The sequence below is a fragment of the Numida meleagris genome, chromosome 5, assembly GCF_002078875.1.
Source record: "Numida meleagris isolate 19003 breed g44 Domestic line chromosome 5, NumMel1.0, whole genome shotgun sequence".
In the NCBI taxonomy this organism is placed as follows: Eukaryota; Metazoa; Chordata; class Aves; order Galliformes; family Numididae; genus Numida; species Numida meleagris.
Genome location: NC_034413.1, coordinates 63,309,578 through 63,453,756, shown reverse-complemented (window position 1 = coordinate 63,453,756; position 144,179 = coordinate 63,309,578). Strand labels below are relative to the sequence as shown.

Sequence of the window (144,179 nt, the reverse complement as noted above, 5' to 3'; positions counted from 1 at the left end):
ATTCGTTTCCCAGTCATATCCCCCTTCTTTTCCCTTCCTCTTCAGGGATGATTTTTATTGTCAGGGCAGTTTTAAGCAATCAAAGTGATTCTTAGTGCAGCTTTGGTATGTAAAGGTATACTCACCTTTCCTTATATCAGCACTCTGGCATATCAGTGTTGCGCTGTGCAATTACCTACACAGTCGTGCTTCCAGGAGGCACAATCAGATGCCAGTTTAAAACCTCTGTGAACAAACAATCCCAAAATCACACTGTAATGCATGCGATTTATATCCCTCTCCCCAGACTACTAAAATTTACTTTTTAAGCATCCAGTTTGGCAGGTGTTTTGATGTATAAATCATGCCCATAAATTATGTCTGAAGCTGCTTTGGTGTCTGACAACAAGCAGAGAGTGAGGATACCACTTATCTGGAAAAGTGATGAAAAATGACACAAAAGAAGACCTTGTTTGTCCTTGAATGAAACATGGCGTGCTCAGAGAAATGACTGCCCTGCGTGATGCAGAGTGAAAATATCTGCCCTGGCTTGACTGTGTCCAGCTGAGCCCATCACCAGTCGCATACTGTCACGGGCTTGCTGCTTACAAGCCACTTCATGTTGCTTTTTATAAAAGATGCATCCGAACATTCTACTATTTTGTTTCCAATAAACAGAGTTCACTGCTCGTATCTATTCACATAACGTTGCTGCTATGCTCATTAAATGTCAAGTCTACATCAGAGAAAAAAAATTGCAAGTCCTTTGTATTACAACAGCCAGAATACATCTGCTCCATACTTTTATCTCATAGTTTAGTCAATTCTTAGAGCAAAGCACTGGCATTATTCCAAGTCCAAAACTAATTAGTCTTTTCATTTTATGGATGCATTGTAGAGTATAAAAAATTATTGGTTTGGGTATACATAAAATTGTTTATTTGATCAGTTTTCTAGGAATGAACATTGTGTCTCAGTTTTAGGAATCGCAAAATTTGATTTTATTTTCAACTGTTATTAGAGATTCAACAGTGGAACAAAAGAGTACATTTACTCCTTTGAGCTGGAACTAAATAAATGAGCTTCTCACCCGAGCCAACACACTGTGCCCAACAAGTAGTGAGCTCAGCATGCTTATGGTGCCAAGGCTGCCACGTGGTAATAAGGATCGCACTTCAATAGATCAGATAGAAAGATATTTCAACGTTGAGCGCAGAGGCACAATCAAGTAAATATCATAGTGTCTGAAAGAAAAGAGACGCCAAATTCCTGAATTCTCAAGTGAAATTTATCACAGAACAATGGCAGAGCACAGCACTTTTTGTAGCAGTGTACAACTGGCCTGAATTCTTCAGTTAGGCTTAAACAGACATGAAGTGATTGGCACTACCTGAGAAAACTATTTGTATGCGTTTGGCATTTTTTGCTGGTGAGCATTTCTAAGAAGTCAAGAAGTTTCACCTTATTCTCTCTAGAAACATGTTTTGTTACGCAGGAGATCTGCTTTCACCAGTAAGAGCAACCATCTCCCCAGCTCTACAGGACAATGGGAATACCTGATCCATGGATTTGAACAAGACTGTTGTGTGGTGAAAGTTCATTCCGCTCAGACCCACAGTAGCATTAGACAGCATTTTTGCAGCTCAGGCCTGAAAAACGAACCCTCCCTTTTAGGAAAGTTGACAATGACGTGTTGGAAATTTTCAAAATGAAGAGCTAAGTGCTGGTATAGAAAAATCCTGTAGAAGCTGGGTACAATTTTACTATCTTATTTCACATACTTTAAGAAAAAACTTGCTCAGCATTCAGGAAAAAGAAAAAACACCACTTTCCTGAGTGTAGCTGCCGCACTGTGAGCTGTATTCCATAACATCCTTTCAGAGAGATCAGGAACCACAGTCTGCCCATGGGCAGCAAAACTCTCACTTCAGCATCACCTGTGTGGTTGGAAAATGTTTGTCACATACGCTCTTTAAGTGTGAAGTCACTCAGATGAAATGAAAGACAGTCTGGTATAGCTCATTCATTAATTTTCACAGCAGCTGGTGCCCTGCTGGCATTTCAAATTAATGTAAGGAAAAGTTCAAGAGACTTAGTTTCATTTCAAATCATGTCTACTATGATTTTCAAGAAATGTTATGAATAGATTATGTTGCATTAGTAAAAGCTAATTGCAGAGCAAAAGAGAATAATATTAAATGCTAAATACTGAACTAATTTCAAAGTAATGTCATTTTGCCAGATGAATCACTTCCTATGTGAAAGACTGTGCTCACAGAGCTACCATGGTGATGGTGCATCATGTTGCAATCCCAAAAGACAGAGGTTACAAGTCTTCAATTGTAAATGGAAATGGAAGAGTTTTTGAGTTTATGCACAGCTCCAGGCCATTCAACTTTGCCAGCATTTGGATCCTGGGTCTAAATAAACCCTCACAGGCCTACACTTCCTACTCTTTTAAGGAAATATTTAAGGCTATTGAAAAGCTCTACAGATCTTTAAGACCATACAAGAGCTCTTATGATGGGGATAGAGCACCCTGACAAAATTCCCAGTAATATTTCATATGGAACTATCTTTATGTGGTCATTAAATAAGAAATTTACACTGAAAACCTGTGATCTGAAGTGTAATTATGGCTCAGTGTTCACTTCTGCAGAGGTTTCACTGCCTGTCCACACTGTGTTATGTAACAGCTCAAACACAGATGATTCAGCAAATACATTAATGCAAGTAAATTAACCATTAACAACTGAGATAATTAAAACATACCAGTTATTCCCAAGTGATAGAATATCCAGTCCACTTTATGCCTGCCTTCCTTCTTTCCCTGCTGTTTAAGGAATATCTGCATGAAAATGCTTCAGCTTCTAACTGGAAATGCTTAAATAAAGGAAGAAAAGGTGATAAAACTGGGGAAACTTAGAAATCATAGCTGGGCATCCTGTACTTACAAATCTAGGAGCTATTTAACAACACTGGATCAGAGCTGCAGCCAGGACTGATGCAATGCCCACCTGTTCCATGAGGAGGTGAGTGAGAGGTACCTCATCCAGTTCATGTAGCAGCAGTGCAGAAGGCTGCATTTTTAAGCACTTCCTTCATTCTTGATGAAGAGAAATGGACTATGTTGTGATTTATCTCCCCCCTGTGAAGATAGCAGCACTGCCAATTTTTCTTCATTTCCTTTTTTTTTCCCCCTTTGTCCATAGCCTAGATAATCTTCAAGTTAGGTGGGTTAAATCCTCTTCCCTGGTGTACGCACGCTGCTGAGAACCTGAAATGAGGCGCTGGCAGCCTCAAGAGGTTATGCTGAAGGGATATTTATAAGGTGGGAAGAAAAGATGAAATTCATCAAGTTTCCAAAGAGAAGTTACCTAAGGGCAGGACCAGCACTACAATGGCTACTCAGCAGTCGGGTCTATGTGTGTGTTGACAAATAGACAAATTCCCACAGGAATAAAACAGTTCATTTAAATTTTTTCTGTCCTTATTTTTTTCTAAACAAGCCTGACTTCATGCTGAAACAGCAGTGAGAGCTGCAGAGTTTCTGTGATCAGGTGAATTCAGAACCGACTGACATGGAGAAACAATAAATACCCCATGGCACTTCACAAATATTTTATGCCGCAGGAGTGGGTGAAAACATCCATAAGGAAGCCATTTTATACTTGTTATATTCAAAGCAGGGAAAGAACACTGTGAGTACATTTCTAAGCACAGCACACACAAATGGGCTTGCTCTAGTTTGTTTTCAGGATAGAAGCTACATAAACAGGATCATTATAACAAGCTTAGTATTTGCAAAGACTGCAGACCCAAAAAATGAAGTAGTATGTTAAAAAAAACTAAGAGAAAGTAAGAAAAAAGAAAAAGAAAGAATGGAAAGTATTTGGTAGGGTATTGAATAAATGAGCTAAAGAGAAAGGCTAGGAAACAGCAGGAAAAATGCATTTAGACTTCGGTGGCATTGAAACAATGTCCATTCATACTTAAGGCAATCTCATGGTCAGCTGTTATCTAGTCTGAACCACACCAGCTCTTCTTTTCTTTCTGTAATATAACACATAGCCTGCTCTCCAGCCACCTGCACGTGCCCACTTCCTCAGCATGCAATGGATGTGGTTACTGTGAAAAGGCACATTTCTTTGTGACATGAAAACCCTGAAGAACACAGTCTGTAGATCGCTGTCTTTTCCTACTTGTGGGCTTCAGAGTAAAAGAGAAGCAGAAGAGGCAGGAAACTGGAAGAAGAGAACATTACAGCTGTTTATGATTCCCTATGTTAAAAGTCAACCAGGCAAGTCTAAGTTCCTGGAGCAGCTCAGAAGGAAAGCTTAAAGGATGAGTTATAGAGTCAACTACCGAGGGTATAGTCCCATTCTGCTGGGTCTGAACTGGCCCTAAGGTTCAGCACTCACATGGTATAAGTCTTACATGCTGAAGTTATTTGCTGTTCAAACCTGGGTAAAAAACTCTTCCCTTCCAGACGTGCGGTATCAGACCAAAGGAGCAAGCTCTACTTGGAACTTTCCGCAAATACATAGGGATCAGTTAAAGGTAGTTCTGTTCACCTGCCTTCCTCCTGGGTCCTTCAAGATGCTTTTACATGAATTCCATCTGCTTCCTCCCCCACACACATTATGTGGGTACACTACCTCATTCACCCCTTCACCACAGCTCTCCTCAAGTTATCAAAGCACAAAAATACTTCTCTGTAGAAACTATTCAAATTTTCTACAAATCAATATGGATGAACTTGGGCAATAACTTGTGCTTGAGCTCAGATACTTTAGCACCATCCAAGCCCAAAATATATAGCACAATATATAAAATTAAAAAACATATGAAATGGAACATAAGTGTCCTTGAAATGCAAATACAAAGAATTAATTTCTTTACATATGGGACAACATGCTGTGTGAGGCTTTGGCCACCTTTCAAACAAACAGGAAAAATAAAGCAACAAGGGACTGTAATGAAACTATCATCCCAAGCTGTTATCTCATCAATCTGAACACAGCAAGCAGAGTCATGCTAAATGAAAGGTTGGGACTGAGGATCTCCTGTTGCTGTCCGACATTTCAGCATCGCAGTTAAAGGTCTGCTCCTTTGGAGCAGCGTCAGTACTTTTTCAAATTAAGTCCTGGGAATATTTTCCGGTTACTTTTCAGAAGGTTACAAGGAGATAAATAAGAATGAGTATAAATATCAGACTAAACATTGCTTGAAAATGTAATATCTGATTCAATACACGCATAATGTATTATATATATTACACACATAATATTCAGAGACACACACACAGCGTTCCTATCAGTGACTTAGTCCCAGATCAGAAAAAGGACTTAAGAATTATCATATCAGAAGAGGAAGAGACAGTGTCATACATCCTGGAAGATTTACAGGAGCAATGGAAAAATCTTGAAGAATGAAGAATTACCAGAGAGATCAAAGGTTTCTCTAATGGCAATTGTCTACAAACGAATCAGGCATTCTAGTAATGCTTTCATCTCAGTAGTAATAGCATAGTCTCAGAAAATGTGTTTTTTAGTATCTCAAATGGTCTCTTTAAAGAGCTTTTCATCAGAAAATGTAAACTTCCTAATACCTAAATGTGTTCCCATGGATTGCTTATTTTAATATTCCCAAGAGTAAATTGGGGTGAGGATGGAATTTTTGGAAAGGTCACAACATCCTGAGATTCTACTACCCTACTAATATTCAAACTGCCTCTGTGCTGCAATACTTAGCGGAGTAACACAAAAATACCTTTAAAACCCAGACCTAGGACCTCAAATCTCATTAATCAGAGACTTTATGATGCAGACGCCCTGTTCTGCGCAACACAATGCTTCAAAAGCAAACTACTATGTTTTATTGCAAACAGATTCTCTAAGGAAACCCAGTCTTTATAATATTCCCCGCAGGCCTGAAATTCCTCTTTTCCCCAGGGAATGTCCATCAGCCAACACAAGGAGAAAATAAAATGGACAATGCTTTATTCTTTGAGATTGAGTGGATCTTCATCTATATCACAAAGATAAAAATAAGACCTAATGGTTGTAAACCCTTACACAGTAGGTAAGCTTTAGGATCTCTAAGTCAGCTCCACAACTCCAAAGAATAAAAACTACAAGAAAATCCATTACAAAATTTTTACAGTCCAGAACACAGTTAATTCAGTTACTATTAGACTTATTGGAAATCCAGCAATTATCAGAAGAGCAGCAGAGGTACTCTGGAAGCTTCAATAATACAATCTGATAGTTTGAAAGATCACTGATCTTTATACTGTAAGAAGTGAACTTTAAAACAAAATGTAGGCTTGGAAATTAAGGAGTTGTCCACTACGCAGACATAAGGAAGGAAGATATCATTTGAAATGTTTTTTTCTCAGTTATAACTGAATCCTACTCACAAGCAAAACATAAGCAGAAAACTTCTAGCTAGAACTCTGAGTAGGAAAAGTATAAAAATCATAGAATAGTTTGGGTTGGAAGGGACCTTTAAGATCATCTAGTTCCAACCCCCCTGCTATAGGCAGGGACACCTCCCTCTAGACCAGGTTGCTCAGAGACCCATCCAGCCTGGCCTTGAATGGTTCCAGGGAGGGGACATCCACAACCTCGCTAGGCAACCCATTCCAGTGTCTCACCACCCTCACAGTAAAGAATTTCTTCCTAATATCTAGTCCAAGTCTAAATCTTTTAAGAGAAACCTCTTTACAAACACAGTGAAACATGGTTTTGTTGTTTGTTTTTTTTTTGTGTTTCCCCCATGTTCTTACATGACCTGAGCACAGATGAATACAAACTTAAGGAGCCTTATAGACCACATAACAAGAATAACATCTTTACAAAAGGGAGAAATCATGACACTGGTTTAAAAAAGAAAAAAAAAGAAAAATAAGTAACAGAATAAAAAATAAGCTTAGAAATTTGATTGTCATTACATAGAAATCGATGGAAAGATTTGTCACTCAGTCCTAACGACAGTGAGCAGAAAGTCTAATGAGGGGAGCAATGCAGGAGAAGTAAAGGCTTTCTACAGCTTTGACAACAATTTGCGTCCTTAATAATGAACAGAAGTTTATCCTCTGCTATGGCTTTGCATAAAACATACTTAATGTGATAAATGATGATGCCACCTAATTGTCATCAGTTATCTTCCAATGTGCTTTTATATATATATATACACATATACATGCTTATCCTGCCTGTCCTTCAGATGGTAAAACAGAAGCTTTGAGAAGTGACATGATTTGCCAAAGTTCATCTACAAAATTAAAGTCTCCTGCAATTCCAGACCACAGCTTTACACTTTTAGAGTATGCAGTGCAGTAGGTTGCAAGGCAATGTTGTTCTAACCAAGCCAGATCCACCATTCCTCATTAGTTCTCTGCATAACAGTAGTCACTGCGCCTGTTTACAAAATTACGGCTCCTGATGACTCACACAATCTACTTTAAATAGCAAGGGGAGATATTCTGTGGTTCGGATTACTATTTTTGTAACCTCCTTTTATTTCTATTTTGCCATGGAAGAAACAGTAAAAGACATGACAGTTCCTTGCTCCTGTTCTCCCCATCCCTTCCACCTTCTTCCACCTCTTCAGCCCTCTTTCTAAATGTCTCACCCTTCATATGCACACACAAACATGCTCCCCTTATCTTGGCTCCTACCTATAGTGTTTACAGCTCTCTCTCACATCTCCAGAGAGGTCACAGTCTCAATGTCTTCCAATGACTTGAGTACCCAGTATTCACACAGAAGGACATAGTAGTTTAAAGTTGCTGTTGACCCCACAGGCTGCATCCTTGTGAAAGGAATTGTAATTAGTACCTTCTCAGTTTGCTCTCAAGGTTTGATTTGGCCTCACATGAGGTTCAGAAAAATCTGATGTTTTTGTAGAACTTTGACAGACGGGTGAAATTTTCATTGTTGATAGAAGCAGCACTTTAAAGCTGCTTATTGTCAGTATTGTTGGTCATAGGAACACCTTCAAGTCAATATGATATTTACTGGAAAAACATGCAGCCTATATAAGCTCTTAAATAGACCACCCAGCACTGTGACACTAATTTCTACTCAAGTACATGGAAAAGGTCTGAACAAGTTCAAGGTAAACTGGCACAACAATGAAATTTGCCTGTGAAAATTTAATCTTCTCTTTTTCCAAGAGTAGCTAGAATCTTTTTCTACCTTTTTTCTCATTCTTTGTGGTATGCAAGAAAGCTCGCCATAATCATACAGATCAGCAGGGCTTATATTTATTGCTTAATTATGGAAAAGTAATAATGAAAATGAAAAATAGCAATATAGATTTTTCAGTCATATAATTCCAATGTTCCATTTTGCTAAAGTGATGTAAAACACCCCTCCTTATTAGCCAGGAAAATGCTGAAACAGCATTAAAGACGACAAAACCCACAGCCAGGGAGTGGGCAAAAATGTCGCAGATACATTTTACAGAGCTCCTTATTCATTGTTTCATGGCAAATAAGATATCAAAACCACAGATTTTTATCTCTATAACATTATACAACAAAGAAGTATCTCAGATCAGTACTTCCTATATAGTTTCCACCTTATAGTTGTACTTTGGGATGTCCAAATAAGTGTACAACTTATGACCAGACAAAAAGTGTATTTGGCTTGCTCTTAGGTTTTCAACACAATTTCTTCTGTTGTTAAGGGATACAATTCCCCGCCCTCCCTCACATAATATGATTTACCTGAATCAAGGACAGCCATGCTGGCTGCTGCCATTGCTGATTGTCATGATAGTGGGGAGAAACAGAGGCCTGCCTGGGCAGGCATTGAAAAGTCAGGGGCAGCCTCAGGCAGCCCTGGAAATCACAGCACAAGTGGTACACAGAGATGAGATTGTAGGGAGCAGGGAGTAAAATGGCTTCACAAACCTTGTTATTACTGTGGCTGTTATGGCAGGCGTTCTCAGCAGTCATCTCTCCAGCACTTCATCCCTTTATTTATTTTGAGTATATCTACTTTAGTGTCCCCTTCTATACACAGGAAAGTAACTGCAAAAAAAGAAAATTCTGTTTCAGAGATAAATTATCATGGATCTCACCCCTACCAAGAGGTGTTTCTGGAGGCTGCAGATCCTTCCCATTGCCAGATTTTAGTGAGAAATCTCTATGAGAGGGGAGAGGGTGAATTTAGACAAGGGACAAGGCAGATGAGATAGTAAAAATTCCCAGATCACTCTATTGAGCCACAGAGACGCTGGAAAAGGGTGTTAATTATAACATAAGTACAGGTTCTCATAAACGTTTGGAGTCCCTCCTGCTTCCTGTCAAGATTTAGATCAACACTCTGGCTCTGTCCAAGCCTCATTCTTCTCACATCCCTCTCTATATTTCAGCTTCAGAATATCATTATGGTGTCTCAGGCACCGATAAGCTCTCAGGAGAGCAGTCATCAGCTTTGCTCACAGACAGCAGCAGATTATGGAGCTCAGCAAGCAAGGTAATAGCTTAATCTCTACACAAACCAGCAGCTGTAAGGATTTCAGAGGCAGACAACACCCTTTGGGCTATTTGTTGACACCAGGATCCTTACCCCTCAACATATGGCAGCAAACAGTCACTGGAACTGCTCATGTCTGGAGCCAAACCCAGTGCATACACCCATGAGGACTGCAAGTGGAATTTCACCAACTGCTGCTAACTAGCTAGACAATTTTTTCCAGCTTCAGGAACTGCTGCTTCTTCTGTTTCTACTATATGTTTTCTTGTGAGATAGATGACACTGGAGCTGCTGCCTCTACATACATCTACTCTGGATCCAAAGATAGAACTGCAACTCATACAAGTAGCTTTAAAACCACCCAACGTCGGTACTGATGGCAACGTGTTCGCAGAGTTCATTGTGGATAGATGCTTACACATTACAGTATACTTCTCAAACCCTGCAGGCTTTCCTCAGCTCTTCACTGTAGTGCCCACTGCTTGCTGTACCTAATCCTGCTGCTTTGAACTCTGTTCTGATATTGTACTCCTACTGCAATGCAGATGGACTCCTCATGCCCCGCATCTGGCAGCCACCCTCTGCTTGTAAAGGCTAGAAGTGCTTTTCCTGTTTTTGTAGAGACAACTATCTGGTCCTGACACTAGTTCAGAAACTGATGGTCAGGAAAGTACCTCTTTTGTAAGTCATTACAGTTCCCAAAGGTCTACAGAAATATTAATAAGGAGCAGAAGAAAAACAATGACTTGCTTCTTAATCTTTCTCCACTATTGCCAAAGAGGGCAACTTCTTAATGTGGACACATTGGATGGGAGCTATTTAGAAACAGTTGTTCTCTGACCACAAAGATCAGAAGAACAGCTTCCACTTTACTCATGGGAATATAATTATCAACAGCACACTTAGAGGTGGCTAACACAATGCAGGATGATTAATTTACTGCTACACAAGAGACTAAGCTGTCTGTGGTTACAGATGAGTTCTTTGGGATTATCTTTTCATTATCTATATGCTAGTCTACCTACAATTTTTATCGTATCACCTGAAAACAATGATCGCATTGGATATTGAAGGTTCCTTATCACTGTGATATTAACAGGAGCACATATTGCATAAACGTCTGGGAAATTTATTGTTTACATTCATTCCCCTATTTACTCTTTTAGGCTTAATTTAGCAGCAGAGATTTTTTTTTTTTAACAATGTTTTAGTCTCATAGACTACACTGAAAATGAACGGAGATTTGAGCATACGGCTATCGCAAGCTGCATACTGTAAGTGGGTCACGCACAGATACGGCTCTTAATGTACCACTGCACAAACACTACTGTAAAATTATGTACTAACAAAAGCCAAGATCAAGTTGTGCGACGGAACCACTCAGATTCTAATTTAATTTTTCATTCTACGCTCTCCAGATTTATACAAAAATGAAGCAAAGTTACAAGCCGCACTGCATCGTGTTATGCAAAAGGCTCAATTCGATTCAAAGCATTAATTTACTGGGAAATTAATTTGACCTAATGCCTACATATGTGAAATCAGAAAAGTCTCAATGGCATTAAAAAAATAGGAAAAAAGCCACAGGTGGGCACATAAGAAACTAGCACTTCTAGAAATAATTTTGTTTTACAGTGCCATAAATTCTTATTAGCAGCTCCAGTGAAAACAATGATGAGGAAAGTAGAGAAGAATCACAAGCTCTTCTTTCAGTCTCGCTCCCTGTGAAGGCAAATGGCTTTGTCACAGGGTTGGATCAACTAGGGCCATATTTTCTGGTGAGGTACAGCCACCCTGAAAGCCAGCTGTGCTTTAGTCTGTTCCTTAAAAGAGCCTAACAAGCCAAGCAAGGAATCACTGTATTTAAAATAGTGCCCCTTCAAAAGTGAAGGGAGAGGTCAGGTGGTATAAGAGCGCTCCATTTTGTCATCAATGGAAGAAGGTAAAAGCAGACATGGAACAATTTTAGCACAACCTGGATTCCTTGAGGCCATCAATGTTCCAAGCCAAAATCTCAGCTCTCCATGGGCATTTCCCCCATTTTGAGGCAGAATGGCTCCAGGCTGCTCTTGTCCAATTTGAGGACATCAGCTCCACCCAGCCACTACCATCTCCCACTTCGACAGCTGTTTGCAGCTGAGAAACTATTGTTTTTTTATTTTTTTATTTTTTTATTTTTATTTTTTTTTTTTTACCTTCAATGCATCTTCAAGCCTCTTACTGACTTTTTATTTAAGAAAAAGAATGAGGAATCAGACTGTTCTTCCAGCAGAGCCATGCAGAGTCAAAAGTCCCACTAACAGAACTCCCTGAAGTCAAGAATGTAGTAATTCCAGGATGATTCCCCACTTATACTTTAAGAGTCTGAATAATTTTATTCACAGGAGCTGCCAGTCTAGCATCTCCTGTGAACACTAAATTTTCTACAATCATTTAAATAAAAAAGATGTGATTTCAAAGTCATCTCTGAGAGGAATATTACAAGAAAATGGAATGATAAGCACAAGGCATCAAGGACGTCCATGTGCCATGCCTAACTGAATTACAGCTTTTAAACTTCTGTTGCCCATAGACCAAGGTCAGGCTTCTGTATTAACATGTAGTAGAAATATGGATGGGAGGGCAAGGGCAGGCACAGTTAGGTGAAAGAAATTCCAAGCCTCCTGAAAAGTCCATCACTGAACCAGGAATAGGGCCAAGCTGTTGTGCATGCTGTGCCTACCTCCTGGAGCTTTATGTCTCTTGTTAGTTTTTATTATCCTTGCCTTCAGTTTGAATTTTCTACATAACTTAATGATCGGCTCTTTAATCCAATACCATCATAACCTCTTAAGTATTTTAGTATTATTATGTCCAGATTTGAGTTTTCTTTTGCCTTTTTTTCAACAAGCACTAACAGTCTAAAGTCAGATGCAAACTACATGCTCCTTCCAAATCACTCAAAGTATTTCTAAAGTTAAGAGAAGAAATCATATTTTCTTGTGAAAAGTTTAACACACAAAAATATGAGGTGTCATCTATTTTTATGCAACTTCACAACTCCAATAAATGTGCACTTTAAATTTTTTCTCAAAAGTTCATTTCAAGTATGACTTTACTTAAAATCATGAGTGGTCAGCTACAACCTGCTGTTTTAAAACTAGGTCAAATCTTCATAGTTAACTACTGCTCACTCACAAAAAATACTGCAATTTCCTCCTCAGCCAGACACCTTCACCCTACATATCTTAATTCCAGCTAATTTTTTTTTTTTTAAATCTTTCTACATTAAAAAGGTCCTGTTAAGTACCACAAAGGAATAACCAGGTTCTGAGCAACCTGATCTTACTGTGGATGGCCCTCTTCATGGCAGGGGAGTTGGACTAGATGACCTTTAAAGGTTCCTTCGTACTCTAGGGATTCTATGAACATATATGTTTAATTGTTTTTGTCCCTGGAATTGGAGTGAATAGTCTACAAAAGAGATACAGTGATGTTAAGTGAGAGCGATGCAAATATTCTGTATTCTTTTTTGTACGTGCATATATACAGAGATCATTACAGCCTTATTGAAGATCCATTTTTACTTGACACAAAAGAAACACACAAGCTGCAATCCAAGGACAATTTTAGACTGAAGAGTAGCGAAATTAAGAATTTTTTTTAAACCTCATTGTTGTACTAATCTCTGAAATATGACCACTTTAAAAAAAGCAACTTGTCATTAATACATGTAAGAAGATGAGTTTATCTCCCCTTTATATTCCACTTGCATTTTCCTTATATAACACTATCCTTGGATACATCTGGGATTTCAGGAAGAACTTTCTCTTGTACTTCAACTTCTATTTTTTCTTGCCCACGTTCTCCTTTAATACTTACCGTGCAAAAATGAGGTATCATAAGCTTTTGCTCTCTCCAAAGCCATCAGAAACTCTTGGGACTTAAGACCAAAATGCAAGTATTTACCAATCCTCACTTTTTTTTTTTTTAATTGCGACTGTTTCCCAAGAGACTAATCAAAGCTGAAAGGGACCAAACTGAAGATGTTTTGAAAACGTGCAGAGAGGGGAAGTATTTAATGTGAGAACGATCTAAGTATCTAGAACTATTATGAGTTGTCAGAGTGCGGTAACTAGGAAAAGTGAAAGGTTTGTTTTTCCTTCCATAGATAGAATTTAGAGAAATTGTTTTCCAGTGACTTTTTATTCAGTGTAACAGTAAAAGCTTAGAACCATTTGACTATTCAATACGTATCTAATCAAAACGAAAAGTACCCTAAAGTATCTGTTTCTATGCAAAATAAATATCTTCAAAGGAATGATTCATACTTAAACCATATTCTTTTCCCACACCTGTCTATTTCTGAAACATACAAGATTTGAAAATTCTCCCTTGCATTCTTTTCACTGTTTAGCAGCTTAATAATATACTATTAGTCATATTTCACAGATGGAAAACTAAAGCAAATTACATCTTTAAGGCCTCAAAAAATCAATCTACTTTAATGAATAGGAAAAACAATTTGGGTGATAAAGGGTGGTGGAATAAAATAAGAGCCAAGGATCTACAGTTCTTCTGGGCCTAACCACTCTGTTTCTTATAGCAAAGGACAGCCTAGCACTTTCTGGAACAAGGTCTGAAGTTACTTTGAGGTACTGAAAAGAGTTGTTCCAAGTTATCTTCTTTCATCGTCTAGATCTTTTCCTCTGCCTGCTCTGATGTTCACCTCCAAACTTTCTGCTCTTCTAATGAATTTTACGTTGTTTGTTTTGATTTGCTTTCAATTTGTGTTTTACTGCCAAATCACCAAATCCACCATTATTGTTATTCATACAGCTAACACCACAATATGCTCAGCCTGCAAGAAGTGGCTTTGCAACTAAATCTAAACCTGACAGTGTGCCATGTCTTTCCTACCTTTCAACACAAAGCCTGCATATTCTACTTGCATTTGAGTAGCATACTGCACGTACATATATATATGTAACCACTGACCTTAAACAGCAATTAGTCCTGAATGTAGCAGCCTGTTTAGAGAAGCAGCTCACTAAAAGCTCTCCCTGACTTACTGCAGGTCAGCGATGTTTTTGTTGAATTTTCAGTCCTTATTTTTAAAGCCAACATTACACTAACTACAAGAGGGACACACGTATGTTGGCCATCAGCTCTCAGAAAACTGAATCACTGAAAAAACACCCTCAGAGCAAAACATAAAAGCTGGTATCCCTCAGCAAGAGCCCTCCAAAACAAAAGCAGAATATAAATGGAGAAAAAAATCAGAGCATCCCAATCCACTAAGTAGCTAGTAGAAAATCTTGCAGCCCACTTGTCTTTCATTCGAGAAAACCTCAAATTAATTTACATATGTGCATCAGTTCTGCCACTTCTTTTCCCCAAGAAGGACACTTTCTGAAACATTCTGGCTGTTAACATACCGACTGCTATTTCTGCAAACAAACTTCCAGGCTTCTATTCTGGGCATCAGTGCATGGTTTCCATCTCTTCACTCCTCTGGGTGGAGACACAGGCCCACTTCACTCATGGTCAATCTTTTGTGTAGGAGGAAGACAGCTAAGTATTGAATAAACACAGCTTTAAAAACAATGTGCTCTGCATATAAGAGGAGTGGTACTTCCATCCTAATTGCCTTCACAAACATAATACTCAAAGTAAGCTTAAGACGACGGCTGGTGCTCTCTATGACAGCATATATCTTAACAACCATTTGGGACTTGCAGGTCTTGTCTGTAAATCCATCGCCTTTTGATCCATATCATGAAATAGAACATCAGCAACCACTTCACATGATCTAGTTGTGTTTACCAAACTTTGAATCTTGCAAAGATTCCACACACAAATATAACAGGCATTTGCTTTAACAATGCTTGCGAAAAGGTTCATGCAACAGGATCTTTGCATTGGATCCCTTCATCTGAGCACTGGGATCTGTTCAAGTTCTGTTCAAGGTTTAAAGCTTACACTTCAGTAGGAAATAGTGCATAACAACCTGGCTAAAGGGAGGAAAGCCACAGTCATATAACTACTTATTTTCCTTAGAGACACCTTAGCAGGACAAGGTTAATTATGGTTCAGCTCCCCACTGCACAATGCCCTCATAGCCACAGGAATGTTTAGCAATGCACCTTGTCTTATACTGTGCTTTATGTTTTCCTGAGCTCTTCCTTGCCTAGCAAGCAAGCTAACCCACAAGTCTAATGTCATAGTGTTAATGAGCTCTACAGTTCTCTACCAATGACTACTCCACCTCTCTAATAGGCAAGAGTGATGAACTTCTAAGTATGTATTAGAGTAAAAGTCATATTAATCACCATTCCAACACTTGATAATTAGATTATGTATTAATATATATTACAATAATCATCACATCATAAGTGGGTAGCACCAGAATATATTTACATTTTTCAGCAATGAGATCTGTGATCTGAAGTACAGCAAATCCTCTTCAATAATTTATCTGATTTTTGTACTTTTCTTTAAATACCTCTGCTACCTATTCTACAGGATTTTTCCAAATCACACATTGAAGCTGTGATTTTAAGCTACGTTTATTTTACAGATAATATTTGTAGCATGCAGAAATGAGATAGAGAAGGTCACCAAGTACAAACTATGCAAGTTAAGGAGAGGGAAAAGCACGCTCAAAACATCCTTGCCTTTTGTTATTGGTCAATTGTATTTCTTGGATGGATCTTTCATGTAGTAAATGTTATTGATGTCTAGATTCCTTATCTCTTATTTCTAGCTTAATGCTACAATGTCTAGACTCCTTCGGTCTAGCAGAGCTACCAATCTCATCCTACGAAAGGCACATTTAAATGCTTGGCTGAACCAACAACAATATATTTTGTCTTTGCTTCTCCTCTCACAATATCTTCCTCTGATAGCGTTATTATTTAGAGACGCACTGTGTACCAGATCCTAATCCATCGTGCTCCATCTCCGAATGTAAAACACCACAGGCAGCACCCCATCAGGCACAAGAGCATTTGAGCTTAGTTTTCAGAAACATGAAGTATGACACCAGTACCAAACACAGCACATACTTTCATTAACTGTAGAAAAAAGTAACAGAAGTTACCCAATGTCTAAGAGTTTCCTGAGAAAGTCCTTGAAAGTAATGTTAACACAGTCCACATGAGGGTCATTATATAGGGAATATTTGTGTGCACGCATTTGGTAACTTTTCCAGTCAGCGCTGTTCTTTGCATAAGGGTCACAAGTCAAAATAGAAGTGGTGATAACTTTTATTATTGTTCCTTCCTGCTCTAACTGGGAGACAAATTGAATTGTTTTTTTTTTCCTTGTAGTTATTTAAATCCTGTCTGCCTTGAGTATTACTTGTATAAAGTTGTATCAGGGAATTCTTTAAACAATGACATATGCTGTAATAGATTCTTTTAATTGCTGCAGAGAACTGCAGAAACCCACACATTCTCACACAGGGAGGATGTGATCCCATAGTCCAGAGGGATTCAGTGCTGGCAGTCATGTGCAAGGACCATTGGGGAGAGACCGAGCCAACATCAGGACAGATCCACCTCAGAGATAAAAGCATTGTTGATGGTCTAAAAAAAAAAAAAATCACACAGAGGGTTTATCATATTATTAGTAAGAAGCTAAAAACTCCACCAGTGTTAATTACTCAAGAACAGTCAGTCAGGAGCTCAGGATGTAACCCTTACCTACACACCACAACTTCTGTTAAGGGAGAAAAGTGCACCTCATCTCCCAGGTTCCTGCAGGCATTATACCGTTTGGGATACCAGGTTCTCAAACATCTATCTGCTCGTCAGATTCATCACATTCTTTACCTAAATTAACATTTCAACCTGACTTTAGGAAAATGTGAAAGACATTCACGTTAATGACTATTCTTTAAAAATTTACATTTTGTGACATGCAAAAAATATAAGATTAGGTTAAATACTTCTTGATGCTTTTCTTTTTTAAATACAAAAATAAGTCTGCCACGGGTTTTTGAAATGAAATATTACTTGGGTGCCATAGAAACCCATTTCTTTGGAAACATTTAAAATGCCTCTGTTAGCTTTAGAAATTCACTTCTATTCTGTAATTCACTTGGGCACATTTGAAATCATTACCCTAGATCTAATGCTTAATATAAAAAAAAAATCAGTGTTTTCAACAAAGAGCCCTGTTGAAATCAAACTTCTGCCAATCTCTCAATTTTGATGAAAAAGCTGTTTTTCTCTGGGGAAAAAATATCAAAATATCACCTGCTTGATTAAATGCAAGTTGTGGACTAATATCCAGTCAAAAGCAGGTTTAGTTAAGCATCAGGTAGCAAAGCTTTCTATTTCAGAAGGTTATTACACACCATCTTAACCATAAATATTATTCTCATTTAGTCATAATAATTCATTCACTTCTTATGCCTAATTTAAGGAAGACTGAGAAATTAAGCAGCTTAAAACGGGCATTAACAGATGCTGAGCAGAAGAATCCCCCTCCCTATGAAGAGGTTATTAAGTAATTGGCCATCTCTGTTCAAGACATTGAAATTATCCTCCTTTACAGTTTTTGCCCTGTACTTCCAGTTTACATACTTTTTTCCATTTAATACAAGTAGAAGGCAATTTGGCAAATTAGCAAAACCATTTCAAGCTAAGGACAAACCAAATGCAATTATTCCTATAGTCTTGTTACAATGATAAATCTTTAGACAAAGTTCAGATAGGAACCAGAAACTTCTATGTATCAAACTAAATTTAATTACACCTAGACTGTTAAATGAAAAATCCTGGGCTATGCTGAGAGCCTGCAGATCTCTTAAGCATCCAAGAAAGCTAACAGGTATTAATCCTATCTACCTGTGCTTCTTGGGTAGGCTTGGAGAACAATGAAAAAAGGTAATAGAAGAACGAATGTAATCTGTCCCTGCTCTGCAATTACTGCTACAAGTGTTGTCACCTAGCATGCCTGGGATACAGGTCCAGACCCATATATATTAGATATTTCAATTTAAAAATTGAAATATTTATATTTCAATTATATTAATACACCAATAAAAATTGGTGTGAAAAAATGTTTTGAAAAGGCTTTTCTACTGTCAGTATCTGTAGTTCTCCCATTAGTGAAAGAGCCACTGTCTGCAGGCAGCTCTTGCAAAATTGCTGCCCTTCTAACTGCTGCAGAACATAGAAATTATGATACCATACTTTGTAGGAAATCAGTCACTACAGAAATTAACCACCTTCCTTATCACCTTAGGTTTTTAGGTCACGATCAACTAACTGTTTATAATGAGTAACTTGGAGATTATTGTTGCATATACAATTCACAGTAATTATGAGGTCACTGATAATGAAATGACTTATTAAAACTAATAGCACAGCACATCTCTGTTTCTCCAGTTTCTATTCAATTTCCATTTTAAAACATCAATAAAGCTGTTTCCAACTTGAAAATTCACTTTCATTTACACATGACTATACTTTTCAAAGGTCAGAATCCCATTTTCGTATTAGTCACAGGAACAAAACTATTTTTCATTCACTTCCAGGTTTATTAAAAAAAAGTTATTTTAATGTTGAAGGAAGATGGATCAAAAACATGCATTAGCTGCTGAAATTAAAATGGAAAATTTTATTTCCTTAGTCCAGTCTGAGGCTACATACCATTAGAAGAGTAACACACATTTGAACTGCAGTTACTGCATTCATCAGCAAATCTGGACTCCATGCTATTAATGCATTAAGTGATAGACATGGACTGTAAAGGCAGAGAGCATAAGCAACAGAGTATGGATGAAATCGGCATCCCTCTTGCATCCTCTGCCAAGAAAACCAGTTAATAAATTTGCTGAATTAGGAATGTAAATAAGAGTCATCATTTTAAGTAACTGTTAATGGACTTCTCCCATGAATTTCTACAGATCTTCTCTTAAAAATAACTGTAATTTTTACTTTTAGAACACTTTGTAGTGCTAAGCTTAACTGTTTAATGATGAATTCTATGTGAAAAATGCTTCCCATTATTGATTCTCAATCTGTGACCATTTCATTCCTCAAAAGTGTTTATAGATTTATGTATCTGCCACCTTTACTTTTTCTCAGTCTGCGTTCCCACTCCTTACCTGGTCAATCTGTGGTATCCTGACTGTGCCACACAAGGAATCCTCCTACAGTTCCCTCAGATTACTACATTTGCCTTGGTATAGAAGTTTGAAATTTGTTTTCAGAGAGCTCATTATGAAAGCTATACTTAGGAACAAGTTCTGAAGTCTATTCCTGAGGACACGAAGGTGTGTCCACCGGCACTGCTAAAGCAGTACTCCTGTAAAACATAACCAATGGAGAACTTGGGGTTCTTTTGTCATGAGCTGGCTGATATCAAAAGAGAAGTCTTTTTTAAATTCAGACACAAACTTAGATAATAAAATGGATGGATGAGGCTAATGCCAGCAAAGTCAGTGCAGGAAGAGCAAAGTCAAAACTTGCACTTACTATAAGCTCACAACACAAGACAGCTCAAAATGAACTTTCAGTAGAAGAAAAGCCAATTGTTCTTTTATGAAGGAATATCCATCCTCATCATAATTTTTTTCAGCAGTCAGCATGAAAACAAAACCCAAGTATCCTTCCCATTACAGTAGCACGGAAGACCCTCTACCAGGAATCTAATAGGTCAAGCACTCCTCAAACACAAAGGGAAGAGATGTCTTGCTTGGAGTTCTTACAAAAGAAGTTGTTGAGAGAGATGACATGAAGGATGGATATGGAAAACAAGACTGTGTTCATCAGTTCTTTAGTTCTTTTCACCAAGTCAGAAACTGTTTACTAATGAACAATCACTCCTGCAAAACTTTGTTAGGCCTGAGTAAGTAATTCACAATTTCATATCCAGAAGTTACTAACTGCCAACTATCTCAAGACATAACCATTGTCAAAAAAAAAGGCAGAAAAACATAAATATGGTTCAATTTATGATTTCACTCTGCTTTGCATATAATTTCTTTTGAGTAATAGTGTTATGAAAACTTAATGTCTCAACTAAGCAAGTGGTATTTTTTGACTGAGTGCCCATAGAGCTCTGGGAGACTCTGAATCAGACAAGTGGGATCCAGCAAGGTCATGCTTCTGACCTTGTTCCCAGAGGATGTCCCTGTCCAGGAATACTTGTGTCCTGAATTCAAGGATACAGATTATGAGACAGCATTCTTAACGCAATTCCTAAATAATTAAAAAAAAACAAAACTTTTAGCATCTAGTAGTAATGTACAGTGTATATAAAAGTAAAATAATTAAAACACAAAGCAACCAGTGATGAAGTAAAACAGGCAAAGTACATTACAATGTATATCTTACCCATTTTATTTGGGTGCTGTAAAGCAGGGTAAAAGTGAGATCCAACAGGGTGTTATGGAGCTTTGTATTAAACTGTCATTTCAGAAAGACAACTTGTACTATTTCAGATGAAAAACAGTCAAGTGCTAAGTAAAGCCCCTCACAAAACTGCAAAAGTACTTTGATTTTATTACTCATTCTGACTCTAAGTGCTGTCAAGTGACCTGGAAAAGGCAGACAGAAAATACCACTGTAACTCTTTTATTCTCAGTTTGCCCATGCTGACTTGCTCAAGGTTGTGGGTCCCCCATGAATCCACTGTGCTACTAATAAGTTACAGCAGTATTAGTGACAAAATAGAATAGGAACTCCAATTTCAGCAGCACGCGAATTAGCAAAGTATCCTTTGAAGAAAATAGCTGTCACAACCCACTTTCAAAGCCTCTTTCAGCCTTTTTTTATTGACTTTGTAAAACATGTGGTGCTGTTTAGTACACTGCGACGTGCTTGTTTATGATTGTTCACATTCATTCCACACTATTTAGCACTTCTTCAGAGAACACAGACAAAAATATTTACATAAATACAATAGGCAATATCATGAAAAACAGATATAGATGGTTTCAATTTGCATCAGTTACATAGCTTAAAATTACAGTCTTATGTGTTCTTGGCAGTTCTCTGCTGGAAACTGCTGTAAGAGTATTTTCCAAATACTGCAGCTAAAATGTTAGTCCCATATTTGTCCTATGTGAAATTGCAATGCTTTCTAGGAGCCTTTACAGCAGTAATAGAAAATTACAAACCAAGTGTTTGTAGACAGGAAAGTTTACACTGGGGGCTTTCACATGAATTTCTGAAGTTCTCCTGGGATAAGTAAAAAGGAAAACACATTCATAAACTAATGAATAAGTTACAGTAGTACACTGGTTCCAGTGCAGGACAGGCTGCCTCCTGGGTAGGACAGCAGACAAGCAGTGGCAGCAAGCAAGCCATAGCCTCAAGTATGCCATGCTTACACCTAAGAACAAACCTCCACATTTTCTGTAAGAACAACCTATAAATCAGTATATACAAATACATAATATTTTTTATTTTTATTCTACTCATTTTCCTCATAACTTTATCACCTGCTTAGAAACACATTGTCTACCTTGACTTCAGCAAGGCTTTTGACACTGTCTCCCATAGCATCCTCGAAAGTAAACTTAGGAGGTGTGGGATCGATAAGTAGAGAGCAAGATGGACTGAGAACTGGCTGACTGGCAGAACTTGGAGGGCTGTGATCATCAGCACAGTCTAGTTGGAGGCCTTTAGAGGAGTGCGCAAGCAAGTGGCACTGGTTGATCTGGATGAAGGGTTAGAGTGTAACCTCAGCGAATTTGCTGACTGTATGAAGCTGAGAGGAGCAGCTGACACACTAGAAGGCTGTGCAGCCATCCAGCAGGACCTGGACAGGCTAGAAAGTTGGGTCAAGAGGAGGCTGTTGAGGTTCATCAAGGGCAAGTGCAGAATTTTATGCATGGGGAGTAATAACCACATGCAGCACTACAGGTTAGGGCTGACCTTCTTGAGAAGAGCTCTGCAGAGGAGGATCTAGTTGGCCATGAGATAGCAGTGTGCCCTTGTGGCCAAGAAGGCCAATGGTATCCTGGGATGCATTAAGAAGAACACAGTCTTCCTAGTGGTCAAAGGAGATTATCCTTTACCTCTACTCTAGCCTGGTGAGGCCGCATCTGGAGTACTGTGTCCAGTTCTGGGCTCCCCAGTTCAAGAAAGACATTGAACTTTTAGAGAGAGTCCAGCAGAGGGCTACAAAGATTATTAGGAGCCTGGAGCATCTCCCTGAGGAGGAAAGACTGAGAGAACTGGGACTCTTCAGTCTGGAAAAGAGAAAGCTGAGAGAGGATCTCATCACTGTTCATAAACATCCAAAGGACAGGAGTCAAGTGGAGGAAACCAGGCTCTTTTATGTGGTGTGCAGCAACATGACAAGAGGCAATGGACGCAAACTCGAACACACAAAGTTCCACACAGACACAAGGAAGAATTTTAGTGTTAGGGTGATGGAGCACTGTAACAAGCTGCCCAGGGAGGGTTGTGCAGTCTCCTTCTCTAAAGATATTCAAGACCCATCTGGACACCCACCTGTGCAATCTGCTGTAGGGAGCCTAATTTAGCAGGGAGGTTGGACTCAATTATCTCTAAAGGTCCCTTCCAACCCCTAAGATACTGTAAAGTTGCTTTATTAATTAGATAATTAATAAGGCTCGCATTTCCAAATTACAAGTTCATTCAGCCAATATTTATCAGGCAAATTTCAAAGGTGAATTGCATAATCTGTAATCAGTTGTTTGATCAGTAGAAATTTGAAAGTTTGATAGATTTTGATTTAAATAAGCAATAGGCTAATCAGAGGTCAAATTATAGTGAATATTAATTACTGTAACAAATGCCACAGTGTTCCAAATTATGTACAGGATTGAAGATTTGATTCCTTTTTTGTACAAGACTTGAAGACATTGTCTAGCTAGCTTGAGAGAACACAAATTCTCCATGAAATCATTGCTAAAACCAGCTAATGTTCTTTCTAATGAAAGTACATTATGCCTGATGCAATTTTAATTACAGGATTAATGTGTGTTTATATCACTATGCATTTCTACAATATGCTGACAAAATGCAGTATGCTATAGGTTAGGAGTTTTCCCTGCAACCAATTACACACTTGAGTAGGCTTCCTCTTAGAAGTTCCACTTTGATAGCTTTAATGAGACAGGTTGTGAAAGCAAAAATCCTCTTACATATATCAGGAGTTTTTGTTCCTTAATATTTAGCCTTTGGGTTGTTGTTTTTTCCCTCCTCAGTAGCTGTTTTATATTTGCACTTGCTTTTTTGTTCTCCCTCCCCACCCCCCCAAAAAAACATTGTTTCATTTCCTGAAACCTATTTTCAGTAAATCTGTATGGACAGCAGATCTGTTTCAGACAATTTTCTTTTCATTGTCTTTTCATTACCTTTACGTTTGAAAATAATATCCTACTTCACAATAAACCAAAATAAAATACATATTTTACTTTGAGAGAAATAGAAAACCTGAAGTCTACGAAATATGAGTAGATTATATCTTCATTTTTTTTTATAAAACCACACCTCTTTATAGAATTTCTCATAACTGAAAAAAATCAGTATTGAAATTCTCTTCTTTACAACTTATTAATAAAGTGGTTTCTAGAAAGCTGAACAACCTTGTTTTAACTATTCAGGACAAGCTGATGTCCTTCTTTCCTTGTTGGCTTGACATCCATCCAGCAAGTAGCCAAGCTATGCAATAGCAAAAGTTTTTTCCTTTTCTTTTCCATTAATCTATTTACTGCAGTATACCAAGCGTCCAGCTTGATGAAAAATCTCATTGCTAATCTCAGCATACAGCAAAATAAATCTTGGTGTTGACTGGAAATGATTGGCCATCATTCGTGAGCAAGTGAAGATTTATTAGGACATAGCCAGCGCATTTCCACACCTCTCTATCCTCCTGGTGTATGATTAAAGAGATGCTGCAGGTTCCTACCAGGTGGCCATGACCACTGGGCACCCAGTTCAGCAGAGCCAAGTTAAGTTTGCCTCAGAAGACTGCTTTTGAATGAGGACAGCTGACTCAAACCTCTAAAAATGCCTAATGACATGGCTCATTAAGATCATTTTCAATTTGAACTGGAACACACTTCTCTTTAATCAAGTCACTCAAAGCCTCCATGTAATAGGACTACAGATTGATCACCATTAGTTTTTCCAAAAGGCCTGGCATATTCCTGTACATCTAGTGATATTCAGTAGAACTTGTATGCTTATGTCTGCAGAGGGTATGATATTTATATTCTAAATTCAACCTTTATTATGTCATACTATTTATTTAGTGCTGCCCATAACTTACACTGTTTTAAAGGCACTGTATTCTTTATCTTGCATTTCCAATGCCTTCTCCATTACTCCTTATTTATGAAAATAACTTGTGCCATCAAGATTTCTGTTAATCTTTAATAAAAAGAGTAACTGAAATTACAACTATAAAGGGAAATCAGGCTTGCTGACCCATGACAGAGTGCACTCACAGGGAAAATAAATACTCATTCTAAATTATGTGTGTACACAATGCAGGCTAGTATTTGTACACAGCCCTGTATATTTATTAGCTTGAATGAACTTGAGCAGCACTCAGGGGCAGTTTATATTAGCCTGTGAGATAAAACACCTGGGTTAGCATTACCAGAGGAGCTGTAATACTACGCAAGGGGTACAATCAGGTCCACACTGGACATTGTGAAATAGAATTTTTCTCCTTTTCCTCTCTGCCCAAGACCAGAATTGATTTCGGGGGTTCATGAAATGCCAACTGCTGGGTGCACAAACCAAAAGAAGACCTGGAAAGAGGAGAAGCTTTTAATTTCTCTATGCACAGCATGTAGCTGAACTGAGGTGGGAAGATGAAGTCGTTTTGCAAACCTTAATTGGCAGCAGTGGACAGGAGAAAGCCTGCAGGACATTACCCAAGCCAGTCACTGAAGAATCAGGTAGTTAATAAAGCTCATAGCTATAAGTGAGAAGTGTTCAGCTAGCAGAAGAATTAGTAGCACAGCAAGTTCACAATTATTTTCCTCAGTATCTCTTCTTGGCTAAAGACAGCAACTAAGTGCTGGAGATAGGCCTTATTCTTGTGTAATTTTTGAGATTAAAAGCTAGAACTTCTGGCTATGGAATATCAATCCAATTTTAAGATGAAGAAAAAGCCCCAGGGAACATTACCAATCATAAGAGAGGATAATTTGTGCTGTGGACTTTCTGGAGCAACGGGAGATTTTAAGCTAACAGTACAAAGTGCAGTTGATAAGGAGACAAATGAAGTACAGTCCCAGATGTCACGAGTGAGCTCAGCTAAATAAAGTAGATAGGAAAGATGAAAACTTCAGTTACCACTGTATCAACAGCAGGAATTTGCAAAACAAGGAAAGAAAAATTGTGAAGTAACTGGTGGGAAGAAATTTCATATAATTAGCATTACGGAAGTCAGACGGGATGGTTCACAGCACCACTCAAATGTTAAAAAGCCTGTTTTATAGTCTGCTTAAGGGCAGTATGGGCAATAGAGGTGGAAGTGTACATTAAAGACATTGTTACTTGTTTCATGGTTATTGATTACCACAGAGTATAGTGTCTGGGATGAATACATAGCAGTGTTTTCAGCAGCAACCTCCTGACTAGAAGCACTGGCACAGTATGGGGCTGGAGAATGGAACAAGCTTCTCCTTCAGCATCTAGCCTACAATGTGCAGAAGATGTTTGTTCCATCAAGGGACTTCAGTTTTAGATGCCTGGCAAATGTTTCACATGCTTTGCAGTTTAGAATCTAGGCAAGTTACTAATAAATATGCTTGAGGACTGATATTAAAATGAAACATACTCATATTACTTAACTGTGTATTGCCTCCTTCTGATAAAAAGAACAGAAGTAGTATGCTTGAAGTTGGCATCAACGTTTGAATTCTCTGGGGGACAGTCAATCACAAAATACAATGCTTGGTATGAACAAACAGGGGATAAAAAGTTGGTTTTTCAAAGCTGCAGGCTTGAAAACTGTTGAATTCTTGTTTGCAGACATTATCTTCTCCAGAATGGAGGATTACCATTTCAGAAAACTAGCTGACTCTATATGACATGCTCTAAGTAACAGATATGTGGCAAAATTGAATAGGTGAGAGTTCTTCCTTTCTGACTGCAGATGACTATGAAAAATATTGAGGTTCTTATAATTACATTAAATATGAATTTTACAACACAGATACAAGATTTCATTTACCTTTGGAGTTCAGATGATCAAACCTCTTTTTTCCCCCTAAATTTAGAAGGTGCAACTCATGTCTGGAAGTAAGACTAAAACTGTAGCTTGAGAAACAAGAAGTACCTTCAGATCATCAGTAACAGATTAGAGAGTGTTTGTAACATTGAACTGTGATATGCATATCTATCCATAACAGTAGAGGTTTTGTGCTGCTTAGGTATCTAAGCAAACTAAGCTGAAGAAAACGTATTTTGAAATTCTAAAGTAAGGGTTAAATACAGGGGATAGAAGGACACACATCCTCCCCACTTCTTGATCCACAAGATAGCCGTGAATCAACCATCACATCTGAGACCCACATAGCAGATGTGCTGGGTCAAGGAAGAGGACATGGTATTTTCATATCTAAGTAGTCCCTCCAGAAAGCATGCTCTTCCCACATTCATCCCTTCCCACCTCACTAGCATCATCCATCTGGACAGCACTCCTATACCCTGTGGACACAATGCAGAAACTCCCAAGTTTTAGTCATATGGCTCATCTCAGAAACTAGTTTTAAAAGCAAAATACCCACTCCATTATTATCAAATTGCATAGTTTAGTTTCATCTGCTCATGCTAGAAAATTTCTGGTGTTAATCAGAACTACACAGAATGCATTTACAGATAGCTGTAATATTTGTATCCTTCAGCCTTCCTAATGTGTTTAATGATGAACACATTTTTTACTTTAACTGGAAGCCTTATTTTCCTAGCAGCTTGTTTTAATAAAGATATACTCCTGTGGTTACATAGTCTATGTAGAATTTATCAGCACAAACAGTAGCTGATGAGAAAAGCCGTAAGCTCTTACACATTGTCCTGCAGTGTTAGACATCTCAAGGAAACTCATTTAAACATTACTATGCACTATAAAATAAGCACTCAGTATGGCTCTTGCCCGTTGCATTTGAAATTACATTGTCATCATCACTGGAAATCCTGGTTTCACCAGGAAAGTGCACTCCTTCAAACTTTTATGAAATCTTCTTGCCAGGAAAAAAAACACAATTTCCAGTTTGCTTCAATATAATTCCAAGAGCAAAGATTCAAATAAAGTTTTTTATGCAATACTATTTTGTGCCTATAGAGCATACATCCTAAAGCGTATTATCGTTGATTTCTTCCATTCAATAGAATGAACAGAGTTACAGAAATGCCTCAACTAGAGACCACTGTGTTAAGGACACTCCTTGAACACGCAGGGCTTTGCTAAGCAGCTGTTACAGCAAAACCTGAGTAACTCTTGAGCGCGTACCAGAAGCATTCATCTCTAAGATTACTTTAAAATTCACTTAAAAGGAGGGGAAAACACCCTGGTTCTTTGTCAGCAGCCATGATTAGGTACTCCAAAAGCAAAAATCAGTTTCATCAGAATTTCAGTTGTGCACAAGCATTGAGTTCTAGGTAACCTGCTCTTTTATCAGTCCATTTATGTTATCTGTGTAGCGATAAGGATATTGTCATGTCAGTGAGCAATTGGCCCAGCTGAAAATTTCACGTTGGCTGGAAATCAAGCATGGGCTCTGTGGTCTCACTTCAGTTGCTGTTCACCTTGTACTAGGTTTCAGAACAAATTTCCCTCTGCTGGATCTTTGCCTCATTTCTTGCATGTATTTCAGAAGATTTTGGTGTTGACTGTATTATTTACCTGTCCCCACTAGGACTGAATGAGTCATTTGTATTGAAAACTGCACCAAAGGGATTTTGTCTCTTTCTGTCTGCTAATTATCCGTGAACAAATTACAGAAACATCTAGTGGTCGTATTAGTCCATGACTGACATTTTTTCATACGAGTAATTAGTTTGATTTGCAATGTTACTTGCAAATATTTCACTGAATTGCACATTCTTGCTCTGCTGGTCAGCTTCAGAAGTTGGATCACACTGCTTCTGCCATTAGACACAACTACATCTGACTTAAAAGCTATTTATTTTAATGGCTAGATGTACAAGTTCTAAATTATGTACTTGAATGTACAAACTAAAATCCACAGTTCAGAATTTTATTTATTTTTTACCATTTCAGATCACATTTCAGCATTTGAACTTAATACTCTATTTCAACTAATCTACATGTTGCAGAATTTCCATGGCACGTATCACGGAAATCAGCTCCCTTAAAATTAGAACTATTTGCTACTTCTATCTTGTGCTCGTTCTCATATTTGTTTTTAATGCCCAAGCAAGTAGGTAATGAGTATGTAATTTTCAATATTAAATTTCTTTTCTTCTTCTTGGAAGATTAATGAGTAGTCTAAAAAGGACACCTCATCTCTTCCTGTAGTCTTCAGAATAGATTTTAATGTTTCAGTTCTTATAGTGAAGTCAGTTTGATTTTTCTCAACATCTCAATGCTGTAAAAACATTTGTCAGGAAACTACATCTTTCACATATATTAATTCAACAAATGTCACAGTTGTAAAAATCCTGTTGTTATCTTCAGCAATTAGCTGCTCATAAAAGCTTAGCTTTCCATAGAGTGCTTTCAGACTCGAGTAACAATTGAAACTGAGAACCCAAGCAGCTATTCTATCCAAAATGAAGAGATTGTACATCTGAGTAGGACATAGCTGCTATATCCCATAATTACAGGCAAAAATGTTTATTCCCACAGATAGGAAGCATCCTACTCCTCGCACTCATGAAAAGGCACCAAATGCAGGGAAATCAAGATACATTTTTTCCTCTTTCAGTTTTATCCAGGTTTCTTCAAAGATACAGAGATTCATCATACCAAAATCAAGACCTTAGATTAAGTTTCATGCAAATGCAAGTAATGTTAGGTGGAGTATAACCTAGTTCCACTCAACTTTTGGTTTTTTAGTTAGGCCAATCAATCCATTTCTGGAGCTGATGCATTCATACATTTCCTAAATGTCTTTGAACCCCATTGAAGACACAATTTACTTCGCAACAGCCTTATTCCTCTGTCCCATGGAACCAGCTTACACCTCAGCATCCACAGCAGTACAAACTCATTTACCAACATCCATCCAATAATATCAAATGCTACTGACAGTGTATCTTGGAGGAATATCCAATGATTCTCAAAATATAATGATACAGCTTTTTCCTTCCCCTTCTTAGTTATACAGATAGTCTGAATGAGCAGGATCCTGATCTGTTAGACCAGGCTTTAACATATGCCAGGCTATTTTTGAAAATTTATCTGAAGAAGCTAGAATAGGAATGGAAAAAAGGGAAACAAATTAAGCCTGACTCAGAATAGGCCCACTGATAAATTTTGCACTTCAGAGGGCACATAGTAGATGAGAGAAATAATTTTACCATCCAAATAAATACTTTTAAAGCCACTGATATGACTGAAAGCATTTCTTGCACATGATTGCAAGCAGTCTGGGGAGCCCATAAAAATAAAAGCTGGTCATGAATAATTTTCACAAATTGTACAGGGACTATGAAGGAATAGAATTAGATTTAATAAGCAATACTATGAGGTTCCTTCATAGAACAATACCTATACATTATGAATGATAACATCTAATACCAGCAGAAATCATGAAAATCCAGTTTCTCATACGTTTGTATTCCTCACTGCAGTGCAACCCCACAACAAACTGCACATCCTCTGCCATAGTAGCAGTACTGAATTTCCCCTTCCCCAGGGAATGTGCCCCCAGCACTCCTCCTCTCATCCCACTAACAGGCCCCATTTGCCAATGGAGCAAGCACAAACCAGGTTGGGGAATGCATTAGAGCCACTACTACACGGAAGCACAACCAGACACTGACAACAGCATCGCTGCCCAATGAGCACTCATTTCATGCATAGTCACTGAGTTTTCAAAACTTGGTGGAACTTGCCTGATTTCTAGACTCTTCCTGCTGTATCAAAGATGGCCTGGAATTCAATAGCACAGTCAGGAGGAAACAGATGGTGATGTAAGCCTTGGTCCCTTTAGAAACCTGTCAAATAAAAATATCAAGTCAGACATTAACATATAATAAACAACTACCTATAATAGTACATTTAGTATATTACAGTACCAAACTCCCAAACACATAATAGAACACTGCAAGTATCAGAAGCGTGGGGAAATGACAGAAATTTCAGATCAAGATTATGAAAAAAATGGTATCTGCCAAAATCAGAATAGCTTTATAGTGGCAGAAGTTATCCAAAATCTTCATATACTGAGTACCTTACTGGGATGAGGAAATGGGTAAACACATAAGCAGGGAGTGGGTAATGGCCTTAAGTTGCACCAAGGGAGGTTCAAGTTGCCTGTTAGGAAAAAATTTCTTCTGAGAAAGTGAGGTGAGTCCCTGGAACAGGCTGTCTGGGAAGGTGGTGAAGTCATCATCCCTGAAGGTGTTCAAGAAAAGAGTGGATGTGGCACTGATGTGATTCGAGAGCAGTCACAGGCATGGGCTGATGGTTGGACTAGATCTTAGAGGTCTTCCAATTTTAATGATTCTATAATTCTATGTGAAAGCCCCTTAGGAATCTGGATAGAAATCCAACACTTTCCTCAGTAGAGGAGCTTGAGAAAAATGTTTCTCATCACCAAGAGGTTAACAAATTAGAACCCACTGACAGAGAAAGAGGAGACATTTCCAGTATCTTTCGTATTTTAGGAAGGAGTATTTTAAAAGAAATGATGACTGTAATCTCAAATTCGTATTTTAAACCACAGGAACAGTTATTATGGAAAAAATATTCCAAGAGATACAGTAGATTCTCCATTGTCTAAATTACTGAAATAATCTGTGGATTACTTTCAAACAGGTTACCTTTTACTCAGGAACAAGGTTGCACGAGCTAATGCAGTGATCATTTATTGATATCGTGTGCTACATGGATATGGCATGATCATGGTCTGGTCTTCAGTCTTTGAAATATAGGTTTTTTTTATAAATCTGTTTATACACATGTGAAAAATATTTTTCATCCCTTCTAAGGGCTAAGAACAGTATCTGATGTGAGTTGCTCTTTATTTTGAAGAATCAGAAGCCTCAAATGGCAGATGAATAACAGCATAGAAAACAGCTTATAGGACAACCCATTCTAATTGATAGTTGCCCTACAGGAATCTCACAAGTATCCACAGCATGCCTGGAAAATAACTGATATGGCTGAACAAGATGGTCAGGGCACAGGACAACACACAGAGGGGGTTCCTACACTGATAGTGTGCAGGAAGAAAATAAAACCTTCAGTTTTTGTAAGTGTCACTTGTGCAAAGAAATCAAGAAAATATTAAATGCTGAAGGCATTCTCCCTGAAAACAGCAACAGGAGCAATTTCACAGGACTGGGTCAGCTCTCCTGCGGTTTGTGAAGTTCAAACCTCTGAAACCAGCTCCCTGCAGAGCTCAAGACCACGAGAAAGAAAAGGCAGGGACATCCAAACCTATCAGACAGAACCCAATTGTGCTATTAAGAAGGGACTGCATATTCCCCATCAAACCATGGTGTTAAAATGGAGGATGACTGATTAGAGTAAATTACTTTGGGCCCTGGTATGCTCCAGGAACTCACATCTAATGAGGGCCTCAGACCCCCCTTCTGTTTCCTTCCCAAGCAGAGGTTTAGGCACATGCCAGTAGGTTTCTGTGAAAACTAGCATAAATTTGAATTTCCCCTCTGGGTTTGGATTGATATCTGAAGATGATGGACAAAACCAGCTCAATTTTGTGTTATCTACATCATTGTCACAACCACTTAGAGTAATCCATCTTGCTAAGTAAGAGATGTTCTCTCCTGATTTCATATTATTCAAATCTAGAACACCTGCATAACAAAATAATCAATGAAAACATAAGAATACAGCATAGAGAAAACAAGAAAATGCCATTTCTATTAGTTAGGATTCCAAGCACTTGACTAGTTAATTTCTTTATATGAGAGAATATACTATTTGCTTAATTTTTGTGACAACTATATAGTAAAAACCTACATCCATCTACTGTTATTTTTATTACTCCATGAGAATTCCCATTAGATTGCTAAAGAATATAGTTCCTATAGATACATGCTGATGCAATTTTTAAAAGCTTTTTTTACCCCTATGTTCGCTTTCTTACACGTTGATTTTCTTTCCTAGTAGGAAATTATTAAAGGCTTATTTCCTTTCAATTGCTATCTAGATGGTAATATGAAAATTGTAGGCTTGGCACAACTAGAAATCCTGCAGAGTAGAAGAAAGCTAAACAGTGAGACAAGAGAAGCGGGTAATATGTAATCTTTAGATAAAAAGGAGGCATCTTACTCAAATCAGATTGGTTAATAATTACATGTTTTAATGCATTCTCAAGCCAAATCTCCACTGAAAATCTGAACCAGTATTAGGTTAGTCAGCAAATTATAGACACTAGAACTAATAAGCAGCTTACAAATCCAGATAACAATTTTATAGATAATTCGTTTTCACATGTATTATTGCATTTTATCGCTGTTTCACTGGAAGCCGGAAACTAATTCTTACTTGCAAGTTAAATGAAATTATTATATAGTTAAATCACCATAAAGATCTTTTTTTTTTTTGGAAAAATGAACTGAAAGTTTATGTTAAGTAGTATGTTCAAGAACCACCATCTGAGAGCAACTTGCAAATTCTGTCATCAATTCTATAACTTTTTCGTGGTTTTTACCAAATCAAATCTTAAGAAGTCCCTAAAATGCTGTTTTTCATATGATAAATGACACAGGAAAAAAATTCTGTAGTACATGGACAGTGAAGATGCACATGAAAACCCACAGTAACTACAAGCAGGTATAGTATCCTGCCGCACGAGAGAGGTTTCAAAGCTTTGCCACGTAGTTTCCCACAAGAGTTTGGGCACTGGCTTCCAGCTAGGACATCAGGTCCTGCATCCATACAAGGGAAACAAGAATGAATTTATTTCTGTAGTATGGCAGGCAGAAATGGTAGAATAACGGGGCAGATACCCGAGAGTTACAGTCGTTGTTCTACATAGCACAGAAATACCACTTATTTATATATAAATAAGTGTGCATATGTGGTTATATATTATGCAAGTGCTAGGACAGCACTTAAAACATTTTGACTACTCGTTTCAGAAAATACATCAAGGCACGTTAACTTATGCAATCAAGCTCCAAGTAACAGAAACTGCTACTAAAATTTTATGTTTATAACATTGCTAATTCTATTTTTCTGTCAATTTATGCACATTTTATTCCTCCAGACATTGGAAGATATAGATCTCTCATTAATTTCAAATAAGAGGGAAAATCCACTGAAGTAAACAAAGACTAAATTACATCAGAATATTTGTTAATATTAACTGAATGAAATAATAGCCAAATTATATTTCATTAAAACACCTGGTTATTCCATTAGAATTATTTCCTTCATGCATCTTACCTCACATCATATGGAGGAATTAATAGTATTTTACCTTCAAGACTCCTATCTTAATAACTAGCTATTACTGCATATTAGTTTTTTTAATAAAACTATAGAAGAATTACAGTAATTAACTTTGTACCAATTACCAGGGTGCATATTAATATTCATATACTTTTACAAAAAGAATGATCCTGAAATCTCTCAGCAGGTACGGTTAAAATGATTCATTAATGCTCTGCACAGGTTTCTTTTCTAATTCATTAAGAAAATATTAGCATAATCATGCAAAATTGATTTTCTTTAAAAGGTTGATATAAGCAAGGGATTAAGAGGACTGGTACTATTATAAGAAACATGGCTTGCATCGTGCTCTTGGTCTCCTGAGGCTGACTGTGATATCTGAGGTATTACTTGCCACTGCACTTTGGTAACGAAGAAGAAATAAGAGACAGGAAGAGAGTGGAGCTGAGGATTTCATTTCCACATTTAAAAAGGGAAAAGAAAAAAGAACTGGATGCATGAGCTTTTTTTATGCCTTTATATTTCTGTTTTGTAGAGGCAAAGAATAAACACATTACTCAACATGAACAAGAGGCTGAAAGAAAATAAAATGTGATGAGCTACAAATGAGAAAAGCATCCAGAGGATGGAACATCTAATGATAATAACAGGTGAAGAGAAAGTTCAGTCAAAAGAAGAAGTCCAAATCAAAATGACCAGCGAGTGAAAGGTAAATAGCTTCCCAATAAAAGTTTCAAGTAAAAACGATCTCAGTAACAAATGGCAGTGAAAGAATAATAGATCTCATTCATAGATTCACATAAAAAAGGCATTTAAGGTATAAGGATATTAAGATGTCTTGTGCTATTAAATCAAGTACCTCTTCATAAATACAGTCCTGGTACAACCAGGCAAAAAAAAATTGAAGAAGGAAAGTTCAGAGCTCGCACTGAGTTAGAATAGTGTTACAGAAACAAACCCAGGGAAGAATATAGGACATGCGCTGTGAGCAAGGCTTTTTTTGTCAGTTGTACATTACATCTGGCACTGTGCTTCCATTTTCCTCATGGCAACAATTCTTTCAAGTCAGCACTGAGCTCCATCACAAAACCAAGATCAACAGCACTCGAGCACGACCCAGAGACATGAGAAAGGACTGGTCAGCTGCTAACAAAGGCCATGAAAGCTTTTTATTTTTCTTTTTGAGGACATCATCAGGTTGTTGGTTTGTAATCAAAGGATATTCAAGAATCTCATTAGAAAGATAATTTACTCTTCTCTTTCAGTCCTGTTCCTGACATCAGGTCTTGGGCTGGAGTGGGCTCTAGTGGACTACATGGCAAGTCCCTCCAGGGCAGGAGGTTTTGCACAAGGTGACATTTGAACTAGAGCATTACTTTGTCGTTAGTATCTTCCAGCACTCGAGCTACACCACCTTCATACCTGCACACTCCTCACGCAGACAGTTTCCTCCTGGATAGCCTTAGACCTTCAGTAATGCATGGGAGACATGATCCCAAGGATGCTGTGGGGAGCTCCAAGCAGGTACGCTTCAGGGCTCACTTTCTTCAGAAGTGAAACCTGTTTTCCTTCAGCAAATTATTTTTCACCTGGAAGCTACGTAGCACTGGATTGCTGAACTGAATAAGAAAGTGCACTTGGACTTAACTCTGACTTCACTCTCCTGAAAATTATTTATGATTTTAATGTTCTTTTTCATCATTGATGTAATAGTTAAAAGTTGATACAACATCCCAGTACATTCCATTATTTATTACCATTGGAGTTATTATTCTATGGCATATATAATTTACTTGGAAAGGTTGGACTTCATGCACATAAGGACCACTAATTTATGGCAGACATCAGTTAATTCTTGTACGTGCTTGTATTATTCAGTCTATTCATGTGAAAGGGTGGTACCCCATCAGAAGCAGCAAACTATATTAGGCAAGGATTGTAGTACAGCATGGTGGGCAGTACCATGGATGGGGGGGATCATTCCGTTGACAGAAGGAAAAGTGAGGAACGGCTAGTGCGATTCATTCCTTCTCCACTCTAATGCAATTTTTAATATACTTTGAGTTTTCTTTTTCAAAATATTCTTTGAGTCTAGACTTCCACTTTTAAAATTCTTTTATTCTTAAATTTTAAAATTCATTCTTTGTTGAAATGTCAACATAATTACTTTCCCTCTCCTCTTCATATCAACCATTAATGAGATTTTTCTTTACAAAGCATTGAAATCAAACAAAGTTGTAAGTGTCAACTCATGACTTCAGGTACTTCTCAAAAAGGCTTTTGTAAAATTCTACTGATCTGCCATTCTAGATCTCTCTCTTCTGTTTATACCTCCTAGCCAATATCATAAAAACTCAACTATTTTAGGTCTTCCTCCCTCTATAGTTTTCTTCACATATGACAGAACATTAACATAATTAAATATTTATTAAATATTTATTTTTATAAATATATATATTATATATATAATTTATTTATTATATATATATTTATATAATATATATATATAATAAATAATTAAAAATTAAACATTTTGTCCCAGCGAAAACGCAAAGAGCAAGTGACTTTTTCTTGTAGAACCCAAAAAAATGAGACAAATTAATAGCAAAAGGCAAAACTCTATCAATGGTTCATTGGTTCCAGAGGAAACACGAGGTGCAAACCACAGCCTAATTTCCACACAAGGATCCACAGCATGAACGGTACAGGATTTTGTTTTAAACAGTGGAAACATTAATTAAATAAAAATGACAATAAAACTGAGGTGATATACAGTACAACAGCATCCCTCTCCGATAGATTTTGGAAACTGGAGAATTCTCACAAGTACTGTAGTGCATATCAGATGGATTGTATCAATTTCAGATACATGATAATACATGTTTCGTAAGAGTACTGTCTTGATTATGTTTCCTAATATTATAACAAAATGAGTAGAAAGGTTTTCAATGTGCAGTAAAGCAAATTACTTGTATGTCTTCATAGAATACTAATTAAAATGTCTCTTTGATGTTCAATGAAAGACAAAAAGATGGAAATGTGAAGTTCCATTAAAAAATAATGAACAGTCTTGAAACTACAGGATTTTTATCTATACTTCAAAGCAAGGTACACCTGAAAAAAGCCAAAATCATACCTATCTTTTATTCTGAAACAGAATACTTAAGAAAAAACAGGCTAGAAGGTTAAAGTTAAAACTAAAAAAAGAAAATAAGTTAGGAAAAATAAGATACCAGAAGCCAGAAAAGAAGGGAAATATTAGGTATAAGTATATAGACCATGTATGGTTTCTCTCTGACAAAAAATGCTAAATAGAACTGCAAAGAGCAACGCATCTAAATAGAATGAAATAACTTTTTTTCTTTTTAGATCACATTAAAGCATCTTGGGCATTGACGCTGTATGAGACTGGAACTACCAAAATACCATATGATCCATCCTGCACGTTCTAGGATGTAGCAAAGATGTGCCTTTTGCGTATACATGTCAAATACGTGCATTATGATTAGAAACAGCAAAAACAGATGAAAAAGCAGAGAAAATGTACTATAAGCTACCCTAACTCAGTTTCTGGTGCACCAAAAGTAGTAATTTTCAACATCTCTGGACTTGGCTGTATGCATTCAGATTTTGGGAAAACATTCCTTTAAGAGTTTTTCTGCTTCCTAACAAGCAGTCAAAGCAACAGTGTGAATTAGAGGATACAAAAGCATCTTATTTGAGTTGCCTGAACACGCAGCTACTTGAGTTGTGACATACAAATCCAGAAGCAGGTGCATCAGATTGCACCACTCCACATGTGCTGCTTCCCACTGTACACTTGCACATTGCAAGTACTAATTTTCACACCTTTCTTCCAACTTCTACCACCTCCCAGAGAGGGCATGCACACTGCCCCATTTCTACAGCACATTACTGCTGCTGGATGCGAACTTCCACAAAGCCTGGTGTTTTCCTCACCCAGCTTTCACCTTACATACTTTCAGAAGTATTCTGTGTGAGGTCCTGCCCATACCCACACGCATCTCAGAGCAGCTAGGAAGATTCACAGTTGCCTACTGAAACATAAGAAACATCACTGGCACAGGTTGCCCTTGGAGGTCATAGTGTCACTGTCCCTGGAGGCGTCCATGAACCATAGAGATGTGGCACTGAGTGACATGGTTAGCGGGCATGGCAGGGATGCCTTGATGGTTGGACTTGATGTTCTTCATGGTCTTTTCCAACTTCAATGATTCTGTGAAAGGCAGCTCTTCATATCCCAGAATAAGATCCTCCTATATCCTCAGGATTGCTATTTATTTTGTTTTCTGTTTTCTTAGAAGTATTCTGCAGTGCAACCCCTTTACTTTTTGGAATTGCTCATTACCTTATTGACAAGTTTCCATCTGAAACCACTTTGCGCCTCAAAGGCAAAAAAAATAATAATCCAAGCTTCTTACCAAATTCAGGAAATCCTGCCTGCAAACTTATTCATTACAGTGTCTCTATTATGTGTTTTCTATTTGACATTGTAAATTCACATTGCTGTCAATTCAAACTGATGTTTGTTTCTCCCCACATCCCTCCCTGTACAGAACACAAGATAATACAACTCAACAGAGACAAAAAAAACAAGCAAGAAACTAACTCTATCTCATCCAATGAATTGGACTGGAACTGTCTCTTGTAAAAATTTTTATTCTAGAAAGCTATAGCTCCCTTGTAAATGGTTATACAAGGTACGTATTCATGAGCCTCTGGTTCTTTCATTTACAGTTATCTCCTTGAGAGCATGAATCTGACCATGCAGTTTGTTATCAAGACACTTTTTGGCTGTTTACTTTCAAGTAGTTCATTCTTACAATACACTACATTACAAATAAGTCAACTTCTCATCACATTATTTCATCAATGTGTGATAGCAAAGCAACACATGGCGTGTTGTAGGGTTATTAAATCATAGTGCTATCCTCACAGCTGCCATAGATGTGCAAACAACTCATTTTTCCTGTTTTTTCCATTTACCTTCATATCCTTCTTTCCTCCTCATTTTGCTGTGTTGTCTAACACGTTTCAACTATAAAATAACTCCTGAAGAGTATGTATTATTTGTTGCCAGCTACTTTAAGTGACATTAGCTGCAGATCTCTTGATGACTTCAAAGGCATTATGACAACTGCATCATCCTACAGATGCACTCAGTGACCATTACAACCCTAGGCTTTCCAGTGTTCACACACATCTAAGAATCACAGAATGCCCTGAGTTGGAAAGAATCCACAATGATCATCAAGTCCAACTCCTGTTGGACTCAAAAATGTGTTTGTATCCTAGTCACTGTATTCCCATTTTCAGAGCATCACTTAGTCAAAGTCTAAAGCCGTGCCAGACTCTAGTCCCAACTAAAAACAAAACAAAAAGAAGTGATTTTACTGAAAAGGAGAAACACTGTCAAATATTCTTAAAACACTGTCACAGGTCCTCTTTAGGTATGTCTGCATAACAGCTATCTGAGATTGTTTTGATAAGCAAGTTCGGGAACATGAAGCAATATGGTAGCATTACCCTTTAGACTTACTGTTTAACTTCACTGGAGGTGGGATGTACACATTTGAGCAGAGCACCTGAGCTAGATCTGTAAATGGTATTTCTGTTTGGTAGTGTTTATATATCCTTGCTGTGAAAGTCACAATTTGTTTTAATCCAACGTCTGATTCTTTGTGAAAACACTTGTCTCAGGTTCCAACCAGACAAGCATTCCCATCAGCAAAACCTGCAGTTCATTAGCCTTTTTCCCTGTAATATCATAAGGAACTGGGAAAAGGGTTACTAAATTCATGTCAGACATTTTCACAGGCTAATTTCAGGCAAACCAATGGGAAGAGATGGTGGAGGAGAGATTTCTTATTACTTTGTCACTAGCCCTTTTAAGTTTGTTGCTTACACAAAATAGTGACCTTCAAACTTCCAGGTATCAGTCTAAATCGTATCACAAAATGAAACCCTCTGAAGAAAGACTGAACAAATACAGTGAGACTGCTAGGTCACAAGAACTTGGCCAATTCTGACATACAAGAAGTGTTCTTCATGTCCTAATCCTTTCCACCAGCAGAATCTCTTGGACTAAGGGTATTATATTCAATATTTTTGTAAAGGTCAAAAAGGATCATTTTTAGAAGCCTGTTCAACTTTCTTCTTTTACTCCTTTTGAATGGTGCACAAGAGAGAGCAACCAAATGGACCAAAGCTTCTGTTTAACATATTTTTGACATTTTGCTCCTCCAGTGATAGAAGGAAGGGCAGACATTTAGCTTCACTGGTGCTCAAAAGAAAATGTCAGAGCTTAGACTGTATCTTTAGAATTGACATCAGTCTTCAGAACACCAGGGAGGCAGCCACACTTAGTACTTTGTCTTTTTTTCTTTTTTGAGTAATTCAGTATTCCCTGAAAGACCATGGGTTCATAGCACTATGTTTCAGTTTATTTGATAAAGCTAAGTTCCAGTGTTACTACAGATAACTTTAAATGCTACCTTAATATTTTAAGTAGTATAATGGGTCTGCAAAAGGAAAAATTATCACCTAATCACATTATCACTGAATTATAGAAATTAGAGACGGAAAGGAACATCCACTCTGTTCCCATGCCAGTGAAGGATCGCCATCTAGAGTATGTTTTCCACTTCTTTTCCACATATAATTTTACATTGCTTTAAGTGATGGCTCTTTCAACGCTTCTTATTCTTCTTTCTATTCTACACTCCGAATTTACGTGTCACAAAGCTTTGTCATGGCATTCAGCCCACATTTTCTTTTTCTTAATTTCAATCCATTATTGACAGTTATATTCCTCTGTTCCTCTCTACAGTAATTCTTCACTATCACTGGTCTTACTGAGCAAGTATTTCAAGATAGTTAGCACGCCCTCTGCTCTATTTGCATATACAGTCTAAATATATTACACTCCTAATATTGCCTTATGAATCAGATCCCCCTGCTCCATTAATCTCCCCAACTGTTCTTATATATCTTGTCTCAGATCCGTGCACATGCCCAAGGCAGCAGCAGGCAAAGGCAAAAGAAATTCAGTTGTACTATTGTGCTCTACCTGAAAGAATTGGACAATTGACTTTAAACTCTGCTTGTGCAAGGTTTTTTTTTTTTTTTAAACACGGTTCTGCACCACATCCTTATCTCCAAATTGGAGAGATATGGTTTTGAAGGTTGGACTACTAGGTAGTCAAAGAGTTGTTCATGTGTAAGTTTATTAATTCCACTTGAGTTGACTTAAATCATTCATTATTTAATCAGACTTTAATCTAAGAGAAATAATCAGGTTACTGAGGTGCAAAAGCAGGGCGCTGCAGTCAGCAGATTACTAGGGTAGAAGAGGAAAATATCACATCCTTAATTGAAAGGGTGTGAAGGAAAAAAAGGAGAGAACAAGAAAAGATCAATTCAATGCACCAAGGCAGAAAGCTCTCAAGAGAACTCAGGAAATTTTCTTTCTTTTAGAGTGGCAAAATTCACCATTTCCACATGCCATGAAGATTTTTTGTCAGATTAATATCATAAAATGGATTTTTTTTTAAAAAACGTATCAGTCTTGTAAGCATTTATTGGCTAATTTCACTAGACAACTTTGAAGTCTCAACCTGTACCTCATTATGCTTTACTTGTATTAATACAAGTCAGAGACTTTCCATCCTGCCTTTACAAATTGAAATACTATCATAAATTCTGCTTGCTGTGGTCATTTGGTTGTTTTTTTATTTATTTATTTTATCCCCCCCCCCCGCACCAAGGATCAACTGAGTTATCATACCTGATCCTTCTTCTTACAAGTACATACACAAGAGACTCACAGTCTTGCTAGCTTCAGCTTTTAGTTCCACAGCTCACCACACATTCCTGCTTCTTCCTCTGCCCTGATTCAGGTATTTGGGGCAAGAAACAAGGAAAATTGTTCAGTTTAAATTCAGACTAACCCCTGGTTCTTGTAAAGTTTTTAATCCTGATTCTTTCACTGACAAAGCTCAAAAATTGCTGAACTGAACTTAGGAGAGGAGCAGAGCAGAGGCTGCTTCTTCCACTAGCTGCAGATTTGAGTTCAGTTGAGCTAACCCTTCCAAACTATCACCTCTAATGCTCGTAATGAGAAGTAACAAATGGAAAGAAAGGACAAAACCACTTGCAGATTTTCTTTCTATATCTTCAAAGTATTCCTACTACCTGCCACACAATTAACAACAATTTCTATGAAAAATCTCTGGTGTTCCCACAGCAGAACCCACCCCCCTACACACACAATCTCTATCCTGAGCAACAAGGTGGGATGTTTAAGAGAGGAAAGGAGCAATGATCAAAAGTCTTAGAAACACAGCTACTACATCGTGCTCTGTTAAAGTAAGAACTTGGACTTGATCTCCATTTTAATCTATTTCAAACAAGTTTAAAAGTCAGGATTTCCTTTCTACTGTATGCACTTAAAATGGAAACAACACCTTGAGAAAGTATGCTATGTCTTCCTGCCTGGAATGAATTTCAATTACATCAGCTTGGATTTTTTCCCACTTTAAATACAAAACCAAAACAGATGAATCCCTCTAAGTATCATTCATATCATCATGTACATTTCAAAATTGCAACCACCACTTGAGGGTGTTCAGCATCCTACTCCCTTATCTGCCCCAGGCAGAGGGGTAAGAAACAACACCATTTTGTCAAAGCCCAGAAATATCTGAAAGCTTTTTTTATGCTTTTGGTCTCTAAACAATAGTGATTGATTTTGTTTAGTCTGGCAAACACAAATTATCCCCAAATCATTTTAGCCTGCCAGCCATGCTGACGTTGACTTGTGTTTTAAGAAGAAAATGCAGGGTTGTAATGAGAAATGAAAAGGGCTGGAAGCAAATAAAAGACTTCTCTGCTGTGGAAAGCACATCTACTTCAATTGTTTACACAGAATAGGCTTGGCTTTTTCTGTGGAAGTAAAACAAATTTGAAGAAAAATAAAAGAGCATCTTCCTTTTCCCTTTAAACTTTCCTTGCAACTAGCTACGGTTATACTTAATTTTTTCTGCTTTACAGCAGAAGAACACACTGACAGAGATGTTCCTCACTTTTTTTAATATAAAGTTATCTGAAGAGATGAAAAACGGAACCTGAAATTCATAGCTCCTGACCCTTTAAGCAGCTTTGGTTGAGATAGCATGACTAAGAGCAAAAGAAGTCAGGCATGGGGGCAAGCTAGGCTCATAGACATACAAGTTTGAACACTTCTTAGACAGCAGGCTCGTGTGTTTCACTAACAGTCAGGGGTCTACAGACCAGGTCAGAACAGCAAGTACCTGGCCTTTGAGCCTAATCGTGGTCTGTTGTCTTTTTCTACACCATACAGTTTTTTCATTCCTTGCTGCAGTGAATTCAGGCATTGCAGACCTTAATTCTCCCCGTACTATGCCTTCAGCATCTGAATTGCATAGCTTCAGCCTACGGTATGCATCAGGATGTTGCCTGTAAATCTGTGGTGCTACAGTAGTTGCCTGTGGCTGCCAGCAGCTGATGGCAATGAGGCAAGGTGGGCAGAGTTCTGACCTGTGGAGGAGCAAGCTCAGGCACCAGAGCATGCTGGAAAGCAGCTCAGTACAAAAGGACCTGAGATCTGGGCAAACAAATTGAACACGAGTCAGCAATGTACCCTTGCCTCTACAGCTACTGGTATTCTATTTGCCCAGAGAGGTGGCATGCAAGTAGTTTTCTGCCTAGTATGAATGGAATAAAACTGTTATAAAATATTTAAAAGAAGAGTTCTAATAGTACTGTTTTCAACCTGTATCTCTGAACTTAGCCTGATTCCCTATTAGGGAAAAGAGAATTCACAGTGCTCCTATTTAGCTGAAGTCCTACTTTGATTTCAGTTATTTTACAATCCTCCACTTTCCTGCTACATGACAACCCACACAGAACTTCTCTGAAACAACAAAAAGTGCATATATGCACTTGGTGTTAGTAATAAATCAAATTTAAGACGCTTTGTTCAAAAGAAAACTGAGCCTTTTACAGGGAATTACTGGATCTCAGAAGACCTCATGAGATAGCAGGAAGCAAAACTAACTCCAGTCAATCTTTCACATCAATATGAAACACATTGCTGTGGTCAACTGCATTCCCAAAGAAATTTAGGTGGTTTGGAAACGAAACACTCAAAGTTCCATCAAACAAGTCAGGAGTTTTGAAGTTCTCTATTTGGGGAGAGAGCAAACAGCTATAGCTTGTCAGATTCCTTATCAGATTCAGCATTTCAGCAGCCACTGCAGCTTTGGTGAGTCAAATCCAAACAGAACTCCATGAATTGTTCTCTTTTCCTTGCCAAGCACTCAAATCCCAGATGGAATACAGACATACCTTTGTTGGTGCATATTCTTATGAGCACTGCGTGCAGTCTCTTGTTCATCTCTGATGGAACTGCACAGCTAACGGTGGTGACTGTGTTGAAAAATAGCTTACTGGAGCTGAGAATTGGCTATACCAAATGGTGTTATTGTGCTCTTTTTATCTGTTGTAGTTCCCACAGAAAAAAAAAGGAGACATTACTTTCAGAGTGACCTACGCATTCTGCCTGGAAACAAGTGGTTTCACTGTAACACATCCCTAAGCGCTGGAGAATCTCAGCTAAAAATCTGCTCCTTGAAGTATACAAGAAGGCCTTTGAGGTATCGGGCAAGTTTTAAGAAACATCAAAAGAACAGAAATATATCCAGTGGTGATGCTTTAATCAGTCCTCTGCCTTCACATCTATGAAGCACTGAAGTTGCATACGAGCAGCCTCCAACTGGAGTTCATGAGGTGGGAGGAATCTGAGTGCATTTTACAATTCTGATACTGTACTGTGAATTTTCTTTAATGTTAGAATAAGTTCAATGTGCAATTAATCTTTCATTAAAACAAAAGCTTCAGAAGTAACACGTCAAGAAAAACATTGTGTTTTGTCATTTCTTAAGCCCAAACAACTTAATGGTCCTTCAAATTGAGTTCTGTCAGTCTAGTGATGCAAAGCCAAGTGAAAAATCAGTCCAAAAATTCTACTGTATTATCACATATCGATTTCCCATGCAACAATGAACATATCACAGGCCAGGCAACTTAGTGAGAAGCTTCACAGAACTTGCAGACCTCATGCTGCGTTGTGGGCTTCACTGTGACCAGAGCCTGCAGCACACATTGGCAAGTCACCAGATTCTGCACCTATTCCCAGTAACAGTCTGGGAGAATAGAAGCACCTAGCTCCAGCAAAACTCCACAAGTCCAGGTAACAGGGTTACTAATTGCAATTCAATCACTGAATCAACTGAAAGTGTTCTATTTCTTCATATGTGAATAAGCTAATAGGGAAGAACTGACAAATCCGTGCATGCAGTTCAAAAAATGCTAAGCAGCTCACTATTGCAGAATCATTCTGCTCTCCCATTTCCTGAAATTTCAAAACCCCAGGTAATAATAGAATGACATGGGTAAGCATGCCAGGACAGCAGCAACCTTCTGCCTCCCCCAGGCTCCTTTACACACACACAGTAATATATCTGACAAGACCAATCCATAGAAGATGCAAAGTCTTTTCTCTACTTCAGGTTAATGAAATTCCTCTATCCAATACATTCGCAAATCTAAAGAGGAGAAAGAAACAAGTTGCTGTAACCCACAACATTTTTAGCTGATCTCAATTCCCAAAGGTTAGGAGAATAGAAAGCAGCAGAAGTAGCAAGCAAAGCCATTCCTGATTATTGCTGATACTGCAGGGAACACACAGCCAAGCCTATTATATTTGTGATGTTATCCTGATAACTACACAATAAAATGCAGCAAGATGCAGAGGAGGGACTAAACACCTCGATTTCCATCTGAAACTATAAATGCATTTTAGTTACCTCCTGTAAGTACATTTTAGATACCTCAGCTGTTTACAGCATCCATATCTCATTCTAGCTTCTTCAAAGAAATATTAGTAGGAAGCTATATGAGAGAAAAGAGACCATCAAGGACTATGAAATACAAGAACACAGTATACTCTCCAGCTCCAAAAGTCCCTAAACTGCAGATTGCCAGAAGCTAGAAGAACACATTACAGCTGCAGGTGTGATTTATGTCTGTGATGTTCTCACAGACATCTGCTACTGACAGCTGGTGAGCATTGAGATGGACAGAGCAGTGCACTGTACTGGTGGGACTGCTCTCATGCTCCTCCTCACTGAACTGGCTGAAGGCTGAGGTTTGCAAAGGTGCCCCCAACCCCACAGAAATCAGCACACGAAGGTGAGGAAGTGGATGGAGAAGGAGGCAGCTGTTATGAGCTAAAAGAGGAAAGTATACCATAGACCAAGAATTATAGACAAGGAAATGAGATACAGGATTTTTAAGTAAAATCCTTATGTCCTTCCACAGGAAAGAGACCTGAATAAAATGTAATCCCTTCAAAGTACGGGATATTGAAATGAAAATACCTGCCTGGGAGACACCGGGTGTATTGCCAATACAGCTCAAGCCTACACTAATAACAACTGCTGTAACCCATGAGATCAACATAACATGAACCTCTTTCAGTAAAGCTCTTATAGAGAATGTAAATAGGAACAGATTTACTGTGATCCTGTGGTTGTTGTGGTCTCACAGAAGCATGCACCACAAGCGTGCTGCTATTTATCCAGCTCAGTAAGGCAGTTTTTGTAGGGATTTATGGCATTTCAGGACATCTTTCTCAGCATAAAGAATTTAGTCTGTACAGAGTGAATAGCTAGGAAAAGCAACCTGTGCATGAAAGCTTGTCATAGCAAGAGCGTGATAGACAGGAATACTCAGCGCTCAGCTTGGTTCCCATTCTCCCAACAAGTACTTTCAACAGAGCTCAATTTCAAGTCCAAGAAAATCCTCCAGACTCTCACCAGCCTCAGAAAGAATAATGTCTTAAGGAGGATAAGGGAAATGGAAACCTTATCCTTTATTCCTATATTACCTTATTTCTCATTCCTAAGCATCTCTCCATGAGTACAGAGAACACGATGCATCAGTACTGTGAGTGGGATATTCTCCAAGACCAGAGCTACTGAATGACCTCTACCAGGGACAGGAATTCAGATTTCTATTTCCATAAAGGTTTTGTTTATTGCTGCTCTTGTTGCTTTTTGTTTGCTTTTATTACTCTCAAACATAATTTCTATTTTAAGATGTAGGTGCTGCCATTACCTGGAGACAAGGAACACACCTTTATCCCCTTCCAATATCATGCAAGCCAGGATTCAGCCCCCACACACATGGAAAGAAGTTACTGAACAAGTTTTCTGCTTAGTACCATTTCCACAGAACTACAAACAAAAGAGACCTGAATTTTCATTAGGATTCCCCTATCTCAGGCCAGTGAATATTCATAATTAACTGCTGCCCTGAGTAACTGCCAACAAGAATCACTGCTAGTGTGAGCTAAGCAGAATCCAACCTAAAGAAATAATACAACATTTAACTTTAAAGTAAATTGAATTAAAAGCATGGAAACATAACCATGAGTAGATACTTAATCCCCTTACTTGATTTTTCTTCCCTTTCATAGCAGGAAGTACTAGTATACACATTTAAGCATATTCTTGAAAATGCAATGGAAATAAGGTCATCGTTCAAAGGGCAGTATAACCAGACAAAAATCAAGGTATTTCTAGGACAGGACCTGATGTTGATGTTTTTGGCCCCTAACACAGCAGCAAGCACTGAACACCGGATTTCTGCAGTAGCAGCCAATGAGTTCCAAAAAACATGCAATGCACGGGAAACTTTCTGGGTCTGCAAAGTCATTCGTAACCATGCAATACCAAAGCAACTTCATACAGTGCCCAGGCTCATCGAGACTCAGCATGGCTTGACTACAAGTCCCAGACAGCAATCCTAGTTCAAGGATCAGTACAATGACTGCTTACATTGTAATTTAATTAATTCCCTAGGGAAGATCAGAGTAGAAAAGTTACAGATACTTAAGTAATCTTGCACTCTCCAAAAGGAATAAGACAAAATTAAATATGGTTGTATCAGGCAGGATTTGCCTTAACTAACATGTAATAGCTACTGAATGTAAATGAGAAGAAAAAAATTAGCTGATAATGATGCCTGCACCCAGTTCATCCTCATCGAGTAAGTAGCAAAAGGCCAATACTATTCTGAAGGCAGATAAAGGAGCGTCACATCACTGAGTGCTCAGAGGAGAAATCCTCCCTGCACCAAACTCAGCCAATTGATGCTGAACCATTATCGATAGAAGTAGCTGTGAAATTCTTCAAGCACAGTTGTACTTCAGCCTTTTAGGAATAAATCCACAAGAGAAGAAGTACAGCAAGTTATGGTCTACACATCCACAGGCTCAACAGCCAGATCCTACAGGAGTGAGTACAACAAGCTACAGAGCCATCCTGAACACAGTAGTCATAATCTTGAAAATTTCACTATTGCTTAGCAAAGACAGAGTATTGGCTGGCTACAAGAGGATGAAGTTTGTTGGTTTTGGCATTGTTTTGCATGTTTTTAAAACCGAAGCATCCTTTAAAATCTTAAATAGGAAGGTAGAAAATGAAAAGCGCTCATGAACTGACTCAAATTTCAGTAGATTTTCATGTCCAGGTGGTTTGAATGATCTCTAGAGTCACAGTAACTCAGACATTTAAGTGATTCCTCCCTGGCTCCCAGCCTTTCAAAGTTAACTTCTGAAGTTCCTCACACAGCACTAGCAGCACAAGAGAGAGCGCTACTCTACCACAGGCAGTGGGCCAATGGGGATTCAAACAGCAAAGTAAAAAAAGAAAAGCGGGCTAAAGGAAAGTCTTTTTAATATGTACTGTAAATGCAAGAGAAATATGAAGAAATACATCTAGGAGGGAACTATGAAGACTGTTGATAAGGACACTCTAGAATGAAAAGGAAGATGCTTTCGAACAACTCATATGGGAAAAAATTGACCTTAACTGCAGTTCCTCCTTTCTGCAGTACTTTCTCATAAGGTTGCTGCATCTTACACGTTTCCTTTTCTTTTGGTGTAGAAAAGTAACAAAAATGGAAATCATTTTTATCCATGAAGTCAGGATTTTTACAACAAAGCTTCACTGGCATTTGAAATCTACCATTTCCTCAAGGGAACTACCGATGAAGTAAGAAAATATTCAACTTTGTGATGTATAAAAAAAACAGCATGTTTGCATTCAAAATAAAGTACCTTCACCAATTATATACAATAGAAGGTAGCAAAAGAATGTAACACCTCATAGGCTAAGCACCTTTCTTATTTCTACCTGTTATTTTATGGTGATTTTAAGGGTTATATCCAAAGAGCATAAAACATTGCCAGAAGACATGCAAGGATTGTTTCAGGGTTAATACTGTATAACCTATGGGGCCGAAAGAAAGACAACAAATGCTGGTGGCCGAACAGGACTAAATACAGTTATGGTATGGATATTGGATACATCTGGAAGAGGACTGAAGCCACAAAATATGAGCAGCTTCAGAGAAAGTCTAATTTGAAAATAAGAAGTTAAAGACAGAAATAGCATAAAGAAGCATTAAGGTAGAACGTCTGTCTGCATTCACTATATAATCAGGACAGGCACACAGATGGAGTCATAGATAGCACAAACAGAGGAAGGAAGCAAATCTACAGCCATTCAGAGATAAGAAACCCATACATTATCCCTCTTACATTCACCTTTCAAGCTGAACAGGAAATCTTTTTTTCAGCAGTCCACTCTATATGCAATTTTTGTTTTCCATTGATTTCCTGTTGTAACTGTACTTTATGTGAATCAGCATGAAATAGAAAGTATGTATCCACATTTTACTGCCCCAAATTGGATTTGTGTGCCATTTATTCTGATAGCACAGTCTTATTTCTTGCCATCATTATTTTACCTTATCTGCTCTCAGTTCTGATTTTTCAAGGAGAAACTCGTCCTTACATAGGAAAGAGAGCCATGATATATCCCACGTTAAAAGCTCAAAGCTTTATTTGGAGCACAGTTTGCAGCAGAAGGATGAATTTCACCCTCAATAAACACTGAGGATTTCTGGCCAAGTGAAGGAAAACACAGCCGGTCAACATGCAACATTTTCTTCAGAACAGAATCCATGCTTAATTTCCAAAATGATTTATGGTCACATCTTATTTCCAACTATCATTATCAGCTGAGCTTATACTGAAAAAGCAGAATAGCTGAGGTATGATATTGTATTTGTCAACCAACTCCTGTTGGAGAGTCAAAATATCAGCAGTGTAAATGAAGCCCTCACAACAACCAGACCCTTTATGAACAACAGGCAGCTGAATATCTTCAAACTCTTATGGCACATAAATGAGGACACAGCCAAAAAGGAATTGCAATAGATTAGTGGGCAAATATATCCCTGGACCTCATATATGTTGTCACAGGTGAAAGAAAAGGGCTCCCCACAGAAATTAACATGGCTTCTCAAAGTATTTCATTTCTGAAAGTGTTAATGAATTCAGTAATCAAAACAGTTGCATAGCAGGAAGTCTTAGAAATTTGCTTTTATCAGAGCTAACTGCTCTTCATCTGTTTTGGTTTACCTCTGTGCTCAAAACTCCCACACACACGAGGGTTTCCATTCCCAGTGGCTCTAGCTATCACAGATAACATCTTCACGAGGTGCCTCCTTACTCTACACCACTCCCCCAGTTCAGATCCCTCTGTGCTAACACCCTGACTTCTCAAGGACTTATTCAGATCACCCATTCTTTCCTCACTCCACACTTCAACTGCAATTTTTTGCCTTTAAAAAGATTTTTTTTAAATATATATCCCGTGGTAGTTTGGAAGCCTTGACAAGCTGTTTCCTTTTTCTCCTCAATGAGAGGTAGCATGTCAATGAAATGACACATGAATTATAAACAGGATCCAGTGTGACAAGCTTGTACCAAATTTCAGTCTTATGATCTGTGTCCTACCTCTTAAGGCAGTTACATTTGACCACCAATACATCTTTCTCAGGGATTTTTTTGTTTCATTTATAGCTTTTTTCTACTTTCTGACTATTTTAATTTGGCACATAGCTTGATATCTTTTGTTATTCCCTTGGACTAGTAGAGGCATCGATGGACTTGCAAACTGAAAATGAATTTATTAAGCTCAGCAGGGAAAAGGCACCGTGAGATTCATCATGGTTTTGTATCAGAGACTAATTGACAACAGACTAAAGGCATTACACAGTTCTGATTTCATGAGTCCCACCACAGCTTTGCAACTACTATTCTTTTTTTCTTAGAAAGCAGAAAATAAACATTAAAAGCAGTACCAAGTAGCCAGAGGAATGAAATGTATGCATTTATATGAACCAACCTATTGCAAATATGTGCTAAACCACAGCAATTCCACACAACGTGATAATTCAGTAGCTAGAAAGATGGAAAGTGTTCTCCAATAACTGCAAAAGAATAACTGTTACTTAAATATAAAAGTATAAATGCCCACAGGCCAGAATTTACCAGCCACATTCAACCACTACTATTAGTGGCATGAAAGACAGTGAGATTTAACCTCAGACATTTGAGGTTTCATTGTACTGTTTCACTGAGCACAGTTTTGGTGTTTTCAACAACACAAATGCACAAAATCACCTAACAAACAGCAGTAGCCACCAAACTGCTCTTTCCTCCCAATATTGTAGGACCATCTTTTCTTTTATTACTAGCTTCACCATCATAGCACTCAGTTACTCATGAATTCTGGATCATCTCCACTATCAGCTAGATAGAGCAGTCACTTGTGACTGCAGCCCTTCTCAGTCATCCAACCCACCCCAGCATGTGGGCCAGGCTTCTGAATCTCATTTTCCATGAAAGACATTGAAGTCTCAAGCCTTAGCTCTCCTCTTCTTCCATCCCCAAAATTCTCACTTGCACGTATTCCTACTGTATTCTTCATGCGTAGGAAAAACAGAACCCTCTGGTTTTGACAGTTCAAATGAACTCTCTCAACCAAGAAACATTTTAACAAAAAAAATTTCCCACATATTAACAGTCTTTCCTAAGCTCCAACCTTATTTCCAGAGCTAGAATATTCATTTCAAGACACAAGCTTTAGGCAACATATTTCAAGATCTTGCCTTGCTACACACACAAGCCCAGTGCTCAAAACTTACTATCTAGCTATTTTACAGTCAATATTTAAAAAAACTCTTATTGACCATGTTTTTTGTCATCATTTTCTTTAAAAAAACTCTCTCATAATAAAAAAAAATACGAACTTGTCAATTTCTTGCAGAGATCAGTGTGTTCAGAGAAGAGCAACAAAGCTGATGAGGGGTCTGGAGCACAGGCCTTATGAGGAATAGCTGAGGGAATGGGATTGTTCAGCCTGGAGGAGAGGAGGCTCAGAAGTGACCTTATCACTCTCTACAACTCCCTGAAAGGAGTTTGTGGTGAGGTGGGGTTGGCCTCTTCTTCCATATAACTAGCAATAGGACTAGAGGCAATGGCCTCAAGTTGTGCCAGGGGAGATTCAGGTTGGACTTAAGGAAATAATTCTCTGAGAGAGCAGTCAGGCACTGGCACAGGCTGCCCAGGGAGGCAGTGGCATCACCAACCCTGGAGGTGTTCAGGAAACATTTAGATGTTGTACTGAAGGATACAGTTTAGTGGTAAATATTGGTGATAGGCAGATGGCTGGACTAGATCATCTTAGAAGTCTTTTCCAACCTCAGTGATTCTATGATCCTGAACATCTAGAATTTTAATGCAAATTGAGTTTAACTTGAAGAGAGTGGAAGCAGTGAAGAGTGTAGCACTGGGATGTGAGATCTAGGGTATTTATTTTTTATTTTTCAAGACAAGCTGTTATGCTAACTTTGCATTCACGTCAATAAATCACATAGTGACAGGTATCAAAGTTCCTACTATGACAAAAAGCCTTTCACTGAATACAATAACTGAAAATCCTCTGCACTGATAATAAAAGGGAAACCAGAAGAAAAGAAGTAAAATTCAGTTGCATAGGACTTTGATTCTTCAGTAATTTTGAGTTGACAACGTGATCGTAATGGGAACTTAATTTGCATTGTTTGCTGTTCTGTATTAACATTATGCTTCCAGGAATGCTAATGTGACATAAATGTAAGGTGGATATAAATATTTATAATACCATAGGAAATGCACAGTACTATTTTCATTACTATCTACTGGGAGAAATGTGAGATATTACAGAGGAAGAACAGCTCTTTCATGAAAACGCAAAGAAAAGCTACTTGGTGAGATGAACCAAGCAGCAGATAGGCACTGCAGAGCCCAGTCTTCCACTGCAGACACCCCCAAATGATATGAATGAATTCCCATAGCTTACAGTAAGACCTAGTGTATCACAACTAACAATGCCATAGAGACAAATATCAGAGCAGAGGAAAGAAATCACAGTAGTTCTGTTAAAAATGTTCCTCAAGTAAAGCCACTTTGGCTGTAATCAACAAGCTGTGAAGCAACTGATTTCTCACTTATCAAATGAGAAGCTGGTGCCATCCTCATGAAGAGATTTGGTCACTGCCTGCCAGCCCAATGCTAACATGCCCACAACAAATAACAGTCTTTCAGGGACAACATATTTAAAACAAGGAACATTTGCTGTCAAGACATCAGAAAGAGGCACTAAAACCACATATTGGTCTTGTATTCTTTGATTAACTGTTGAGGGCAGAGAGCATGGAGGAAGTATGCGCATACAGGAAAAAAAAAAATTAACAGGCCATATGGTGTTGAATCCAAAGCAACAAATAGAGTATGAAGGGCAGGGGAAGCTTCAAGGTGAAAGAAGAGCACTAGAGCCATGTTGCTTTCTATTAGTCAATTAATAATAGGTTTCCGAATGCTGAGAATATATGATTATCCTGAATTCAAGTGATGCAAGTTATTGTGAGCCCCTTAATGAATTGTAGGTCAGCAAAATACAAAGAAATCCTTTTGAGGACTGAAAGGTTCCACAGCAAATGCAAAGTTTGGATTTTAGGCTATTTCTGTTTATACAGACACCAGCATCTGCTGCTTTCATGAAAGTTTTCCCATCACACAGCCACAAAGGGCAGAGCCAGCCTATTCTTCCAGGCAATGTCAAGACCTCCCAGACAAAACACAGCCATACAGAACAGCAATGATCAATTACTTGTACCAGACGATTAAAGGACCGTCTGCTTGCCCATTTGGTTTGAGGGAGCCCACAGCAGGGGGTTGAACAAGATGATCTTTATGGTCTTTCCTGACCCATTCTATGGTTGTATTAAAAAAAAGTATAACTTTACAGAGAGCTCTCCATCATCACATCAACAAAACAAACTGCTACATTCCTGATGTCACTACTGTGACAAGCTTTCTAAAAGTACAAAAATTTCACTGCTCAATTACTAGAAGAAAATTGAATTTTGCTTTCAAGTTCCTTGCTAAGTGTATTATTACCATTATTTAATGAAATAATATGAACCAGAATGCTAAGTTTCTACTGTAAATTTGATAGTGCTTGAAGGATAAACATCAGTAAATTGATTAGACATTAGCTGTAAGAATTCGTCATTTTTTCCCCACTATATAAATGATTTAATCCTTTTAAGACTTCAGTGTGAACTTGATTTGACATCACTTCATTCAGAAGAACAAAAATGCCAGCCATACATGCAAAGAGGACCTGTTCATATGTTGCAGTCCAGCAGACTGAACACTACTATTAAAACAGTACAGATTATTTCAGATGTCACATATATCACTCAACTTAATATTTCACATCAGCATCTTTTCCGAATAGCTCAGCACTTGGCATGAAGAGCAGTGGCATAAAAGGCCAAATGAAAATAATTTCCCACCTCCTGCAATTCAGGATATACTTGATATTCGGCCATCAATCAGACACTGTTGGTCTAGTGGTTCAGGTCAGATTGAGCAAAGCATTAAAGTATTTATCCTCCAAAACAATTATTTAATCCCAAGTTGAACAAAAGTCCATCCTTTCTTTTTGCTCTTCTTTTGCTTTGATTGCATATGGGATAATGCAACTGCAGGTGTTGACAATTTCTCTGTATGTGTAAGTTCATCAGATGAGGTTTTTGCATGCTCTGAACTTGAATAGTATCTCAGAGATCTCTGCTCAGGCTATCCAGCTATTAGCCATGGCTAAATGAGCAACAATTTAAAACACAGAGAAAACACATACACTTGAGCAATAGAAATTCCGTGTGCACAATGCTCAACATCAAACACAAACAGAGCTTGCTCAGAGCCAGCAAACCTTGGCTGGAGCTGTGAAAGGGCAGAGGAAGGCTCTTCTGCCCTAACCACGGTAGAGATACAGATCAGCAATCCCTCCATCCTGTGCAAGGCATTGGGGTGCTACAGACAGTCCCTTGAGAAGCAAGCAGGAAGTTTTACCTTCACTCTTTGAAAGCAAGTTTCTGCACCGCTACGGTTATAAATGTAAGATCTAACACGCAGCTTATATCTGCTGCAGGGATTTCTGGTCACAGAGCTTTATATTTACTCTTTGCTTCACTGATTTCTGAATATAATCATACTCCTGGTTTACAAATTTCAGAAATTGAGGTCCCAGAACTTCTGTGCAACCTTTCTATCTGTGTACCCCTTATCAAGCCGATCTCCCAAGCATGATACCGAAGCTCCTCACCATGTCTGAAATACCACAGAGCTTTTCTTGACAGCTACTCTTACTGTGGTCCTCGGAGTTTTCATGGTCCATAGAACAGGAAGGATGAGTGAAGAGAAATAAATGTGATACACCAGCAGCAACAAAGAAGAAAAACAAAAACACAACACGGAAAAAAAAAATAGAAGTACATCTCCTCTTTTACAGAAAAGTTATAGATGTTAGAGTGATTTATGTTCCACATAAATAAAAATGGTACCTTGCAGCACATTCCAGAAACCTAATATTAAACACCCCAGCTAAAGAGAGTGAACTTTTAATCCTTCAGCACCACAAAACATCAAAATGTACTGTCAAGCTGATTGTTTTTCAGCAAGAGATTAAATGCAGTTTAAGTAGCTAATTTACTCCAATAATTAACAGACAATGAGGTACATTATCTGGTTGACGGCAGTTCTTACCTGCACTAGCTTCACTCACTTGAAAATGCCGATTATGATTTCATAATTAATGCAAACTAATATATATACTACATATACAGGCTATAAACAGAACAGCCAGCATTAAAGACCAGAAAAAAATTGGCATTTGCCTGTATATGAACAAGCAAGGTGAATGCAGTAGAGTAGCTGAACATTAAGTCAGTATTGGTGCAACAAGAACCAAACCAGCATACTGCAGGGTGGGTTAGCGTTCAGATTTGATATTCTCAGTCACTTCCACTTCAGTGCAATTGTGGCTTGGGAAGGGTACTGGAGCAGTGGCTGTGCTTACATACTGCGAGATACCTCAAAGCTCCAACACAGATTTAAAGATGCTTGAGAGCAGAAGGTACCGAAATGAAGCCAGAGACCAAGAAGCTCATGAGGTATGGGCTTCCCAGAAGTGCAGTGATGTATGTTTTGAGAAACCTCAAGTGCCCTTTTCAGAACTCTGTTAATAGCTCATCTGTGTGCAGTAAGTCTTGACCAGAATTGGTCTTTGACATAGACTGTAAAATACACGTCTTAAAAAGGACCCAATGGAAAATGAAAGTTGGTATCATGACAAAGTGGATGATTTCTGATGTCATCTCTTTCCACTTATGCCTTCCATATAAAGAAGATATTTTCCATATCTTCTTCTATCATATTTTCCCACTGTAGAAATTAAGAATTCTGCTTCAATAAAAGCACATCTGGCTGATATGTTGAAGTAAAAGCTTATTAATATTACTGCTGTTATTGCCATAGTTTCCAAATGAAAAAAAACATCCTTTTTGAAGGATGCAGTTCTTAGAAGAGAAGATAGTGTCATCCCAGTGATATATTAAAAGATTATTATGAAGACAAGCTGAATCCAGCAATATGCTGCTGAACAACATACAGATAAACAGGTATTCTATCCTTTCCTGATATTTTGACACAAAAAATTTGGCAACAAACACCAAAAAAAGAGACATCTTCTACAGATAACTTCTGTGACAGAGGAAGCTTGAATAGGAGAGAAAATACAAGTAATTTGTTTCCTAGGCTGTCAAGCCCTTTGCCTTGACCCGACAACAAACCTATTGATCTACGTCAAAGCACAAAAGAAACAGTAACTGTCAGGATAGTCTGACACAAACTAGATTTAAAAATAAAAAAAAGGAAAAACAGCTTGTTTATATTCTGACAATTGTGTACTCTGGCATTCCATCTCTTCCATCACTGAACATATATAAAGCACATGAGGGAGGCGATCTACCTATCCCATGCAACAGTATCGCTCAGGATACTGAGTCCTGTGAGCCCTCTTGTCACTATCTCCTGAAGGAGCCTAGTGCTCATAAAAACTAATAACGTCAAAACTAGGATCACTGATCATTTTCAGCATGTGACATGCAATACTTCAGCTTGAGTAATGGTAAGGATATAAAAATCCCAATCTTCAGAAGCCCTTCAGAATGCCAAGAAGAAAGCGATGCAAGATTCAGACGGAGCAATGCAGAGAAGATTAGTGACTAAACACGAACTGGGAGTCACCCTAGGGATACTTTATGCTCCACACAGATGCATTTGCTTACTAATAGTAAGTAGGCTCCACAAACAAAATTACTAGCACAAGAGCCTTCATTTGGCCTTTCCTTGAAGTTGGCTTACTTGTTTACTAAATATTCAAGTAATAGATAAAACATCCAAAAAGCTGTTTTAAGAACAAATGCATTATTTTGCACATTCACTTAATTCTGCATGCAGTATCACTGAAACTCAGTGATTTTTGAGTTTTGTATGGCTGTTGCCATGGGTCTTGTGATTATTTTTTTTTTTTTTGCTTTGTTTTGTTTTTACTATTCAATAAGTTTTGGTACATAAGAGACAATCACCTTGATTGAAGTCACCAGAAAAAAATTTGAAGGTTGATCTAGTATTTCTTACTGATCATCTGGCATTTTAGCTTAAGCACCATATTAGAGAGGGGAAAAAAACCAAGATAGAAAACTTGAGGCTCATTCAAACTTCCTGAAAAATCTCTCTCCTTTCAGCCTGACATGGTTTTCCCTCCTTGATTATTGTTTTCTAAAAAAAAAAAAAAAAAAAAAAAAAAAAAAAAAAAAACACATTTCCCAGCTGTATTAATCAAATATTAGGATACTCTTATAGCACAGCTATAGAGGTGTTCCTCTTAGCTTCTGTTATCAGAAAAGTTAAATCAATAAATCAATACAAACCAAATTTTCTAAAAGTCAAATTCCCTAGAATAACAGAGAGGATGGATGAGAAAATATATTACACCATGCTACCCTGCAAGACTCTGGGGCATCAGAGGAAAAAGATGTGTCCTTCCATATCAGTTAGAAGACCACTTTTGAGCAGATGAGCAACTGTGCAAAACCCAAACCATTCAGCGGTAAGGAGAGCACAAAAAAGTGATTTTAAGGTGATTTCTTTTTTTTTTTCTTTTTTATTGTATACAGCAGTGGATGTGTCTGGACTGGCAGGCTGCACATTTAATGGATGCCTGGCAGCTAAACCCTGGATTGAGTTTGCTGAACTGACTATATTTTAAAGGGGGTACCAAGGGGATACCCAGACAGTCCCAGTGACACAAGCACCAACATACTGGATGAGCACAGGGGAGGGGAGGGGCAACTTCCTCAAGTCCTCACCTGCTCTCTCATAGATAACACAATCTTTCTTGAGGCTAAGGAGTGGTAACATCTGAAACCACACTTTGCCTGATCCTTAAGGAATATTGGTAGTAATCATATATTCAGGCTATGTAAAGCACATGTTTTTTTCATGCTCTTTACACCCATGCAGGTCGCAAGCAGATTATTCAGTGAACGTTTTTCAAAAGAAGGCACAAGGGAGTAGAATTCCAGATACTTTTGTTTAAGTTATAAGAAATGTTGTTCATCGATATCCTTCCTGCTTTCACAATAATACTTTTATGGACTATAAGGCTTTTATTTCATGAAATGAAGATCAACGAACTGTACTTCATCGAGAAAGGCATGCATGTACATGCTAAAATCCAGCCCGTAAAGACATGCTCCAAAGCACCAGGTAAACCCATTTTAAAGTTTTGTTCTCAAAACCCAATTTAGCTTAACATTTAACTTTTTCAGTTCCAAAAAAAAAGAAAAAGGACCTATACAGACGACTTAAGGAATACAGATGAGTGAGAATCTCAGCATATCTTAGATTGAAATATGAACTGCATATTAATACATGAGGATTAGACGGGGCACAGTTTTCACAGTACCTCAATAGATATTTGTTTTCTTTTACCTGCCATTCTGATGTTTTCAGAGGATTTCAACAAATAGCAGTTTCAAACTTGAACTAGACAGTGAAAAGAATGGTAAACAAAACAGATGACTATCCCGTAGAAGAAAAAATAACTTATTTCCAATTCATGCTAGGGCATTTGTTTTTATGTGCTTCTCACAGTTAAGAAGACAAATACAAAATGAACTACAGCTTCAGTAAAACAACAAAACAGCTTTGATATAAATCTCATTCACAGATGTACACAATTTTCAGGCATGGCCACTTGTGTGCTCTGTTTCACCAGTCTATGAGTAAAATCAATTTATTGCTTCTTTTATGAAGGAAGTCAAGTATTATCTCCCTGTAGCTTTCAGTTTGGAAAACTTGAAAGGAGAAAGCTTTTCCCACTTGGTTTAATTCCTAATCTATAGCAGACACGCAAACACAAGTCTAGTCAGGGAATCTCACATTACTGAACATCATGTAAATAGTTAAAAACCCAGTTCCCCTATTAGGAAGGGATACTATATGGTCTCTAGAATTATTTTTCATGGTGATTATGTCTTTTCATCTGTTTCTTTTCTTGCTACAGGAATGTAACTGCTAGGTAGAGTGAGGTTATTTGCTAATATCTCCAAAATTACTGACTCAATACTGAAGCTCAGAAAACACAGCTTGAAGTTCCTGTTAAGGAAGAGAGTATTTCATCTTTTCTGTTTTGTTTTCTATTCAGAAGCAATGTGTCCATATACAAGGGAAAAGACTGGATTGCAGTTGCTAGAGAACAGGAGTAAGTTATCTGAAGCCAGAGTTTTTAAGTTGATCTTTAAGTCAGATGGAACTCAATGAAATTGACTGAATGTCTTTAAGAAGTAATTTACATTGAAATGTTCACGGCCAAATTTGAATTCAAATTAAGAAATTTGCTAAGTGCTGACATTTAAAACACAGTAAGCAACACACAGTTGAGCAGAGTTGAAAAACCACCAAACACCACTACAAACCAAAGGCACATATTCCAGTGAAGCAATCCTCATTTTCAACCAGCTTTATTCATTAACTGTGTCTTGTATCACAGTTGCCAAGACCACACCAGCTTCAGAAATAACTCCCATTCCCAACTACATCAGCTGTGAAGCCAGGCATGAAACGGAAGAAGGAAGGTGATACTATATTTAATGGAAAACACACAATTTTGCAGGCCATATCTGACTAAACAGTGTGAGACCCAGGCAATCAAATAATATAGTCACATGACAAATAAAATGCATCACAAAACATAAGATTATATTGCACATATTTAATAAACACCTCTACACAGCCACTACATACAGCTACCACAGAGTATTGCTCAGGAATAGGCTGACAGGGAACACAAAGCAGCTATAGCCAACCCCTCCCTTTTATTCTTGGAGATGTTGTGCAAGGTGGGAAAAGACTGAAATAAGTTTAGAAAGATAAAAATCAGAAAATGACTGTACTTAAAATGACTGACTGATTCATCCAATGGCATTTCTACAACCCTCCATGTAATTGGAGATCTTTTCTTCCTCCTGTCTCACAAAAAAACCCTTAATTGTAACACTAAAAGGAAATAAATTTCTGGCTGCTTTTTACAAAGTATGTGTTATGTTGCAGCAATCCACTGCCATTTAACTCTGCAAAACAGCTATAAAATGGTTGGTTTGGTTTAGTGCCTTATTTCTGCAATACCTCACAAGCTGCACACAGAACAGACCACGAGAGTAGTCCAGACTGCAGGAGGAAGGCAGTCTCAATTAAGCTGCCAGTAATTAGAAGCTTTGAGGGACTTTGCTGCTGTTATTTTGGAAATAGGAGGTGATGTCACTTTGCAAGCCCACAGAGAAGTTTACTTTTCATTAGTCTTAAGTGCAATCAGTACCACTTTATCAAGCCATTAACGCACAAACTGGAAGATGCTGAAATACCGGTGATTTATTTTTTTTTTTTCCACCTCAGTCTTTCCCAAGGGATAGCATTTCTTCCCACTTTTCAACCCAGACACTATGACAAAGCAATTAGAGCAAGGATACTCTTCCCCTCACAGTTCAGCCACATGCCTACTGGGTTACATTCTTCAGAAAGGCTCATTCCTGTCTCTCTCTTACCTGCACAGCGCTCTGCAAAATGACAACTGTCACCTTCTCAGAACATCCCACTTCAGCTACCCAACAACTACAGCAGGCTGAGGGATTCACCCACACACCTCTCTCCTTATTGACTCACTCCATACAAGCTGATGACCTGGATGCTCATTTACATTGAAGCCAATTAGTCTGAAATTTCAGTTACTCTAAACCCGCACTATCATTCTGGCAGCATAAAGAGGCTTTAAAATGAGTTACAGCCTAATTAATTCTCCTTTACAATGCCAAAGGAGTTTAAAGTGGCCTAAGCAGAGGGAAGATAGTAGCCAAATGATTTCTGCCATTGATTACATCAGAGTAGAATTCAACTTGATTTTAGCATTTACTGAACCGTGCTTGAAATCCAATTCAGCTGTGCTGGCAGTGAAGTTGCATTCAGCTCAGCTGGGAACAAACACCAGTATATCCAGACATCTCCTGTTGCTCCATGTAAGGCATGCTAGAGAAGGAAGCAAACTGAGAGGGCAGGCACTGAATGTGTTGCAACTCAAGTCCTCATAAGATGAACACCAGAAGAAGATGGCTCAAAGGTGTCCAGTTTTTACTGACTTAATTCCTCTGCACATTTCCAGTTACCACTGTTACACAATATTAGGTAGCTAAATATTTGTCTTGATATCACAGTACTGTGCTACGGAATTGCACAGAAATGAAAAATACACATCAGTCAGATGCATTTCTCTAGACATAATGTCACATATAATAGCATTTGTCTCTCAGTTATTGTGGGTAGATTACAAATAGATCACACTGAATGATTTAAATGCATGCTAAAAATAAAGTTACTATCAACATTTGCAATGCAGCATCTAAGAGACTGCTAAATAAATAACTTTTCAGGCATTCATCTCACGGACAGTAATGAGGAGAGCAGTGTTATCTTCATTTTCAGCATGTATTGGTATCATTTGTATTTCCTATTCACCAATTACTGTTGACATATGACTTATCACTACTACTGTCTCTGCACAGAATTAGTAGAATATATGCAACTTCCAGCTAGACTAGAATACAAACTTCGGAAGACATTCAATTGTTATCAAGCTCAACTTCAGTAGAGAATGCAAAATATTCAAAAAATGTTTATGTAAAACACATACTACCGGCAAACTGAAATCAGTGTCTGAAATAGTCTTTTTTTCTCTAACAGTCAGGTAAAAATGCTAACTAAGGAAAATATCTGGTATTTGTATCTATTCTAATATTTTTAAAATACAGATTTTTTTTTTTCCCCAAAAAACAGTTTGGGATCTTTTTTAATCCACCTTCCAAACGTAGAAGAGCTGTTCATTCATAGGGAATGACATGTTCTACATAGTATTTAAGTGGAGTTTTTTGTTTGTTTAGAGAAAAGCTTTTCATGTTAAAAGGTTAACACTTCCCAACCAGTACAAGAGCATAAAACATTAGCAATAGAATTAAAGAAATGAGGCTTCTTACATTCGCTCATTCTCTGAAGTCACCATCAACCTAGACCCCTCTCCTTAGGAATGCCATTTTTGCCTTCAGCTTTTCTTCATTACAGTCATTTGGAAGCAACATACATATTTTAGCCTCTTCCTATACAAATGTGCCCATTAACTGACTCAGTGAAACACAAGCTACATGGGCCAGCTCATTTTGTTCCCGTTTTTACAGCCAGCATCATACAGACCCCTTTGTAACCTCTGGTTGTAGCTCTCTGCTCTTCTATCTGAAAGCATTTAAAAAGCCATTTTTCTGAGTCTCATTTTAAAACCTGCCCACATGTACTCCCAGCCATTTTAGAACTTCATTCAGTACTTTAGTTATCCATTAATAATTTCATGTCCTTTTATGCTTTAGTCTTGTTCTATAAGCAGCAGTGAAAATACATATTTGGGTACAAAAAAAATTGTCTTGGATACATGGGAAACACTGGATGCTCGAAGGCAAGCTTGTATGTCCTTGTAGCAGCCTCACTGGTCATCAGATACCAGTATGTCTCCAACCCATAAGGAAAAAAAACTGTTCCAATTAATTTCATCCAGTTACATTTATCAGCATCCATTGTTGCTGAGTGTTGCTTGTGTTGGAGCTTCTAGCCTAAAACAGCAATATTTTCCCTCTAATATTGCAGTACATACCACTTTGCATTTGGTATTGCTGAATTCAATCCCATTCTTACTGCACTATTCTCTAAGGTCAATCATTTCTTCAGTATGAGTTGATCTTCTCTACTTAATGATTCCTTTAATTTTGATCTGCACAGAAGCCAAGTTCCTTTTTTTTTTGTTGCTGCTTTCATTTCATTAGATATGCTATGCAAAAGGAGGGTTACTTCAATGTTTATCACAGTTTTGTACAAGAAACTGTTGAGCCCTGGCTTGCCAAGTTCATTTACGAAGTTTCTTTGACTGCTAGGATAGTTCCTTTGAGTCATACAGCATGCCATACAGCCCTCAAAAAGATCAAAATGTGCACCTCCTGCACATACATTTAGATAACTTAAAGAAAGGTTATATCACAAAGGGCAAACCCAGTATCTAAGAATCAAAATAATTAGTGGCCTCCCATGGGCATAGAACTCGTATATACAGTATTAATAAAGGACAAATTATAAGGCATATTTTACATGCCCCATTAAACCAGTAGGATTAATTTTGCACAAAATGTAATTGCATTTTGATGTGAATAAAGCAAGAAAAGCCCAATCAGATGCAGCACAATCTAATTTATGACACGGCCCTAGAATTTTTTGGTGATTAGTGTCACAACATCACAAGTTTAATATATTACAGTGTTAAGAGGTACACAGCCCTGTTGTAAATTATCTCCTTTTCTCTCCTGTACATCTGTGGTGACAGGATGAAGGTAAATTTCTCCCTGACTGTTTAGACAGCTCATTATTTCATCAAAAGACTCCCGTGCCATCACTAATCTCTGCATTGGGTCATCATTCATTTAAAATATCAATTCTCTGCAGCCAATGCTAAACAGGATATTTTGTTTCCTCGCTTTTCAGTATCCTCAAGGACAAGTTGTCATGTGAATTCTTTAAAGGTTGACAAGTTGGAAGCTTTCCCAAATATGAGGGTAAGACCCCTCTATGGGGGGTTTCTGAGATGATGGAAGTTGGAATTTCTCCATTGCAATACACATTACATTGGGATTGGGTTAGCTCTCACTGGAGTTGAGAGTCACAAGAAGTCACACTTCACTGAGTATAAGAAACAGTTGAGTTCTTCATAGAAAAGCAAAAAAAAATAAGAGGACTCACTACTCAAAAGTCTAAGACAAACAAACAATTGCAGGATCCGCCCCCATTATCAGTAGAACAAGATCATTTCAAGAGGAAGAGCAAACGGACAACATTGCTTCTGGATCTCTTTAGGGAGGAGAGGACAAATGACACTGATAGTATTAAGTGAGTGATGCTCAAACATGAGGGCAGGTTTGAACATCTGCATTAAGAAAAATACCAAGCTTGTTGCACAAATGAGTTGAGAACAAAAACAAGCTGAAAAATCAATACTGGTGCAGCTGCAGTGGGATCCTGGGAAAACTACAGCTCTTATCAAAGAAACTGAATTGACCCTGGTTGTTTTCATCTAGTCAAATTTTGGGGAGAATAAAGGTACCACATAAAATCACACAAGAAGGATTTTCACTGACTTGCTGCAGAACAGGTGATAATATCTCTGCAGGGATACAAACACATTTAGGATGCATTTTTATAAACAACAACTAATAATAAACTCTAGTTTTAATGAGGCCAACAAGTAGACAGGAAGAAAGTGAATAAGTAATCAGGGTCGGAGCAATTGAGACCTTCCAGGAGTCCTGAGGAGTGGAAATGATATGCAAGAGAAATACCAAATAAGATGTCTTGTAATAACCTTTATGCTAATTTGAAATATTAACATGAGAATACAGCCCTGACTGGAAACACCATCATTACACTGTGTCATATTGAATAGAAGAGGAAACAAAAAAGTTAATAATACAATTGTTTCTGATGTGTTTGTCTAACAGACGTCAGTTATTTCAGCCAGATAAAGATTCCTGAAACACTTATGAAGTAAACGTAGCAGTGCACAGAGATGAAAAACACCCCTCTAATCTGAAGAAATATTAAGCATTTGAAGAGCAGGAGTTGAACTGCAATGCTGAAAATCAAATATAACTATTTATGAATTAAGAAGATCTTGAAGAATTCAGTTTGCATTTGAACTTCAGGACAGAATAATCTAATAACAAACCACAGTGAAAACCCTGACAAAAAGGTGTGTGTGTGTATATGGCTAATGATAGAACAATGAAATCAGCCAGGTCGTGCTATAATTTATGGAGGCTGTCAGTTGTTTTGACACTAGAGGCATAATAGAGAAAGAAATTGCACAGAAATATACCTGAGGCCTGAAATGCAATACAGATGGGTCAAGGAACAATTTTGTAGGGGAAACCCAATAGACCAGCAGAGTGCTCGATAGAAGGAAGGATGTTTCTGCAACTGTTATATCACCTGGAAAAACTTCAAGTTGTGTCTAGGGTGGACAAAACCTCACCAAAAAAGAAGAGGTAAATAACGACAATCTCCAGACCCAAGTGAAACATTCATAGTATCCATTGCAGGAGAAAAATGAATGAATTGTCAGGCTGGAACTAAGTGTGACATTTGTCACTAAGTTAGTGTACGAATCAGTGCCTTACCAGGATGGTCAGGAGGACTTGAAGTGAAGGCACAGCTAGGGATATAACAAGGATGTCTCAGGACTCACAGCAAAAGAAAACAGATGTCTTACAAAGTACACAAGTATTTTATTATGTTTGGATTGTACTGGCACACAGTATAATCAGGCTGCTCACACATCAGACTGAATCTCCATTAGGCAGAGAATCACAGACTTCCAAAACACCTTCAGAAAAGAAAAGCATTTATCAAGAGCAGCAATAACGTATGTCTGCTCTAAGCCATGAAGCCCCAGAGGAGCTCAGCTGATACAAAGGCACATAGCACCACCTGCTAGACACTGCAGTAGTGCAGGATTCCTGCTCCAAGCCAAGGCATTAAAGGGTATTTTGCACAGTACCCAGCCTGGGTGTAGCACAGAAAAGGAGGACTGCATTCCAGATTTTAAATATATTCCTGGTCCTTGTGTAAATTCAGCAATTCATGCAACTCCTATTCACCTAAAGTTACACAAGAGAGAGATTAATTTCAGTGCTTATAGGTTTTAATTCCTTACTGCAAATAAGCCATGAGCAGTGTCACTGGTGCTCCTAGTCAACAGGAGGGATAAGAATCACGACCAAGCTGCTAAAGTCATGTTCTTAGACTTGCAAAGGTTTAATTTGACTGCTAGAGCACAGAATTAGGTTTTCTAATTGGTAACTACCCATAGGGCTTAAGTTCACTGGGATACAAAAATGAGCAAGTCATATTTCAACAGAAGTGCACTGTGTTTAAGCTGAAAAGAACAGCAGATCACAGCTGGAGGTGAAGGAAGCAGCCTGGGAAACCTCAGGGCAGGGCTTGTAACCATGGTGTTGACAAGCCCTCAGGAAAAGTAACAATCAATAAAAGGTTTGATACAGCATCCTGGTAAAACCATCCCTCCTCTAAAGGCACCTGTTTACCAGTAGAGCCAAGGTCTCCTGGATATTTTACTATATGACAGCCATAGAAGCATATACATAGCCTTTAACCAAGCGCACTGAGAGGAAAAAAGATGACAGAGTAAGTTAGAAATACATTTCCTCTGAAGGAAATACAGGTTCACTAGATATCAAAGCACAGTAACAACATACCCAGACTGAAATATTAGAACCTTCTGCCCAAATTAGTTTGCTCCACATGAGTAAGTGCAGAGTTCTTAAAAATTCTGTCTACGGGAGTAAAAAGATTATCCCTTAAGATAACACCTTGAATTAAATTGATCTGTGCTTTTTATCTATGCTTCTAAGAGCAGTAAATACTTGATTTCTTGCACACTACTGAAATTTTGTTCTGCAGCTTGAGTTGTAAGAACTGAGCACTCCCCACAAGTCACGGATGACAGCAATTAGCACTCCTGTGCTCAATTAATCTCCTGACACTTGAACAAAAGGGAAAGTGGGAACATTCTATGTTTACAGAGGGGAATGCAATGAAGGCTGTTCAGAACAGGCTCTAGTCATTGCCAGACTTAACCCTCTTGTAAGTTACTACAGTAAGCAATAAAACCTACTTGAAATTTTATTCCTTGTGTATGCCATAGCTCTTAAGCACATGCAATGGAATCTAAAAATATCACAAGCCATGTAATGTCCAGCTGGGTTGACTGTCCTTTGAGTTGTGGCTCTCACACAGAACCATGACATCCTTTGTGTTGGAAAGGACCTTTAAAGGTCATCTAGTCCATCTCCCCTTAAATAGGGACATCTACAGCAAGATCAGGTTGCCCAGAGCCTTGTCCAGCCTGGCCTTGAAAGTCTCCAGAGACAGAGCCTCCACCACATCTTTATGCCCTTTTCTCCAAAGCCACACAGCTGAAGAACACACACACCACATCAGTAGGGTAAAACTAACCTGTCGCACAACAGTCTAACACTTCGGTTCTGGGAGGAAATAGCATTTCTAGGGAGCACTCATTCCAAAATGAGTAAGTAACCTAAGGCCCACAGCTAGTTTTCTGAAGGACAGATGGGAGAAATGTACTTTGTCACATCTAGCAAGCATTCCTTTGAATTGCTGCATTTGGTACTTAGGTCAGTGGGGGAATGGCAATAGAGACTCACTGGCACCTTAATATTTAGCACAAATTAACTCCTGTGCTGACACCTTATGGTAATAATACAGATTTGATTTAAACACGATTGTACATAAAGAAATTCAGTCTACAGCATTTACTCACTGTCAGTTAATGATTACACCAGCAGCTGCACAGGCAGCAGCTCAGGTCTGCAGTGTTTGAAACAGGAGTCTGACTTGACAACCCTTGTGGATCCCTTCCAACTCAGGATATCCTACGATTCTATGAAGTGCCAGCCTACCTCTGACAACACCTTGCAAACTTGTTCCCATTAGTTTGCATCTCTCTGGGGAGATGAAACTCAGCACACTAGTTATAAGACAGTTTCTGGGGGCAGAGGCCCTACAAAATCCTAGAAGACCCTCAGCAGCCTGCAGTACACAGGTGCCCAGAACGAACACAGGAGCTGCAGAGAACCCAGCCCTAAATGGTTTGCCATGGCTTTGGCTAGAGCCCATTCCCTCAAACAGCATGGGGAACAAGATGGTTCCCTCCCCCCTTACCAGTGATGTTTCTGATGTTAAATCCCACATTACATCTTATTTTGTGTTGTTTATTTGAAGTCAAATGATGGTTCAAGTGAAATCACCTTAGAAGGGATCTTAATAAAGAAAGTCCATAGTGAATTACATGAAAGTTGGGAGTTGTTTTGATGTGCTGCAACATGAAAATTACACTTTTGGCAACAACTCCACTGCAGGGAAAGGTTAGTTGTAATTTTAGGCAGAGGAAAGCTTTCATCATTAGAATCATAGAATTGCTCCAGTTTGAAAAGACCTTCAAGATCACCAAGTCCAACTGAAATTAGCAATTTCGTTCACAATAACATCTCAAAAGATGTGGAAAAACCTCCACAAAAGTCTTCACTCAAGAGAATGTAACCGTTTAAAAAGAATAAAAGAAATCTAGCCTCAATTCTTTTACAATTTCTATCAATAGAAGCAAGAAATCCTGTGGGAGGACAGAAAGCAATAGGTGATTTAAGAGGTGCAACACCTCTTATTTCATCCAAGAAAAGCATTTTTATTAGCTTCACTATTGAGCAATTTTAAGAGGACCAGAAATGAATCAGCATAATATTTTTGAAAGAAAAGTCAAGTTTGATGAAAAGCAGACGTGATGTATAACAGGTGGAAGAAAAGCCTTCAAAGATGATAGCTCGGCATCAGTTTTTGACAAGGCTAGGTGGGAGGACTATATATTGCCTTTTGCTTCTGTTTCTGTAAAGTGGTTACAATGAAATGGCGTTGTTACCCCTCACCTCTTTTTAGCATACCATTAGATGGCAGCAACTGTTTTTACTCACCAAACTCCGGTATAAAGTAACATTATAACAGGGACAACAGGTACTCCTCCACTACTTTTACTTACAATGTCCAAAGAGAGAAGCACAGCTTGGGAGGCAAAAAGCTATTTGCACAAAGAAGCTGTTTTCCACATGAGACTCGATGCATTGAAACAGATTAGTAAACCATGGCTACGTGCAAATCAGGGGAAGAGTTTAAATGGTACTTTTCTGAGTTATCTGCCAAGAGCGCAGCCCCCTTATTCCACTTATTTCCTTGCTCTCTTTGGTCCCTTGATGCACAACCTACAACTTGGACTCTTGTTTGGGTACTAGTGCCCAGATAAGTAGTTATATGGGAGGAAAAGAAAGAGTACAACATGAATTGCTGCTTTAGGGGTATAACCTCCATTCAAAAAACACAGAAATCCACAAAGATAATCTGAAGTTCCATTCAGTCAGATCAAGCTAAAAGGCTTTCAGACTTTTCTACCCTTCTTATATTAAGACAATCTGGACCCCCACTGTACAGTCTGAGAGTCACCCACCACTTGAGTCTCCATTCACAAGTTATTTGTTTATTATATAATTGTAAACCATTCTAGTTCTCATGATAAAGCACTTAGCTCCCCCATTGTAAGCTTTGTATCTCACCTGTCCCTGCACAAGAGACTTTGGCTCCCTTCAGATAAGCTCTACCCACTCTTACAATCAAACCACTAACAAACGTACAACCTACTTTAACCTCCTTTAAAGTGCAGAAATACAAATAAGTACCAAAAAAGACATTATACAAATAGACAAGGTACCTCAGCATAAGCTTGCAACATCCAGTAGAAGTCACATCCCTTCACCTCCTTGCAGCTCAGCAAATTTTCTCTCCTCTTATCCAAGAGAATTGTTGGAAGGACACAAACCTTACAGAACACTCTGAGACTGATCCTTTTCATACTCCTTATCCCTCCATCTGTATTAAACCTTCCCCACCTGCTCCACCCCACTGTCCACAAGGTACAGGTGGCACCAATTATCCCAGAGCACTCAACAATTAACCTAAACTGGTCTCAGCTGCCTCTGGGGCTGGTCTTCAGAGCCTCTCACCTGCCCATGTTATGTTATAGTTGTAAAAAATTCTACATTTATCTAGGAGTACGATGTATTCTGTGCTTAGCAAATATGTAAAGGAGCAGATGTAAACAACAAGAATAGTTTATCTTCTTTCAAAAAAAGATTCTTTATATGATGGGTAAGCACTGTCTCACTGAAAGGCTATAGTTGGACAGCAAGTTCTAGCCAACTGAAAGGAAAACCTCACAGCTTGTTGATGCTAGATGATCAAGACATCTGTTTTACAAGTCGTATGATGAATAGTGGAAAATTAAATGGTACATACAGCCCTCGTTTGAAACTTTTTGTACAGAAAATAATACTGACTGCCTAATTCCTTCAAAAAATGTAAAACAACATGGCATAAGCACCAGCCACTCATTACGAGATGCCACAAGTGTTTCCCCTGAGGGCAGAATACTGTGTCTGTGTGCAATTTGACGGACATGGTGAGCCAGCTGGGTTGCATTCCACACTGGGCTTTGAGCATCCCAAAGCTGCTGACCAATGTGAACCACAAAGAGCCAGCAGCTCCATCCTTTTTCTGTTTTGTGGTTGTGTGCTGATTAGTATACTGCCAGGTAACAGAGTGTCTCTGTACCTAATGCACAGGAAGACTGAAAATTGTACTGATGTGATTAAAACAGGAGTTTATATTCGATTTTGCAACAGGTGAAGGGCAGCAGTCCCTTCCTCTTTTTTCTCTCTATGCTTGGAATTGATATCACTTAATTTCATACACTTTAGGGAGAAAAAAGTAATTAATAGTCTGTAGATGTTGTGTGTTTTGAAGCATATAAAATGCCTAAAGACACTGCTCTGGCTGTTCTTGTTGAACAAGCACTAACTCAGCTCTCCTGAGCAATGTGCCAGTATTGCCAGCCCAAAGGGTTCAACTAGACTGAGCTGGAAGTTCAGAACCATGAGATTCCAATTAAAAATTGCAATCTTTTACTCTTTGTTTTCAGATTCTTATTTTCATCTTCATACTTCAGTCTATGCCTGTTTTTAGGTGTCTTCTCCACAAGCCCAAGAGCTCAGCAGAAGCTGACATCCTCGTATAATTGTCAAGAACTGGAAATGGAGACTTTAAGCAGAGCATTAAATACTGTTACGAAGACAGAACAAAGTATGATGTCTGAGCAACTCAAACTTCCAAAACCAGATTATGGTAAAGCTGGCAGAATACCTTAATGATTCAAAATTCACACCTCTCATAAGTGTCCCAGAACTACTCAGAGGCTTACTGCTCTCTGCAGAGTTTGGGATCTGCACTTAATGTAAGTGGGAACTCCTGCAGTGGCCTCAATGGGGCTGTGCTAATTGACACCAGAAGATGATCTCAAAGTTCACCAGAAAGAGAGGTTATTTTCAGCAAAGCTTCTGTTCAGAGCTAATAAGAAACCTGCAAGTGCTCAATTTTACCCATAAAGCAGGATCTAAATACATCTGCTCCTTGATCTCACTTGTCTCAGAATATTTGTCCTTCAATTGATAGTATCAAGTTCCAGCACTTCAGAAATACATTTCTGTCTTTCTGGGTTCCAGCTTTGGTGACAAGCTTTTTCCTTTGATCTCAGCGTAAGAGTTTTCTCCACTATGCTCTTTGCTCCCATCTTTTTCTGATCTGCTTCCAAGAACTGAACATTTTTAGTTCTCCCATCAGATTTTAGCATTGGTGTATTTTGTTTTATTAGAGCTGGCAACAGGGTGCCATTTAAACACTGTTCCATCTGTCTGAGTCAAGTCCTGCAGGTAGGGTGTCATGTTTGATTTCAAGTTATCATTTCTTGTGCAGTCAGAGCTAAAGAAAAAAACTGTTTATCATAAATACTACTTTTATAAATTCCTCTGCAAGATCTTTTGCTGTTGCTCTGAGACTACTTGTGCACTTATGAGTACAGCCCCTTTCTACACTGCCAGAAGGAAAATAATTGGGATGCACACAGCCTGGCCTTGGTCATGCCATTTCCCTCCTCTGCTGCTCAAGTTAGTCTGCATCTCTGCAGGCTGACTGCATGGCAGCATTGCAACGAATTGAATATATTGTAGGCTAAAATAATGCTGACATTTTGGAGATTGGGTTTTCAGGTTTGGAAATGGATGTAGTTTTCTTTCATCGCCTGGCTCCAGAGCTGCTGTTCAGCATGAGGCTCCATCTGACACTGGGACAAGAGAAATGCTGAACTACTACACCAGCATGATAACAGTTGTACCTCACAGACACAGCTTCCCAGCTAGAAGGTGATAAAATGCAAAGCAATGCCTAATAACATTTACAGGGGCCTTTCTCATGAGCATATCAAATACTTGTGGATCTGCTGAACATAATTATTTCCTTCTCAGACATCGTTTCTTCTGTTCCTTTTTGTTCTCAAAAAGACACATCCTCTGAAAACCTCGAAATCATGATGCTGACAGTGGAATGGAGATATTCGTGACAGCATATATAGAAATACTTACAGACCATTAGAGTGCTTGTCTTCTCTTGATCCTCTCATGGACAATATGCACATCTCACCTCGTGGGTATCGCTGATCACATTTAATCAGGAAAAAGCATTACAGACATGTTTTACTTCTGTTTTATCTCTGGCATGCATCAACAGTGCTTTTCTTCAGCCATCCAGAAACAGCTATTCAAGTATGAAATATTTCCTGAGCTTGTTCCTTATCCCTTAGGTGGGGAAGCAGGCTCAGCTGGAGGACTCAGAGGGCTGAGCCTCAGCCTTGTAGTGACCTTGGGAACTGGCCATGCCCTGCAAACAATGGGGAAAGGTCACATCTTACACTGTCAGAGCTCCCCTGCTCAGTAAATGAAGCCATTAATCTGAATTTTCAAAGTGCTGTTTTACCACGTAACCCCGGTGTCAGGAGTAGGACCAGCTTGCAATCCACAAACACGTAACTTTTCAGGATGGTGAATGAAAACATTCTCAAAACTACACATTTCTTCCTTTCCTCTGAGTCTCTTTTTAGAGAACTGTAAAGTGAAAACCTCAGGTGTAGAAGCACTTTGGTCTGGCATGTAAACCTTTCACTGACTCAGTCATGTTTTTATTTCTCTGTCTGCTCTGTAAGTATGTTGCCTATTAGTTTAAATTATAGCAAGTCCATTGTGTTTCTTGTCTTTCTTTGAAATCTCAAACATTTTTTAGATGAGAATTCTATTACAATATTATCTATTATGCTGTAGGTGTTGGTGGGTTTTTTTGTGTTCGTTTATATTATTGCAGTGATCACTATTATCATTTCTAATTTGATGACTGCCGATTGCCCTATAAGATGGAAAAATCCGTCAGGCATACAGATCAATTTTGTGTTTCCTTTGAAAGAAATGTTTCATCACTCTCAGGAGAGCAGAATCTTTCTGAATACTTCACAGTTTTTCAAAAAATATCACTGGGGGAAAGGACCATCACAGAAAATTTTCTTAGAAAATGACAAAAACACAATCCATATGAAGTAATTAGTTTCATCCATTATTAGGAAAATGTTGCCACTATTTTAAATATAATGTGTTTCATAATTGTTTATGTTCATAAACACAGCAGTGTTCATTTTACATAACAATCCAAACTAAGGCAAAGATGAGGTGCTGAAGACATTTCAGGAAAGACATTGACAGAGTCAAAATATAATTTCATTCTGATCTTTTGGATGAATGGTCTTTTCTGTTGTGAAACCATTCACTAAGACGTTCACTTCATTAACTCTAATGAATTAGCAAAAATCATACTGCCATATGAGAATTAAACTCAAACATGGTAACTATTGCATTTACAAGGCTGTGCACATCTATTCCACAGCTTTCTCAGCACTAAGCCACTTTAAAACATTCTATCCATTATCATTAGTTTTATATTAGTTCATATTATGTTTATTATTTCAAAGTAGACTGAACTCTTAATTAAAACATATCTTAATTAATTGCAAAATCAAGAGTCAGCACACTCTTTGAGAACTCTGACTGTGGCTCCTACATACACTGACATAACCACACATTGAGATCTTTAATAATTGTATCCATAACAGACATGCTGTGAAAAAAGAGAAATCCCAGATTCCATGAAAGCCAAACATGAGGGTGTTCACCTGGGCAGTTGGAAATCCAGGATGAATCCTCTGCTGTGCCATTCTCCCACTTATCACAGCTAAATGCCTTAGCTCAGAGCGTCATACCTGCTCCAGGAGGCATCAGTCTGCCTTAGGAACCTTCTGTCCTAAGAATGCTTTCCCCCTCAAAATAAAGGCTAGGCCAACTTGAACAGTTTCAGGTAGGGCGTGCTTTTCCAGAATTTTTTCCTTTAAACAAATGAGGCAGGTTTTTAGGAGAAGCAGGAGTGTCCTTTTAAGAAATCAATTAACTGAAAATAATCTTAAGCAGCTTTAAATCCTGTGCAGTATAATTCACTATCTAAATGGGCAAGAATGTTGAAAAATAGTATAAACAACTAATTATTTCTTGATAGGAAGAAAACAGAAAGGCAATGCGCCCTGCCCAGTGTAAATCTCCTGGGTAACCATCTCATTGGCACCCTACTCAGAAGGTTAGTCTACTGCTTTTTTGAATGCATTCCTTTTACTTTCTGTCCCATATAATAAACACTAGACAGCTGCTTGCATTCTCATCAGCGTGAATCTTTAATTCTTCTGTCATCAGTTTTAAACACCTGAGTATGATTTTGATGTGATAAAGTTCTGGAATCATCATATATAGATCTGTTTGTGATTTGTAAATGTCAGTACATGCGGTACTCAGGCATTTGATTACTGAATGCCTTAAGCATACAAACAAGTATTTTAAAACCTTAGCATTCTTGTCAGAATTAACTAATCTTAATGCTTCTTAAAACATCCCTCCCATGCAGGAGTAATTTATTTCAGGACTTTCAAAATATTCTTTCATTTAAGCTACCTCCTTTGTCCTCGTAAATGCCAGAACTTATTTCAGATCACAACATGCTCCCATCCTCAAAGTAGCTCATTTATGCCATATTCAGGGACAAATACCATAGAATCTTAGGGTTGTTTGATTTGGAGGGGACCTTTAAAGGCCATCTGTTCTGAACCCTCCTGCAACAAACACGGACACCTACAGCTCCATCAGGTGCTCAGAGCCCCATCCAGCCTGACCTTGGGTGTCTCCAGGAATGAGGCATTCACCAACCCTCTGGTCAACCTCTGCCAGTGCCTCACCACCCGTTGTAAAACCATTTTCTTTACATACAATGTAAGAAACAAGAAGAAATATGAAACAAGCAGAAGTCTAAAAGTCTTCCCAAAAAATCCCAGTCACAGTCATATACAGCATGGAATCCAGCTCACAAATCTGTGAATATAAATAGGTATTCAGGCTACAGCTGTGAAGTAAAAGGAAAATTCTCTTCTTCACACGTGACCAAATTTCAAGTATTCACAAAAACATAACAAATGTCATCTAGTCTCCACTGGCAAAAGAACACGCTCTCTCCTTAGGTTATCCGTTCTTGCTCATCTTGTCATTTGTTGGAGCCCTCTTCATTCTTCTTACTGAGGTTTTTCTTAGAAGAATTCACCTTTGCCTCCTTCCTGCTATCACTGAATGGCTTATCTAGCAAACCTTTTTTCATTCAGTACAGGCAGAAAATAAACGTCATCTTCAAATCCACAAGCTTGCAATTCAAAATAACCTCCACGCAATTTTAGTTTTTTCCATTCTGTATGTTCAAAAAAATGACACTTCCACAAAGAGTTGCAGAGCACTGCAACAAGTTTCATTCTCCATTTCACAAAGGTGCAATCTGGAAGGAACAGCTCAAGCATCTTCCCACACCTCCATGTATTCTTGTCTGTTCTCTCTTAACGTAGCTCGCATTGAAAAATATAAACATAGGTACATACTACACTTTCAAGCAGGCTTGATTTGTCTTTTCTTGTCTCATCAGAACTACAGGATTAGTGTTGAATACTATTTTTCCCAAGACTAACTCAGAATAGTAGCACCATAATTGACACTAGATAATGTAGCATCTCCAGTAAAACAGTCACTCTTGGATGAATGCAAAAGAATTATTTAACAAACTGTATTAAAAGCTGAAAAAAAGAAACTTCCTATAATTCCCAGGAAGTATCTCATTTTTATTTTGTGTTTTTTCTTTTTCTTCCTTTGTTCCTGAATTCTGAGTTTGAGCAGTAGCAAAGCATCCCCTTTTTCATCTAATTTGTAACTGATAGCACGACACCTCTCTGGAGAAATCTGGCTACTGAACGTACTCCTGAACTTTAAGAGATTTTTGGGAAAGCTAAGCATAGTACACTGCATTAACATTGCCTAAATTTCTGCAATTCTGCCTCACTGGAACCCAAAAGATGCATAGTAACAGTCCCTCATACTCATTTTCAATTAAATGAAAAAAAAAATTGGAATGCTACAATTTTTCTTTGGGATAGTGGAAGGCTTCCATGGTCAGTGCCATATGTAATTAGTGAAAAACGTTACATTGGAGTGCATTGTCAGCTCCCTTCAGGGGGAATTAAATGTTCACAGCTGCCAGTATGCTTAATATCTCCTGTGCTGCTTGGAAAGTTTACTCCACTGCAGCTTGAGAATGAATAAGAGTGAATTTACATGTGCATATTTCTATTCTGTTTTTCTGATGGCATTGCAGCACAATGCAGTATTAATGGAAAAGTCCTCGACATCCTTGGTCTTCAGGGCCCACTGAGCAGTGCGATATCTCCACAGCTGCAATGGTCTCTTCCTTGAGAGAGAGGGAGAAAACGTTTCCTACCTAGCAAACAGATCTCAGTGCTCTGAGACCTCTGCACACTCCAATATGACACTCTTGTAGTATCTCCTTCCTTGGTTGTCATAGCACAAGTTCAGCCTGGACAAACTGGCCATGAGTAGAAGGAGGAGGTGGGAGAGTGAGGTGGCTGTTCTGAACATTCACACCGAAGCAAAGGGAAGCCAGCTAGTGAAAAACAGTGATGGTTCACTACTGCTCCATGGATGTAATCAGTGCATGGTAAATCCAAGCTTTGGTTACTCCTTTTTCTGTACAGAAAAGCCGTAACTATCACTTCTAAAGGAAATCCAGCAAGAACAAGCATTACACACCCACAGTCTTGGATTCAGTCCTAATCCATGGACATATTTTTATACCAGAAGGGAACACTAAAGCCTCATATTAAAAAAAAAAACAAATAAAAGGAGAAGGAATGGGTTCCTATAACCTGGGTTCATTTGGTAACACAAATTGGCTGGCTGTATCCAGCAGACAGTCTTGTTCCTTTTGTAAGGAAGTCATGATTCTTTTCCATCCCCTTTTTCTCCTGCCGCTAGAACAGCCATAGCATAGGATACCCCTGCTGGGATGAAATAACCACATACTTTTTCTCTCAAATTCAGAGAGATGATTTGAAAGAAAAAAAAGTTCTCAGCTGTTTTCCATTTTTGAAAAATAAAGATGATCAAAAGCAAAGAAACACACACTTTTGCACTTAATTACTACTTCTACAGTACCCATTTAGGATTCAGTTGTCATTACATAAAGAAATTAATTGTAAACCTCACTAGTGAAATTCTGCACTACTGCATCCTGTAATTACAGCTACTTCACATTAATGGCATCCAAATTCCTGGTTAATAACAATTTAACAGTCATGTGATTAGCTTTTTCAATTAAAAGGAATACAATTCATGAATCTGAACAAGGCAGCAGCACTCTGTTGTGCACATGCTGTATCTATAAGCTTGTATAATCACCTGTTACATTGAAGAAGGAGTTACTGGGTAAGAAATTAGCCTCTGCCCCTTGCCTCAGGTGTGTAATTGAAGCCATGTACTAGACTTCTCAGTGAGGGCTTTTTAAAATTGCTGTAGACATATAATATATGGATTCCTAATTGTTATAGGTTGATGCACATTCAGCATTAAAAAAACCTCTGCAAACACTGCACTGAAAATGCTCAGGAACTGAATATCTGTCATTGGCCAACATTTTAAATCCCTTAAAATCCAGATAGTCTCAGGGGGCTGGATCCAGTCTGTTGTATTATGGAAAGCCCATGGCATTGTCTGTTTCACGTTACACATTCTTTGTAGTTCATTAAGCACTAACAAGCATTGTGCTTCAACAGTTTCCAACAGGACATCCAATCAAAATGAGCTCATAGCTGTTTTTTTTAGCCTTCATCTGTGATTTTTCTCTTTTTAAATCAGAATTTACTTACCCATTATTCGCACTAGTAGAGTCAGTACAAGCAAGATCTATTCATGTGAAATGAGCCTCTCAACATAAACATCAAAACAGTCACCAAGATACTGATCTTTGATTTAGCCCTGCCCCCATGTGGTCACTTGCATGGTTTTCTTTTAATAGAAGCAACACTACAAAACTCTGCCAACTTCTTTTCCTATTTCATTCTACAGTTTCAGACTTGGTCTGACTACCAGATCCATTCTTGGATATTTCTCATTCTGTTTCATTCTGGCAAATTCTAATTAGATCTGTACAAATCTTCCTGTGAGATATGACTGGGGGACTGCATTTTGGTAAAATTCAGGTTTGTAGATAACACTATAATTCAGTGGAAATGTATCACAGTCATAGCACGGGACAGGCACTAGGGGTGGGACAAGTTCTCAGATACTTTTCACTCCATGTGGAAATGAAGAGAGAAAGGTCTATACCAGTAGGTATACCAGTACTGAACAGGGAGACCAAGGGATTCACAACAGAGAGAAAAGTAGGTGCATGTAGTTCAGAAAGTGCAAGTAAACCCTATTTTGCCTGCACTGCATTCCAATGCAGGTACAGATCCTCCAATGAAAATCGCTGTATTTTATACTGAAATAGAACAACTACTGAAGCATATTTAAATACATATACGAATTTAAAACTGAAACTTGAGGTCAGACTATGCTCTTATTGCTCTTCTGGCAGAATTTATAGACTCTGAATCAGAATATTATACTTCCAGGTGAACACCTGCAGAAGACAAGAAAAGCAATGGGACAAGGCAGTACTACTTTCATAAGTGTGGAGACGTTAAATGTCATGAAAGTTCATCTACAGTTTTTTAGATTAGCCCTCAAGCACAATATAATGTAGTACTGGGGGAAAAAAATGTCATTCACTGAAAAATTATACATATTTGTAACAGCCAAGTTACAATCAAAATTAATATCTGAAGATACTTTTTATCCCTTGCTGTCACACCAGACGTTTCCAGATAATGCTCACCCTATGACTGACTATAACCATGCATCTTCATGGCTTGCTTTTCAGAAAGCACAATTCAAAATGAGACTTTCCACATCTGTTTCAGCATGAAGCCCTCTATTATATTACTGCATTCAGAAATAACTCTGTGAGAGGAACTCCAAAGCTGCAGATATAACACTCTGAAGGCTCAGACTGCCAGGAGCTCAGTGCTGGAGGGATTCCACCTTCACTGATTCTACTTTGTGTCATTGTAGAAAGATTCTGCTGCCCATCTTCTGTTTCAGCTGCATCACAGTGGTCCATCTCTGGAGAACTCTTACAGCCAAAGATCCACAGATACGTTCAGGGTCCGTTTCTTCATACTATGAACAGCAAAGCTCCATGGTGTCTTGAAGCAAGTGAAGCAGAAAATTTTCCCATCTGAAGTAGAGATTATTGCTTTTCCCATCATGAAGCTGCTGATGTTATGCCCCTAAGTAGCCTTAGTACCAATCAAAATTAGTTATGAATAAGTACTCATGACTACAGATGCTGATTTCTGATGATAAATCAAGATCTAATGGCTCTCTTACAGACAGCTCTACCAGTGCCAGTCTGCTGGCTCAAGCTGCCCTATACGACCTTGTGTTAATTACTCTAACTACACGAGAGACTTACTAAATTCACTGATTTCTGTGTCCATAAACCAATATTTTCAAATAATTCTACATCAATAAGCAGAGTATTGGTCTCTTTAGCACTGATTATTTTTTATTGGCTTATAATGTCTTTGTGCAAACTCAGTAAACTTACCCTTTGTTTCCAGGGCCAACACAGGGCACACCGAGATTCAATGATTCAAGTTTCTGTGCATTTTTTATGGCCCACTCCAGGGGATAATTTTTCTTCCAACTTCAAAGCTTTAACATTTTGCTGTCAATAAAATAGGCAAATATTAGACAGTTTTGATACCTAAATGTATCAAACCACAAAAATATCTACCTGGTTACATTTACATCTTCTTCCAACATCACTGATCTATTCTTACAACCTACAGAGATGCTATAACACTTCAGACGCTATTAACAATATCATTTTCTATTACTGGGTGTCAGTACCTCTCCTTGATCTGTCAATTTTAGAAAGAAAAAATTGTTGTATTAGGCGAAAAGCGGAGTACTCAGCATGTAACGTGGAAGGCCCTTCCCCATGGCATTTTCTTATTGGCTGACCTACTTAGTTGAACCTGTGACGTAGGATTGAGAGGCTGTACCTTTTGCCTTGATAACTGCATGACCACTCCGTATATGGGTTTGTGGAAGCGAGTGGACAGAGCACAATATTCAAGATGATCGGCCAGTAGCCCGTGAGAGCTTCTGGAACAGTCTAGTAAAAGATAAGAAATACTATATAGTTCTGTAACTTTTAGCAATAAATGCCATTTTGCTGCTCATCATATTGATGCCTACGTGCAGTGGCTGGCCGGGACCGGCTTTTGGTTCTCAGCATGCAAGAGTAATACGAGTGGGGTTGCTATTAGTGAACAAGTCAGACTTATCTTCAGTACTAATAATTTTAATGCCAGGATACCTGTTAGTTGGCAGGTGTATATCAGGAAATTAATTATTTCAGTCTGCTTCTTCTGTATTATATTTTCCATCTTCTCCTGCCTCTGATTAATTTCTAAAATTCCTGCCTTTCCTCTTCAGTTAACCACAGGTTATTGTATTTTGGTCTTCTAAGAGTACAACTTCAAACATCCTCTTTACTTAGCTTATCTAGAAGAATACTTCAAATGTCATCCTTCCGCCAGGTGCATTAAACTTTGGTCTCTGAGGTCCGGAGTCAATGACTGCTTTTCTCTACTTTTAATTAGTGTAATTACTTATTTCTGTGCTTTATCAGCTACTGCTGGCAGAATCCAGAGATGGGAGCTTTACAGAACTGCTTCCATTACCACAACGTTACAAACCCAAGTTTCACATTTATTTGAAAGACAACATAACAGAACTCTAATTTCTGCATTTCTAATGCATTATCTTCCATTCATGTAATTCCCTACAGGTCTTGAGATAGTTATCTTAAGAGTCTGTGTGATAGCACAGCACAGACTTCTCAGTACAGGAGTATTAAGGGGTCATTAAATACATTGCTAGTCAGTTCTGGAGGGATCACAGCATAATTAGGTTAAGGACCCAAGGCTTCCAATGGTACACAAAGTTCCCCAGCCTGCTTTATAATGTTGCAGCCTTGCCTTGAATTTCAGCAGAGCTCCATCCCCATCTCTAACCACCTTTTGCAGTTCAACTCCTTCTGTGCTGCATGCCACTTACTTGGCAAAGAATGTTTCAGAAGCCAACAACTGCTTGCACCTGAGCCAAGAGAACATTTCCTTGGGCAAATCCTTAAAATCATTTACCTTTATTTGGAGCAAGAAGTGTTAGATTAAACAATACGTTTTAGAAATTATTTATTCTGAAAATATTTGTAACATATTCCAATCAAGGAGCCCATTATAGGAGAAGAAATCAAAGAACAAATTACTACATTGCAATTTTGTCACCAAGCTGCTATTTTAGCAGGTGCAGGAATACGATAGTTACCTCATATCATCATCATGTAGCACAGAGTTTTGTGAATCCCTAGTGTTTTGGAAGTAAGCCAGGCAATAAAATAATGAGGGGTTTGGACATGAGTCAGAAATAAATTATTCAGAATAGTAAGAGAAGAAAGCATGATAGCTGACAAAAAAAATATACGTACATGTATATATAATTGACCATGCTAGGAAAAAGAAAAGCACAATGTTTTAAAAATTACTAGTCATTTTCTTAATACTACAGCTAGAAAGACATTGAAGAACCTAAAACCAAATGGTCATATCTACAGAGATTCTGAGCATTGGTACATGCAGCTGAAGTGGTTTCTGCTCAGTTTAGATGCTATTTCTTTCCATGTAAAAGAAAATATTCCACACTACTGTCTGTCACCTCTCACAGTGTTATGACTACAAGCCATCAAAACCTTACAATAAACTAGATTTCTGTTGGAAAATGATGATTTTTTTTTTTAAAGCATGTTTTATGGTGAAGACTCAGTTCTTGCAAATTGTAGAAAGCTTTTCTTCTCAGAACTTCAGCCAACCAAAGCAACTAGCAGCGTTATGAATCCCACTGTGAATTAAAGAATGCAGGGTCAAGACAGCACTTTGGGTGTAACACATCTTGTTTCTCTGTCACAAAACTATGATCTTGAGAATTGCATGCTTTCTACTGCAAGACAGTGATAAAATAAAAAATTAAAAAATAAAAAATAAATAAAAAATAAAAATCAGGCCTAACAAAGCACATGTTTGCAATTGTGTCATCAGAGGATTAAATTTCTCAGTTGCATTCCGGCTTCTTGGAGAGACTGATTTCATCTGAAATGAGAAAAATCACATCGATTTTGATTATAACTTCTTGGAGGTCACAGGGAATATATATCATTTTGCAAAATGTAGTGCTTAGAGTTTCTGTCATATGATTTTTCCTCATGATTCTGGATTCCAATACTGTAAAAGACATTTGAAAATAAAAATAATGTTGAAAGCATGTTAAGATGCATAGCCATCTTCAGAAAGAACAGCACTGTTCCTTTATATTTCTATACAGCTCAATGGGACTTCTTAACTGGACGCATAAAAATAATCGTAATAGGTCAGAGCAGAGTCACAGAACTCCCAAAACACATGCAAACTAATTTATAAGAAGCAGAAGATTATAATTTGATCTTTGGTGGTTTTTTTTTTCCCTTCAAAGAGAAATCGCCTTTTTAACAATCCACATTTAAGAGAGTGAATGATATGTTATGGAAATTATTGACTAATACACATTGGCTTCATAATTCTTAAATAAGCTCTTACTCAATTCCACTTCAAGAATGGGGAAAATAGTTTTCTTGATATAAGCCATGAAAAGCTGACCAGTTGCAGGACCACCTACAAGAAAAAGCAGAAAAGCCATACAGTACTTAATGTTTAAAATATTACACTAATAATATCATACCTTTTCCATATTAGTTATTTTATTGCAAAGAGAGATTAAATGAAATTATGTTTGGCATATACCCTGTTTGGAATATGGGTGTAAGCTGTTGCTGCTAAGTACTGTAGGAAGGATTTTCCACATTCTTTTTCCAGTGCAACAGGCAACTTTCATTACATTTAGCAATCTAGGTCAATAAGATGAGATCCGTAACTTCTGGCAGCATTCAAGACCAGGTTGAGCGGGATCCTGGGCAGCCTGATGCACTGGCTGGCAGCACTGCCTACAACAGGGGGTTGGATTTAGATGATCTTTAAGGTCCCTTCCAACCTAAGCCATTCTATGATTCTACGATGATATGATTGGTGTTGCTGTCACTGATGGATTTGGAATTAGTGCTGGTTAAGAACAATGGCAAATTTTCAGTGTAGCTATCAGAGACAATCAGCTATTTGCTCTTGGTTATATTGGCTTAATTTCCCTCAACTCCAGCATTAAGATGCTTGAAAGTATCCCATGATTTTCAGCTCCTTAGCTGTTATTATGCTGTTGACAGATCAGGGTCAAAAAGGGGGATGCACTAGTCACATCATTGAAGTAGCACAAGATGGGACACAAATTTATATACTATATACAAATTTATCAAAGGAAAAAAACTCAGAAGCAAAAAGAAATATAACTCTCACCATAAATGAGAATTCTAATGGGAAGAGTTGTGGCTAAACATTGCTCCCCAGTTAAATCCAGAATTTTAATGAGATTAACTCAAAACTGAAGTGGAAATTATAAAACATGTTTTAGCTAATAACACAAGTATTTCTGAATTCTGTGTATACATGAAGTATATGACCCATACCCTCAATTCATCCATTCATACTGAATGTCCCCAGCACGTTTACATTCCCAAAACTCAAATTTTGAGTTCTAGGTTGGAAAAGCTCTCAGGATCAGAGTTCTAGAAATCACATATACACAAAAAAAAAAAGCATCGAAACCTTTGAATTCTGAGCAGAACTTCTATATCTATGGGATATCTAGCTCTGGAAGTCTAACCTACCTAAGTATTCCCCTACCTCTTCTGTAAGTTACTTTGCCCAAAAGAATGAAAGGCCCATATCTTAACTTCTCTTCCAGACATTTTGCTTTGCTCACTTCGCTTTACACCAACCAACTCCTCAACTACCTGATCAAAACTATTTGCTCAGAAGACGACTCAGGGGATATTGACTTGTGAAACGATTCCTCTAAAAGAGGATCAATAAAGCCTCTGTTGGCCAAGAAAAAAATGAAAATAAAACCACCTCATCACTCATTCTCATCACTACCCTTACATTTACATCCACTGAGATGAGAGAAACAGAGACCCTGCTGATGTAGTAAGTTTCCCAGGACATGTGCTAGAAGGAACAGTGCATGCACGAATTTATACCTGCACATCAGAAATCTCCAAAAATACGACACAAAACAATCCATCAAATAGGTAGCCAAAGTAGGAGAGACTGTACTTTTTTTACATAGATTTAAGTCCTAAGGATGCATTTCTAAGTGTAGTTTAGAATGTTGTCTGTGGCTTTCCTTCTTCTGCTTCTCAGTAGTCAGCATTGATTGGCTGGGCTTAATATAGCACTGTGCATGCAAAGTAGGTACAAAATCGTTGTTAGCACTAGAAAATCACCTGCCGTTAAACTGCATACTGTGGTTGCAAATTTAGCATACTTATAAATGGAAAGCTTGAAAGGAGTACAGAACGTCCCCAGAACTACGGCCCAGAATATTAATCAGCTTGAAATATATTTAGACTGAATGAAATGGGATTAATAATGTCCCCAAGATAATTGATTTTTTTTCTTTAGATGATCGATTTATACTGTTTCATACTGTTTCGTGGACCATCTGAAACAAAGGGGACGTTCCAAAGTTTACTCATGAGCAGCTTTGCCCATATTTCAAGATATTTCATCTCAAACAGTATTTGTGGTGGTTCCAGCTGAGCAGTGAAGGACTGAATGGGACAAAGCAGTTCAGGGTGTGATTTCCAAAGGCTGGTTCACGGCATTGGCTTGGACTCTGAAAGCCCCTTTCTTCTCCCAGCCCATGTCATGGCTGGAGGGCTCCTTACTGACTTAACCAAGGTAATTCTTCCTCACCTCCCCAAATTCTCTACTGCACATTGACGTGGCTCCCAAAGGAGAGGCTGAGAGGAAGGGTACCACCAAAGCTCAGTGGTAACAGTGCTCTCCTGGAATTTGGAGATACAGATTTAAAATGTTTCTTTGTGTGTAAAGTACAATTTACTAAGTCATCTTTCCAGGTGCATGCAGCCTGTGCTTGAGGTCAGAGGGATCATACTCTCTTCTCTTCTGCCTGGAAAAATGAGGTCGAGTACTAAAAGAAGGTCTAAGGAAGAACAAAACTTCATGCAGTGCTACTGCTGTGAATCAACCTGAACTAAGAACTTCTTGCCTCAAAAGGATAAAATCCAGCATCTCCCATACATTGACTATATGCTTTACATACTCTGACTCTAACACTCAACCCCCAGAAAGCTGAGGCAACTGGTTGAATATGAATGCTATGCAGTAGAACAGAGTGGGATTTCTGTGGGTTTATGGAAAATGGTCTCAGTAATGGAACCAGATGATCACCACAGACAGCAGAAGAGAAGGAGGGGAAGATAAATTTTGGACAAAGTGGTGAGTGGGATATCTACTCTGGAAGCCAAGTCAGCAAAGCAATCTCATAAACCTTTCCTGAGATTTTTGTTAGAGTCAGAGTCCAAGATTAAAGACACTTCACTTTCCAGTGTCCACCTAGAGTTAAGAAGCATTCTGAACAACATGTTTAACCTTCATGCTTCCTCCTTCATGTGTTTAAATCAGCATTCTCTAATCTCCCACAGGCACCAGGTTATGCATTTTAAAAGCAGCTTTACTGTACCTGAGACTCAGATCTCTACGGGCATTTAAAGTGATGCCTCCCACTGTTTTCATTTAAGAAGTCGGGAGCTTAAAAGCCTCTAAAAATTTGATCCAATAAGTCCTCTTTCTGTAGCCCCAGCCTTAAGGTTTTAGTTCTTCTGCTAAGGACTATCATTTTAGTTACAAAAGGCTTACATTCAGACTTTACTGATGGCATAAATACAAGGTTTCAATTTCTGATAAGTGATTTTGAAATATGAGATAAATATGCCACAGTTCCTATGCAGCATAGTTTCCAACTTATTTTACTGCTATCAGCCTAAAATGAGATGTTATACAACTCAACCTAAAAACGGAAGCTTTTCACAGAATTCCTGATAGGCTCTTTGTAATATGTTATATGTTAATGCTTTTAAAAGTCCTAGCAATTTAATTAAAAAAAAAAGAAAGAGAGAGAGAAACAGAGAAGAATGAAACATGACAACTAATACAGTCTTTTCACTTTGAAAAGATCTTAGTGTACCTCCACTTAAATACATTACCTGAGGGTAATTCACCTTTCAGTTGCCAGTAAAAAAAAAAATTGTTATCTCCTTAAGAGAATTGCCTCAGGGAACTTGACAAAAGTTGAACTCTTCAATTAATTAGATTTTAATGAGCTACCCAGAGAAGATGAGAGAATTACACCAGGATTACTATTTTTTCCTTTACACCTACTGTTGAATCACAATAGACTAAACACACCTCCACAAGCATATCTGTATTTCTTCATGGTTTTACAGCGTGGCTTAGTTAGACCTACTACTTTTGTTGTAATTCTTCAGTATTAATTACAAAAATACCTTTGTTCTTTCCTCTCAAGAGCAATAACTGTCACTGAGAACACTGTGTCAACCAAGGGTATGCGTCCTCCAGGTTCCAGGTGCCAGTAGTGTTGGCAAAGCAACTTAATTCAGGTTCTCTTTCTTCATGAAAAAAAAATTCAAGGCAAAGCACAGGTTTGCATTTAGTTGCAATACTGCTGTCTTTCCCCCAGGAAGTGAAAGGGGTCTTGTCATCAGGATTATGATTGTATAGATTTGGGTTCAGAAAAATTTTCTTTGGCATGGACTGACAAGGATCTCAGAATTATAAGGGAAGAAGCAAGAAAAGCTGAAAGAAATTTCCCTCCAGCACAAGGGTTTAAATCTCACATTTATTTACTGGAGATCTCTGCTCTCTGCCATACAGAAGCATTTCAGATATTAAATTTTGTAACCCCATCTAAAGCCGTTGGGCTCAGGATAGGAGTCAAGCAGAAACCCATGAAACAGGAAAAAGATCACATTTGGCGCTCTAATGGGCTCTTTTGAGTTTCTGTGAGAGCTGGACTTGAAACATCTAACCTTGACCTTATCAGATGGCACCAAGAACAAAGACTTGCTAACTGTTCTGTAAGTGTTACTACATTGTATTTGTCTTGAAGATGTCTCAAAGCTTTGTTAGTGTTCCTTTTTGATAGAACTCACAACCAGAGTTTTCCAGTAATGAACAGTAGCACTGAACATCTCTAAACAGGGAAGGTAATACAATTATTTTCCTCTTTAATCATGCTTTTGATGAAGCTCGTTTATCCAAGCTGTATTTACTAAGTTTACACAAATAATCACACTACTGAGAATGGAAATGAACAGCAACAGAAACCCTTAGTATAAGAGAATTTTTGTGCAGATATACAGTATAACTCAGATCCATAACACTCATACATTTGAAATGTTATTTTCCTTAGAAAAAAGGTTTTCATCACTTACTGTTAAACATTTACATTTGCATTATCAAATATTTTTAAGAAAAATATGGATATAAGTAGGAACAGGCATATTGCGATATCTCTGCATATTCCCAAGTACCTATTTCTGAAAGTAGGTATTTTACTTGTGTTTTTACTAAAGAAATTCCTTTTTTAGAATTATCAGTTGGTATCAGCCAAAATACTGACTGAATATCATAAGCACGTAAATCAATAAGCACAGATACACAGAAGCATTGTAATGCATGTTCCAGAGATAATTTGTAATTGAAAAAAATCCATTAACACTCTAAAGGCATCTGGTAAATGCAGAAATATCAGGAGCAAGGCATGAAATACATTCAACAAAAAAGCCATTTGGATAAAAAGCAAAACAAACAAAAAGTTTTAAAGTGCCCCCTTCCCTCTACTGTTAGCACAGCTGTTTCATGAGCATATCTTGATCTAGCATTACTTCTCATTCAAGTTTTCCACACTATAACATCTGAAAAAAAAAAAAAAGGTGATTCGGCCTGATAATAATATGATTTGAGGCTCAGAAGACCTTCATGTATCACAGATTTTGATTTCTACAGTATCTCAGAGAGCAATGGGATAAAAAACTCTGCTTTTTGAAACTTCTCAGGAGAGTGCACCAGGCTTCACTTCCACAAAGCGTTTAAACATATACTTAAATGTGTTGATGTCAGTGAGATTTAAATTCATGCTTAAACTTGAATTTAGAAAAGTTTAGAAGTGGAGGAAGTACTGAACTGGATAGCTAAAATCAATTTAATGGTAATTTACCAGTTCTTGCTGCCTGCTGGTAAGCTTACAGTGGGCAAAATACCAGCACAGTACATCTGTTTTATATCATATTCTATCCATCTCAAAGAAAAATAAATTAGGTAGATAGATAAATATGTAGGATAGACAGATCAACAACCAGTGTCATTTGTCACCCACCATTCCACTTCGTAGAGCTGTAATTTAAAATACCTTCAAAGGATTCTGGATTTTTCAGCTAATAACCATGATCTAGATCTCCTGATGTTCTCCTGATTCGTTATCCATTTGTTGCCTATTTACTCATGTACAAACCCCTCTGCATGCTTTATTCAAAGCTTATTCTGCACCATGCATGTCTCCTTACCATGTTACCCTCAGACTTTCCCATATTATGCCAAGTGCAGTCATTAGCATTACTCTTCTCCAGTTCATTCTTATCAACACCCTTTCCCCAGGAAGGAAGATGAATACACAAGGGGAATGGCCTGATGTGGATACTCACACTGACAGTAGGATGCACAAAAACAAGCAATGCTTACTAAAGGACTTATTACATTTCCCCTACAAACAATGAGAATCTCACCACTCACCTCAATGACAAAAGACAAATATGCAGTCTTCTAATATATTTAAAAATCAAGGGAAAAGAAGAAAGCAACATTTATTTAACCTAAGCTATTTTTAGTTACCTACAGCTTTTACGTACTTCCAATCCAAGATCCTCTTTTCTCCTGCCCTATGTTTTTTTTAAAATAAATACATAAATGTTATCAATAGAGTTAAAATAAAAAAATGAAAACCACATACTAGTCACGTACACATAATTTGGAAGGAAACTGAATTGCTGTGATCAACAACCGAGAAAAATAACACAATATGGTATTAGTTCAGAACAAATATTAAAGTAAAAGCCAAGAACAAACCTCTGTTTGAACTCATATGTTGCTGCCTTTAATTAGAAACTAACAGGCAGGCAAACTCAGCTGACCATCTCAAACAGATCAGAAAGGATTTTCTTCAGGTCTCTTCAGAGAATATTTACAGCTGCAAATCAGACTGAGGAACATGCACACTGGAACAACAGTAGCCTCCTCCAACCTGAATAAAATCCAGCGCTATGGCTGTATTGAAACTATTTTAGGTATCTTGATTCAGTATCCGTTCCGACAGCAAAATCAACAGAAAATGCAGTTCTGCTAGATGACTTAATGTGCAATTTTCGAGGATGTTTTGAAATAATCTGTGTTATTCCCATCCTTTTGCAGAAGGCTGCAACACAGAGGGATGCGGTGTTACACAAGGTCAGGAAGGTTAGCAGCAGAGCTGGAACAACATCCAGCAGAGCATCAGCGGTCCCCTAATCCACAGGCAACCAAGAGACAGAGGCCCCACTGCCCATTGAGAACTAGTTTGCCCTGAGGAGCTACTCATACATCTGAAAACACTCTTGATCTGCTAATCTGGATGCCAGGCAGTGAGGAATCAGAACCAAACAGGGCACTTTTAAAGGTCTTAACCTGAGCACCTAAGTAAACTATAAACTTGTTCCACTGCATGTTTGTTTTCCTCTGCGCTCATCTACAGATGCACCTTCTTCACCATTCTCCATCTCAGTCACTGTATATGCATTATTCAATAAAAAAATCCACCACCAACAAAACAATAAAACCCAAGCGCGGAAATAATTTTTCATAAGCTACACAAAATCAGCCCCTCTTTAAGGTGACACTGTGTTTCCAGTGTTTGTCTTCTTCACTCTCACACACATTATAGATAGCCTTAAATGACACAGGGACTCTGTTGGATATGATTTATTGCCTTGATTTATTGAACTGAGTCATGACAGAACTCCCACTTGACAAGTATTCATTTCTTCATGGCAAGTAATTAGCCTTCATATTGCCAAAGGGCTCTTCAACTGCCCTGTCAGTGCTGTTCCAACCTAATGAAAATACAGCATCTTATCATAGTAAGACATTTACATTATTCACATTTTGCTTTCCAGTGGCCTTTCATTAGCTCCAGTCTGCATAACTTTGGTGGCTTATTTGCTGCCTCAGAACAGAAAAATACAATGCTCAGGAAAGAAAAGCATCACTCAGCTGCAGCCTTGCCTTGCTGCTGGATTAAAACAAGATCTTCTGACACCACTAAGCCAACAATTTTAAAGAGACTGTGTGAGCATACATACCCTAGAACACAGTTTGTGGCTATATATTTACTCTTTAGCTTTCACATAGCTATATCTCGTCATTTAGCGCAGCCTACAATAGCGGGTAACATTATAATCCACACCTTATCAGAGTCAATCTCACTCTACTTTGTCCTCCTGACAAGCAGTTTACAGCTATCTGATCCTGATACTGAATTCCCCTCCTGCCAAGCTGCCAGCTCTCTAGCCAACAAGTAAAACCTATAACCACATCACTGCCTGTTCCCTAACTACCCAGGGAGATGATAACTGATGGTAGTTCAACAACCTTGCTAATTCTTTAGGACTGGGATAAAACCCTGCAGGCAAACAATCCACATGGGAAGGAAAGTGAGCTGGGAGGGCACACTGTCCAAACCACAGTGCTGCCAGCTGTATACAGAGGTAAATGGGCTGTAAATCCCATAGTGCTTTGTACAGTGTGGCATTAACATCCCACTGAAGGTCTGTAAACAGTAGAGTGTCTCAACACCTTAGCACACACCATGCACAGATCTACACAAATCAAAAATAATTCAGTCAGTGCAGATGCTAAGATCAGTCTTATCTAGCAGCAATATCTTGAGTAAGGTCGTATGAAACCAAATGAGACCATTAGTGAGGAAAACAGTCAGATCTGTGTGCAAGAAAAAGCATATGATGACAGTGAACAGACAAGCTGACACAAAAAATACATTCAGCTGAGTTCTTTAAAAACTTTCAAGAATAATACTAAATCCTTTCAGAATTTCATTTGTCTTTCTTATCATTCCAAGTCATAGATTATTTTAGAGCACACTGAAATAATTTCATTCTTTTCCTTGGTTTTCCCCTGTCCCATTTCCGCAACCTTGCAACACACTCTGTTCCTGTTTCTTGGAGAACCTATCCACATAGAACCAGTTTTACATTGGCTTAGTCTAGGCAGCTGGAGAGAGAATGTAGGAAGCATAGGATCATTAAGAAGCTGAGAAAAGAAACCTAATTTCTTCCCCTGGAGTGGAGAGCTAGAGAAATATGAATTCTACCTTATGAAATTCCAAGCTGTCAATCAATTGCTCAATAAATAGCCAGTTTCAGCCTACCACAAGCAAGGAACAAAAAAAAGGAGGGATTAATCCTGCTAGGAAGCAAGCACCTGGAAGATATGCTGCCAAGAAAGCTATTTTCTTTTTAGAAACTGTCTTTCTTTGTTATTCACCAGTGGAGCGAGCATTCAGCGTGTTGAAATTCATGAAGCTAACTTGCATCTGGTCTATTGGAGACTTACCTGGTTTATGACAGATAATGGTCTAACACTAGTTAGATGCAAAAAGGTAAAATGAGGAATAAGGCCCTCACAAACACGTTACTTGGTGGGCTTCCTCAGATCCTGCCTACCACGGGAGACATGAGGAGAGGAAAGAAAATCTCACTGCTCCCTGCTTAATCTTAACAGCAAAAGACAGTGAGAAGGAGGCAAAACAGACTTTCAGCCTCCTCTATCCCACTGGATCTCACAACTGCGAAATACAGATGGCAATATTCATGAACTGGGCATAAGACTCCCAGCACATTCCCCAACACAAAATGAAAGATAATGGAAAATAATATTGCTCCCTAAGCCTTGCATTCTTCCCTACTGCTCATTTGGGGATGCTGAAGTCACACGTAACTCCTAATTCTCATCCAAAGGGTTTTCTACTTCTGCCTTTCACCATCCATGGTAGGATTGTCTCATCATTAGCCTGCCTGTTACTTCTCTGTCCCATTTCAATTTTCAAAAAAAATTCCAACGTAAAACTATTGCCCAGAAGAGTAAGGCACAAAATGGATATGGTCATCTTTCTGCCTGGGTTTATTTATACTGATTATTGCCTTTAATACCAACGCTGTATCATCCTTTCAATCTCAAAAGCACCTAAAATATTTTCTACTGCACACTTAAAAAAATAAAATCTTGCTTGGGAAACAGTGAGCAACAAAAAACAGAACTGTCCTACAGTTATATATTCTGACCAGAAAAAGTGTTTTTTTGATTAAATTCCTACTACACTGTTTATACATTGTTATTCTAACTTGTGAGCAGCTAGATGCTACATATTCATAGAATCATAGAATGGCCTGGGTTGAAAAGGACCTCAAAGATCATCGAGTTTCAACACCCCTGCTGTATGCAGGGTTGCCAACCACTAGACCACTCTGCCCAGAGCCACATCCAGCCTGGTCTTGAATGGCTCCAGGGATGGGGCATCCACAACCTCCTAGGCAATCTGTTCCAGTGCATCACCACCCCCTGTGTGAAAAAATACATATTGATCTTGCTTTTCAATGCAATATTAATGCCTTAGAGTCTTTAGTCATAGTTCTTTGACTATTCCAGAAATTTCCCTATGCTGTGCATAGAGAAACTTTGGAAAACATCAGAAAGCAGATAATGGGCTTCTAATGCTCAGGCCAAAGCCTGCGGATAATTAAGATTGTATTAAGGTTGTGATTACCCAAGTAAACATGCTATACTACTTCTAATTGCTTTTTTCATTTTCCACCTGAATATTCAGTAACAAAACACCTACTGAAATTTCAGGATAGAGGAAGGAAGAAGGATAAGAATAGATAGGTAATCGCTTCCCATTGGACTTTTCCAAGTCTGCTTAAGTGGTAAAGGTGATTCAGTGCCAATGTCTTGGAAAGGAAAAAAATGTAGGCCCTGCTTTTCCATCTGAAAGTCTGACTAGAAAAATATAAATATGCTAAGCTTGCCAATACTTTAATCCTAAATAAAAAAAAAGCAAAAGCTAAAAGTTAGGGGAATTATATCTGTAAGGATTTTAATGACTACAGAAAATCTAGTAAATTCCTTCTGTTCCTTCTTTTTGACCTCCCCATTGTCTTCTGGCATCTTCACCATTCGTCTCGGGATATGACAAAGATGACTGTGTATCCTGTGTGCTCTCTTCTAGCTTTGCTAGGAAATACCTCACTTCCTCCATGCTTTTGATAGGGTCAGTAGATACTTAGTATAGCTTAGGTCACAATGTCCTGGATGAAGTGGTTAGTAGGAATTTTAAAGCTGCTGCAACTCAACTGCAAATCTAAACTAAACTGAGCATAACTGTATAAGTCCAACCAGGCAAATGTTACTCAGAACAAAAAACTAAATAAACACAGATATGTGTAATTCTAAAAATTGTTCTTAGAAGTATATTGATTAGCTATGCTACTCGTGTGACAACAAAATATAGCACAGCTAATGCATAGATACATGGCAATATTTGAAAAGTATTTAAAAAATAGTTTCAATCATAAGAAGTTTAGGAATAAAAACACGAGTGCATCCATGCAGGGAGAAAATGAGGGGTCAGCAGCTGTATTACGTCATTACATGAGCCCCTATAATATGAGGTTCTAGATGAGAGAATGAAGAAACAGTTGCTGCTTTATCATCCTACTCCATGTAGATATTTATGCCAAGATAGCCAGTTTGATGCTCTAACAAAAGGACAGTTTAAAATAGTGGGGAAAGCCGCGCTGGGAAGTCAGAAGCAAATGGCTCAGAGAAGAAAAAAGGGTTGAACTATGATCCTGAGCCTTTGCTCAGCTTCAGCTGTCATCTCTTTCAACTGAACTGCAAGGTGTATGTAAGTTATTGACGTGCAATAAGAGAAGAATGTGTTTACAAGCAGCTAACAGACCTTAGTCTCTCTACAATACCATAGTTTGCGAATTAATCTTTAAAGGGTAGAGTAAAAAGACTCTCATGCACATGAAAAATGGTAGTAATAAGAACACACAAAACTGAGAGTGTCGGAAGAGAGGGGGACAAGGAAAAATACAGGAATGTTAATTCATGATGGAACTCCTTATGAAAAATTTTACTACAAAGGGAAAAAATACTTTTATTTAAAAAGAAATTACAATTTCACCTTTAGATGGAAGCTACTAAAGGAAAAAGAAACTATGTAATGTGGAAGGATATTTTCTTTTTAAAAGTACTTTACACACTTCAATTCTTGTACTTCCCTTGGGGTTTGCATGTTTTGGTCACAGTTATCCAATTAAAATGAAAAGTCTCCATTATCCTTTAGGCGAGGACAGCTGCCAACTGCTAAGTTTTATAAAGTCTTTAATCTTGTCCATAAATATTTAAAAAGAATTGGTTGGTACACAAGCCAAAGTAAAGTAAGAAATCAAAGGCATGAACTCTGCAGTAACCTCTATTGTCTGAATGGAGATGAAACACTAGAATAAAATTATGACTTTTTTATGTTAAAATTAATGTTAAAATATATGCAGGCATCTTTTCTGAACCTTTTCCCATTTTCTTCTTGTGTAGAGTAGTGAAGAGGAGCAAAGAACTAAAGAGATTTCAAGGCTAAGATTACTTTCTCTTTTCCAGAGCAATTTTACAGCACAGCAAAGAAACAATCTTTACCACCTTATCCTATGTTTTCCATGCTAATTAGTGACTTTTAAAGCACAGCCTTCAATAAAAGGTAGTATCTTATCATGATACATTGGATATATAGAGACTATGTGTTCAATATCCTTAGGCAAAAACATCCTTAAATGTGCAATGAGATGACAGGCATCATCCACAACATCTGGCCTATGTAACTTCAGTATCAGCACATCTTTACACATGATATGCCATCTAAAAGCGTATCATCTTCTCATTTAGGTTGACATAAGTTTGACAACAGAGTTGGCAGCCTAAGTCACAACCAGGAACAAGGAGGAATCCTACCATGTGCTCTGTTTCTGCAGGCTATGTGCACAGAAACATATCTGGGAGAAGGCAAAATTCAAATGCACATATCTGAGGAAAACAATGATGCAAAAGCTCCACACCACATCAGAGACAACTGGCAGCTCTTGCTTGGATACAGGATATTCTGGCTGATGCTCAACTGAAGGATTTGTAGACCTATATGTAGATGACTCTGAAAGTCATGCCTCCTATTTGTTTCTGTGGAAGCTACAACAGATACAAAGAGCACAATGGCACTTCTCACAGAGCAAATTCTCAGCTACAAAATACTGTTTTCCAGCATAGTCACTCCCATTAGCTATGTACTTTTGCCAGCTATGAACTGGAGCCTGCAAGCCGTATTTGCGCTGTAGAAATTCAGGATTGAAAGCCCAGTGATCACTGTCAGTCTAATAAACAAGCACACAACAGCAAGGATTGCTCTTAATCCTGTCAGCTTGACAGCATCTCTAAGCATCCTACCATTTAAACAGATAGAATACTAAATAAGGTAAGTACAAGTTCTCTAGGCATGGGGACTGCACAAGAACATGATCAGCTAGATGCTCTATTGTCTCCCTTCTACCTCTGTGGCAAAAGGAGGCTCCTTTGTCAGCTCAAACCAGCTCAGGTGGCCAGAGAGGTGCTTTTGGATTATTTCTTGGGGTTTTTTGTTTTCTTTTGTTTTTTAAACTAAGTAAGCTTCAACAGAAACAAACACTAATTTGCAGAAAGATCACATCACTAATCATAGAATCACCAAGGTTGGAAAAGACCTACAAGATCATCCAGTCCAACCATCCACATATCACCAACACTTCCTCACTAAACCAAGTCCCTCAGTACAACATTTAAATGACCCTCCAGGGTCAGCAACTCCACCACCTCCCTGGGCAGCCCATTCCAGCACCTGACCACCCTTTCAGAGTAGTATTTCCTAATACCCAACCTCAGTGTCCCCCCATGCAACTTGAGGCCATAAATATATAAAATAAATATACATGTTAGGATGTCAAGTTTGATGTAAAAAGACATGCTGAAACTGCACTTAGTAAGCTGAAGTCGCATACACTATAAACTGGTTATAATGAAAAAGCACATACTAGAGCTTAATCTTTCTGCTTTCTGAATCAATAGAAATATTCTTCTCAATTTGACATGATGGGATGAAAACACTAGAATCAGATTCCAAGAAGTGGCAGAGTTAATTGTGAGGGATGCTGGAGATGAAATCTGATGGAAGTGGTTATTACCAGGGCCTTTTTTGAGTAGCAAGTGGTTTTCAGAACTTTTCATTTTCAGCTGTGATCTGAAACCCAGAAATAAAGGAACCCGACTTTTTGAAAGAAGAACTTTGGCAATATTTAAGGCAAGGGATTGGAGGGAAGAAAGTCAAAGGAAAAGAATTCTTGTGAGATTTTTTTGAAATTAAAGCCTTGACATATTCAAAATTACTTGCCATTAAAGAAACCAAGACTCATTCTCCCAGCTCTGTCACAAGTGAGTTAAGTAAATTGTGGTTGAAATCAATGTGGCTGCAAGTCTCTCTGAAGTTAATGAAAGCTGCAGACACTGAGCACACTCAAAAAGGTCAGGTTATTAATACCTCTGCACAAAAGTTTCATATATTTAAATGTAATTCTGAGGTAGTATTGACTCCTCTTTCTCTTATTTACATAAAGAAAATATGGTCTCCAAATACATCCATGACAAAAAAATATTGGTTCACATTACTCTGAAGTAAGATTCCAAAGTCATAGCCAAATACATTCCACCCAATTCCTGACTGAGGTGCTATTTGAACTTAGGAATCAGACTTAAGAGTTATTAGTCCTGAGTTCTGTTAGCCCTAATAGATTATAGTACAGTCCTTTACAGGACTGTGAATAATTGAACAAAGGAATTCATTGCTATGGTCAAGGTGAGCTTGATAAATATTTTTGTGGAAGAACTCATCCTCATAAGAAAATTTTTTGTATAGATTCATCTCAAATGTATTCATTATAGATGAGAGAGTTCAATGCAAAGATAAGTCATGATAGGCACAATGAGAGCCTCAGAAATTCTGCATTCAGCCTAGGTAGCAAGCCCACTTATGTCAAAGAACTCCTCAGGCTTGTGTGCCCCTAGGGCAGAACTAATTAAAGTTCAGAAGAAGGAAGAAGCAATGAGCATGACAATTCCTCTGAAAGAGGAAATAATCCAGGAGAAACTGGTGGGAGACTGAGCACAATCACCGTGAGGTGAGATGTGTCAAAATTAGGGAAGGCCAAACAAAAACTGGTGATATATGGGAGAGAAGAGCTGAAGTAAGCAGCACCACATTTTGGAGTGCAGAGGATAAATGATACATTTTTTCTGCTTGGTATAAACAACTTTTCTTCAGCACAAACTGGGAGTGATGAAGGACACAGTGACTAATTGAGAACGAGCTCTGGTCTCAACTATGCCCAAATGTTTAGTGCTTGAGCCAGAATTAGCTGTACTTAGTGATATAATTCTACTTGGATAAAGCCATGCCTACTAGCAGCAATGCTGCGAGCAGATAAAAACACATGTAATTTATCTGTGCAGATTGCTAGGGACACATGGCTTCTATGAACAGAGACATGGCTCACAACTGCAGTTGGACAGGAAGGAGAAGGGGATCACCTCACCTCACATCGTGTCCAAAGTTGCAAATTTTTCAGCACCCCAGCATTAAGAAATTTTGGTGAGAGGCACAAACAACATCACTCTCCCATTTTTGCATCTCAGCTGTGGGGAACACACATAAAATATAGCACAACATATATCAGCAACTCAAAGGGCAGGACATATTGCAGTTCTACTTTTACCTGGTGTGGTATCAGAAGAGATTCCTGTTATACCAGCAGAAACTTCTAAAACACCAACTGCCTTTAACAGACACTATTACTGTAACTGATTCCTTCAGCAAATAGACAATAATAGCCTTTATTTCTTAGGTTACTTCCCCACAACAGTAATTGAATTCTTGTTAGCAATTTTCAGCTGTGAAGGAAATCTGAACAAACTAATCTCTGATAAAGCACCTCTGTTCACAGCTGTGCAATGTGGAGTATTTCTGAAGGAGAGACGCATTAAGCCTTGAAATTATCCTATTTATTATCCTCATGCCAATGAGAAAATGGAGCATTTTAATTGAGTTTTGAAAGACTGTTTCCAAACTGCTGACCTAGAAGGAAAGCCCTGCAAATCATTTCCCATAGATTTCTTACAGAACTAGTAAGAAACTTGACATGAAGCAAAACAGCCGTCCATCACAAAACTGGTGAGTAGTGGATACAGATCAAGTTAAATGCTGTTTTCCACAGGCCTCGGCCAGAGCTATGCATAGCTTCAATTCCAAAGCACCACTGTATTATGTGTACTATTTCAAATTTCTTTTAAATGTGAAAAAAATAAAGAAAACTAAAAACAAGAAAATAGGAAAATATTAGCAAAGATAGATCATCTGGTTGATAATGCTTTCCTCCCAGGAGAGCACACAGCTAGAAATTTTGCTTGAGCAATCAGCAATATCCCTCTAATTTAGGGGAAATTTACTGAAGTTATCTTAAAACAAGTTACATAAAACCTAAGTAGACAGTGCATGTGCCCATGTCATTCTGATAAAAAAATTACACAGCATAATCTGAGTCACTAGAATGTACACAGTACAGCCACAACATAATTAGTGTGCATATGTATGTTCTAATGGTAAATGACCAAAATGACCTGGTTTTGATTCTGAGACTGAATTTCTGATAGTGAACCATGCTACCAAACTCAATTGCTTACAGCTGCAGAGGAACTCACACCACAGTTACTAGGAAGCAAAAATGCAGAGCTGTAACATGGTGGAGAGTGCAGCAATGACAACAGAGCACCAGTGTCCTAGGCTGCAGCAAGTGATGATTTGCTTAAATGCAATGGCTGTGGGCACAGAAATAAAGGAAAGAAGCTGCTTACCTTCAGAAGACCTCAAGTACACAGGGATCTCCAGCAAGAGATCCCTTGCCTCCATTGCCAACCCATAAATGAGGTCTGCATGCACCTGAGCTCCCTAGGCTGGCCCTGCCTTCCTACCAGCTGCTCAATCACTATTTCAAGCTATGCCATAGCATTTCTGCTACAGGAATGATACAATCTGCATTGTTGCAGTTCCACACCAGCAGGTTATGCTTGGGATTATCTTGACAGGCTGGATTACAACAGTTTAGATTTTGTCATAGTGCACTTGTTCTGATAGAACTACTATTTTGCACATGAAAGACACTTATCAGTGAGACAGGTGTGAAAGCAGAGCTCAAACACACAGAAGCATCTCTGTGTAGTCTCCCATAGAGGTGCTGTAGTGAATTCTCATCTGAAAATATTTTACTGTTAGAAGTTTGACCTCCTGGCAAAGGACATGGGAGAGGCTGAGGTACACAATGAATGAAGTACTCCATACTGATCCTTATTGGTAAAACATACCAGCAGCAGTCCTAGGTCCATAAAACAGGTGGGAAATCCTGGAGAAAGAAAGCCTTACCATTAGTGGAGGATGATCAGGTTAGGAGACACTGAAATAGATGGGACTTGCAAAAGTCCATGGGATCTGATGGTGTATATCCTTCCACAAGTGCTGAGAAAGCTGGCCAGATCTTTCAAGGCCACTCTAAACTGTGAAAGACTATCATGATGAGGGGAGGTTCCTGAGCACTGTTGGAGATCAAACCACTCTTCAAGAATGGCAAGGAGGATCCAGGGAACAGGCCAGTCAGCCTCATTTCAGTCCCTTGGAAGGCGATAGGGTAAATCCTCCATTAACCACACAAATGAAAGAAGAAAAGGCGATTGTGAGCAACTGGCATGGATTTGCGAAAGTGAAATCATGCTTGATCAACCTGAACTTCCTCTACAATGATAAGACCAGCCCAGTGAATGAAGCTATAACAGTTGCTCGTTCTCTACTGTATTGCGGATTTCAGCAGCGCTTAACACAGCATCAATACTGACAAAGGAAGGACCAGATAAATGGTCAATGAGAATAGTGAAAGCAGGATGAATTGTCAGGTTCAAAGTCCACAAAGTCCAAGTAGACACTATTCCCTAGTGATATTTCTGAGTCAATATTGGGGCCAGTGTTATTTAAATTTTCATTAATGATCTAGAAGACCAAGTATCTTCAGCAAGCTTGCAGATCATACAAAACTGGAAGGAGTGGTAGCTCCATCCTTGGAGATATTCAAAAGCAAACCGGACACATTCCTAAGCAATCTTCTATAGCTGACCCCACTTTCATAAGGGGGTTTGGATCAGAAGATTTCCAGAGGTGCATTCCAACCTCAACCTTTCAGGAATTCTGTGCATTTAGAATTTTGGTTAATTGTCCAGAGACTTTCAGCAGGAGTAATTCAGCAAAATTGTGAGGTGTATATTATGTCACCTAATAAATGGACGAATACCACTAGACATGACTTGTCTGATGTTCGTTTTGTCAGAAGCAGTGACAGAAATGGTTTTAAACATACTTTATATTGCAGTGCCTTAGTGTGTCTGTTCCTCGTGTCAAGGTGCCATTATCAGATGGAAGTACCTGAAAGAATGGCTGGCAGCATTATTTCCAAAATACTGTATTTATGAAAAGACCAGCCTCTTTGGTAGAGCACAAAGAAATTGTAACCCGTATTTTATATATTTAAAATCTTTATAACTTAAAGATGTCAGCACTTACACATTGATTATACTCACAGCTTGTAAGTCCAGGGACTTGTTTCTCAGAGACAAGGATCACCTCTTTCCCCCTCAAGTCCTTCTATATTTTTTATTGAAGAACTGCAGTTCACCCACAGGCATTTGCTTATAGCTTGTCAATTGCTGCTTGATAGGAATGACTGCCTCTGTTATGTATTCTTGTTTTAGTATGGATCTCAACAGCAATTCTGTAATGAATACTGTTACCTAAAGGTAGTGTTTGTATATTCAATGGCATGAATACTGAATTTCAAAATACCACCTTCCACTGTGGTACTTCACTGTCTCAATTTCCCTTCATAATCTGCTTTTTTCATCTACATACTTCCTCAGAGCAATGAGTATTTCAGCTGAGGCACACAGGAACTACCATGACAGAAATATGAGCAATAAATCCCTCTCCCTGCAGGAGGGAAGAAGGACTTGGCTACTCGCTCTATGTGCTCCTTCAGAAAACAGATTGAGATTACTGAGCACATGAAAAATTTGCCTCTGTAAGATGAACATGGTGAAGAGGGAATTAAACCATGTCAGATTTGGATAAATACAGTTAAAGAAAAAGTCAGTAAAACTCACCCTTGAGTATTCAATATCATGCCTAGATTTCTCCATGGGTTTTCTCCCAGTTAGAAGCACTAAATGCTGCTATGATGCCAACTTAATTGGCCAGTAATGAGTGCCTGGGGTTGAACTTAATTTGGCCTCATCAGAATTCACTAGCACTACATCATACTGCAGCAGGGAGGAGAAAGAATGGGGGAGAGGAACAAGATAAAAGGAAGGAAGAATTAAAATACTGTTTCTTAACACAGGAGGATTTTAATGCTAACGGATACCCCCTTCCAGACTTCATGCTATGTAAAGAAATTGGCATAGTATGTAGCAAAAATGCTGATATATTTATTTTTAATGGCTATATTTTGGCAGAAATTTTGGCAGTCTTATTCCATGCAGATATGTAGACAAATCATTCAATCTGTAATCAGGCCTCCATTACAGCCAGAACAAGATCTACTGTTATTCTCTTCTTCTCTATGCTCATGACGTAATACCAATTTTTGCCTAAATAAACAATGAATAAGGTATCTGAGGTCTTAACACCACCCTAGAGTCAGATCTCTTCTTTGGTGCTAATTACTATGAAGGAGAACTGATCACCTCTGCTGACAGGTGACATATCAGCTGACACTCTTTACCTGCAAAGATCCAGAGACTCTCCTGGCATTTGTGAGAGCATGCAGCTCAAGCTGAAACCTGTGCTGCTACAGCACTGCTGCTATCTATATTAATTCCAGCTACAGCAAACAGACTTGCTTTCACATGCTTCAAGTACACCTTCCAACAACGAAGTACACACATCATTGATCTTCTCTAAAAAGCAAATTCTTAGTTACGCTTCTAATGAAAGGTTAGCATTTTCAAATAAAAATCCACCTTGCTAAGTATGTGATTTGGACTGTCTCCATGCACTTCCCAAGAGGGAGAGTGACCCCATCTTACCATACTTTTCTGCAATTCCCATCATCCAAAGCCCCCCCCCCCCCNCCCCCCCCCGTCTCATACTAGCTATGTTGATTCCTGGACAAAATGCACTCACAGCTCTAGTTTCATCTCCATAAACTCACACAAAATTTGTGTGAGGTAGGAGAGAGTGATGACACAATTCCTTTTTTAGGATTTATGGTATGTTAATGCACTGCAGTAGAAAGAAGGAAGAAGAAACTGTAATGAAGATACAAGTTTAGATAAAGTTTCACTTATAGTTTCAAACAATGTTACCATGAAAAGTCTCTTCCTCTTCAGACTCCTCTCCTGCTAATGTTGCTGGATATGTAAAGAGATATCACTTTCAGACAGATCTACAGCTGTCTCTAATTGACTCATTCTGTTTTTTTCAGACATCTTATCTGAAATTCTAAAACTGTCATAAAATACAACCCCAACAGTTTGCAGCAGATCTATTGAAAGTGACCACAGATTTCTAACGTCCATTTGTATTGAAAATTAAAAACAAATGTACCAAAAAAAAGCTAGGCATAAAGCAAGAGAATTATTTGGCATTCACATTGAAGCTCGGTAGCTTATATTTCTAGATTATATTTCCAGTTTGAGCCTGGGATATCTATAGATCTGATCAAATCATTTGTGTATCTATCCTGCAAAATGAAGTATTTAATTTGAAGAAGGCTTACAAATGTAAGGTAACATTTATAAAGGACTTGAACTCTTTAAAGGGAAGGGCAGTCTGGTATCACCAAGTTGATGCAAGATACCCACTATGCTCAACAGAAACTGAGTTAAATGGGAGCTATTAAGAACAAAGGCAAGCACACAGCAATGAGTCGAAGCCAGGTCAGTTGCCCTGATTCCCTTCCCTTTGTACACTGAGGCAAGAACAAACTCCACTGAGATGTAGAATTCTATAATTTAAGTTATTCAGCGTATAGTTAACATTGTATGGCCAACCATAAAGCTGGCATTTTTCAGCACCAAAATATCTGACTTTGCAATTTAAGTAACTTCTTAATGGACTGCATTGCCTGGAATAAGAAGCAGACTGTTAATCTAGACAAGCATCACTCTGAAGGTAGAATGTATGCGAATCCCACAGCTTGTACTCCCATGGCTAATTTTTCATTTATCGTGTAAACACACCTGCTAGTCATACAGCCCCTATCCATGCAAGCCCAGCTGCATTTGCTTTAAACCACTACTGGATTCAGAAGGTAGTGCAGAGCCCTGAAGAACTCTCAGCCCCTTGATCAAAAAAACTAAAACAGATATCACAATTGTTGTCCTTCCCCATGTGCAATCTCTGCATCACCCTCAACATTGCTTCCTCCCTGAAAGAAGCCCTGGAACACATGCTGGCATCTACCACCTCTGTCACACCACAGCTGTTAACACCTGAAAAAGTCACAGCTACTTTACCCAGCCACTTTGATTCTTATTTGAACCAAGCACATCTTTCTGTGAAAGAATGTTTTTACTGTCCAGAAAGGCAGCAAGATCTAAGCCTTACACTGTCTTTTTATTTCTTGTACATTATCATCAAGGAGGAAGGCTGTGTAGGTCAGATGAGGCACCCAGTTTCACCTGTGTAACACCTTCACTGCCAGCGCGTTTGCACAAGTGTGACATAGCTAATGGTTCTAGTGCTGAAGAGAGACAAGGAAAGAAGTGCTTTTCTTTGTGCTTCTGGCTGAGCAAACCTCACAGGCACTCTGATAACACTGAAAAAATCATTCAAAGCTACCTCTTGTTACACTAGCCAGTGAGTATTATTCTCTGAAAGCAGCCTTGTTGAGAAGGAAGAGGCTATCCTTACACAGATACCTTTTGATCTACATATGCAATTTAAGGTAGAGGCATATGCTTTTAAGGAAGAAGACAGGGACGAGTTGGAGAAGAATGAAAACACAGTATGTACTAAAACAGAACAAGGAATGGCAAGAAAGACAGGATTACTATTTCACAATATGGATATCCAGATTCAGCATGCCCTTCATAAAAGCTTGTGGGTGACACAGAGCCTGCTGAAATGAATGGCAGACATCCACACAGAATATTTCTAGTAGTGATCTGACTAGACTGCAGATGTATTAATACATTTCTTGCAGAAGACACAGTATTTTGTACCTACTGATAATCAGCCACCAGTATTACTCAAACTGTGGGGGACTGACTGCCTTTCTATTATGCATATAAAAGAGGTAGAACTAACTAGGCTGCAATGTGACTGCTTTGACGTTCCTGTTTATCCTTGCAGCACTGCCATATGTCTGACATCGGAAAAATGAGAGTAGGATCCTTCCCAAGAGTGCTTTTACCATGGTCTTTCTGTTACAATTGTGCAGCCGGACTCCTGTGGGTAACAAGAAAACAGAGGTAAGAAGATCCCCGCTGGTCCCTAGAACAGTTTATACCTAGACTTGTCTTTTGTTTTCTCTTTCACAGCTAGTTAAAAGAGCATTTAAGCTTCTTATTCTAGAGAGTCACAGCAATCAGATGAGCAACACTCCATTGGCAGTAGCAGTGAGTGATAGAAAACCCTTTAAACTTACATTAGTTTTAACCTTCCTCAATTTAAATAGGAAAACTGAAGAAATGGCTGGAAAAGTATCGCTGAACTGAGCAAATAGATTGATCTTCATTTTACAGAGCCATGTTCTCATCTCAGTCCAGCTCGGTCTTAGCCTACTAGAAGAGTCACCGCAGTGTCAAGGATAGAAAGGTCACTGGAATTCCAATCTGCAATTCCATATTGCACTTAAAGCAATTTTAAACTTGATATTTGAAAAAAGTGTACTCTCTTTTCCAAAAGAATCAATCATTTGTGCCAAAATTTCCATGTCAGTAGAGATAGCACATGCATTCATTTTGAGTATTCATCTTTTAACACCTCAGTAAAAATTATTTTGTCTCTAGCCAAATATTGCTGTCAGGTGGATACACCAAAGCATCACTTAGCTCCTTGCTTTGGAAACCATGACTCATGGGTGTTTTTTGGTCAGGACCGAGCTACAGGAAGATATGTTTCAGTTTCTCTCTTCTAGACCTGAAATTGAAACAAAAAAAGAACAAAACCCAACACTCCGATGAGGTAATATGAAGGCTGAGAGTACAGTAACAGAAGAGGTGTGCGTCTACTCTCTCATACTCATTGCAATGGGCAACAGAAATATTCTGACACCTTCCCCTCTACACACTCTGTGATGAATTAAAAGTCCATGGCATGACTCAAGATGCCTGTGCAGTCTCTTCAGATTATGCACATTTTTTATTTCTTCAGCAAGATTTAATTCCTAAGCTTGCTTGTGAAACTACAGCCAAACCCTAAATGGACTACCTGTTTGAGAAACTAAGGATCATTTTTCATATTTAAGAAGAAATACATAGACAACATAAATACAAAGTCAGAGGGTGCTGTTTTTACTTACAACCCCTCTTGGTTAGGGTGGTTTCTATGGCAGCAGAAAATCAGGAGGTTTTTGTTATTTCCCATATACACACCCCAGAGGAGTTGTTCATCTACTGAATTTAGGAAGATTCAACTAAGCTTATTAAAAATATTTTTTCTTCTTTGTTGGTATTCCAAAAGCAATAGAAGATCATCTACTTACATCACATCCCAGTTAAAATATTTCCTTCACTGTATCTATAACTGCATTTTCTTACTGCTATTCTGTGTTTTAAAAGAGGCATTTAAGCATACAGCGAGAGCATTAGATTATTCACCACCAGCTGAAGTGGAAAAATGATACTGATCAATGGCATTAAGCTGATGAGAGTCACAAAACTAATAGTAACTTTATATCAGACCTTTACAAAGAGGTAGCATCCGAAAGCACGCTGTTACATTTCTGATAAACAGCTATATGGTTGATGAAAATTCCTCGTATGAAAAGTATATGCATTTTCACCTATTTTTGTATCTAACTACAGAAGCCAGAGACACTGACTCATGGTACAGATATGGAAAGTTTTGTTCTAAGATGACTGGGCTAGGTAAAAAGTTGGATACAAATAAAGACAGTCTGTTTTAATTTACCACCTCAAAGCCCTGCGTTAGTCATCAAGTTCAAAGACTTGAAGACAATAGTCTCTTTAGATTGCCTATGAAAGATTAATATACTCTCAGATGGTACAGTGTGTAGATCCACGGTTAATAAAAAGCAAACTGCTATAATTCAGCAGTGACAAAAAACCAACAAATTTGGGACAGGATTATTTAGGCTGATAGGCTCTCGGAGGCTGATCTTATTCCACTGATGTGGAAAAAAATCACACTTCTGTTCACATCTATGGCAGAGATTTGACACTTTCACTAAATAGTTCTCCTGCTGCTTCATAGTTTTTTTTATGATAAAACATGCCAAGCTGCACTGTTTGCCAGCACCAGAGATGTATGTATAATAAACATTCAATTAAACTTCTACTCAGTCTTAAATACTATGTAGATAAAATTATGGGTTTAGGACTGCATAAAACTTCACTGTGTATTCAGTACAATATGCAGTTCAGCTCCTCACATATCTAAATACTTGTGGGCACAAAACGTAAGTCTTGACAAAAGCTATTTAAATTGGGGCACTCTTTATTGCACCACTGTACATAACATGTAGCATTTATTTTTATTCCAAAATGCTGTACTATTGAAGTGTTCAATGCTTGTTTCAATAACCCAACACAGATAGGTAGAGTTTTGATCTGGAAAACCAGTGAAGACCTTCAGGTCTGTGACTACTTCAGTGGAAGATTCTTCAGACACAAAGAAGGGCGACAGCTCATTCCCCTTGACTACAGAATGAGTTGTATTTCACTCTTTCACAACCTTCCCTCCTCTCTCACCCAAATGGAACCTGACCAGTTTCTAACTGAAGCAAGGAGAATAAAAATACATTTAAAAACACAATCAAGTATTAGCAATAGCCCTTTCCTAGTGAACACTGTCCCAAAAAAGTTCTCAAGTCAGATGAAACTGAATAACATATTTTAATATCGCTGCAGGCTAAGTTTGACCTTTAAATATTAATATTTAAATACTAATGAAATAGCAGTAGGAACACAGACTGACAGGTGTAATACAAGTCAGACTAAATAGCACAGTAAAATTATATGCTGCTTTGAAATTCTCATTAGTGATAATGAGATATGCACATATAATCCATGATCTGAAAATGTACTCCTGAAAATCCAGGTAGAATAAGTGATCAGAAAATTTTGCTAAGAGTAATTACCCTTATTTTATAACTGTAGGGGAAAGTCTTTGAGAGGAAAAGTCAGATATCTGCACTTACGCATGTAATTGGACTTCTTTTTCCCTAATTGGTCCCTTACTGGATTCGTTTCCTAAAGATTTTACCCAGAAGTCTATTTCCACTCTACCAGTGTAGGAAAACCTTAATCTTTACACAGTTCTTCATAGCACTTCAGTACTTCATTCCTTATTAATCACAATGTCTCTCTCAAACATACCTTGAATGGTGCTTATACCACTAAAGCTGCCAGAGAGTAGTAGAAAATTACATGCTGAAATCATAAATATTTTCCCCCTAAATACAATATAACAAGGTAGAGACATAGTTTTGAAGTAGGATCAATTGTTCCTTCAGTACCTTCACTGCAATATAAACAGGCAAAAATCACAGAAGTCAAGTAGGGATCCTGGGAACTTTCAAGTCATCCACACTTAAAATCATGTACGCACATGGTTTTGAAAAATGCAGTGAGAATCAAAGAATCTGCCTTTAAGCCAATGGAAACAAGAAATTAATAATAAAGGAGAGCTTGACAGATCCACAGCTGCCAAATCACATCTCTACAGCCCTGTCAAAACAGCATTGTTTAATGGAAAGATAAAATGATGTTAGCAATTATGTAACTAAAAATCATTTACAATTCATTTGTTTATCATTTTTGAAGGTTTAATTTTAGTGGAAGTAGTAAATACTCAACATTACTATCAGGCTGACACAGCACAAATGCCTTCGCTTTTGCAGGTAAATACTTAGAGCAATCAGACATCACTATAAGATTCATAGTGAACAACACACAGCTCTACTACATCAGACAGTATGAGAAAATGGCTGGATCATCAATGCAGAAAACAACAGAAAATGTTACACTCACTGTGCATTCTGAAGAGGACAAAATCTGTGTGTGTCCTAAACCTGAGCTGCCAGCATAGTACAGTTTTATTTTAACTAAATGAAGGACAGAAAAACATTCATTTGTTAAGTACCAAGTTCTTCTCCTTAAAGAGGAACAGAATCGTGGGTCTCTCTCTTAGAGAAACTAAGTTTTCATAATTTGAATTATGTTACTAATGTTGTATCTTTATGCCTGCCAATTTACTTAAGAATTTTTTTAAGCTGTCGAAATACTGAGGAGTGTAGAAACTTTACTGTTTGTTATGGCTGAATACTGTTTTACTCACTGTGTGTTTCCTTCCTTTTCTGAGACACATCTTATAAAGCATTGATAATTCCCTTCAACAGAATTCCAGTATCTGATATCCTGGTGCATACTTGGTAAGAGACCTGTGTTTTACAATCATTAGGTAAACATGGAACACCTCTTTGCACGATTCAATGATTTAATAATTATTAGTGAGACATTATGCTTTTAAACACTTCTGGCAGACGATCAAGTGCACTCTCAATGTTTAACAAAGGTTTTAGAGGCTTGTATTATGATGCTGCATAGCAACTGAAACTTCTTATATGCAGGCAAGGTGAATTCCATTGTAGTTATCTGGGAATTGCTGCTGAGGTTTTGTGAAGCAAACATAATAACGAGCTTCAGTTAATATATTCAGTGTCAGCATATCAAGAAGTTTTGCCACACCAAGGTCTGCATTCTCAGTGTCTCCATATTCCAAACCTACAATCCAAACACTCCTTACCATATAACCGATTCTCTCTGGCAGAATCCTGACGCACAAATCCAAAATGTTTGTCTTCTAGATACACACAGCCAAACTTCCTGCATGCCAAGGAAAGATTAGTGCTCTACTGAACAAGTTACCTCCAGTATGTCACAAGCATGAAAGCCCAAGAAATCAAAGACAAGACACTGCGTAACATGCATCAACTGGAGCTGCAGAAAACAGTTTGAGTACCTCTCCACAAAAAGTTGACAAATAGATCTGTTACCACAGTGTCCAGAAGAATAATTCTACAGATCAAAAAACACATGAACTATGTTTTTTTCCCCTAAGACAAGTTAACTCCGAAATAACCTGCGTTCAGATAAAATACATAGAGTTTTACCAAGGGTAATTGACTTCTCCTAAAAGTGTTACTGGAGATGAAATAACTAATTCAGGTATGCTCAAACAAGCCAGGTAACACCTTCAGACTGCACTAGAGCCAGTCTGCAGACTGGAAAGATCATAAACGTGCCTGGATGTATTTGACTGTTCAAGATGTGACACCTGAAAAAACAGGCTCTGGATGATACTAGAGGGGCCAAGTGCACAATGACCTATTGCGTTTGCAAGACAAGAAATGTGGCTTTTCATTTCTTTTTACATTTTTTGCCAATTCTGATGTAGAAGAACAGAAACTGTAATTGCCTGTAGAATTTAGCTTCAATGCATTAAGAAAGACTGCCATCTCCTGGTTTCTTCAACAACACTATTCCACGGGAAAAAAAAAAAACAAAATAAAATCCAGTTAGTTCAAGCTTAGAGCTGATCATAAAGTCACGCTTGCTCTGAACTTTTAAGAGAAAATGTCACCGATAATAAAGGACAGGCAAGGGAAAGTTGGAAAGGCTAATACATTATAACTACACTGTATAGGTTAAACCAATGTGTGCAATAATTATAACTATCACAGCTTGACACAGTTTATAAAGGCTTGAAACATAAAAGATCTCATCCCCATAATACAACTGTTCTCTTATGGAGTGTTGACTGTTCTAGCTCCTACAGAGTTTCAATCAAAAAGTGCAGTACTATATAGAACTCTAATATAGCCTATTATATAATTAAACTAACTATTCTCATTCTCAGGAACATTGAAACTCCTTTAAATGGGAATCTGAAATGGTCTTAAAAGTAAAAGCAACTTAGATTGATTCTAAGGACATGCTATTGCCTCCTTCTGTAACCTTGGAGAACACAAGGTACATGTATGAACACAAATCAGACTGAAGATGACTCAAAAATGCCATACACTTCTTCATCATCTTTATCACTAAGATGTACAATAAACATATGGTTACCATTCAGTGAAGTAAAATTTTATTTCAAATTTCAGGAACCTACCTTAAAATACAAATTTTAAAAAATCGTAAGTGGCATGACAGCATTGAATTGAAGTATTCAATAATTTGCGGGTTTTTCTTGTTCTGAAGCAATGTTGTATATTAGTTGAATGATTTCACCAATTTAGATTTTCTGTAAATGAAGAAATGTGGTGATCAAAATGCAAAAAATAACAATAACCTCAATCCTTCATTCCCTTTCCTCTTCAACGAATGGCATTTTCTCCTGTAGGAGCAATCTCACAGCTAGGGTGACATCTTGTGTTCATTGCATCCACAAAACACCACATCCAGCTGCCAAGCATCCAGAACGTCCTAAGATCTATCTCACCAATTCGAATTTTATCTCCAAGAGTTGAAAACAGTCTTAGCTGACCCTCTGTATGTATGTAAATAAGGTAATGTAAAGGCACCACCCTCCTGAAAATGAAACGGGACATTTTTACTAAGATTCTTTATATTAATAAGGGCAGTGTAAAAGGAAAGTACTTTATAGCTGAGAAAAGAATTGTTTTAAAGATACGAGCCTGTCATTCTGTAAGTTATAAATCAGCAGCTACAACTGCACCTGGATCAATTTGTTAATAAATCGTCTGATCCTGCTTGGAGCCTTTGTGGTATTTCGAAAAACCTTTAGTGAGTTGGGTTGTTTTTTTTTAAACAGAAAGTGCTAAAAATAATGGATCTTCATATACAAGTAACAGTATAATGAATTTAAACACTATCTTAATATAAGTGACTACCTAGAAAAAGTGAAAAGGTGTTTTTGCACCATCAATGTGGCGAACAGGTTACTGATCAACATTTAACATGGAGATACTGCAAATCAGACAGGACAGAGAGTCAAGCAATCTGAGCAGGTAACTTGGGAAAGACAGTTTCCAGAGGTGTCTTCCAACACCAGCTGCTCTGGGAATCTATGATTCCAACTGTTTTCTTCACTTCAGAGATTTAAGTAATGTTTTAGAGAAGCTGGGCTTTAGTGATGGCATATTTTGAAGAAGAGGTCCAAAATACTGACCTTAGCTTAAGTTTCTGTGGGAAGCCAATGCATAAATCCTGTTATTGCAGGGAAGACTTTACAGCATTTAATACAAGGTAGCATCTCCCAAGCACTATAGGTTTTTACCCAGAAACATCACGTAGGCTAGCTTGCTTCATTTTAATCAAGGTAGCATCATACAATTAGCTGATCACTTTGATTGCAGAGGAGTTGATAATGCAGTCATAGACAGTAACAAATACACACATACAGGTATTATCTACAAATGGCTGAAGTCTGAGTCTGGTTGCCAATGTAGCTGCATTCCACTGCTAGAAAAAGAGACAAGAGAGACCTGATTCTGTGGATTCCCAGTAGTTAAGGTTCAAGAGGGTAGGCACGCAGCTGGGCACTGCTATCAGCTGTTTTGGTTTGGAATATATTCAGGAACATATCACTCCGCATTTACAATTGATACGCAGAATAGCTCAAGTTCTAAAATACAGGGTAAATGGGAAATTTCTTTAAAAAAACTCAAAAGTTTGGAATGGACCCAACTGTATGCTATATGCTACGTGAAGTGCTGGTGATGCTAGCTAAAACTGAGACAATAACTCCGTATGTGACCCATGAGGGATACATTACTTGGAAGCAATATTAAACTAAAGCCCCCCAAAAATATGGTCACTGTGACAGCCTAGTCTGCTCTTTACAAACACAGATATGCTAGTTTTCTGCCTTAAACTCAAAGCTGTATTTTAAATTCCCTCACAGATTCAGTGATATTCAATGATACCCTACAGATATATAGTTCACACAGGAAATTTCTAATGAGCAATTTTCAAGCTCACATTAACATTCTGTTAATCATGTAATCTATTCCTTATGTAATATATCTTTATGTACCCTGATATATCTCTATGTGAACAATTTACATCAGTTCAAGTGGGTAACTTCTCCAAAGTTCAAGTTTTAGAATTATACGTCTCAATTAAGTGGGAAATTAATAATTTCTGCAAACACACTTGCATACATACGCAGATTTTCTTGTTTAACAGAGACACATTTGCAAAAAGACAAAACAGCCTTACATCTGTCTATATGATACTCGATTTTAAACCCAGTATCTATCCAGAACTTATTAGCCTGAAAGATAAATTTGATCTAAGAGGAAAAACAAACATCTGTAAAAATGAAATAGTGGTTCTGACAGGTTTTCCACTTAGTGGCTGTAGGAAATAGAAGTACTGATTTTCTAATTCAACTCTTTTAGCTTAATGGTGCGGATGTTCACAAATACCACTACTGATGTCCTCCCCCCACCCCCCCCATAACCAATCATGGCATGAAAAAAAAAAGACTCATTTCAGAGATCCTACTTTTTGAAAATCAACCCTGTCTGCCATATCTCAGGGATAAGAACACAGTAAAAGCTATACACTTTTGTTTTGTGATCTTTTCTGCACGAGATTTTGATGCTTTTCACACAAGTCATCATGGCGTGTGCAAAATGATACAGCTGAACCCAATTATTACTTTCACGAGGCACCATTAACCAACATAAGTAACTTAAGGGTGAATGAGAACAAGCATTTCAAATTTGGCTTTAATTAGGCCAATTTAATTATTATTTTATCTGAGAGATAAAATAGTGCCTTTGACAACACACTGAAAACATTTGTCTTCTGAGATAAATCCAGTGTCTAATTCAGAATTCTTCAGCTCCACAAAGCATAGCTAAACCAAACACAATTTCCTACAATTCTGCCTGCAAGAGCACATGTAGAAAGTCTGATATATTTTGACAGTAACTCAATAATCATTTGAGAAAATCCTATTGTTAGTAAGGACTGCCTGATAAGTCAAGCAATTATAAACGAACCTAGTGGGCAGAAATGAAACTTATGTACCACAGAGAATTCATACAAAATCCAAGAAATGCCAAACCTCAGGAAAAAAAATAGTAAGACAAATTTGTCATTTAAAGTATTGTCTGGACTCGTCCCTATGAAATTTATATTATTGCTTTCTGACTCTTTTTTGTAACTTTCCACAGTTTCTGCTTGAAGAACAAGAACAAAGACAAAAAGAAAGGAGCTCAAAACGTGTTTTGAAATATCTAGCGAAGGATGGCAAGCTCCAAGCTATATCTTTTACAAGATACAGAGACAAAGCTGTGTTGGCGCACATGATACCTAGCCACCTAATGGGATCTCATTTCCAGAGTCCCATATCCCATACATAATGCCATGACAACTGTTTGCACAGGCGCAAGATTATCACTTCTCTGTAAATGCATGGAAATTTTACTTCTGCTCCATGCCAGTAAAAGCTATAAAATCATGTTGACACACGACTGGTGCACATCCCATATATCCTGCTCAGTGGGATCTAACATACCTTCCCAGGAGCATTGTCAGTTTGGGCCTCATGCCACTCCAATGCACTTTAACAAACTCTTGTCAAGTCACCTTCCCCCAGCAGGGACACTGAAGTGGCTTCCTCATACAGGGTTTTAACAGAACAGGTTTTCCAGGTCCCAGTTCTTGGCAGATCTGAGGGTGTGACAGTGTGGATGAAAGTAAAATGGTGATGATCCTGGCAGTACTGGCTGAGGTAGGAACACATGGCTCATTCCATTCTTGAAGGAGATAATTCTCTTTGCCCTCAATGTAAGTAGCGGTGCCAGCTCTCTACTGCTGAGATTTTTAATTCGCTCTGTTTGCACAGTGTGCATATTTCAGAAGGATCCAATTAGTAAATCTAACCACATAACTATAAATCAGCACAGCCTAGGAAGAACAAATCTTTAGCTAATTAAAAATATATTCTGTAGATACAATGTAAGGTAGACAAGGAGAAAAGATGGAAATACATATCCAGATTCTAAACTACACTGGCTTGCAGCAAGAAGCTGCTTAAAATTCAGCCTTGACATGACTTTCCCTAGAGTTCTGTACCAAAAGACTTTCTTGATGAGTAAGGGTGTTTTGAAAATAAACTGAAACATATCTGATGGAGACAGATGTGCTTTCACACAGACATCCTCATAATTTAATAAGCCAGTAGCCAGTTTGGACCCAGTCACCTTTTTTGCTTCAGTTTCAGTGTCACAACTGTAAGCAGAGCAGCTCAACAACCATGCTACAGGCCATGCATTTCAAGCTGTCAGGAACATACACAGTGAATGCCCGTGAACTCTGCTGCATGCGAGGTGCAACACATCCTGCCCCACAGCAGCTATTTGCATTTATGAAATACGGAGAGCTCTGAACGTAATGAAGTGAGAGAAAAACTAAAACAGTAGAAGTGTGCTGCTATAGGGTGTACTGGCAGCCAGGTTACTCTTCAGCTTCTCTTAATGAGAACCTGGGAAAGAAAATGACTTAGAGGAAGAATTAGCTAAGGGGACACATTGCTTCAGTTACCATTCAAACTAAAAACTAAAGTACTGGTGGTTTTGTTTCTTTGTTTCTTGTGAAACCTTTGCTCACCTGCAATGTTCCATTGTCAAGTATAAAGCTTAATTTATTCCATCATTATGGCATGATGTACAAATAGAGACATCTTTTCTTGCTCCAGCAATACCTGCTGAGATTAAATTATCTTCAATGTTAATTCTTCTTCCCATATGCTTTTCAAAAACAATGTTTTCTAGAATTGCAAATGACTAACAATTTCTTTATGATTGTTGAATATCAGCAGCCATCTCCTGCATTTCTCCTGTAAAGCTCCAATAACTATTACTAATTTGAATGTATGTATGTGCAATGCAAAGCACAGTAATAACAGCAGAGCAACAAGGTCTCAGGCTGCAGCAAGTGAGGGTATGCCCAATGCAACAACCATAGACATAGAAACAAAGGAAAAAAATACACTCACCTTCAAAAGACCCCAGGTACATAGGGATCTCCCAGAAGATCTTTCTCACCCCCACTAACAACCCTTAAATGAGGTCTGGGGAGGGGTAGATCCTGGTTCCACCCCTTCCAGTCACTCAGGAGCATTGCACACACCTGAGCTCCCCTGGGTTGGCCCTGCCTTCCCACCAGGTGCTCAATCACTGGTTCAAGCCATGACTTAGCATTTCCACTGCAGTATATTCTTAATAAATAAAAGTAATTTTAAAATGTTATGTATCTTTCAGCAGTTTGAAATTCTGGACCAAAAAAAAAGAAAAAATTAAGTCTCATGCTGGTAATCCATGTGAAAGCTGCACAACAACAATTACAGATGTTGAAAAACAAGATAGCATCCAGAGATGCTATCTTCCGAATCCATTCTGAGGCACATGGCATGATTTGGAGGTGGGGCCAGTAGTTAGCCTTGATGCTCCTTGGCTGCTCTGCAGCTTCTCCCTTCTTCCTATCCTGCGAGTTTCATGGTCCAGCACGGACAATGTGGGGACACACAGCAGCAGCGCTGCTGCAAGGAGGTGTGGGCATCAGCAGCTCTGGGGGCAATGCAGAGTCCTTCAGGGGCTGCCATTCCCCCTTTGCTCTCCATCTCCACCAAGACCAGTGGCAGGACAAGAGGTGATGGCTTCCAGTTGCGCTAGGGTGGGGTTCTGGTTGGAAATTAGGAACAAGTTCTTCTCCAGACGAGTGGTGAGGCACTGGCACAGGCTGCCCTGGGAGGCAGTGGAATCACCGTCTCTGGATGTGTCCAAGAACCGTGGAGACATGGCACCGAGGAACATGGTCAGTGGGCATGGTGAGAATGGGTTGGGATTGGTGATCTTACAGGTATTTTCCAACCTTAATGATTCTATGGTTCTATAAATGAATTTTGTTTCATTTTTGGAATAAGTATCTTTTTTTAAAAAAATAAGGTTATATGCAATAAACACTTTGAAGTTAGTAGAGCCATAATTCTGAGCTTAATCTGCCTTGCAGCAAGTAATTACAGGCAGAGTGTTACCCAATTCGTAGTAATTCTGATTTCTAAGAACTCTGCTGTCTTGGTTCAAGAAATCCAATCAAATTGCTGTAAATTCCTGTGCTATTTGCGCCATCTGCTGGTCAAAGGAGATCTAAAGGGGGCTGCAGGAACCATTCTGGATGAGGATGAAGAGCCAGCAAAGAGGCCACGAGGAGGAAAGGCTATCCTGCCTGTCACTGAGCTGAGGAGCAGCTGGGAACAAAGCTCCAAGTAGCCATGCCCTGGAGCCGCCAGGTAGCACAGGGAGCCCCGATAGCACGGCCGGGCTGGGCGGGGCGGCCTGCGAGAACCCTGCGCTGCCTCCGCCGCTCCACTGGAGGGCGCCTTCCGGCCTACGGGGTTCCGGCCTACGGGGTTCCGGCGCGGCCCGGATGCGTGGTGCTGCGCCGGGGCCGCGGTTTCCACGTGTGGCTGAGGGAGGCGGGCAGCCGGGATGTCGGTGTCGGTGGCCGCGGGCAACCTGCCCATGCGGCTGCTTCGCAAGAAGATCCACAAAAGGAACCTGAAGCTGCGGCAGCGCAACCTGAAGCTGCGGGCGGCCGAGCAAGAAGGTACGGCGGGGCCGGGCGGGCGGGCGGCTTCGGAGCCTCTGAGCGCCGCGGCTGACGGCTGTTCTTCATCTTCCCTCTCCGTGCCGTGCCCAGGCCAGGCCTCGTTGGGCCCCCCGGAGGAGAACGAGGAGGTGAAGGAGGCGGCGGCCCCCGAGGTGGAGGCACTGACAGAGGCGGGCGGGGAGGAAGCGCCGGGCCCCGAGGCCGCTGGGGCAAAGAGGAGGAAGAAGAAGAAGAGGAAGGCTGCAGCTGGCCCCGAGGGAGGTACGTGTGGGATGTTACCTTGAAAGACACTGCGAATCTACCCCGAAAAATCACATCCTCTAAGTACTGCTAGGTTTTGTGTGCGTGTATCTGTCTGTATTTGAAGCTGGCACTCAAAGATAAATTATTGTCATTTCCCCAGAAAATGTCATGTAACGTATGCTAAGTGGGTTGTCTGCAAAGAACTTGAATGAATGTGGTATCTGCAACCGAAAGCTCCACAGAAACCTTGTCTCCCCTTCTCCTGACCCCTCCCACCACATGACATTTGTAGGAATCATTTATAGGGTAAAGGAAGCTGGTCCACAGCGCAGCTTTGGATGACAAACGTATTTCTCATACCCCTCACTGAGAACGGCTTGTGTTCTGTAAAATAACGTCCTAGGTACTGAAACTAAAAAAGCAAAAGCTGAGGAAGACGTGTCTGTGGAGGCAGAAGATGAAGAAGGGCAGGATTCTGGAGAGAAAGAAGTGGAAGAGGAGGATGAGGTGCCCAGTTTGCCTCTGGGTCTAACAGGTACGTTGAGTTCTCTTTTTTCACAGATATACAAAAATCCAAGTTCTTAAGCTTTCTTCCAGAGCGAGTTGCTGTTCTCAAATTTGCATTAAGAATCTGGTGTTTGAATGTAGATGATATTGGCAGCTGTAGAGTTATAATTCAGTTGCCATTCTTTGAGATTTACATTATATCTACACTGCTGTTGATTTTAAAATTACTAGTGAAAAACATTTAAGTATGGAAAAGAGTCAATGAAACAGAGTTGTATGGCTAATACATTGGCGTGAGAAGCAGTCTACTCATTCATTTTTAACAGGTCTCTATGGTAATCCTAGGAACACTTTAATACAGAGTGGCTTTTTAGCATCTTAAAATTTTACAGTAGGAAGGAATTATCAGGAGTCGTTTGTAAGGGAAATTCTTACTGGGTAATTTTGGGATGGACGGAGTTGAAGTAAGTGAACATTATACTCCCTCTCTTCAGGTGCCTTCGAAGACAATTCTTTTACTTCCCTTGCTGGTCTTGTCAGTGAGAATACATTGAAAGGCATTAGTGACATGGGCTTTACACACATGACAGAAATTCAGCATAAAAGCATTAAACCTCTTCTGGAAGGCAGGTAAGGGATGTATCTTTTTAATCACTATCCTGACCTCAAATGTTGTGTAAATGTTGCTAACAAGTTAGATGCAAGAAGTGTGACTTCTTGGAGCTATGCTGTTTTCAAAACGTTATGTATTTTAAATATTTTGTTTGTAGTGGTAAATACAAATTAGTGAAGTATATACATTATGTGTGAACAAATACTTAGGGTAAGTGCATGGAAATTCCTTTGCATTTGGCTTTGAAAGCAGCAAAGTCTGTTTCATCAGTCTCTTGTATCAATGTGTCTCACAGAGACGTAGGAGACACAGAGAAATAAGAGATCAAACTGTGAACCATATCTGTCATGGAACACTTAATTTTAGCTATATTTAAAACCATGTTATGTTTTCACATTGTCATCATCATTCAGAAGAGGATTCTTTTTGTTCTCTCTGTAGGATGAACTTAACACTTCTTTTCCTAACTTCGCTTTTTGCAGGGATATTTTAGCAGCTGCCAAAACAGGCAGCGGCAAAACTCTTGCATTTCTCATTCCTGCAGTAGAGCTCATCTACAAGTTAAAATTCATGCCCAGAAATGGTAAGGATTTCTTTCATTTTGCAGTTGAATTTTGCAGACATTTAGGGATGTGGCTGTGAAAGGGACTGGATGAGCTGTAACTTCTTCTTGGTCAATTAATGTGTTTTAGGGACAGGTGTTATTATTCTTTCACCTACTCGAGAGCTTGCCATGCAAACGTATGGAGTTCTTAAGGAGCTTATGAATCATCACGTTCACACGTATGGTCTGATAATGGGGGGCAGTAACAGATCAGCAGAAGCTCAGAAACTTGGAAATGGAATCAACATCATTGTAGCAACACCAGGAAGGCTTCTGGATCATATGCAGGTAGATAAAAATAACGATGCCTCTTACTTAATAAAAAGTAATAAAACCCTTGTCCCCATCTGACTCTCAATTTGTTAATCTTCTAGAACACTCCAGGTTTCATGTACAAGAACTTGCAGTGTTTGGTAATTGATGAGGCGGATCGTATCTTGGAGGTTGGATTTGAAGAAGAAATGAAACAGATCATAAAACTTCTACCAAGTAAGGAAAAAAAAAATCTTATCTTTCCTGGAAATTACTTGACTAACATTATGTCTTCTTTATGACTCAATTATTGTAAGAGAAGTCATTAATTTTTATAGTTCTGTAAATGCACCTTGAATTGACTGTCTTAACTCGGTCCTTTTTTCTGATAGCTAGCATATACTGTTTTATTTAGCATCATTTATCTGAAGGACACGGTTTTCTGTGTCCTTATGCACTTTATTCTGTTCACGTAAAAACATTTTAGCTTAATGCCTACAGTATCTTGTTCCTCTTTCTTTGCCTGTTTATTTTCTGTGATTCATTGTTTCCTAATCAGACTAAAATAAGAAAATAACGAGAAAAAGATCTATTGGCTTGCAGTTGAATTTTTTTTTTTCGTATCTCTGAAACAATACCTTAAGGAATGCCATATTTCTTTTCTTCACTTTCATGTAGTTATTCCATGTAATTAATGTATAAAACACTTCCCCAGAGTGATCAAGGCTCTTCCTTTAATTATCAAAATGCCAAAAAAAACATGGAAATAGCGTGTGAAGAGGCAGTGATAAATGTTTTGAGGTCCCACATCTTAAATACTGGAATTCAGATATGCATGTTTAAAATGCAGTTACATAAATCTAATAAATAACACCCTGGAAAGAATGCAAATGACCGACAGCTAAAATTAAAGTGAAGGAAGAGTAGGAAAAATGACTTGTTCTTTGTGAAGTGATAGGCAGGAGATTTCTGTATGTACCTTGCATGAATTTTAGTTTATTCTCTTGAGAAGGACTTTGTTTTAAAACACTCAAAATTAGCAAAAATCTGTCTTAAAATGGTGACATTGGTTATTCCACAGACCAGTTGGTACTGTTCTTGTGGTTGCAAAATGGAACAGGCTAAGTGCATTTTCGCTGCAGCCTTGTAATAAGAAAATGTTACGGTATCAGGCTGTATATTAATGCTGGGGTATGATAGGCAGACAGGTGCTTGAGTCCACCTGCTTGAAGACCCACTGAAGATGTACAGCCATGCACCAACATGCAAAAATGTGTATGTTATGGATTGTCTAAGAAAAGCTTAGCAAAGCTAAAGTGCTTTAAAATTTTGGAGATGGTGGCAACCTAAGTAAATATCATATGCGATACAGTGCACGATGTAACTACACCTGCCTTTGTTTATCTGTAGCGGTGTATTTTAATTAAAATTAATTGAAAAGAGGAGAAGAATCATTATGGGAAGTTTGCAGCTAAAGATTTTAAGGATTTGCGATTTGAATTCTCGTTTAAAGCATTCTTATAAACCGAATATTTTCAGAGCGCAGACAGACGATGCTTTTTTCTGCTACACAAACCAGAAAGGTGGAAGATCTAGCAAAGATCTCTCTGAAGAAAGAACCTCTGTACGTAGGAGTTGATGATAACAAGGAGACAGCGACGGTAGATGGTCTTGAACAGGTAAAGCACAAATCTCACTAAAGGGGTATGGTCTGAGAGCAAACCAACAAGCCCTACATTCTTTTAAATGGGTTGTATAAATACCCATCCCTTAGAGTATTTAACATCCTAATGGGCAAATTTCACAACTGGCTAAAGGGTTTTATTCACTCTGTTAGCTATGAGGTTATATACCTTTAGTCAATGTTTACAGGAAGGGTTATGTAAAAAATTCATGAAGTAATAATATAGTTACATTTTCCAGCTTCTATCTGTATTACATACCTGTCAGTATTACATTCAAAACCATTGTGTTACTGACTAGAGAACACTTCAGATTTCATTTTTTCTACTTAAGATAATGGCTAAATGGAAATGCACCTTAATTCCTGGGTTCATGCAGTTGACACGATGATTGTTGTTTTAAATACCAGTAGGTATGTATTACCTTTCAAGAGTAAACTAGCAGCAAGAATTTGATAAGATTCTTTGATTTCAAAAATTTTAAGAAGCTTATGCAGTTATTTTCCTACCGAACATCAGAAACTCAGAAGTTCTTGAAATGGATTCTTACTTTCTAAATTACTTTTCATTGATCACAGATTATTTTTTGAGTATTAGTTAAATAACTCTCCAGTAGAGAATTATTTCAAGTTCATAGAGTAAGTTTTTGCTGTCATCAATACTTAGGGAATTTCATATAACAAAGTGAGAAACAGACAGTAAATCAAATGTCTTGACTCTGGATAGCTGGAAAGTTAACTTTTGCCAATAGTCCCCTCTGGAAGTGTGGTCCATACTGTTGTATTTATTTTATAACAATATTTAAATAACTTCCAGGGCTACGTAGTGTGTCCATCCGAAAAAAGATTCCTTTTGCTCTTTACATTCCTTAAGAAGAACCGGAAGAAGAAACTAATGGTATTTTTTTCTTCGTGCATGTCAGTGAAGTACCACTATGAATTACTCAACTACATTGATCTGCCTGTTTTGGCCATTCATGTAAGTATTTTATACGTTGATGTATTTTTGGTTAATCTGGTAATGCCTGTTTCTGAACATCAGGCATGTATGCAGTTTCTCGGAACATTTATGTAGCTGAGATTTTCATGCCTTAAATACACAGTGTAAGCTCTGAGGGGTACCTGTTTGCTGTGTTAGCATTGCTGCTTCACTGTGAAATGGACCTTCTTGGTCTGTGCAAATCCCATAAGATTGAAAGATGCCATAAATTATTTCATATTTTTTGGCAGTGATATAATCTGTGAAATGAGAAATTACATCTAAGGTTAGAAACTGGCATGTTTTTTTAGTTTACATCCTTAATATATGCGTTCTTTTGGTTATTTTCTTGTTTTGTTTTTTACTTCTAGGGCAAGCAGAAACAAACAAAACGTACTACTACATTTTTCCAGTTCTGTAATGCAGAATCTGGAATCCTGTTGTGCACTGATGTAGCTGCCAGGGGGCTGGATATTCCTGAGGTGGACTGGATTGTCCAGTATGACCCTCCAGATGATCCAAAAGTAAGTTACAGAAATGAAAATACCTTTAAATCCTAGTGGTGAGTGTAGCTGCAGAGAAAACCTGAATCTTCTGCTCGACAGAGATCAGAACTCAGCCACGTTCACTTGTAGCAGCTCATTTTGTCTGCTGCTCTCCACCAGATCCTAGGAAGTGCTGCAGCTAGCCAAGACATAAAACATGACTCTTTATGGTACTGAAGTAATGTAAAATCTAATCAGCTAAACAACAAAACTCTTCTTAGGAGTTTTATTAGCATATTATATATGCATGCTTGAGTCTCGTAACAGCTTTTCCAATGAAAAGCTCAATTATTTAAAAATTAGAATTCTCTTATGAATAAATGTCCAATACAAACAAGAAAGACTTGAAAACTTAGATATCTTGACAAACATAGCACGCAAGTATATAAAAGTGAAGTTAAATTTTCAGTTACATCAGGCTAAGGTTCTTTTTTCTTCATTAAAAGGTAAGATGCTTCTAGTCAGGGATTTCTGTCTCAACTAGTTATGTGCTTTGCTTCATCAGCACTTGGCTTGCCTCATCCATATGTCAGTGCTAAGAAAAAGTCTTAAAACATAACTGATGCATGACACTATGTTAACTTTAAATGCTTTTGCCGTAAAGCTGCTTGTATTATGGCATACATGAAGGACTGTCTGGATTTAACTGTTTGTTATTCTTTGCAAAAGGAGTATATTCATCGTGTTGGCAGAACTGCCAGAGGCATAAATGGTAGAGGACATGCTCTGCTCATTTTGCGTCCGGAAGAACTGGGCTTTCTTCGTTACCTAAAACAAGCCAGGGTAAACTTACATGTAGAATGTATTTATTTTCTGTTTTTACTGTACAATCATAATTTTAAAGGCAAAAACCTTAATGATTAATGAAACATTTTAATTTCCAATCATAAACCATTTGGTTGCTTAGAAAATATTCACCTGAACATCTGACTCTGTTCTGATGACCCTTAGACTTAAAGGTGACTATTGAGCATGTTAATAGTTGCTTTGCAGCTGTGCAATGTCATTATTAAAACAAAAATTTCTTATGACCTCGTCATGAAAAGATACTGGGAGCTTGGCCGGCGCCGTTCTTGTTTTTCTATTGAAATAATCAGTTGCATTCTTTTCAGTTCCAAAAGAAAGGTAGCCTTCTCTCAGATGTAACCATTTTGATAAGAGAGAGCTGCTCTTAGATTCTTAGGGGCTTTCCTTGTGGGGTTGTTTACAGTCTGAATTTTTGTAATTTGTAATTAAAGCAGTGAAAGGGTTATAGTGTCTTTATTACCCCAGTTTAAAGGAAGTAATACTGGCTTATTGATGCAGAGGCAATTTCAGTGAATTTATTCCTGATAAGGGTTAGTAATATTGTCACCATTGTTTTAAGTAAAAGATGCCAAAAACCTAAAAATATGTAAGGTTTGCTTGTAATTTGAAGCATGGCCTTGGACTTGTAAAGATTTGTAAAGATCTATTGACAGATAAAGCTGTGTTATTTAAAAACATATATATATTATCTGTCAGATCTGTTCTTATTTCTCTTAGGTCTTACTGTTTGTAAGATAGAAATCATTTAGATTTTTTATATATTCATTCATTCTTCTAAGGTACCACTCAGTGAATTTGAATTTTCCTGGTCGAAGATTTCAGATATCCAGTCTCAGGTATTAAATGATGAAATTTAATATCCAGTACTAACTTGACAGTATTGCACCATATGCATTTGCTTGTAAGGATTGTTTTTCACATTACATTGCAAAATCATAGTGGTGTAACTATGCTTTCAGCTTTTGAATAGAATGTTGTCTAGCATAGCAAACAGAGTGTTTCTAGTAGCTTGTATTGAATGGTTATGTGCGCTTAGATGAATTCTGAGTATCTAATCTTTTAAGGTAATTTGTTCAGCCTTCAGTATACAGAAAGAAATCAGTACCAACACCTAGAAATACTAGTATATGTTCCAGGTATATTTTTCTCCAGCTGATATTAATGAAGTGTGGCATCAGCCAAACCTGATATGTGCTTCTATCCTACAAAAATAACCATGGAGGCCAAAGTAGAAAAGAATAGCATAGATAGTTCTATAGATGTGAATTTTTATTTTGGTCTGTGAATCATTTTCTTAAGAGCTGTGTAAAATTTCTTTGTAATAACTGAAATTTGAAATAGCAAATGCCAGAAGCAGTGAGGGCAGTCCTTGCAGAACCTCTGTTAGTTGTTAAGAATAGTTAGGAAGTACTAATGCTTAACATAATATTAGTATGCCAAACTACTGTATCCTCGAGGTCAAATGAGACACTCAGATGTAAACTTTGGGAACTTAGCCCTCAACAGATAAAACACGTCAGTCCACACTAGTGCAGTTTCATTTTTGTCTTAAAAATAAGTGTGTATTTTACAATGAATTTGCAGCATTATAGGAAGGACTATAAACAGAATTAAATGGAGTGGTACAGTTTAGATGTCTGACTTAACAGTGTCTTGTCATTGTGTGTTAATTCTCAGTGCACATAACCGTGGCTGTAGTCACATACTTCTCTTTGATAAGCTTCTTTACGACAACTTAATTTAATGTTTTTGCAAACTTTCGCATCACTGAAGCTTTGTACTATAATTCAGCTTCAGGCTTTAGTGCCTGCTTATAAAAGCACTCTAGATGCGTGTGCTCTGCTGTCACACTGCAGTCTTACTAAAGTAAATTGTGAAAGTCACTGCAATGCACACAGTAAATAACTGGCTTGCATGTAACATACTGTTACAGCCATAATTCCATAATGTAATGTCTTTTTTTCCCCCCCTTTCTCATCAGCTGGAGAAACTGATTGAGAAGAACTACTTCCTTCACAAGTCAGCCCAGGAAGCATACAAAGCTTACATTAGAGCTTATGACTCCCATTCTCTGAAGCAGATCTATAACGTCGGTAACCTGGATCTTAACAAAGTCAGCCTCTCATTTGGCTTTAAAGTCCCTCCCTATGTTGACCTCAGTATCCTTTTACTGCTATGTTTCAAAGCTGAATTCCTGCTTTAAAAATGTTAAATGCAACTTATGGACATAGCTATGCTATTTCAAATTCTGGGTTTTTTGGTGTTTGTTTTTTTTCCCAGTATCACTATTAATCACATACATGCATCATGCTCAAATAATGGTTTATCAAAGAAAATGTTAAATGGCAATTTTTCCAGTTTTAATAATTGTTTACAAATATCTGCTTTAATGTTGATATGGGCTTCAATTGCTGCAGCCTAGAAGGTACTGGAATATTGTGTACACATTGTTGAGTACTGTATTAAAATAGAGGGGCAAGGGCCCTTCTTGTCAAAGCTGCCAGTGGAGGGGAGGAGTTGAAGCAGTGGTTCTTCAGTTAAGTCAGTTGGACAGCTGGAAGAATAAAAGCGTTCAGTAGAATGACAGGTCCATCCATAACACAATTGAGTGTTTTGTGTAATACTTTTTTCTCTTCTTAATAATGCTTGCAATACCCAATCAGCAAGACTTCAATTAAGGCTTTTTTTAAGCTCCTTAACCCATGAAATTCCAGATGTGAACAGCAACCAAGGCAGAAGACTACAGAAAAGAGGTGGAGGTGGAGGATTTGGTTACCAGAAACCAAAGAGCGTCCACAAAGCTAAAATCTTCAAGCACATTAGCAAGAAATCAGACAATCGACAATTTTCTCGTTAATCGTGCATTCACTAAAATAGCTTTTTTCATTGGAGTTGACTGCCTTGATCAAAACTGCCTGGCAGTTACTTCCATTTTAAATTTCTCTGTTGACACTGTAGGGAAATAAAAGCTTTTGTTTGAGAACTTCTTAATCTTTCATTTCAGGACAACTCTTTGGAAAAGAGAATACAGATAGATAGCCAAACTTGTTGTAAAGAAGAAGATGGATGAATGTAATTATTTTGAGTCAATATTACAGATTTATTAAAGAAAAAATATTTTCAGCTTTTTATAGAAAAATTTGTTTTACATATACCCTTTTTACATAGACGCCTGGAAGTTGTTGGAGTAGACAGAATGCAGGGACTGATCCCAATGTGAGATGACTTGCATAGCAAGAGACTTCAGTATACTAAGAAATGCAGTTCATAGGTGCCTGAAAATATCTTTACAGTGTAAAAAATAAAAGGATTTTTGTTCACAAGAATCATTGCAGGGGGTTTTAGTGGTGCAGAATTCATTGTCCATCAGACATGGTGAAGAGTATGTTCTGTTCCCAAAGAATCACTGTATGTTTTTGAATTTAATTATGACTAAGCTCATAATTATTTTAAATCACAGTATCTGGATAGGAAATAGTGTCCAAGATAAAAAACCTAGCAACCTCTTATACCACATCTGAGACATGCTTAGAATTATTCTTTAGTATTATGATAAAACAGTAACATTCCAGTGAATTATTTGGTTTTCCTCTGTGGTCTGTTAAAATCTGGGTTTATGTCTAGTGTATCTCTTGTGAATAGAGGAAAGAAAATTAAGAAAAGCAGATGGCATGATTTGAAGGACTCAGCCCAGATTCAGTGATGGGAGGGGTGCTGGGCTTTTTTTTGCTTGTTTGCTTTGCTGTTATTTGTTCACATTATTTTCAAGTCTCTACCATTGTAGAAGTGGATAATTTATGAGGCTACAGTAGTGGTGGGGAGTAGTATTTCAAAAATGTACATCCATCAATGCAAGGAAGGACTACACTGTCACAGAGTGTGGGTATTTAGGAATCCGGGCCCTACATGATTACAGTGAAACGTGCTGTATTACTTTTTTCTGTATTATCTAGAAGACAAGCCAGAACCTCTTATGACATAAAAAAACCAACATTTGTAATTATTCCATTATGAAGTGAACCCTTAGATCTTTTGAAGTAGTATATTAGATTTATCTCGATGTGCGCATTGAAGTATTGTAGAAACAAGTGGCAGCCTCTCTTCTCCATAGAGGAACCAGCTCATTTAGGAGGGGAAGAGCCATGACCATTATGTCACTGGTCTTTACAGCACTCAGACCTCAGTGTTGCTTTTTTTTTCCCCTTTTACATGAAAAAGCTTTTAGCCCTACTGAAAAATTTTCAAGGGCTATTAGTATTAGTTGGATACTAAGAACTTCAAATACTGAAATTCTTGTAACTGCAGTTTGCATGTCTCATGCTTCCAGAATTAAAAGAAGCTGCACTGTAGGGTAAGCAATTATAATTGGGCACGTGATACCTAACTCATGGAGATCTAATCTTTGATTCTAGTTTTGATAACATTTATAAGTAATAGAGGTCAAGATAGCTCTTCATGTGTATTTCTTAATGCCACGTTTTAAGAATTATCTGAGATGTACAGCATCATACAGTTGAAGGGTTATGACTACCTTTGCAATTACGGTATGGGAATTAACATACATTACAATGACATTAACTCTGAGGGACTCATTAGATGAACTGCAACATCAATTACTTTGGGAAGAGATGTAAGTAAAGTTGCAGTAAATCACTGTAAAGATCAAAGTGCTTGTGGCTCACACAAGTAGTGTGATTAAAGAATGGAGTTTGTGACAGAGCAAAGCTGAGATGATGGGCAGACAGAACTGACCGGGCTTAAAGCATGTCAGAATTCCTGCCACTCTCAAAGTAGGCAAAGACCTACTTTGCAGAGAATTGTCTTTTAATGTCATTCCTAGTCATCTGGGGAGTGGAAGGCTGCTTTCCAGACAGCTAGACAACCTCTAGCTCCACCTACCTTTTTTCTGGGTGAGCTGAGGCACTGTCACTTTCTGAAGCCTGACGTTCAAACTGAAAGTATGGGTTTGGCATGAGACTGCCCAACTTCTCCCAGCTATTTTTCCTGTGTATTTTCTTGTATGTTGTTATACAAAGTAGTCTTTCAGATAATCTCAACTGGGAGATTAGAATACTGGATGGCATTGCTCCAGCTTACCCTAATTAAGTTTTTTTAATTAATGCATTCTGGATGCATGACCACTGCACATACTGAAACAACTGTACTGTCTGTTGTTTCTCACTGTAATTTCCCAATTAAGCCAAAGCAAACATCCTGAGTTAAGTAAGGGAAGAGAACTGCTTCAGCTTCCTGGCTTGTGCAGATACTATTACCTTTCTCTTTCTTTATAGAATCATAAATGAAAAATAGTTTCTACATATCTGTGTGCATCAAGCAGCATCTGTTCTGCTGCAGTATTGCAAGAAGTTTAAGAGATTGTCAAACTGATTGGAAATCTAACGTTTCCTTTGCAACTTAGCCTGTTATCAATCTTGTGAGCAGTTAATAGACCTCAGCCATCAGACTCTCAAGGCTTGGCTCATAACAGTGACTGATAGGTTGGGGACTAATATCGTATGCCTTGAGAAATTGCCTTCTCTCTCTGAGAACCTTGACAAAGAAATTGGACTCTTTAAACCACTTTAAAAGGGTGATCAAATCTGTCCTGCTTGAGCTGAAAGATTTTTTTGACAGTTCTCAGAAGTGGCCCATAAAGGAGAATCCCATTGCCAAGCTACTGCTCATAATCATGAGAAATCTTGTCATGTTACAGGTTTCTTATTCCATAATGCTGCTGAGTTACAGACAGGCACAAGACCAGTTAGGAAGAGTTGCCAATCAGATGTTTTGGGGTGAATATCACACATAGAGGACACATTTATTGATAGCGTAGAACAAGAACACTTGAGAACTAGTTATTATCTACTTATATCTGCTGTAAATAAGAAATATGTTCATATATTGGCAGTAATTAACTTTTTTGTTTCATGTATCAGAGCAACCCATGCTTTAGGTACCCTAATTATTTGTTTTCAAGCTAGCGATGGAAGGAAGCTCTCACAAGAGAAATGAAAAGTATAGACAACGCGAAATTAAACAATAACATTTGAGCAGAGGCATTTAACTTCTGGCCACTGTAAAAGAAGGCAGAGTACTGACAAACTACAGCTTGTATTTGTTCCACTGTTGTCTTGTTTATGAGATAGTTAATTTGACCTGGAGGGGATTTTATAGAAATCTAAAACCCTAATAACTAGAAAAGAGCCTATTATTGGTCATTAGGTGGTGTTTTCTGAAACTGAAATAACAATGCTGAAAGAAGCCTGGAATCAGTTGGTTAAAGATGCAAAATAAAATCTATCTCTGCTCTTTACTTCTGCTCTACTAGCTTGCTTTCTCTGGGTTATAGTTTCTTGGCTTGATGGGAGAATTCATACAACTGTTTTTGATGCTTCTATTTGCTACAGATTTATAAAAAACATTGAGCTGCGACAATTGCAATTAACCCTGTTGAACTGTGTAATGCTATAATGCAATGTAAAGCACAGCAGCGATAGCAGACTAGCAAAGTCCTAGGCTGTAGCAAGGATATGCTCAAAGCAGCAGCCACAAACTCAGAAACAAGGAAAAAAAAATCTGCTTACCTGTAGAAAGCCTCAGGTGTGCAGGAATCTCCAGCAAAATACCCTTACCTCCACTGCCAACCCTTACATGAGGTCTGGGAAGGGGTGGATCCTGGCTCCACCCCTTCCAGTCACTCAGGTGCATTGCATACACCTGAGCTCCCCTGAGTTGGCCCTGCCTTCCCACCAGGTGCTCATCACTGGTTCAAGCTGTGACTTAGCATCATAGAATCATAGAATCAGCAAGGTAGGAAAATACCTACAAGATTGTCCAGTCCAACCATCCACCTATCACCAATAGTTCTCACTAAACCACATCCCTCAACACAACATCTAAACGTTCCTTGAACAATTCCAGGGACAGTGACATGACCATTCTTTCAGAAAAGTAGCATTTCCTAATGTCCAACCTGAATCTCCCCTGGTGCAACTTGAGGCCATTCTCTCTAGTCCTGTCACTAGTTACAGGAGAGAAGAGGCTGACCCCCAGCTCACTACAACCTCCCTTCAGGCAGTTATAGAGAGCGATGAGGTCTCCCCTGAGCCTCCTCTTCTCCAGACTGAACAATCCCTGCTCCCTCAGCCACTCCTCATAAGGCCTGTGCTCCAGACCCCTCCCCAGCTTTGCTTGCTCTGGACATGCTCCAGGGCCTCAATGTCTTTCTTGCAGCGAGGGGCACTGCAAGAACTGCTAGAGGAACAAAGTACTCAAGGTGCAGCCTCACCAGTGCTGAGTACAGAGGGACAATTACTTCCCAGCTCCTGCTAGCAACGCTATTTCTGGTACAAGCCAGGATGCCATTGGCCTTCTTGGCCACCTGAGCACACTGCTGGCTCATGTTCGGCCGAGCATAGACCAATATCCCCAGGTCCGTTTCCTCTACACAATCTTCCAGCCACTCTATCTCTGCTACAAACAGGAATGCTCTTTGTTTCTGAAAAATTTGCTGGCTTGCATCAAAGTCATAAATACTGTAATGTTGCTTGTGTCAAATCTCTTTATTGCATAGCCATGTGGGGAAGAGATTACTTTTTTTCCCTTAGCTACCACAATAAGCTTTTGATACAGAGTTGTGAAAAGAGTTAAGTGGAAGGGTGCCAATAAGAGAATGGAAGTCAAGAGGAAAGTCAAGTTCCTGTCTAGATACACACTCACTTTGTTAATATCATACAGCTTAAGAGCTGCATTCACCCTTCAAAAATATCTAAGCATACAATAATAGCCCATCTTCCCAATTTCTTTTTTAAACTACAATGCTGAAAGATATAATTATCTGGGTTTTTTTTCTTCTTGGTCAGAATTAAAAAGCAGAAAAACATAAGCCTTGCAAAATCTTGCATAATTTTTTCCAAGCACTCATCTTTATTTTGATGGACATCTGAAGATATCTAACCATGCGTGGTTTTCTGAGCTCCTCTGTGGTCGGTTGCAGTCAGCTATGAGCATTGCGTCACAGGAATATTGTTTAATGTTACTATGCATAACTGAAACTATAAGTTCACTCATGGGGATTAACAGACCATATGATTTGTGTGAGTTATTGAATCTTCCTTTTAAGCTCTGGATAAGTGTTCATGATACATATTCACTTCTAATTAATGAAAGCTTTTCTGTGAGGAAAGAGCAAACAGACTGACTATCTTAGCTGGTCACACTGGCAAATACCTGCTGCACATGTTGTTCCAGAGGCAGCTGCCCTTTCTGCTTTCAATTCATACAGAAGCTGAAGAGGACAGAGCCCAGGATTTCTTACAGTGCCCACGTGGAGGCTGCTTTACTTTGTTATGAGGGATAATTTAAAACTTAGGACAAATGGGCCAAAAAAAAAAAAAAATTGCTGCACAGGTTTCAAGCTTGCTCGAATGAGAATCACAAAGGCATTTGAACAATGAGTTCCTCAGCAAACAATTAAATTAGAACTCAATGGCTATGGACTCCTAAAAAAACACTAGCATTTAACGTTAAAATACACTGGTGGAAATTCCATGCCTTCTACATAGTCAAAATAATAGTAAGAAGATCTTGCTCCTCCTCTGGATTGTCAGTGGCAGGAGAAGAAAAAGTAAAAGCCGAGCAAACTGCAGTTACTAAACTATAGATTACCAGTTGAGGTTTTCTGTAGGTCTGGTGTGTGTACGTGGCTGCTGTAACAGGAGAAAAGTGTAATGCTAGCAAATCTGCTACTATATAATCCCCTTCACAATCTTGTGCTGGCTTTGTCTGTGCTCAGTATGCGCATAACCCTGTGGCAAACCTAATTCACTCAGGTACACGAATATTTGCAGAATAGGGCTCATAGAAAACCCCATACTTAGCAGCTTGCATCCTCATCATTATTTTAAGTGGAAATTACTGTCTCAGATTTGGTCGTTATTACTAAGAAATCAATACTGGCTAGTATTTATATGACATCTAGATTTTCTTTATCACATTTTCAATCACACAAGTTTGGAACCAGCTATCAGAGGACTGCTAGGATTGTTTTCCCCATGTTTTTTAGATACCTACCAAATTAATTGCAGAATTTATATAGATGTGTTTTCTGAGGAACGCTTTATAAAGAAGGCTGGTTTTCTGTTTAAGGATCAAGAAAGAACACAGGATGGAATAAAACTGCATCTGCTAGAAGCTCTCACAGGACTCTTATTTCTATATTAAAAAAAAAAAAGTCAAAATAGTAAAGTTCATTGTAGTCCCTTTAAAACCACATAAAAATAACCTGCTTCTATCTCTAACATATACAAGCAAACCTGAAATTAATGTAAATTATATTTAAATCTTACAGATTTGCTATAAATACACAGCAAATAGGAATATGAACGCTGTCTCACCAGCTCATGTATTGAGTTGAAATTCTGTTATCTGGATGAATCATCATCCTCCAAAGCTGTTCCTATGCAGCATGGTCTTGAAAATGCTAGAAAACAGAGAGCAATAATGAAGTTGGTCTGCATTACAAAAGGGAGCGTGGACAGGAAATTTGAGGGTGCAGGGAGGATTAAGCTCTGTTCAGAACACTCAAGTTAACAGAAAAGAAAAACTTAATTATGATAAGATTGTATCAGAGAAGATTAATTTCAATGTCAGCAGCCAAAAGCGTGAGTTTTGAAGGTGGTGTTTGGTAAAGCGATAAGGACTGGGAGACATGTTCTGTAACTTGTTAAGTTGCTCATCTCTGCCACAAGTCTTTTTCTCTCTCAGCAATTCTCAGGGCACCAGGGAAAAGTGAGAAAAGATACAAAGAAAATGTAACGTATTTCTACACTCAGACCATAAGCAGGTTACTATTTCTTATCATTTGCATTTCGTATTCCCCAGGCTTCCCAGCCCACAAAAAAAAAAAAAAAAAAAAAAAAAAAAAACCAGGAAGAATGATGATATTTTGCATTTACTGACAATTCTATCACTTAGCTCCAAATCCTCAGCTACATATTTGCTCACTTTAAGAACAATGAAACAAATGGTGACACAAGTTATCTTCTGAGGATACATGGTACCACTCTTGGTTCAGAAGTCATTGAAAAGAATTAGTGAATGAAACATGGATGTTTGTTGCTTTCATTGCACTTAGACATGACAGCTATTGCAATACTGTATCTGTACAGAAAACTAAACTGGGTGGTCCTGTAGTTTCAGTAGAAGAAAAAAAGTATTTTTGATTTTCTGTCTTTTGTGGTGTGCTTTTTATTCTTACTCTTTGTAGCAGAAATGCTAAGTCAGGGCCTGCGCCAGTGATGAGCACCTGATGGGAAGGCAGGGCCAACCCTGGGGAGCTCAGTGCAAGCAATGCACCTGAGTGATTGGAAGGGGTGGAGCCAGGATCCATCCCTTCCCAGACCTCATTTAAGGGTTGGCAGTGGAGGTAAGGGCATTTCTTGCTGGAGATCTCTATCTACCTGATGTCTTTTGAAGGGAAGTAGCTCTTTTCTTTCATTTTTCTGTTCATGGCTGTTGCTTTGGGCTTGTTGTCATTTGCTGTAGCCAAAGGCTTTGCCATCCTGCTATTCTTGTGGTTCTTTTCGTTCCATTGTAGCATTTCACTCTTCAATGTAACATTGTTTTCTTTTCTGTTATTTGGAATACGTGAATGTCTGCAAGTCTGCACGCTTCTAAAATTCATTCTTATCTTTCTCACAGCATACCCTGTTCCCGAGACACTGTAATGCATTGCTACAGCCATAACAGTCTTAGAGAAGCCCTAACCCTTTGTATTCACAGGATAAGACAGCAGTGGGGGTAACTATTGAGGAAAAAATCTTTTGAGACTTTATTCAAACCTCTGTTACAGAACTAGGTTATCTCAGCCAAGGCAGAATAAAAAGTGGGAGACTTCAATACAGTTGATGTGTGGAGTGGAAAGTGACCATCCATGTATGGCACATGCTCCACACGCAATAAACAGGAGTGGAGGGGTGGGACACAGCTTCTGGGAAGAACTTTGAAATCATCTGGGCTGCTTTAATGGTGAACCACGCATAGTCCACAAGGCACAGGGGGAATAACATCCTAAAAAGTGACAAAGGTAACTTCACTTTGTGCGGGAATAGGAAACAAAGAAACAAAGTGTTGCTTGATGATTCTTTAGCTGGCATTTAAAAAGCAGCATTAATTACAATTATAATTAACAAAACCAGACACAAATTAGAAAGGAATGACACAAAGAGCATGGGAAGGCTGCTGTGAAGCAGCCACGTGCTGATGTTGTTCACCACTGTCTGATTGTTTCAGGTGCTGCTCGTTTATTGCTCATCTGGGGAGCAGAGTGAGAGATAATGTAAGTAGGAGAGCCTCCTATTTCCAAGGAAATGTGAATCACTGGCCTTCCCTCATCCTTTTTTGACTGCGAACAGCACTGGGGAGCCCTCGGCAGCAGCGAGTAGCTCTGTGACTGGAAAGGAGCCTGTGGTTTGTGAGTAACTTCCACCGCAAAGTGCTTTCAAACTGTGGAAACGGGACGGAAGCGCTTGTTTGGGGTTATAAAGGACTTCGGTGCCTCCCACGGACTTGCGGTACCAAAGCCGCCCTCAACCCTGCGGGCGCGGCCGGGCCGTGAGGGACCGAGGGCGTTCCGGAGCAGCGCGCAGCCCACTCTTCTCAGCGGCCGCCATGCTGGGGCCGCGCCGCGGGGCAGCCCTGAGGCGGGAGCGGCGGTCCCGCCTCCCCGTGCCTGCCACGAGCCGCGCGGCTGCAGCGTCATGATGGCCCTCACCGGGCCACGCTCTTTGGATGCGGGGAGAGCTGCAGCCCCAAGCAGGAGCGCTGCCCGCTCGGCCAGCAGCCTTCCTCCACCGTCGTCTCCTGGAAGGTCTACAAGGCGGCCGAGTTCTGCACCGAGGAGCACGGGAGGAACGCGGTGGTGCCGCTGCCCAGGTGAGGCGGAGGGGTGGGGACGTGCACTGCAAGTCTTGGGACCCATTTAAAAATTATCCTGTAGTTTGAATTTGCTGATGTTTTTTTTTTTCTTTCCTCCTTATAATTTTACAGGGTTGGGGTAAACAAAGACATAAACCGGCTGCTGGGTCATGTATGGAATAAATGTGTGCAAATGTTTCTGACCCTATGCAGGATCTCTGTAGGATCTATCGGTGATTTTAGTGAGCAGATGGTACGCTTGGGCTCGTTTACCTTGAGCAGTGGGAACATCCTGCTCACTGCATAGTCCCGAAGCAACAAATTATTTCAAAACTAGCAGCTGTCTTAAAAACCACATCCTCCTTCATCTTATCCTTAAACGTGGCTGATATTCCTGCAAAGCCTGGGGGTGTGGGAGCTCCTGTTTGTTTCAGGCATACAAAAGCAGTGTCCCCGAGGAAGGGCTGGGTGAAGCCCCTCGTACTGCTTTGAGCTGTACTTGACAGAAGAGCCCCTGTCTATGGGAGCTGAAGGCCCATTTTTGAGGGGTTTGCCAGTATGGCTATTACTGCAATATCAGCAGATGCTCAAGCTGGGAATTTTTCACCTTATATCTGCAGCGGTTGACACTAAGTTCTTCTGTAACAGTGCTTATTGAATCTGCAGCTAGTATATGCTAGCAACCTGCCCCATTGTCCCATCAGCCTGCATGTGTCCATATATGATCCCTGTGGATAAAGGGAGCTGATAAAAGGATGCATTTCTTCTCAGTTTCCTTTCTAAGAGACTGAGAGACTTTATCCCAGACGGGGGGGATAGCAGGATCCATTGTGCACCCTGGAACGGTAGCAGTTCCCCAAGGAATGATGGAGAAGAATCTTCAGATACATCACTACTGTTCCTTTGGCAAAACAAATTCTTTTTTTTTTTTTTTTTAAGCACAGATACACAAAGATAACATTGCCAGGGTAAGTGCAATCCTAGTGAGGTGACTGGGATTTGCCTCTCCTCATCTGGGAGGAGTTTGGCTGTCAGCTTCAGCACTGTCCCTCTCTCTGATGGAACAAATTCCACTCCACTTCCCTTGTTTTGTGCAACAGCTCACTTTAATTTTCTGCTGCTTCTTCCTCTGCTCTCTCTCCTGTTTCTGCCTTCTTTCACCCCACCATCCCCTGAGCCTGCAAGACTATTCTTTGTCACTCTATCAGTTCTCGCCTTCGGGTGCCCAGCAGTGGCTGTTCTGAGGAGCACTGGGGGGCTCCCAGCAGCCAGTGCCAAGGGCTGGCAGCACTTCTCAGCCTGAAGGTGTCAGCAACAGCAGCGATCCGTGCCACACGCAGGAGGTGGCTGTCAGGTACTGCTGGGCTGGAGCTGTGTGCCAGGGCTGCCATTGATGGCCTGAGGCATGCCAGCAGTGTGGCTGCTTAATTCTAGCAAGTAATTTTTATTTTTTTTTTAAGGTCATAGCTCTCATTTGCCAGTAGAAATGCCTGGAGAAACCAAGTGGAATGGTTCTGATGATAGCAGGATGTTTCCAAACACAGCTTTTCAGCTGACAGAGCCAGGCTGCCACCGCATGGGTGCATGGACACGTGGAGAAAGGGCAGCTCTCTGAGCTGAGAGTTGGCATACACAGAACATCTTTCTATACTCCTACAAACAACTCTTGAGTCTTTTTTGGTTAAGATTTGACTTAGGGAAAAACAATTATGACATAGACATGAAATAGTTCTTAGTTTTAATCTAGTACATAAAGTGATGTGGTATAATATAGTCTCTTTCTCCTTTGAAAATATTTTTTTTTACTATCCCTTGAAACAAACAACAAAAAAACTGCAGAGTTGTGAGCCTCAGTGTGATGCTTTATAATTATTTACTTGTTATAAAACTCCTTGAGAAGTGAACTATACAGTCATTATGATGTGAATGAACCTCATGTAAGAAAAGCTGCTACCAACAGCTGCACTCTGTCATACCTTCTTGACAGTAGGTAATAATTCCCTCTGTAAGTAGTTCAATTGAAGTAACTGAGACTGCTTGAGAGACAGCAGAAACTGCTGGATAATGCCCTTTTGATGAATCAAGTCATTTCTTGGCCAGCAAGAACAAGGCTGGCAGAATCTAAATGTCAGGATTGCTTACATGTAGCAATTACAGAGTCAGGATTACATTTCAGTGTATGGAATTAGCAATCAAGCTCTGTTGATGTGTTGTTGTCTTTCTCAACATAGTTTGTACACTGTGTAATTAGGGCCTGGACAAAGCCTATTAGTTTTGTGGGAGTCCTTCCTACTCCTTTGGCAACTGGGCAAGGTCCCAGAGCTGCTGGGGATGCAGTGCCATGCTGTGCCTTGCCCTGTGCAGCCTCTCCAGCCCATGGAACTTGTTAGGACAGTATGGGAGTGAGAAAGATTTTCCTTCTCTGAGGGAGTTAAGGGCTGAAGGTTAAATGTAGTACCAAACTGCCCTGTGCTAGTGACAAAGTCCCGTGCATGGCTCTTCCCAAGAGGCACGCTGATGGAGCTATTCCTCAGGGCTAACACATAATCTTTCAGGGTTGCTTGTCACAAACTTGCCCTCATGTCGTACATTCGTCCCTTGTTGCAGAGAGTGATGAAAGATGCGCGGAGCTAGTCCTCCACAGACAAATGATGTGATCGTTGCTGCATGAGGGGTGTCCCACTTTAATTGTCAGGAGAGATGTGATTTTCATTTTCCTCCATTATTTGCCTGCTCCCATAATCTGCTGCTCATGCATTCTGCAGCCATGTCCCGTGTCTGAGGGTGAAGACAGGGCTATCAGTCTTGAAGAGTGATGGCCTAGCCCTTGCCAATGCTTCCCTTGCTGAGTTGCTCTGCTCATATTAAACAGAAACCTTCCATGTATTCTGAAGCTTGCATAAAGAGCCATGGATGTAAAATACGTAGCTAATTTAACAGGCAAGGAGTACTGTCAGCAGTAGGAGTAGCTGATGTTTTCCCCTCTCATATACCTTCTGTGGAAGCCAGAGTATGAGCAGGAGGCTGATTGAAATGGTGTTTTTGTGGGAGCACTGAGCCAGTGGGAGTGAAATGCAACACACCTGGCATCACATGACTCCTTATTCACCATAGTTTGTCAGTCACAGTCAGCAGCTTTTCCACTATAATGAGAAGCCTGGGACACTTTCTTTCCTTTAAAATGGAAAGAACGGAGTTGGGGCCTTTTGTGGTAGGTACACAGATGTTGAGCTGTCATTTAAAAATAATACTTCCCTCAAACTGCCTTGCTAAGAATCCACGTTTTCTTTTGTTTTGAGGTGAAGGAGGCTTCGCATGAACCACAGATGGTGTTTACAGCTCCTCGTGCAGCTACTGCTTTCCAGCCAGATGCAGAAACATAGAAGGAAGAGAAAGAGGGAGAAAAAGCTGCTTTGATGGTTGGCATTTTAATTGGAGTTTTTGTACTGTGTGGGATCCATTTCTTCATCACAGAATTAATAAGTTCCCCTCTGTTCCTGCAAAATCACACCCATTTGGAAAAGCATCTTTCTTTGGCTTGGCTACTCCAACTCTTCCTTTAATCCTGTCATTTATACGGTATTTAACAAATACTACAACCATGCCTTCAAGAATCTTTTCCTGAAGCGGAGGTAAAAGGGGACAGAGAGGAAAATAATTCCTTTATTGCACAATACAGAGATTTCTGAAGGGAAATGTGCCAGTGATACATGCAGATTCCAAGCACAAGAGCTATTTAAGGGGATTTAGCAACAAAGAAGATTGAAGATGTTTGCATATAAACCTATACTTGGTAATACACATATGCTACTCCAGAGTTTGGCAAAGAAAGATGCAGTGAGTATCTCCCTTCTTTGAACTGATGTGTCTGCAAGCAAAGCATTGTATCCATCTAATGCCATGACTGTCAAATCTAACCAGTCATCTCATCCAGCCAACCACAGGTGCCATCCTGCAGCTTGCTCATCATCAGTAACAGCACCGATGGGAACTGCTGACTGACCAACACTGAAATGTTTGCGATGCGGGCAGGATGTTGGCTTCATTCCGGCGACTTTTTTGGAAAGGAGAGAATAGACAGAATGAACGTGCTGCGTTCAGTCCATTGCTGAATTTCTCTGAAATTAAGAGGGATGACTAAACAGCCCCAAATCACACCTAGGTGTGGCTGAGGGGCTGTGTTCTCTTGCACACAGCAGCTCAGGAGGAAGGGTTGGTGAAGGTCAGTTACGTCCCCCAGGTTAAATGAAACTTTAAAGCCAAGCGTAAAAGCTGTTCTGAGCCACAAAGGTTATACTTGCACCCGCTTGCAAAGGAGGAGGATGTAGCCAGGAATTTTTCACCTGTGTTGTGTTCTCTCACCCTGCAGAGCTCATGCTCTCTCTGAAACAGGCACGAGAGTTCAAGACAGATGCCTGCTACCTCCAGCAGTGATTGTATATGTTATTATTTTATGTTGCCTTAAGCCTAAGCATGCACGTGCTGTCACGAGCACAAAACATGCTGTTATTTACTAGCAGCAACACAGCTGTTCTGTTAGCTGCAGGTGAAAGACTGCATTGCCCCTTCTAGGCTCCTTGCATCATAAATGTATTCATCACTTCAACTGTATAAATTCCACTGTTTGTCATTTTGAGTCAACTTCTTCCTGTGAGATAGATCTGAGGGCAGCAATAGCTGAGTGAATCCAAAAATATATATATATATAAAATGGCTTGATATCTGGAACTTTAGAAAGTACCATAAAGCCGGAAGGCTAGTATGCAGTTCTACTTGGACTGAGACTGTTGCAAGTGCTATAATGCATCAGAGCTGTCTTCAGCTAGCCTGTGGAGATCCCCACCCTGTGGAAAAAAGGAATTTAGCTTCCTTAAGATGTGAATTTTAGGTTCTATAGTTCCACTGAGTTTTCAGTATAACTAGTTTTGTGCTCTGTCCCCCCAAGCAACTGTGACAGCAGTTTGTTAGTGATTTGTTAGTGCTATGCTTCCACTGAAAGAAACCTGACTTCGTAGCCAGAGGAGATGAGAAACAAGGGGAGCTTTCATTTCACTACAGTGCAGTTTTAGAAAGCTCTTCCCACTGTCATCTTCCCTTACTGGCTCTGTGCATGTTTGTATTTAGAAGAGCAGTAGCGCATATTCAGGATTTGAAACCCCAACTTTTAATTATATAGAATTTGATCTCAACCTAGGGGAAAGAAATAAAGCATCCAGGCTCACAGCCTAACCTGCTGTATGCTGCTTCCTGCTGAAAGCCAGACCAGGCACTGCCATTCTCTGACCTCCTGCACAGCAAGCACAGGTTCCACCCACTGATTTAGCTATCAAGCCCAATATTTGGTGTAGGAGGAGCATATCTCTCAGAAAGTCATCAACCTTGATTTAAAAGGTTGGAACAGTGGATAATTTTCTACCTCCCTTAGTACTTTATTTCCAGGATTAACTACTCCCATTATCAAAACCTGCGACTTCATTTTACTTGAAAGAAAATGAAAGAGTAAAATAAAGCATGCAGACATTCCTCTTTGTGCCAGTTCAAATCTTACGTTACTGCTGAGCTGTTGTCCTTGGCTTCAAGACAGAACAAAGAACATACAGAATGTACAACTCTGTGTATTAAGATGAGTGATAAAGTATCTTGAATAAGAAATAATAAATCATTTTTAAGAAGTTATTCTAAAGAAAAATCATTTAGCAGTGCTTAGACATAGTCATTTATTTCCCCAAATATGAGTTGCCAGTTTAGAATAAACCACTTATTTCTGCCTAAACACAGTGGCCTCCTCATTTTATTTCTTGATGCTGACTGCTCCACCCAGAACTTGGTGGGGACGATTGCTCAGCAGAAAAGCACTGCTGCCTCTTGCAGCAAGGCTCCAAGAACCCTGCAGTGCTATATGAATTAAGGCCTCAGGGGCTTTGTGCTCTTGGAATCCACAGACTGTGCAGAAATCCAAAGGCTTTGAAAAAAGGAACATAAAATGTTAACAGCTTTCTATGTCCCATATTCCAGCTCCTACAATGAAAGCCTCAATCTCTATTTCTAAAATGCTGTTTCACCTGAGAATTCCCAAGCCCTTCCTGCAGGAAGAGCGATGCAGGCAGAAATTAAGAACTTGGCCCTGAAAACACAGGCTGACAAATTCCCCCAGCAGCAGTGACGTGCAAGCTAGTCGCAGTCATGAAGAAACCAGGCACTGGCAGCCTATGGCAACGTGCTGCTGGATGCCTAGGAGCCACCAAACCTGCCCAAAGAGCTGGAAGGGATGCAGTTCCTGCCTGGAAAACCAGGGAGACCAGCCCACCACCCAGCCTGGTGGCTGCTGGCAGAGACTGCCTACACTGCAGCCCTGGCAGTGCACACACGGTGCGGATAAACAGGTCAGTGTGCAGAAACTTTAAATAAAAGACTACCCTAGGCATACGTCATCCACCACCCAAACAAGTAACATTTGTGTATCGCCTTATGTGTGTCCTACTTACATGCCTAATTTAGGCAAAGCTGGCTCTAAAGAGCAAATCACAATTCCCCAGCTGTCTGCTGTGCATGAATACCAACAGCTAAACAAAGTGGGACGTAAGATCACACTTCAACAAGCTGATTTTTCAGGAAGTAGGCTTAAAAGAGGAAGAAACCTTAGAAATAATAAAAAAAGAAACTGATCACATTTTAACTTGCCTTCAAAGATTATCAAATCAATAGTGTCTTGGCTTGTCTGCAAAACTGTCCAGTCCCTGTTATAATGTAAAGTGATGTCCTCATCTCTCTCCTTCGCTCACTGTTGTTGCTGTTGTTTGTACATTGTACAGGGGACAGAGAACACATGATAATCATCTCCTCATGCTTTCTTCTGAAATTAATGAGAGATGAGGGCATCAAATGCTTGAGTACCGGTTAGCTCTAAGAGCACCTTAGCTCTGATGTACATCAAAGCATCATGAACATTTCAGAGTACACATGCTTTTCAGTTAGTGCAGAAACTTCCCCAGTTACATGCAGCTAAGTAAAAGGAAGTAACCAGCATACTCAGCAGTCCTTTCCATACATGCATTTCAGAATTCATTGACTCAGCCACACAGCTTCACTAAACTGTGACCAATAAAAGTACTTTAAATTCCACAGATCAAGAAGTAACACCACAATTCTATAAAAAAAAAACATATGAAGTTATGGCATACATGGAAGCTCATTGCTTAAATGAAAACAGTAGCCACTTACTCTGAAAACCCCACTTAGATTACGATGCTGCCCTCCACTTTCAAAAACAGCTGTAAGCATTTCAGTGGAAGCCAAAACTAATTTGCTTGGTTCTGCTTAGCAGGATTGTCATATTTATAGTGTTAAAGCACCATGGATACCATTCCCAAAAATCATCTCCCCATGAGTATTCCAAGCATGATGTGTACTCGTTCCTCCACTGTAAAACTGACCAGGAGCAGTCAGACAGTAGCCTGACAGTCATCACGGAGACACAAAGTTTGCTATTAGCAGAAGTGCCCTTTCTTATGCTGTTAACTGATTTTTTTCCCCGAGTATCACAAGAAATACTACCTCCAATGTGCAAATTAGAAAGATAATTACAGTTTTCATAGAGTTTGTAGACCTATTTGTCTACTACTACCAAAGCTAACTAGAGAATGTCTACAAGTAGCACGCAATCCTGATTTCCTTCAGGTACTCTGAATTCAGCTTTGCCTAGATTTTTAAATAT

The 144,179-nt window shown here is 38.7% G+C and overlaps 1 protein-coding gene and 3 long non-coding RNA genes across 5 annotated transcripts in view; 2 read left to right on the top strand and 2 right to left on the bottom strand.

The window, feature by feature from the left end:
- Positions 1 to 15,006, bottom strand: part of LOC110400158 — a 16,407-nt gene extending 1,401 nt beyond the window's left edge. The window contains exons 1-3 of the long non-coding RNA XR_002439676.1: positions 14,888 to 15,006; positions 8,903 to 9,022; positions 126 to 225 (exon numbers count right to left, since the gene is read on the bottom strand). This is a non-coding gene — a long non-coding RNA (uncharacterized LOC110400158). The remainder of the gene's footprint in view (positions 1 to 125; positions 226 to 8,902; positions 9,023 to 14,887) is intronic.
- LOC110400617 lies at positions 81,766 to 116,763 on the bottom strand. 2 transcript variants are annotated; one of them, XR_002439963.1, is made up of 4 exons: positions 112,173 to 112,225; positions 110,475 to 110,554; positions 83,810 to 83,884; positions 81,766 to 83,326 (listed from the first exon to the last, which is right to left on the bottom strand). It is a non-coding gene; the product is annotated as an uncharacterized LOC110400617 (long non-coding RNA). The 2 variants fall into 2 exon arrangements; XR_002439962.1 differs by lacking the exons at positions 110,475 to 110,554; positions 112,173 to 112,225 and adding an exon at positions 116,706 to 116,763.
- DDX18 (DEAD-box helicase 18) lies at positions 118,109 to 130,862 on the top strand. Its single transcript, XM_021399675.1, has 14 exons — positions 118,109 to 118,315; positions 118,409 to 118,579; positions 118,965 to 119,096; positions 119,563 to 119,698; positions 120,164 to 120,264; positions 120,374 to 120,573; positions 120,660 to 120,774; positions 122,077 to 122,216; positions 123,036 to 123,197; positions 123,569 to 123,721; positions 124,412 to 124,525; positions 125,329 to 125,385; positions 126,531 to 126,708; positions 127,264 to 130,862. Exons 1-14 carry the CDS (start codon positions 118,198 to 118,200, stop codon positions 127,404 to 127,406), a joined length of 1,920 nt encoding a protein of 639 aa, XP_021255350.1. The 5' UTR covers positions 118,109 to 118,197; the 3' UTR covers positions 127,407 to 130,862.
- On the top strand, positions 134,976 to 142,238 carry LOC110399704. The gene is made up of 3 exons (XR_002439367.1): positions 134,976 to 135,349; positions 135,842 to 136,483; positions 139,765 to 142,238. It is a non-coding gene; the product is annotated as an uncharacterized LOC110399704 (long non-coding RNA).

Bases quoted from the DNA above. Each gene is read 5' to 3' on its own strand.
- DDX18 (XM_021399675.1), top strand. From the start codon at position 118,198: ATGTCGGTGTCGGTGGCCGCGGGCAACCTGCCCATGCGGCTGCTTCGC. The intron at 120,265-120,373 runs GTAAGGATTTCT...AATGTGTTTTAG, and splicing joins AAAATTCATGCCCAGAAATG to GGACAGGTGTTATTATTCTT. The intron at 126,709-127,263 runs GTATCCTTTTAC...ATGAAATTCCAG, and splicing joins CCCTCCCTATGTTGACCTCA to ATGTGAACAGCAACCAAGGC.